The following is a 128,282-nucleotide window of genomic DNA, read 5'->3' as shown; positions in this document are numbered from 1 at the left end:
CTGCTCCATTGCCCTGACTACCAGTCTACTGGCTGATCCGATCAACCAAGATTAGGGGATAGCCTGGTGCTGTGGCCCACCACTGCAGGGATAGGACACCATCGGGACGGCACGCTACCACCCAAACCAGCCTGACGCAGGAGAGCTGGCACCACACGTCACAGTATACTCAGTGTGTTACCTCCCGAGTGAAAGATGGAAAAAATCACTCGGGTGGGACTCGAACCCACGACTTCCTGCTTTCTAGTGCAGATGTCTTACCACTCGACCACCGAGCTAACGGGATCGACTGGCTGGTTCGAATCTGATGTACATATAGCAGCGGGTACCGTATAAACTATAAGATGGAATTTGGCGCCGGGCTGATACAAATCAAATTAGGTTTTGCCCTTCACTGACGTTTAAAGTCTTTCCATTGTAATCTCGGTGGTAAGACATCTGCACTAGAAAGCAGGAGGTCGTGGGTTCGAGTCACACCCGAGTGATTTTTTCCATCTTTCACTCGGGCGGTAACACACTGAGTATAGTACACCAGATTCGAACTAGCCAACCGATCCCGTTAGCTCGGTGTTTGAGTGGTATAAGACATCTGCACTAGAAAGCAGGAGGTCGTGGGTTCGAGTCCCACCCGAGTGATCTTTCCAACTTTCACTCGGGAGGTAACACACTGAGTAAACAGTGTTTAAACGTCGGTGAAGGGCAAAACCTAATTTGATATCACCCCGACGCTAAATTCCAACTTATATGGTCAAATTTAGTTAAGGTACTTCTGCATGGCAAAGAAAAGCTGTACATTTAGTCTGAAAGCGGCTGTATTAAGGGCAGGATTTGAGTTAAACTTGATGATAAATTGCTGACTAGATGATTGTTTGATTTCCTACTGATTAGGACAATTATTAATAATACTGTTGATTATAATGAAATGATAATGCATACGAAGATGGATGAGTAAAGGCACATGACCAATATCCCAGGTCCATGGACTCCTTCCAACAATTACTACGATGTAGTCTACGTTGCGAATCATTTACAGGGATTGCCCAAGAGGTCTGTCCTTGTTGAACAAACACACACACCTCTTATTTATTTTTACCACTGGAAACCTGAAATAAATAATAATTAGGCATGCTTAATGTTAAAAAAAGGCAACTTCGATAAGTTTAACGAAAGATCCTATATTATGTCATGCAGATTATTACATAAAGTTTTATTACATATGGACTTCATAAAAATGGTCCATAAGCTGAGACTGGTAAGTCATCAAAGGTAAATGATTTGAAACAAATTGTTTTTTTTACAAGATTCAAAGGTACCTTTTGATGACAAAAAGGCGATTCATTAGAATTGAGTACAAATGTTACGACATTTTCTAAAACTAACAAAAGTCAAATTTACCTCCAATGTATTTAACTCAAATTTGTTTCTAGTTCTTCCTGGAAGTCGTTTTATGTTATTATCAACCTTGACAGACTTGGCGTTCTTGAAAAGCTCAATGTCATGAAAAGTAGCCAGACTAGGTATACCAGCGGCAATTCACTTTTTCATATACCAACGAGAAATCAAATGTATATTTTCCGTAGAGGCGAGCTTTGAAAAATTGTTTTTAAAAATCAAAGTCTATTAAAGTAACGTTTGACACGTCTCATTGCAATTTCAATGAAAGTTGAATATGGAGAGTTTATTTCCAATTCCCGATTAACGCCATGTTGTACCCTTTAAGAATCCCACTCTCTCCTGGTTGCTTAATGTCAGTTTCGACGGCTGTTATTATAGTTAAACACAATCAGAACATACATTAAATCTGAAACACGTAGTTTGGCAACAGTTGTTATATTGTTTGTATTCTTAAAAGTTTCATAACCGTGAAAATTGTTCACTATTTTTTCAAATGGATAAATATCGCGTATTGGAAATAAACTCTTCATAGGAAATCTAAGTACATCCTAAAAACATCAACTTTATAATGTAAACCATTAATATATAATATACATGCGTATACATTCAGTTTGTCTAAGTAACATATACATGTACAAAAAAATCTGAACTTATTCCATCAAAGCAGACCAATCCAATACACAATTTTACCTAAAGCAAAGCTGTCTTGATTGAAATGAGTTTAAAAAGGCTTTGAGATCTGTAGGCCTATAGTTGAAATACCAGCCTTCTAAGCAAAGCATTTGCTTGCATGACTCCAACTGCAGACTGCCCAACCTAGTTGGGGGTGTAGCTGGGTGGGTTCTCGAACTGCTGATACGGACCAACCCTGGTGGCTGGATTGCCGGTGGACACTGTGACTACAGACGTGGGTGGTGCAACTGCGGGTCGAGAACAGAGGAATAAGAGAATAGAAAATATTCCCGCTTCATCTGAAAAGACTGATTACATTTTCGCCATATTGGAGGTGTGCTTTGTTATGCTAATTTATTAACAATGAATGCCAAAGAGGTCTGTCCCTGATGAACAAAAGCATACACCTCACAGATGGCCGCAAGCAGTGCGAACCATCTATAATCGCCCTCAGGTGATGTACACTCTTTTGTAATCAAGCCAATCGTAAGTTCATTCATCACAAATCAAATCACGAGTCCACGGCACATAAACGTTAACAAAAGAATGTCCTTGTCACAGTTTGCATACTGTTATTATTATTATTATTATTACTATTATTATTTATTCGGCCAAATTACAAGGTACAACAAGCAATCCACAAAAGTAAACAAAACTTAACAAAAACAATCCAATCCAAGCTGGCCAGGATTGACAAAAGTATAATAAAACACTGTGACTCGAAAGCCTGTCAATCCTAACTTGAATGGTACATGTAACATACAAAATATATTTTAAAATAGGTACAAAATTCAATGAAAAATAAGACCGCCTTAAAAATAATACTTAAAAAGATAATTAGATTCAAAGGATTAACAGTTACAACCCTGACCACAGTTTTCTCAAAGGCAAGAATAGCTGGCGTAAAAACCTAACAACATGCAGATTATACAAGACTGGGGGAAAAAACAGACAAACAAACCAAAACAAAACCAACAAACAAAAAAAGCAAACAAACAAACACCCCAACAAACAAACAAAGCAAAACAAGACAGGATAAGACTTAACAAAATGAAACAAAACAAGAGAAGTCAAGTCAAGACAAGACAAGACAAGACAAGACAAGACAATACGAGACGAGACGAGACGAGACGAGACAAGACAAGACAAGACAAGACAAGACAAGACAAGACAAGACAAGACAAGACAAGACAAGACAAGACAAGACAAGACAAAACATAACAAAACAAAACATAACATAACAAGACAACACAACACAACAACACCAACACAACAACAACAACATAAAAACACGGAACGGAAGATTCGTACAGTAAACAAAATAGTTAAAATGAAATACAAATAATTAATAAGCAATATAAACCTGATAGAGACAAGTAAAAAATACTTATGGCAGTTGACAGGCGAGAAAAACTATTTCAAAAAAACTGTTCAGTTGATGAAGATGATATGAAGATAATTTGGCTGCGCCCATATACCGATTGGTTGCCGTAAACTGTGCACGAACTTGCTCAATGTGTCGCGACAAACACACCTACTTTTTCGTGCCCAGGTATGACCCTATAATAGTCTTCAACCATATTCTCTACATTTACAGTCACTCATTTTAAGGCTAACTCATACAAAATAATTAATTTAGTACCTTCTTTGTTCATTCTTTGTTATGATTTATGTGAGATAGGACTCAGAGAAGCCAATGCAAATCTCACCTCTCGTTGAGGTCACGATGACAGCAGCCCTTCTTTGAGTTCGAGCGACTCTAAACGCGACAGCAACACTTACGGAGATGAAGATCACCAAACACCAGCCCCCCAATAAGTGTAAAGGCTGATGAAGAAAACAAACGATCAAAGAAGATCTGTGTCAGTGAATATATAGGCCAACTTTCAACTTTACTTTCCTTGTTTCTGATGAACTTTGACAAATGGGCAATTCTCCATGGGAGAGCAAAAATTATCAAAAATAAATATTTACATATTAAACCTTTTTTGTACTTTTTCCAGACCTCAATTAAATGGGACATTCAGTTCAAAAAACGAAATGGAAAAAAAATACATATTTCTGGTAAAAACAGTGATTTTTGCAATTTATGATTAAAAACGTTCAGATTTGGTAAAAAAATAAAATTTTGTGTATGTATTACTTTCTGAATTATAGGGAAAACATTTGATTTATTTTATGATGTTACAAGTTACTAACATTACTCAGGGTCATTAAAAAAAATCTAAAAATATAAATATATATATATATATATATATAGTGTAGGCCTTCATTTAAAAATGTCAAAATTAGCACGTAATTCCGTTACCGAAAAAATGGCAAAAGTTACCTATTTCACAAATTTTCATGTTTTTTTCCTTCAAATCATGAATATTGAGAAAAGACCCTACTATAAACATAAATGAAAAATGAAAAACTTTACAATAGTAATTTCTTGGCATTTTTCCAAGTGGTAACGGAATTACGAAACGGTAACGGAATTACGGTAACGGAATTACGCATTCACAAAGTATGCACATTTTCTCCAAATTATGTAAATGACATATTAAATAGGAGATTTGCATGTAACCTTGGACAATAACTTTAAATACTAAATTACTTGTTAAATCATTTCCCTCTTTAATTTGTAAGTAATCAGGTGTTCCATTGATATTTTTTACTTTTAGTTTTTCTTTTTTACTATTTAAAAAATGCTAATACCGGTAGTTGTTTGGATGCTTAAAGGGAATTTACAACATTTTCAAACATCAAAAATAAAATTTCCAAGTTTTTACAAAATACCTTACTAGGATGTTGGTAAATGACAGTCTAAAGAATCCTGTAAAATTATGGCACCTGGTGTGAAGTAGTTTTCTAGAAAATGATATTTTTGTATACATTTCCAACGGTGGTCGACCGACCACCGTTGGAAAAACCTAACTATTTTTCAACTACTGCTCCAACTTTACAAGAACTCTTTCCAGTCTAAATTTTGTTTGCTATTTGTTACATGTTCATGAACGGGTGCAGGCCAGCTAGTCTGGTTCCCTTACCCTCCAATTTTCCGGCATCTATACATTGAACCATTTTACCTTTAGTGGAGTCAAGGAACCAGACTACTTGAACAGTTTTGTTTTTCTTGGTTTTTCCAGCATTTTCGAACGCAAAACTTCAAACATATCAGTGTAACAAATATTTGATCTATTATACTAACCCCTCAAATAGTTCATTTCTTGAAATTACAGCAAAAGCCAATGATGTACATTCCCTTTAAATACATGTGTTGCCAAAGCCGTTGTCTGGTACCCACAGAAAATATATTCCACAACAAGTATATGAAAGTTGAGTACCAGACTGTACTTGTACTTCTACTTGGCATAACTTAACATCTTCCCTTGCTCAGAAATGCCAACCAGTGCAGTTTTTCCACGATAAACTAGTGAAATACGATAATACAATTGTTCATAGTAAAATTCGATTTTCGGTAAAAAGAAATATACATATATACATTGCTTTCATTTGACCTTGACCTTTGACCTAAAAAATGTAGCCCAGACATGTTTAGGCCTACATTTACATTTTGATCTGCCAATTTTTCACTTAGCTTTCTCCTTATGGCATTTTATAAACTTCTAAAATTTGTATTGTGATGAGTTTGTGTTGAATTCAATGTAAAAGTATTGCATTTACCTGTTACATGTAAACCTATGGCGTAATTCCGTTACCGCCCAGGCGTAATTCCGTTACCGTGATTAAAATGCAAATTATGAAAAGAGTGATTATTTTTTCAACTTTGTTCTACATTGTAGTTAACAACACCCCTGAACTCTACAAATAACAGGTAGTGTCCAATTTTAAAATTTCAAAACTTCAGAGAGTTTTATTAATTTACGCAAGAACTCAAATATGCTTGTCTTCTGTCCTTGTGGGATTTTTTTTTTAGTGATCAATCAATTCTACTGGGTCTTGGCTCCCTTTCCATGTTTAGATTAGTTGCCTAGCATAGAACATATTTTCTTGGGAAAGAATAATCCTTGACAAAGTGACAAAATTCCGAAAATTCCGTTACCAAAGAATTGCCCAAATCACAATTAATATTTATCGAGATATATTTATTTGTTTTGTGGATACTAAAAATGACAGCGCTACGAGACGAATCACGTTTCATAAAAAATTCATGGAGATATGACGTCAGCATGGGTCACGTCACTGTGGACAATACTTTGCAAATCATAAAATACCAAAAGTTCCTTATTTTTCTAAATACCATGCATTCACTATAAATACAGATTTGTCTCCCTAAAGTCTAAGCCCTGTTTCTGAAAATGTTTCACAGAAATACCCGTCTTTAGCTCCCAAAATGCAATACGTGGACATTACGAACCAATACCTAAATCCCTCTTAGATAACAAAGCGGTGCAGTAAACATGCTTTGTCAATGGTTAAATTTGAAGAGTTTAATATATAACGTCAATAGAATGTGTAAGAATTGTACAGGAAGAGAGATACCTTGAGTTATAGGTGCCATCGTCGATATCCGGGCTTGAATTATAACCCTGCCAGTCACTTTTGGTGCAGCAAAACTGATAAGGGACAGTACCTCCTAAGGTGGGCTGACAGCAGTAGTTCAGAAAGGAGGCGTCCGATATACTTGGACAGGACAGGCCCGTGTGGTAGCCGTCGTCATCAAAGTAGCCGCTGCATGTGTGCTCGCTCCCTGCGAAAGAATAACGGGTACACCAGGCAATGAAGGACCAAAGAACATTCATGAATTTCATAAAGTGCTCATGCAAATGTGTGACTCAAATCCTCAAATAACCTCATTCATAAGTCAATCGCAAGTCAAATGGTCTTAAATCAAGGGCCAAACATTTCTAATGAGCTTTGAAAAGAGAAAGCTTTTCATCATTGTTCTTCCCCAGTTACCTGTGACCTGACTTGTGATTGGACTCGTGAATTGGACTTTTGATTTGATTTGTGATTTTACTTGATATAGGATGGACTTGACTGTAACTAAGAAGTCAAGGGTAAAAAAAAACCTCAATCTCTGAAAACTTTCCCGAAAGAAAGAATTAAGAGGCCTAATAATAAAACATTGTAGCAAAATGGATTTTTTTTTCTTAAGTGGAATGCAATCTTTGAACTCAACTTTAACCCTGAAACAACAGGCATTTACACCCACATGAGCATTCATCAACTGTTTCTTTACAGTTTTAACCATATCAAGCAAAGCGTTATGCCGTTTCAATCTGTTGATAATAACTTTCCCCGTCTTTTGACAACGAAAAAGGTTCAAACCACTCGGAGTGAAATATCCAAGATTTGTCGAAATCGGTATTAGGTCCGAATTTTAAAGTCACGAAATTAATATCAGAGCATGCGCAGGATACCTGCCGATGTTTTCATTCAAATTTGGTCTAAAACAAAACGAGATAGTGACACCGCAAACAATTTCAGACGTCTTTAACTCTCCTAGGGTATAATCAAAATTATGTGGATAAGAATAAGCAACGTTACTCATTCTTTAGGTAGCCCTATTTTGTATTTACTCTGATCCCTAGAACTATATGATGTAACATGTGATTAATAAACCTATATACTAGTCAAGATTCTTAAAAAAAAAAAATTCAAGTTGGCCCCCAAAAAAGGAATAAATATAGATGTAGTGATAACGATGAGCGTAAACACACCACGAATAATGCTCATAACGCCAGCTGAAAACAGTTTGTCGAGTGTGCATGTTTTATGGCCTCCAAAAAGAAAACGAAAAAAGGATATTGGCAAAATAAACACGAAGTGAACGGCGGTGAAATGATTTTTTTCCACCTAACATCTACTTTAAATATGGTCAGTTCATTATTCAGTGCATTGCAATAACCCAAACCAAACGAGAAGTGTTCCTGAGTTACCTTTGGAGAATGAGCACAGTGCTACAAAGACGACCAACTGCAATACGAAGTGCGCCATTTTGCCAGATCATTGAAACCAATGAAACCACACGTACAACAAAATTACTGCGTGTACGCTGAGGCGGATATAGCTTGATATTATCAGATATACAGTCTGACATGGTACAGGCTATGGTCGTCAAGCAGCGTCAGTTTTGCACAATGCAGCACACGTTTAAAAATGTTTAGGCAGTGATCATATCAACATTACAAAAATAATACGTCTTTATCGCCGAGTCTCAACTCTGAACTTTCATGGTACCAAAAATGCCCATTCCTGTACATGCAAGACCAAAATTTAAAATGAAGTAAACTAAAACAATAAAGGATCCTCTCACAAGCAATGTACGCATGTGACTTGTGAAAGTCTAATGACCATTCTTGGATTCATACAGGAAATACAGGACTTGCGTGTGCTGTTGACCTCGTTTCCTTTGTACTTTTTTGTGACGATTTTGATGTATAACTTTACTTTCGATTTACACAAAAAATTGACCGACCTAGAAATAGTAGTTTTTTTCTGAATGTCCTGTTTTAGTCATGCGTGTGTGTCAGATTTTGGTTTTTGCTCAACCAAAATACGGGTAATCGTGAACAATGGGTTTTTTTTCGAAAAATGTCCCTGTATTCACTCGGTCGTATTGGCATTTTTTTCAGGTGGGAAGCGAAAATAGTCGAATTTTAAAAGTCATGTGGATACGTTTGGTCTAACGGTGGAGCACAGGATTCATGATCGAGAGGTTGTGAGTTCAAGTCCCATCATGATCATGGCCATGCGTGTTGTACCCGTGAGTAAGGTGCTTTACCTCAATTACTCCTCTCAACCCAGGTGTTAAATGGGTACCGGCAGTATTCAATGCTGGGAAGGTAACAGACTCGCTGTGGAGGAGGTGTGGCGATTCCCCCCCTTCAGCAGCATATGAGTCTGGCCCAATCGCTAAACGAAAGAGATATGGCACTCCGTTCCTGTGAACACAGGTTCGTCCCTTTACCTTTTTTACCTTATCATTTTGTGCAGTATAAGAAGAGAAAGGAGTCAGATAATGTGTCTTCGTGCTAACTTCTTTACAAGTTGAGCAAAGCATTCATAGTTTCGTGATGTTGGACTGATGTGCTTCACTTTCTGTTCTACCTCCTAGGTGAAACCATTCGAGTCAGCTTTCTTGTAATTACAGCGCCTCTTGACAGGCACAGTGGTTGGCTTTATAGCTGTATTGACTTGAATGCCAAAGTGTCAGTAATGGCTCCGTGGAATAGGATCCACCACGATCTGTTGACACAGTCCTACGATATATTGCTGGTTACAGTGGCTAGATCTGGGTTGACCTCGTTTCCTTTGTACTTTTCTGTGACGGTATTGATAAATGTACCATTTTACTTTCGATTTACACAAAAGATTGACCGACCTTGACGTAGTAGTTTTTTTTATCTGAATGTTCTGTTTAGTCAATGGGTCGGTGTTGGCTTCGTGGAATAGGATCCACCACTAGTTTGACACAGTTGAGTCATACGATAGTGCTAGATCTGGGTTGTATAGTACGTCTTCAGCCATTGCTGTGAAACAAAGGAGGTAGCTTTGGGTCATGGATGAGACTTAGTTGGTTCGTGCCCATTCACTCATCCACTGCTTCTCAATCCTTTATTGGTTTCCATGTACCCACATTGGGTGTCATGGCTGTTAAAGTCACCAATGATGACCTGCAGTTTGCTGTGTACTTGAAGAACAGAGTAGGGACATTTAAAATGTACTGCTGGTGGTTTGTAGACAGATGTTACAGCCCGATACACGGTTACAGCCCGATAGTCCGAAGGTTCTTTAGTCCGAAGGGTCATTAGTCCGAAGGCTCGTTTTAATAGTCCGCAGGTTCAATAGTCCGAAGGTTCGATATTCCGTACTTACCATGGACATGCACTTGTGGGGTACCTGTTCTTTGTTCGAGGTACCCCGCAAGTGAAATCTTTAGCAATTGAGGTACCCTGCAAGTGAAATCTTTAGAAAAAGGGATAAAAGGATAACAATGCAGGTACCCCGGAACGAGTCCCATCCGCTGGAACGTCCGAAGGTTCGATAGTCCGAGGGCCCAAAAGTCCGAAAATAGAATAAGATCAATTAATCCGAAGGCTCCCTATCGTCCGAATAGACGACAGGGTGCGATAACACTGCGATAGGGTTATCTGTTACATTTGATATTGACCTTTTGCTTCCAAATACTGTGACGTCATCAAACCGGTTGGATGTTATTATGAACACTTAATTTCCATGCGTTGTTTTTACTTAATGATAAACAAGTGTCCTCCCTTCCCTTTTAAACTGATGACGTCATCAAACCGGAAACTGCTTGTACGAGTACCTAAATGTTTACTGAAATTTATCACACCCTAAAAGACACATTCTTTTTGTACAAAATAATTGGTACCGGAAATGTTAAAGTTCTTGATCCTTTTTATCTGACATAAACATATTCATAATTTAACTGGACAATGTCTAATGAAATAGTTGTCTACCCGACCACTCTGCGTTTGTAACAACAAACGCAAACCTCTAGTATTAATAGATGAATTTGTCAATATTAATATCTGTAACGGTGTGAAATAATCTAGAAACGTGTTTTATCCAACAGTAGTGACTGTTTTTGACATCGGAAAACAACATAGATCATTTTTGTTTTCAGACACTTATAATGGATAGGAAATATACCTTCTCCCAGCGTGTACCCAAAAACGTCTATCGATAGACTATTTTGTCTTTCTATCCTAAGTATCTGATCGATGGGTGTGGGAAAGTCTCCGTCGTTCGAGTTATATATCGTCGGTCTCTGTTGGTTGATGTTATATTTGGGTTGTTTTCAATTTTTTTTTTTTACTTTGTCGGTATATTTACTCGGAGCGGCTCTGAAACACCCATCACACAAACTCTTTATCTTTGTTTTTAATGTTGACGATTGCTGTTTTCTTTTTTGAGACAGGTGGGTAGGTCTGTGTAAGAGCTACCTCCGGCCGGGTTTGTAAAGATTTACGTTGATGTAAAACACGAGTATTTTAACGACTACCTACCCGATCCCCTATTCGTAAGATTGTCGTGTTTTTCTAAGATTTTATCGATTTCTTCCTTGACAGTTGCTATATTTTTCTCTCGGTCAAAACGACTCTCTGGCAAGGGCGGATCCGGGGGGGGGGGGAGGAAGGCCAAAGGGGGCCATGCCCCCCTCCCCCCAAAAAAACCGTCGCAATAGAGGCAGGCAGTGAGTACACATCCATCTTTTCCTCACAAGAAATTGATTAAAGTTGTCAGAAATTGTCTCAGATCGCACCACAGAGCATCTAGAATCCAACCCCACGCCATCATTTTTTTTGACCCACTTTTCGGGTGACCAAATTTATTTTGACCCCCTCCCCGAAAAAAAAATTGTGTTCTGGATCCGCCCTTGCTTTCTGGTCGTTAGTAAGTGTGAATTCCGCTGTCACAGGTTCTTCATCAAGTCTGTGTTAACATATCTCACTTTGAGCGCAATCTGAAGTTTGATGCTTCTCAATTTCGATGCAACTCTGCTTTCGATTATCGGGAGATTTAGATCTTTTTATCCCGTACATGTAACTTTTTCTAAGAGGTTGGCCTTGTCTACCCATCGGGACGAGTTGTAGGTTTTGATCGTCTACAATTTGTTTGAGTTCGGTGAGTTCCTTAATTCTTTTTATTTGCCCTCGTACTCTCTTATAGCTCCGATGTAGTCTCGGCGAATATATCTCTCTCGTTGAGATATCGGAATTATCATAAGGCTCAACATATCTCTGCAATACATGATTTTTTTCCCACCTCGAATAGTCTTTATATGTTGGTCGTGACTCCATTTTAATGAATGGAACTAGAAAATATTTATTTTCATTTTTTTAATAGAAGAGCAAAAAATATAAAGAGCAGGAAATTTTTAGAGAGGGGGGGTTGCATATTTAAGACTGCTCATTCGAACTGCTCTTCAATTCTCCATCTCCCCCTGCTTTCCAAAAAAACCAACCATTTTTCCAGCCGAGAGCCTTTCCAAATTGCACACTGCACCGCGAAACAAAGTGAAATTCATTGATCAAATCTGCTTTGATTCTTGGGAGTCTGTTCTTGCATCATGCATGAGTGGCGAATGCAACGCATGCAGTTCCCTTGTCTGTGGCTCTGGTAACATTAAAACAGTGCCCTCACATGCTTGAAAATACCGAGGAAGTTGTTAATTATTGGTCAAAAAAGGCTTAAGACCAAATAATTAAATTCTCAAGTCGTTTCCCTGGCTTGAGTTCAAATCCATGCCTTGCACGAACATTTAGATTTATTGTGGCATTGATTTTTCAAATGGCTATAAGTATACATGTATATCCTGCAGATACAGATTTGTTTCACTTTTGTTTTAGTTTAGACGAAAGAGAAACTTTAAGAAAAAATTTCAAACTTTAAACCGGCATGTCTTTAAGACGCCTTTAAGAACAGATTTTAACATTTACAAAGAGGCAACTAGCCTTTTCTAGAGACCTCAAAACTAAGAGAAAAAGAAGTGATCGAAAGAATCAAAAGTACATAGAAGTCTTAACAAATTTCATAAAAGTGAGGTTCAGTGCAAACATTATTATTAATGAAAATTGTAGGTTTGTAGAAAAAACATGAAATCAAATTATTAAATTTAATTGGGATCAAATTGGAAAACGCAGAGTCTGTATTTCTATGTTAGGTTTATTACAGATGAACTTCAAGAACATTGCTTCTGGGCCAAAAAAAAAGTCTCCGGTTTCTGGTATGCGCGCGCGTCGCCGTAGCCATGCGCGTGGGCAAAATGAAAAAGTTTTATTTTCAATGAAAGATGATGTCTCAAAACCGCCAAACTCACTGGTTTGACTAGAATCCTGCTGCTGCACAATTTTAACGTGTTTTTAGATTGGGTTATGGTCGAGATAAGCTTGATGTGGTCTCTCTGGTTTAGTCGGGCACCATTTGCAGTCATCAGCCGACATTTGAAGCAAAAAAATCAGGTAAAAAAAAAAAAAAAGCCGCGTCGCCGCACCACTTTTTCGCCAAGCTCCATACCAGAAACCGGAGACTTTTTTTTTTGGCCTTAGCTGAGACTGTTAATTCATCAAAGGGTGAATGAAGATAATTTAGCAAGGTCTTCTACAAATTGTTGGGTTTTTTTCTTTACAAGTTTTACAATTACCTTTTGAATACAAAAAAAGGCGATTAATAAGAACTGAGTACAAAAATGTTATGACATTTTCTAAATCGAAGAAAAAAAACCACCAAATAAACTATAAAATTAAAACTTCGCTCAAAGTTGTTTTTTTTTGTCACACTAAGCCTTGACAGATTTGGTGTTCTTGAAGAGCTCAATCTCGTGAAAAATTCTTGTTATACGAACGAACGCTCACATGTTCACATACCAACGAAAAATCAAGTTCATGCTCACCATAGACCAAAATCCTAACGCTTAGGTTTGTTTTTAATATAAGAGCCTATTACAATAACATTTGATGTCTTATCATGCAATTTCAATGACAGTTGAATATGGAGGCTCCATTTCCAAAAACGCGATAAGCGCCATTTTGTTCCCTTTAGGAACCCCGCCCTCTCCTGGTTTTTCAAAATCAATTTCAACGGCTGTCAAAATAAACACAATATGAGAAGACATTGAAGCTTAAAAAATAAAGTTTGGAATCAGTGGTGCTATTGTTTTTATTCTTCAAAGTTTCATTACATTGCAAATTTCCCACCTTTTTTCAAATGGATATTATGTCGCGTTTTGGAAATAAATTCTTCATAAGAAATGTCAGGTGAGGTTGAGTGCATACTAAAATCGTCAACTTTATAATGTAAACCATTAATATATAATACACACGCGTGTACATTGAGTTTGTCTGAGTAAAATTATTAAAAAAAACTGAACTTATTCCAGCAAAACACTCATACACTATTTTCCTAAAGCAGTGTTTCCACCTTACCTGTCTTGATTAAAATGAGTTCAGTAAAGCCAAGAGGCTTAAGATATGTAGGCCTAGCGTTAAAATACCAGCCTTTTAGGTAAAGCATTAAGCATTTGCTTGCATGACTCCAACTGCGGACTGCCCAACCTAGTTGGGGGTATAGCTGGGTGGGTTCTCGAACTGTTGATACGGACCAACCCTGGTGGCTGGATTGCCGGTGGACACTGTGACTACAGACGTGGGTGCTGTAACTGCGGGTCGAGAACAGAGGAATAACAGATTAGAAAGTATTTCCGCTTCATCTGAATAGACTGATTGCATTCAGCTGCCATATTGGAGGTGTGCTTTGTTTATATGCCGATTCATTAACAATGGATGCCCAAGAGGTCTGTCCCTGTTAAGTAGAAGCACACACCTCACAGATGGCCGCAAGCAGTGCAAACCATCTATAATCGCCCTCAGGTGATGTACACTCGTTTGTAATCAAGCCAATCGTATTAATTCATCACAAATCAAGTCACAAGTCCACGGTACATAAACGTTAACAAAACAAATGTCGTCGTCACAGTTCGCATACTGTTCAATTGATAAAGATGATATGAAGATGATTTGGCTGGGCCAATCGATTGGTTGCCGTAAACTGTGTACGAACTAGCTCAATGTGTGGCAACAAACACACCTATAGTTTTCCCAGCCCAGGTATAACCCTATAGTCTTAAACCAAATTCTCAGTTACAGTCGCTCATTTTAAGGCTAGGTCTTACAAGTTAATTAAGCACATAGTTCGTTCAGGTTTTGTCGCAATTTATGTGAGGTAGGCCTCATGGAGGCAGATTGAAATCTCACCTCTTCTTGAGGTTACGACGACAGCAGCCCGTCTTCGAGTTAGAGTGACTCTTATCGCGGCCAGAATGATCAAGGCGATGAAGATCACCATTCCACCACCGATCGCCCAATAATGCGTGTAATTGCTGATGAGGAAAACAAACCAGCAAAGAAGATCGATCTAAATGAATATACTTTGAACTTTACTTTCCTTTCTTCTGATCAACTTGTTCCTGCTTATTGACAAATCAAATGATAAAATAGATTATTTGTTTTGTGGATAAAAAATGACAGCTATACGAGACGAATCAGAATTATAAATATTCATGTGAGATATGACGTCAGCATTTGTCACGTCACTATGGACAATACTTTGCATATTTATAAAAACAACGATTCCTTATCTCCCTATTTTTTCTATATGCCTCAATTAATATGTATATACAGATTTGTCTCCCTAAAGTTTAAACACCTTCTGTCGCTGCCATAACAAAAACGTGTACATTATGAACCACAGTCAGCTAACTTCCTCTTATATTTATCATGATGACAAAGCCAAGTAGTAATATGCTTTGTTAAATGCATGGATGCTCTTTTTCGAGCAGTTCAATAGATAACATGAATAGAATGTGCAATGGGAACAGAGATACCTTGAGTAATTGGTCTCATCGGGGATGGCCGGGCTTTGATCCTGCCATTCAGTTTCGGTGCAGCAATACTGCAAATAGCTGGACTCACAGCAGTAGGTCCGGTCGGGTAAGCCCGATACAGAACAGGACAGGCCCGATTGGTAGTTGCCGTACTTGTCCTGGTAGTCGCTGCACGTGTGCCTGCTGGCTGCGAAAGGATTTTAGAGTTACATGTAAAAACTGAATGCACCTCATGCACCTGTGCTCTATAGCACATTTTTGTCCCAAAATCATGAACACTTGAGGCACTTCAAAGGTAACTGAGGCAGTTGAGGCTATATTTGCAACAACACAAAAGGGAAGCTCAAGTGCATGAGGTGTTAGGAAATTGCCAGTCATGTATCATATGGTGTACTTGAAGTACATGGGATGGTGTGTTTTACCCAACGTCGACACTTCACGTGCATAAAGGGAATATACATCATTTGCTTTTGCTGTAATTTTCAGAAATGGATGGAATTGGGGATTGGAAATATATAGCAAATATAGTTACACTGACTTTTTTGAGGTTTTGGGTTTTGATATTCATAGGTGTGATGAAAATTGACGAAGTAGCACATCGCACCGCGAAACAAAGTTGCGCAAAATAAACGCCCATAAATATTCATCCGGGCAATTTATTTTCCACACTACCACTGGTGGTTAGCGGTGATCCAGATATTTTGCTGACTAAATATATGGGGAAATTACCAGGAGAAAAACAAGGCTACGAGGGGTATATTAGGCTACGAGGGGAACAACAAGGCTACCAGATATCAAGGAAGTCTGTTTATAATTACAAAACATTGATATCACTTGCTCTGAGTAGGAAAGTAAGGCGGCAATATTATGTACAATATAACAATTGCAAAATGATATCAAAGCGGTCATGTTGATCAATTCGTAAAGTTGCATGATTTCAATATGACAACAGAACATGAACATGCGAGGCACTTGAAATATTAAAATCAGCATATTGTCCAAACATAAAACATATTATGTCCAAACAAAAATGTATTATGTATCAATAAACAGGAAATTTTAAATTGAAGAAGCCTTCTTCAAAAAACCTAATGTAGAGTTAATGTGAGGTAAAATACCCGGAAAATACGCAATGCCAATCTTATAATTTTCTGCAAATATGAACAATTAGCGATTATGTACCTGCCAGGGAGTGATTGACTGGTAGGTATCGTCTCAAGTAACAGCTACCACAGCAATTGCCACAGATATGGATTACAGAAATGAAATTATCATTGACACTAATCTATACAAGTACGTGTGAACATTTGTTATTTTTCATAAGAAAATTATCTACAGTTTGCACTATACAAAAAATAACGACACCTTAAATAACCAACTTTATTTGTAAAATGAGGTTATTTGGCATACAGCAATGAAGATATTAATTAGCCATAATAATGCAATATGGAGGCATCATAATTATATTGGCAATGTTAATTATGAAAATACTTAAATACAGTCACTAAAACATACATACTTACATTAGAAAAATTCGCTTTGAAATTGAGCTCACCGGAAGGTACTTATGCACAAACAGGAGCCGTCAGAAGCCAGATACGGCTTGGCGAGGCTTCATAATGAGGTACCAAAGTAATAGCAACAGTTGTAATGGAAGAAAAGGTGATGTGGCTGAAGTCAGGAAACGCAAAGAACGGAGAAAGAACAGCGCTCTACGTCGGTCCTTCTCTCAGGACGGCAAGTACAGGAGTGACTGTCTTGAATTTCGAGCTGCACCACGCCCTAACGCTCAACTAAGCACAGGCATTCACGTGTTCGCCTTATGCCAACTCTAATTCCTAATCCCAAATAAGGAGAGCTCCTAGAAGGGCGGTAGTTATATATACATTCATAAGAAGACTTTACAAGTTACTTCAAACTATTTAAACATTTGTAAGTAGCCTACACAAATGAATTCGCAGCTGGCGAATTCGGTTGGTTACAAGAGTTCACTTTTCACTTAATTTAGACGAAAAGAGAAACTTAAAGTAAACTTTTCAAACTTTAAACCAGCATATCTTTCAGATGACTGTAAGAAAGATTTTAGCATTTACAAAAAGACAACTAGCCTTTTTTTAGAGACGCCAAAGTTTCTTTTCACAACATGCAGATTAATTTCGTTACAAAGATGTGTGTTTATATCAAATAAAGAATCAAATATACATAAAAGTCTAAACACATTTCATAAAAGTACTCAGGTTCAGTGCAACAATTATAATTAATGAAATTTGTCAGTTTGTAGAACAAAATCTAATGCATCAAATTTAATAACGATCTTAGTGTCCATTTGGAAAAGGAAGAGTCTGTATTTCTATAGTTTTATTTACATATGAACTTCAAGAACAGTGATTTAGCTGAGACTGGTAATTCATCAAAGGTAAATGAAGACAATTAAGCAAGGTCTTCTACAAATTGTTGGGTTTTTTAAAGTTTTAAAATTACCTTTTGACCACAAACAAGGCGATTAATTAAAACTGAGTACAAAAATGTAATGACATTTTCTAAATAAAAAAAAATAAACCATTTAAACCTGAAAACGCTGTTTAAAATTGTGTTGGTTAAAAAAGTTGGTTAAAATTTTAACCAACGTTGTGTGAAATTGCCAAATTTTTCCAACGTTGGGCAAAATATGCCCAACGTTGGGCAAACGTTGGGCAAAATTGGACAATTTTACACAACGTTGGTTCAATTTTAACCAACAACATTTTAACCAGCGTTGTGAGAGTATAAACCTTTACAGATTTGGTGTTCTTGAAGAGCTCAATCTCGTGAACAGTTCTTGGTATACCAACGGGCGTTCAAATTTTAACATACCAACGCGAATCAAGTTCATGCTCAACACGGCCAAAATCCTGCCGATTGGTTGTTTTTTTTTTGGGGGGGGAACGAGCTTTGAAAAAATGTAGAAAAACATAAAAGCCTATTACAGTAACGTTTGATGTCTCATCGTGCAATTTCGATGAAAATTGAATATGGAGGCTCCATTTCCAAAAACGCGATAAGCGCCATTTTGTTCCCTTTAAGAATCCCGCCCTCTCCTGGTTGCTTAAAGTAAGTTTCAACTGCTGTTGTATACTTAAACGCAATCTGAGAACACGTTAAAAAAAAATATGAAGTTTAGAATCAGTGGTTCTATTCTTTTTATTTTTCAAAGTTTTATAACAGTGCAAATTTCCCACCTTTTTTCAAATGGATAAATATCGCGTTTTGAAATAAACTGTTCATATGAAATCTCAGGTGAGGTCGAGTGCATCCTAAAATCATCAACTTTACCGTGTAAACCATTACTATAATACACATGCGTGTACATTGCGTTTGTCTGAGTCTATTTTTTAAAACATACCTGAACTTATTCCATCAAAACAGACGAATGCACTATTTTTCCTAAAGCAATGTTTCTAGCTGTCTTGATGTAATATGATTTCAGTTCAGTATTAGCCAAGAGGCTTAAGATCTGTAGGCCTAGCGTTGAAATACCAGCCTTTTAAGCAAATCATTTGCTTGCATTATACTCCAACTGCGGACGGCCCAACCTAGTTGAGGGTGTAACGGGGTAGCTAGGTGGGTTGTCGATCAGTTGGTACGGACCATGAGTACAGGTGGGCCCTGTGACTTCTAAAACGGTACATGTTGTAGCTGCAGAGCGAAGAAGAAAGGATACGGTATCTGGAAACAATTCAAGCTTCATCAGAACTGAATAGGCTGATTGCATTCAACAGCAATATTGATCATTCATAATTAAAGCAAGAGGTCTACTAATGAGTATTCCTGTTGAACAATAGTATCACATCTCAAAGATGTCGGCAGTGCACCATTTATAATCGCCCTCATGAGATATCCACTCTTTTGTAATCAAGCTAACCCAATTGTAAATTAATTCATCTCAAATCAATCACAAGTCCACGTCACAAGTTGCAGGGATATTAAAATGCCCTTGTCGCAGTGTTCAATTTCCTGTGCATTTGGCTGGCCCTATACCGATTGCTTGCCGTAAAAAATAGGGTGAGTAAAAAAGAGCGGAACGCAAACTCCCAAAAATATATTTCATATTTAAAAAAATAGAGCACCAAAAATAATAATAACTGAAAAGCCAATTTCATAAGCTACTTTTAGATGGAAAAAACACTGAAATTGCTCAGTCCTTTTAAAGACTATCACCATTTAAACATAATCACACTAAAACCTCTTTCGTCAAAAAATGCGATTTTAAAGAATCGTCTTCATAATTGTCTTCAAACATCACCAGCGATAAAACCTCAGTTTAAAAGTTAAAAAAGTTCAACAAAGTCCTTTTGAAGGCCCGTCTTAAAAAAGAAGAAGTTGTTTTTTTATAATTCATAATGTTTGCCTAACCAGGGTTGTTAATAAAGATAGTGTGTACTACAGTTGTTGACAGTTGTTGAAACAAATACTCATTTTACTACAGTTGTTGACAGTTGTTGAAACAAATACTCATTTTCTCATTACTCAGTACTCATTAAGTGTCATTTACTTTGTTGTTCCCTACAGTCAGAATACACAATATCTGTTTGTGTAAGAAACAGGTTTTAGGGTCATTGCGTTTAAATGGTGATATTTTTGAACGGATTAAGCATTGTCAGTAATTTTTCATCTAAAAATTATGAAATTGACTTTCCAATCATTATTGTTTTTGTTGCTACATTTTTTTTTAATACGGACTACAATTTTTGGGGGATTGGGTTCCGCTTTTTTTTTTATTCACCTTGTATGTACGAAGTTGCTCAATGTGGCAATAAACACACTGAATTTTCGTCCTTACCCTGTAGTTTCAAACCAAATTCTCTACATTTACAGTCACTCATTTTCAGGCTAAATGAAAGAAATCAATTAGTTTAACGCACGTTATTTATCCATCTTTTTCTTTCCGTTTACGATTTGTGTGAGGTAGGCCTTCTGCCAAAGAGACACATGAAAAACTCACCTATTGTTGAGTTCGTGTTGGCAGCACAGGTTTTACAACGAACGACTTTAGACGCAATACCAACAATTAGACCGACAAGGATCAATGCAACTGGAACGCTCAAATACAAATAGGGGCTGAAGAAAAACAGACAAGCAAAGAACATCAGTGAGAATGAATATACTTTGATCTTATACTCTCCTTTCTTCTAATAAACTTGTTCCTGCTCTCCGACAAATCAAATGATAAAAGAGATATAGATTTGTTTTATGGATATAAAATGACAGCTATATTATGAGACGAATTAGGTTTTATTAAAGGGAAGATACAACATTTGCAAACATCAAAAAAACGAAATGACCAAATTATCACAAAATACCTTACTGAATTGTTAGGGATTGACATTCTAAAGCATCGTGTAAAATCGTGGCTCCTGGTGTGCTGACATTTTCAAGAAAAACTGTATTTTTCCAACGCTGGTCGGCCGACCAGCGTTGGAAAAACTGGCTTTTTTTCAAAAACTGCTCCTATTTTTCATATTTAATTATGCCGCATTTTCTTTGCAATAGATTACACACATGTAAAGGGGTACAAACCTGCTAGAGTGATTCTTTGACCTTACAATTCCCAAAAGTCTTTACGTTTCTCCGTTTCATCTAAAGTGGGGTCGGGGAACCAGACTACAAGAAAATGATTGGTTTTCTTGGTTTTTCCAGCATAAACAAGCCCAAAACGTGAAACAAGTCAGCTTAACAGTATTTGCTATAGCATACTAATCCTCCAAATCCATTAATTTCTGAAAATTGCAGCAAAAGCAAATGCTGTACATTCCCGTTAATGTGATATCTGACGTCACATGTGTCACGTCACTAGGGACAACACTTTGCATAATCAGCCTATATTTAACAAAGAAATATCCATTACGTCCCTATTTTTTTGAAACCTCCACTAATGTATGTACAAATTTGTCTCCCTCAAGTCTAAAACCAGCTCATGAAAATGTTCCATATAAATCCCATTCTTCAGCTCCAACAAATACGTGTACATTTTGAACCACTAACTTCCACTTGAACGACCCGGATGTGATTTCTCTACAAAAATGTAAAGATGACTCGCTTGGATGTGATTTTGGTAGAGATTACTAAATATCACATCCACACCACCAAAATCACATCCGAGATAAAGTCGTTGAAGTCCAAGATCACATCTTGTGTTAGCACCTTGCCAAAATCACATCCACTGTCTGGCCACTTAACCAAAATCACATCCATGTACTGGGCCTTACCCAAAATCTCATCGTGTTCTCACACCTCTCCAAAATGGCACATCAAGACATGAATCCCAATATCACCTCCAGTGCTAGACCACAAGGATGTGATATTGAATAACAGAGAGCCTGTTATTAACTAATCTCCTTTGACAAATGTGATTTTGGACTAGTGGGACAACCAGGATGTGACATTCGGGTTATGACTTAAAGGAAAAAAAAATGTACATCATTGGCTTTTGCTGTAATTTTCAGAAATGACCTATTTCAGGGGTAAGTATAATAGATCCGGTATTGTCACACTGACATGTTTGAGGTTTTGTATTCGAAATACTGGAACAACCAAGAAAAACAAAAATGTTCAAGTAGTCTGGTTCCCTGACTCCAATAAAGATGAAATGGACCAATTTATAGATGCTGGAACTGTGTAGGGTAAGGGAACCAGTCTAGCTGGCCTGCACCCATTCATAAACATGTAACAATGGCAAACAAAGTTTGGACTGAAAAAATGGTAAATTTGGAGCAGTAGTTAAAAACAGTTAGGTTTTTCCATTGACCACCGTTGGAAATTTATAACGACTGCACACCAGGTGCCATAATTTTACAGGATGCTTAAGACTGTCATTTACCAACATCCTAGTAAGGTATTACGTAAAAATTTGGTAGTTTTGTTTTCCGATGTTTGCAAATATTGTATATTCCCTTTAATCCTGGATGTGATTTTGGAGAGTTGTGAAAATACGATGTGATATTGGGTAGGGCCCAGTACACTGGATGTTATTTTGGTTAAGTGGTCAGGACGTGATTTTGGAAAGGCGCTGACACAGGATGTGATCTTGGACATAATCCTGGCTGTGATTTTCCGGCTCGGATGTGATTTTGGGTAATCCCTTCCAAAATCACATTCCAGCTCCAATATCACATCCACCCAAAACACGCTTCCATTTTTGTAGGGAAATCACATCCAGGCCGTTCTCAGTGATCATGCTTTGCCTTAAACGTGGAATGTTTATTAGAAACAACAGCAAATTTTAAGAGCAGTTTAAACTTAGAATAACATCGATATAATGTGTAAGAATAGTAGGCAGAGAGATACCTCAGGTAAACTGGTGTGATGCTATCGTCGATACTTTTATCCAGGCCTGAATTAGGCCTTTGATTCAGCCATTCAGTTTCAATACAGCACGACTGTAAGTGCCCCTTGGTGGACTCGCAGCAGTAGATGGCATTGGACGACGGCTCCAATGGACAGGACAGGCCCACGTGGTGGGCAATACCGTCATAATAGTCCTTGCACTTGGACTCGATGGCTGTGACAGGTGCACCAGTAGGGAAAACGAAGGACCAAAAAAACAGCTTTCACATATTTCAGAAGGTATATCACAAGTCAATCGTTGGTCAAATGGGGAAAAAAATGTTGAAACATGACGCCACTTCTGCGATTGTGCACAAAGTGTATGGAGAGTCGAGAAAATTTTCTAAATATATTTCCTAACAAAATTGGAAAGGTTTCTCGGTCCCAGATTCCTGTCTCATCATCATTTTGTGCAACGAATGACCTTCATGGAGAAGATATATCAATATATTCAAGTCCTCAATGGATAGGAAGGTATACTGAAGAAGCTAGGCATCGCTATATTCACTAGGAATTCAAATCAGCTCATGGGTCACAGTCACACAAATTGTTCAAGCCAGCACTGAAGAAGGGACTGAACTGCAGGAAAAAAGGTTTTTTCTCTCCGGGTAATCAACAAGTGGCGGAACAGTCTCCCAGCACATGTAGGCCCTAGTGGATGCCAAAACAATCAATCTATTCAAGAATACGCTAGATTCCTACTGAAGTGAAAAAAAGAATATGGGGTCTTAAAGGCTTAAGCCTATATTATATTCCCATCACACCTGAAGTGTTAGTGTAAGTGTATAAAATGAAGAAAAAAAGTGGCGTCAGGTTGCAATATTTTTCCCGTCAAATGATCTTAAGTCCAGGGACAAACCTTTCAAATGAATCTACAGGGTGAGTAAAAAAAAAACGTCGGGACCACAAGGGCGGATCCAGAACACAATTTTGGGGGGGGCCAAAAAAAAATTTGTTCCCCCCCAAAAAAGTGGGTCTCAAAAATTACGGCGTGGGGTTCGGGGCCCGTGAGGGCCCCGAAAATTTTTTGGATTCTAGATGCTCTGTGGTGCGATCTGAGGCAATTTCTGACCACTTTAACCAATTTTTTTTGAGGAAAAGATGGTGGTGTACTCATTGCCTGCCTTTATTGCGATGTCACATTAAAAAAAAAAAAAATTGGTTTCGTTTTGGGGGGGGGGGGGGGGCCATGGCCCCCTTTGGCCCCCCCCCCCTGGATCCGCCCTTGCGGGACCATTGTTTTAGTGAAGTTCTGCATGTAGCATTTTCAAATCTAGAATATGAAAGCCCAAGTCATAAGCTTTCTTTTAGTACAAGGATCATTCGAATCACTCATGTACTTTTCAAGTTTAAACACAACCGCCGAATTTTAAACACAACCGCCGTTTTAAGGTTCCGTCCACGGATCACAAAAAGTTCAGTGTTCTTTCAGCAAAACGAAAACAAATCACATAAGGATGTGTGTGAATTGTTTTCGTTTTGCTGAAAGAACGCACACCTTTTTTTGTGATCTGTGGACAAAACTTTAAAACGGTGCTTGTGTTTAAAACTCCGTAACTTAAAAAGTACATGAGTGATTTGAATGATTCTTGTACTAAAAGAAAGCTTATGAATTGGGCTTTCATATTCTAGATTTGAAAGTGCTACATGCAGAACTTTGCTAAAACAATGGTCCCAACATTTGAGTTTCGGTTTTTTTTACTCACCCTGTTTTCATCATTGTCCATTAACAGTTACCTGTGATCTGACTTGTGATTTGTTTTGCGAATTTGTCTTTGATTTATTTCTGGTTTTGCTGGACATGATTGGATGATGTTGAACGTAACTAAAAATGGGTCCAAAAATCGATCTTTTCCTGACAACTTTCCCGAAATAAAGAATTAAGAGGCTTAAGATTAAAGGATTGTAGTAAAATCGATTTTTATAAAGTGGAATACAATCGTTGAGCTCAACTTTAATCCTGAAACAACAGGGATTTAAACCCCTAGGAACTTTCATTTAACTTTCATCTAACAAATGCATATGCATATTGGCACGGTTTGAAATTGACTAATTCTGCGTGGTTCTAGATATACGGCCACAAACCACTAGACTCCCTACTTATATCCTTTAGAAAATGCTATTGAAGTCAGGAGGTGTAAGTAGAATCACCAAAATAAACTTAACAAAAATAAAATAATAAAAATACACCCATTTATGCAAATTAGGCTTAATCTACTAGCAATCAAGCTTGGTATCCATCATTTTCGGATTCAGCACCCCCAAATTAGGTAAAATAGCTAGGTATACTCAAAACTGCCTCTTCATGTAACATTTTTTTTTTAATATCGCCTAGAGTAATTGGAAAGAATTTAAAGAAACAAATTGAACAGGAAGTTTGTAGGGCGGTAAACATGATTTTTCCACCTAAAATCACATGGAGAACTAGGGAGCATTTGCTCACTCGCCACTAGTGGAGCTCTGTTTACGTGGGAAGACTGGCTCATGTCTAGGCGCCCTGCGCAAACTTTCGTTAATATGCGGAAAGTGTGTTGGTTAAACTTACTTCCTCGCATCGCATCACAAAATACAGATTTTCCTCTTTCACATGAATATAATTTCTTTATGATGAAAGGCGAATAATTATGTGCACTTTTTCATTGAAAAGCGGGGAACTCAGTGAAATTTTCGCGTTTCCTATTGAGGTCACGGCACATTTCCCCGATTTTTGAGGGTGCGGGTTTACTTCTTCGAACAGCACACGTGTGAACCCGGTCGCATACAATTACCTCGCACGGTTTCTGAAAGATAACACAATAAGCTTTCCATTCATGTAACAACCGTTTAGATTGGTTGAGAAGAACAAGGGGCACTTTTCTTGTCAAATCAGACATCGCTTTTGTTCCGAGGATCGACCTGCTGTTTATGTATAGTCCGGGCTACGCAGTGGGGCTATGCAGCTCGCCGGGTCAATGCACCGTTGTGTGTGACCGCAGAGCATGCAGGCTTTGATTTTCTGCACATATGGGTGGCAAAGTTCTCCATGTGCTGCTTGAAAGATGGCCAGTTATTCAGTACATTCCAATACTCAACTAAACCAAACCAGTATCATTTTAGAGTTACCTTTGGAGAAGGAGCACAGTGCTACGAAGACCACCAACTGCATTAGAAAGGGCACCATTTCACCAGACTATCGAAACAAATGAAAACCACACGTAGCATATTGCGTGTAAGCCGGTGGCGGAAGTAGATTTATATTATCAGGTACCGGTACGCAGTCTGGCACGGTGCTAGACTTGACCCAGGTCGGACTTACTCTGCTTTGTTCAATCCGTACGAGTACTTTGCTTTGTTCAGAATTCAATCCATACGCGTAATATTAATGGCCTTAGCTAATATATAGGGCGCCCTCATCTGGATACCGTTCCGCGATCCGGCGTCAACGTGTGTGATGTCATCAATGTCAGTGCAGTAAGTCCGACTTGACGGATAAGCCAGTAAGACCCCCCCCCCCCCCCGGTGATATGTAGTTATTCATATTTGCATATGCATTACGTGATTATGCATGATGTATGCCAACAGTGCGCCAATCAAAGTAGCCAAACATTTAGACTCGTTCATTTTAACCAAGGTAATAGACGTTTGAAAAAAAAGCGTCTGTTACAACATTATGCATCATGCGTATGAAAGAATGTTATTTTTGATATATCCTCTTTACTAATTACGTCACGCAATGTTTACCGCAGTGCATTGTGGGATTGAGTGGGGGTCGCCGCACCGCAATCGCTATAGAAAACATATAGTATTGTGTATTTGGGTCTGATTTATTTTAATTTGCGCCACTAAAGCCATCGAAAATGACCCTCAAATGTGATAAAAACCTCGTCTTTATTAATATAAACTATATTTCAGGTCGGTGATTCTTAAAAAATAACTGAGAATTTAGGTATGCACAACACTAGTCACGATGGCCATATATCGCACGGTTCTACGCGTATACATCGAGCGTGACTGTGTACGGTGGCGCTAGTACAGCGCCCGGGGCAATGAGCGACTTGCTGCGGCAGCCGCTGGCGGGAAAACACGCTGCTTCAAGTATAAAGGGAGGTACAATCGGTATAACCTCGAAATCAATGATTAAGCCAAATAAGTACATCAAAAGGGTACCCACGGAAAATTACATGCACAAAAAAGACGGATCACGTTTTGTGAACCAAATTCCAGAAACTTTCTCCACTTATTTTGTTTGGCACCTATGACCGAGATGACTTGGGACCGAGTCAGTTCGAGTCAATCATTACCAAGTCAACTCGGAACCACGTTAACTCGGTCTCAGGTCTACTCGGTCCCAAGTCAACTCGGTCCCACATCAACTTGCTGGGGGAAACTGCTCAAGGCACTGTTACATGGGAGCGAAAATCAAACTGCGTCATGTTAGAGGCGCCGTGCCATGTTAGGGTACATCAACAAAACCCGTTAAAGTGGTTACCCACAAAGCGGTAGCGGTGCCCACAAAATGACGGCATCGTTAAGTAACGTATGCAGTAATTTATTTTATTTTCCAACGAATAAAAAAATAATGAAAAAGTGACCACCGTGCTATAAGCCCAGGTTTGTGTGGAAACGCGTGACCTCAGCAAGGCGTGATATCCGCAGTTTATGACATCCACTTTAACGCGTATTGTTGATGTACCCTAACATGGCACGCACGGCCCCATAACATGGCACAATTTGATTTTTGCCCCTGTAGTGCTTTGCTAGAGCATTTTCTCCCCCGTCAAGTTAATTTGGGACCGAGTTGACATGGGACCGAGTTTACATGGGACCGAGTTGACTTGGTAATGAGTTGACTCGAACTGACTTGGGTTGGGACCGAGTTGACTCGAAACCAACTCAGTCGGGGTCAACTCGGTCCCAAGTCAACTCGGTCTCAGTTGCCAAACAAAATAGGTGGAGAAAAGTTCTGCAATTTGATTCACAGAACGTGATCCGTCTTTTTTTTGGTCTAATGATGTTGTATACGTACCTAGAGTACATTCATTTACACGCTCGAAGGTCAAAGTTCTCTCATTATTAAAGATATATATTTATTTCTAAACTTCTGCAATTTGATTGGCCGTTACCATTTTCGGTAGATGAGCTCGTTGGTTGTTTACAAACGTGTGGCAGATCCGGCAAGTCGGGGTTCTCGATCCACATAGGGCATAGCGGGGGCGGCGCATGAGGACGCACTACTGATGAGCGCGGACAGCGCACTATATACATACACGGAACACGGACCATGATCAACGGCATACAGAATCCCGACTTGGGTCAAGTCTAGCACGGTGCGGGCCATGGTCGTCAAGCATCGTCAGTTTTGCATAATACATGCACAAGTTTAATAATGTCAGGCATTGATCACATTCAAATATAATGCGTCTTTGTCGCCGAGTCTGAACTCTGAACTTCATGGTACCAACAAGTTCCAATTTCTGTACATCGTGGCAAGATAGAATGACGTAAACTAAAAATAAAGAATCCCCTCACGAGGCAAGTACTATGGTAGGCAATTGTTATAACTTCAGAATTACTATTTTTCCGAAATTATTCCAGATTAGCCGTACAAGTGTGATGAAAACATCGCACTGCGAAACAAAAATGCACAAAATAACGACCCATTATATCCTAGTACCTAAAAAAACTACTGCTGGCTAGCGGTGATCCAGATGGGACATTTTGCTAACTAAATCGATTAAAGGAAGTATGAAATGTTGATGGAATACCATTTTAATAATTATCAAATTCATTTCATGGTACTACTGTCCGGCGTTCTACGAGATCTTTCATTTGGTTGTTTCCCTGGTTGCAGTACAAGACAAAATCTCACAATTGTAAATCAAAGAGTAATTGCTCGTTTGAATTGTCAAGGCCATTTAAAATTTCGTCAAGTGGGATAAAAGGCTGTTTTACATATTGTTTCCGGGTAAAAATGATCCTTCTTTAAAAAAAAACTTTCTTTAAGCCGAGTGCCTTTCCAAACTGTAATCTTATCAACGAACATTTAGTAAAGCGAAAGATAGACTGAACCGCGAAACAAAGTGAAATTCTTTCATCAAAGCCGCTTTGATTCTTTGGGGTTTGTTCTTGCATCATGCATGAGTGGCGAATGCAACGCACGCAGTTTCCTTGTCTGCGGCTCGGGTAACATTAAAACAGTGCCCTCACATGCCTATAAATAACGAGCAAGTTCTTCAATATTGGTTAAAAAAGCTTCAGACCAAATATATAATTTCTTGAGTCGTTTGGCTGGGCTTGAATTCAAATCCATGCCTTGTACGCACGTTTAGATTTATCTTGGCAATGGCTTTTAAAGTAAAAACACAAGTCACTTTTACTACGAAAGGTCCACTTTTCATGTAAAAAAAAACACCAAAAAAAAAAACACCACACACAAAACAGTATCTTTCCGAGCTGGCTACGGGCCTGAAATATTATGTCACAAAAACTAAACGTCATCATGATTTTAACTCAATAATAAATGTTCCATTTTGTTTGAACTCACCGTAGCATGGATTTCTGTCATCAAACAAATTTGTGATAGATTTTATGGATGTTTTAAATCGACGCGGTACAACACGAGATGCACAAGTAGATGTAATGTTTCACACTGGATACTTTATCAAGTATACATGACTACTGCCGATACAGATTTCCACTTTTCACTTAGTTTAGACAAAAGAGAAACTTAAAGAAAAGATTTCAAACTTTAAGCCAGCATGTCTTTAAGATGCCTTTAGGAACTTTTACAAAAAGACCACTAGCTTTTTCTAGAGACATCATGCAGATTTATGTCGTTACAAAGACATGTTTTGTTTACTGTTGACATACTAAGAAAAAAAAAAACGTTATTAAATGTACATTGAAGTCTACAATTTTGTCATAAAAGTACTGAGGTCAAACATGCAAACATTCTTATTCATGAAAATTGTCAGTTTACAGAAAAAAAAAACTTTATGCATCAAATTTAGTCACCATCTTAGTGTCAAATTGGAAACGAAAGAGTCTTTATTTCGGTTGCATATTCTACACTGTTGTCACCGTTTGAACATTTATGGTACTCACACTGGCGTGCTCATAGTACCTGTATACAACACTGGTACACATTAATGATGCTTCTTTATCTGTATTTGAAAATGTGGTATAAAATGTAAGAGATGCTTTGAAAACGTGCTTGATACATGCAGGCACTAAACGGGCCATGTCACACACGGAAACTGCCGACTGGTCCCAAGCGTTCTCCAAAAAGAAGTCGAGATTGACAATTCAATTTATTTTCATAAACTGCGGGCAAAATGTGTTGTGTTATAAAGAATATACAGGCACTGAGCGGGGAAGATCGGGGATAAGTAATATTTATAAACATGTACAAACAACAGCAACGTTTGTTCAATCCCCCCCCCCCCCCCCACTTCAGCAACATTTTTAAAACAAAGTAAGACTTTAATTCTACATGCTGAAGAAGAATTAAGCTACTGAGGTATTGCAGGAACAGCTTAGACCCACCATTTATTGTGAGCCGTATATAAGGAGCTGGTTCTACAACCTTACACGTCCCTGATCAGGATGACCCGAATCCGGATTTTTTTTCAGCCTGGCACTTTTCAGGGTCAAAATGACACTCTTCTGACTAATTTTCTGGGTCATTTGACCCGGAAACCTTGGCAAATGTGTCATTCTGACCCCAAAATGTGTCAGGTCAACTACAACCCTTATTCAGGGTCAAATCTGGCCAGTGACTGTTTAGAATGTATAGCAGATCCAGTGGGTAGACACCCGACGTTTCGGTCAGTATGTTCTGATCATCTTCAAGACAAGTTTCTCTCTCTTGATCACACCAGAAGAAACCTTATCCCCAAGATGATCACAGAACACTGCTGGAAACGTCGAGTGCACGAAGTGGGGATGCCTAGTTGATGGGGTAGCTGGGCGGGTTCTCAAACTGCCGGTACTGGCCAACCCTAGGCACCTGGTCATAGCTGGGTGGCGGTGCTATTCCAATCACGGTAGATTGTGCAGCTGTGGTTGGGGGAGAGAAAATTAACCCGTATCTGAATACAATAACACGTCTACAGATACAAAATTGTTTCCAGTTTTTCATAAGTCCATCACAAATCAAATCACAAGTCAACGTTACAAGTAAGCAAAATAACAATGACGTTAGGACGTAGTTTTTTCAACAGTTTGTGAATGGCATGCGATTTATTAGGACTTGTGAGAACATGGCAACTCCGCTGTACTCTCTTACAAGTTCCTGGACCCGTAATCTGTTTTTTTTTGTCTTGACCCCTTTCCGGGTCCAAAATGCAAAGGGGCCAAAATTGAATACCATTCCAAAAGTCCAAATCACGATTTGCATTTATGTGTTACTTCCACTGTAAACTCTGCCCTTGCATGGCTAATCTTGAGGTTGTAATCGACCCCAAAATAAAGCTTTTTTTTAAACGCAGAGTATGAGGATAATGTTTCCAAATTCCTATTGGCTTCAGGAGTATGGAGTGTATGATATATCAACCCCAAAATACCAGATTACAGCTTAATGTAATGTGTGTCTTAAATCCTCGACACAAATTTTTTTCTTGATGTTTTTGGGTGCCCAATTTAGTCTGTACCCCTGTGGTCCTACATTAACGAAAGTTCAAGGTTAAAGGTCATATCTTACCACATCTTGAGGTCAGGATGACAGCCCTTCGTCTTCGGCGCCGAGTGATGACCACAGCGCAAGAAACAATCGTGGCTATCACTAGCGTCCCGCCAATACAAAGCCCAATAATTGATTCCGTACTGAAAAAAAAATGTGTATACCAGATATATATATATGTAATTAATGACCGGTTTTCTATCCTTCTTTTTAGGGATAAGATTATTTGTTTGAATCCGTTTTCAGAAAACCAGCCAGTGTGGAAAATACTTCAACAAGATGCGTCTGGAAACTTTCAGGATTTTTGTTATCATTCATTCAAATTATCGAGGCAAGTTATGCCCTTATATGGAAATAACATCATCAACAAGACTACACTGAAAAATTGCCTGGGTTAATTTTACCAAAGAAAGAGTGAAAACTGCAACTGCCCAAACTTGGGTTGTTCTATAACCAATTGTTTGGGTTAGAATTTCTGCTAAATTTACTAACCAAAACTTGTGGTCATTCAAGACCAAATTTAATCTGGTCTTGTATGACTACAACTTTTGGTTGAATTTAACATAACTTCTAACCCAAACAATTGGTTATAGCACAACCCAAGTTTAGGTACTTGCAGTTTTCACCCTTTCTTGGGTAAAATTAACCCCAGGCAATTTTTCAGTGTATAGGTTTGCCAAAGTCAATATATTTGTACTCAGTGGTTCAATCCGTAAGTCAGTTCGTCATTCAGAGACTCATTCCGTAAGAGGCGATGTTTAAAGGGTTTATGCGATGATTGTTTTTTTTTTTCTGAGGAACACATTTTGTGCAACTTTCTACCCCTCTTGAATTTATGAAAACTATTTGACATCCCTTTTTGGTTAATTCTATTGAAAGGTGCACTTCTTTAAGCTGTGCATGCTTTTCCGGACAACTGAGGGCGTTGTTGCTGTGATGTCATTTCAGGAAGACACTGTTCAGTTTAGGGTTTTCTGTTTTCCCTAAACTTTGCTTCTCGAAAACATTTTTGAGTAAGGTTTGCTCACTGTAGTGCTGTGCAAACCCGACCCAACCCAAAACCGACTTCGGGTCTGGCCGTGTCCATCATTTCATCGGGTCGGGTCGGTTTCGGTTTTGCGTTTGCGATTTTCGGGTCAGTTAAGCCATTTTGGAAAAACTCAAAATATACCGGGAAAAAAATACAGCTCAGAAATTCGCGAGGTGCAATATGTATTGCACAGTCACTGTGCCCGGTACGACCAAAATGACTCACGGGCATGCACGGTGTCAGGCACCAAAAAAGCGGACACCATCGCCCAAGCCAGATATTCGGTGTTTTCGGCTCGCCAAGTTCGGTTTCGGGACTTTTCGGGTCGGTTCGGGTCTTTTTTTTTTCTTAAGTTTTTTTTTCGGATCGGGTTGGGTCGGGTCAATTTTTAGGGAGTTCAGATCGGTTTCGGTTTGAATTCAGTTTATATCTACAATGTTTTGGGTCGGTTTGGCCAGGTCAAGTTACCTGACCCAATGCAAAACACTAGATGCGTTATTGCCATGTACTGACACAAGCTCCGACGAAATAGTCCTACCTGAAGGCTTCCGGGTTGGAGTCTGGGTTCTTCTTCCAATCACTCTTAGTGCAGCATTCCTCGGTGATGTCATTGCCAATGATGGTCTGACAGCAGTAGTTAAGGTTCCTCTGACTATCGTAGTCACCCTGTGGGCAGATTAACCCATCGTGGTAAACGTCATCCACGTAGTAGTGGCGACACTGATGCTCGCTGGCTGTCACGATAAAGAGGGCAGTCACCATGTTTATTCATTTATTCTTTATTTTATTCTAGATAATAATAAGAAAGATGTACGGGCTGTCAAGGAGATACCAAGGTACGAAAAATGTGCACACACCGGCAAATGACACGTACGTGACTCGGACTCAACTTCAAACAAAAAACTCGAAACTCGGACTCGACGCATGTGACTCGACTACGACACTATGTACAGTCAAACAACGATGCTGTATATTCACCATCGAGTGTCAGTTTTACAAAGCGTTCTTACTTTTACTGAATCTCTAGTTGAAAAAATAAACTTTGCATCACATTGACTTATCGTTGATCTCTTGATCAGCTAAAGTTTATTTTGTTTCAACAATAATATTGTCAACAAGGATGTATCGTCCAATGGTCAACCCATGACTGTGTTCCGTTAGAGTTTAGATAAATAGTGGTGATAGTTTGTAGATTTTGAGTTTTGACTTGCATCCTGCGGTGAAGTAAAGAGAAAAAGTGATCCGAGGTGGAAAGTTTTTATTAGAATCTCTGCCGAAAGCAAGAAGCAACCAATTCATGCAGGGCTTGCTGAAGCTCCCTGTTCCTCAGATAGTAAATGACCACATTCAGCCAACTGTTGGTAGCAAAGATCAAGGTTGTAACTGGGAGCAGACGCACTCCAGGGATTGAGAAGAAAGCATTGCAGACGATAGACGGGGTCCAGCATATGAAGACCGTCATGGTTATGATGAACACCGTGTTAGCCGACTTTGTGCTGACTCTCTGCGGAGCGTTCTGACCACCCAAATCAACACTGATCTGATTCTGGGCGGCGATGCGACGTGCCTGTTGTCGCGCAACGTTAAGAATGTACATGTACAGGAAGAAAATGGTCACAAGGGATGCTGCTATTATAGTTACCAAAATAGATTCACAAATTGGGCAGAATGAGCGGCCGCATGTGTGAGGTGCCTCCTGGGATATGTCAGTCGGTAAAACGATGCCAGATACAATTATGAAGAATGTCAAAGTTACACTCCATGTGATCGCGACGATTATCTTTGCTTTCTTCACAGTCATCAGTGTCGGATAGTGCAGTGAGTAGACGATAGCAACAAAGCGATCTACTGTCAGGAGAACAAGTGAAAAGATACTCAGTACACCAAAAGATGATAGTGAAACACCCCAGGCGGTGCACAGAAAAGAACCCAACACCCATTCCCCGTTGAATTGTTGTGTTAGCTGCGGAAGCACCCAGAACAGCCCGATGCAGATATCAGACACGGTGAGTGAAGCCATGAACACCTTGGTCGTTTCTTGGATGCCGCTGGCGCGATGAAGCACCACGAGACATATCGGGTTGAGAGTGAGAATCACAACGACTGTCAGAGCTGTTAACACGCCGAAGGAAACCTCGTAAGCGTCCAGTTGAGGTGTCGGCTCCCCACCCAACAATTCAGTCAAATTAACAGATTGTGGATTCATGTTGGATGGTCGTACAACAATATATTTGGTGCAAGTTTCCAGAGATTACACATTGTCTGTCCTATCACTTTAACTGCATCACACAGGCTTACTGGCCTACAGGTTGTGTGACTTGCTTTTCACTGCACATCGTTTTCACGGCTGCTATTTGTTAACGCTTGTTTACACCGCCTTGATCTTTCACATGCTGCCTCCTCAATCAAGTGGTTGGCCGTCCCTGCCAACTACACCGCCACTTTCCTCACCTTGTTGATTTTCCAGATATTCGCTTGATTTGCATTTCCATGCCCGCTTACTCATTTCAGGCATCATACACAATACATGTAACACAAGGTATCCTGTTTCCTTGGCAACGCAGCTTTCACTCTTCCCGCGTTTGTCTTAGTTAACTTGGTCAGTCAAAACCTAATTTGATTTATATCACCCCGACGCAAAAATTCAATCTTCTAATAGTTCACGCGGTACCCGCTGCTATGTACATCAAATTCGAACCCTGGATACGCCACTGCCATTTCACTTTCCTCTTCGTTAGATGTGACCCAATTATACACGATGGACCCGGTTTTTTGGACGCCTGTTCCGAGAGTGGTCAAACACTGCCCTGTACTGTTGCACAATGTCCGTTAAGTACTGTACTCGCCTGTTAATTACTAAAATAATTCTGTACATGGAAATGCAACGGGAGGAATCACAGACGTAAAACTTGGAAAAGAGACTTTTGATACGGCTTGATCTTTTCACTTTTCACACTTATTTATATCAACATTTATTTCTAAAAATGAATGTTGTATACTAGCCTAATTTCACATAATCACTCTAATAACAAGCTCGAACGGATCTCGGAAGCTGCGTGCCAACGAGCTCGTATCCGGTTCGTTTAGTGTGACGTCACCTCCAGCACTTTCTGCACGATTGGAACCGGAAGTTAACGCAGCTCGAGTGTTTGTAGCCAATGGGCGCTAGTAATCAGTGGTGCGCGTGCGTGTATGACGTTTTTACTAACGAACCGGATTCATGAATGAGTCACGTGATTGTGCCATGCAATTTTTGGTCATGGGACATGTTGGGGCTGGGCTACTCATACTTTTGACAATGTTTGGTTGAAATCGGTCAAAATTATGCAGTAACAATGTCAACGTTTGTTACTAACGAACGGGCTGACAGAGTGACATGATGTTGTGGGACTCGAGTCCAGGACTCGGACTCTATTCCGTCTCGAATCACAATTCAGTGACTCGGACTCGACTCGAGTCAGTCAGCAAAAGACTCGGTCTCCGCCATCAAGACTCAGACTTGACGCTAATGACTCGTGACTCGCGAGTCGCGTATTTTCTTACCAACAATTATCTTTCAAAAACTTCAGTTGGTTTTGCAAATAATAATGTTTCTATATATGCGCTCTCCCTTTTTCACACGACATCGCATGAATACATTTCGCTATGGACAGGTTATCCAATACGACTGAGGACTTGGAACAGTGGGGCCCGACGCTGACCGAGGACCTGGGCACTAGTCCTCGGGAAATTTTCGTGTTGTACAAACATAGTAAAACACAACTGGGTGATTATGTAAACACCGGCAATAATGAGTTTGTTTCTGCATTCAATAGAGGACGTTGAACATTAGAGGACAATAGGGTCCCCAATTCCCGAAGGTCCCCAATTTGGCGATGTGAACAAAACATATGGGAGGTCTTCCTAAAAAGTTAATTACAAACAAAAGAGGGACAATAGGGAGTCCCCGATTGCGGGCAAATACACACTTGCTAGGACGCGTTTGTTTGTGAAGTAAATCGAGGACATACACGTGCAACATCATCGGTGAATCAAGGACAGGAAACAAATCGAGGACGACCTCGATTAGAAAACGTGAACAAAACCAATGAGAAGTATAAACAAAGGAAAAGGGAAGAGGAACAAAAGAAAATCCTCGAATTACACCCTAAACAATAGTGCTAGTGTGTGTCTGTGTGCTCCTTACATACTCTTTGTGAACCCGTTAACAAAAGATGCCCACAGAATGCAGGACGCGCATCGTTTTGTAGATAAGCTCACGTCCACACGTAAGCAATATATGTAAAACTGATGGGCTTTCGCGGGTAACAGGGAGGGCCCATGCCATAAAAAACACGTTATTATTTGTAACACGTACTATCTGGAAGAGGTTGGAATTACGTTTTTAAAGGTAATTTTTGGTAATAAGGTGACTCGCGAGTCACGAGTCATTAGCGTCAAGTCTGAGTCATGATGGTGGAGTCCGAGTCTAAGAGCGAGTCTTTTGCTGATGTGACTCGAGTCGAGTCGAGTCGCTGACACTGTGATTTGAGACGAACTTGAGTCCGAGTCCTGGACTCGAGCCCCACAACATTAACACTGACTGTATCTTTATGACAATATTTGTGGAACAGGTAAATTTTTGTATTATTTAATTGTCAACAATATAACATTTAAACGAATGTAGATATTTAGTGTATAGTTTATAATAGAGATAACGCTTTTTTATCAGTTTTTAGCTGCGGGATAGCAGCTCAACAAATCATCACGTCTCTCCGTTTAATATAGTAACAAACGTTGACATTGTATATTTATTATTCCTTCATATTTTGACCGATTCAACCAAACTTTGTCAAATATCAGTAACCCTTTAACTGGGGTTAAAGGTCATCTTTGGGTTTCTGGTGTCAAAAACCTTTTTTTTATTTCTCAAAACACTGCTCCTTCCAGAAATTACATGGCACAATCACGTGATTCATGCATGAACACAAACTCGTTGGCCCGCAACTTCCGACATCCGATCGAGCTTGTTTTCAAAGTGTTTAGCCTTTGTCAAACTAGGCGAGTATACAGGGTGAGTAAACAAAAACCCTATGGTTTTAGAGAAGTTCTGCATGTAGCATTTTCAAAGTTCAAGGATATGAAAGCCCAAGTCATAAGCTTTCTTTTAGTACAAAGATCATTCGAATCACTCGTGTACTTTGCAAGTTACGGAATTTTAAACACAACCCCCGTTTTAAAGTTCTGTCCACGGATCACAAATAAAAGTTTAGTGTTCTTTCAGCACAACGAAAACAAATCACGAAGGGATGTGTACGGGGTGAATTGTGTTGTTTTGCTGAAAGAACGCACCCCTTTTTTTGATCCGTGGACAGAACCTTAAAACGGTGGTTGTGTTTAAAATTCCGTAACTTGAAAAGTACACGAGTGATTTGAATGATCCTTGCACTAACAGAAAGCTTATAAATTGGGCTTTTATATCTCAGATTTTGAAAGTGCTACATGCAGAACTTCAAAAAAACAATAGGCCCGACATTTGGGTTTCGGGTTTTTTTTACTCAGCCTGTACAACATTAATATTAGGAAATAAGTGTTGATATCAAGTTTGAAATGTGAACAGATCAAGTCATATCTTAAGTCTCTTTTCCAAGTATTAGGCCACACTGTGATTTACCCCTTGCATTTCCCTGTAAAGAACTATATAATTAACAGACAAATACATTACTTAATGGACATTGTGCATTAGTACAGGGCAGTGTTTGACCACTCTCGGAACAAGCGCTCCAAAAACCGGGGCCATCGTGTTTAATTTGGTCAATACTACAGTAGATTTCAAATGTTCAATTAAGCAACAGAACAGGTACTAGGTCACGTGAACGCTGAGTTGCAATGCAAACAGGATATTTTGCGTTACGCCTAGATGTATTGTGTATGATGCCTGAAATGAAGGAGCGGGCATGGAAATGCAATCAAGAGAATAGCTGGAAAATCAACAAGGTGATGAAAGTGGCGGTGTAGTTGGCAGAGATGGACAACCACGTCATTGAGGAGGCAGCAATTAAGTGAAAGACCGATGCAGTGTAAACAAGCGATAACAAATTGCAGCCGTGAAAACTGTATGCAGTGAAAAGCAAGTCACACCACCTATATCAGCCAGTAGACCTATGTGATGCGATCAAGTGATAGCACTGACATAGTGTAATCTCGTGAAACTTGCACCAAATATATTGTTGTACGACCAAACCATCCAACATGAATCCACAATCTGTTAATTTAACTGAATTGTTGGATGGGGAGCCGACACCTCAACTGGACCCGTACGAGGTTTCCTTCGGCGTGTTAACAGCTCTGACAGTCGTTGTGATTCTCACTCTGAACCCGATATGTCTTGTGGTGCTTCATCGCGCCAGCGGCATCCAAGAAACGACCAAGGTGTTCATGGCTTCACTCACCGTGTCTGATATCTGCATTGGGCTGTTCTGGGTGCTTCCGCAGCTAACACAACAATTCAACAGGGAATGGGTGTTGGGTTCTTTTCTGTGCACCACCTGGGGTGTTTCACTATCATCTTTTGGTGTACTGAGTATCTTTTCACTTGTTCTCCTGACAGTAGATCGCTTTGTTGCTATCGTCTACTCACTGCGCTATCCGACACTGATGACTGTGAAGAAAGCAAAGATAATCGTCGCGATCACATGGAGTGTGACTTTGACATTCTTCATAATTGTATCTGGCATCGTTTTACCGACTGACATATCCAAGGAGGCACCTCACACATGCGGCCGCTCATTCTGCCCAATTTGTGAATCTATTTTGGTAACTATAATAGCAGCATCCCTTGTGACCATTTTCATCCTGTACATGTACATTCTTAACGTTGCGCGACAGCAGGCACGTCGCATCGCCACTCAGAATCAGATCAGTGTTAATTTGGGTGGTCAGAACGCTCCGCAGAGAGTCAGCACAAAGTCGGCTAACACGGTGTTCATCATAACCATGACGGTCTTCATATGCTGGACCCCGTCTATCGTCTGCAATGCTTTCTTCTCAATCCCTGGAGTGCGTCTTCTCCCAGTTACAACCTTGATCTTTGCTACCAACAGTTGGCTGAATGTGGTCATTTACTATCTGAGGAACAGGGAGCTTCGGCAAGCCCTGCATGAATTGGTTGCTTCTTGCTTTCGGCAGAGATTCTAATAAAAACATTCCACCTCGGATCACTTTTTCTCTTTACTTCACCGCAGGATGCAAGTCAAAGCTCAAAATCTACAAACTATCACCACTATTTATCTCAACGTTAAGGCCCCCTTTACACAGGGCTGCGACCTTTGTGCCACCTATGAGCGACCAAAAAATGGCCAGGACGCTCAATGGTCGCCTAAATCCAGAAAATCCTGTTTCTATGTAACTGCTCCAGCTATCCTTGTGCCTTCCTTGAACCGCCAAAACTGCAATTTTCGGGTATTTTCATGTCGAGCTACGAGCGACCCGTGCGTCCACTGAGCCATCACTTGCCTGCCTCCCCTGTGCTTCCCGTGCGCAACCTACGGCAACCAACGCCGAATGGAGGCACAACGGTCGCCACAGACATCGTTCAACGCACGCTCTTGGTCGGCCAAAGGAGGCACAAGGGAGGCAAAAGGGAGGCACAAGCATATCGCCCAGATTGACGGTAAAATCTGCAACAGAACGGATCTTTTACGTGGCGACCATTGGCCGACCATTGTGCCGTTCTGCAACCACGGCAGTGCTTGTTCCTCCCTTTTGCCTCATTTGAGCCACCTTTGAGCAACCAACCTCCTCGGCGACCTTTGTGCGACTGTTGTGAACATGTTAAAAAATTTACGGCGACAATGGCGTCCATGGCGATGTCTGAACATCCTGTGTACCACCTTTGAACGACCTAAGCAACCATTCGGCCTCCTTTGAGCATCCAACGGCAACCTGGCCCGTTTTATGGTCGCACAAGGGAGGACTAAAGGTCGCAGCCCTGTGTAAAGGGGGTCTAATTGAACACATGGACAGACCATTGGACGATAAATTCTTGTTGATAAAATTATTGTAACCGACAGTCCTACAGGTGTAGTCGATTGATGACTTACTTAAATAGGTATTTCTTTTGCATACAGTGTACATGCGTTACTCTTTGTGTGTAACATTCCTAGGTTGACAATTTACTTGTAGCATTACTCCCAACTAGAACATGCCTTGTTACATTATCACACGGTTCGATGTACAGAAATTCTTAGTGGTTAGTGAGCCCCGTTAGGGCGTGCCCAATATATAAGGATTTACACGTGGTTGTGGGCTCATTCCTGCACCAACCACCCTCGCTTGACGGCACTTCGTTCCACTTGATTTTCGTTCACTTCAGTTATTGTGTTCTGAATTTCTTTTGGTAGTCGTCGTTGCTGAAAACACAACTCATCTGTGGGAATCGTTATTCATTAACTGCCAAATTTTGGTGAGTGTGGAAAACGTTTGATATACAAACTAAACTTACAGTTTGCAATTATTTTGCTTGTGAAATGTATAATTTTCTAGTAGTTTTATTGTCATGTAATCATATGTTCTTGATTTTGGATGTAAAACTGTATTTGATTCGAGCGATATTCATTTTGATAATGACGTTGCTAAATTTACAGTTACATCATTGCGACACAAGAAGACTTACTTTCACCTTGTGATGCTTATAGCAGGTGCAAGTAAAACACCTGCTAATTAAGGTACGAGTCGACTTTATATTGTTCTGAAATTGTAGTATTTGTATAAATTTATTGTGTCTGTTTACTGTTAAATCTGGTCTGAAAGTCTTTGACTAGAATCACACAAATGTTCATTCTTTGTTCATTGTGATATGCTTGACACTTTTTCTGCAGACATAATTTTGTATATATTTGACTGCTCACATTGAGATGTATTTCGTAATTAGTGATTCATTGATTTTCTTATAGCTGTTTTACCTGCTCCCACATTTGGTAGCCCTGCATTTTCGGCTGTCTTTTGCCCTTGCATATTCGGCTGTACTTTGCCCTTGCATTTTTGGCCGTATTTTGCCCTCGCATTTTTGGCCGTATTTTGCCTTTTGCGTTTAGTCTTCATTTTGCCTTTGCATTTAAGTGTATTTTGCCCTTGCATTTTCAGCTGTACTTTGCCCTTAATTTCGGCTGTATTTTACCCTTGCCTTTTCGTATTATTCCCTAGCCGTATTGTTCCCTGGCATTTTAGACTCTTTTGTTTGCCTTTGCATCATTAGGCTATTTTTTGCCTTTGCATTTTAGGATGTATTTTGCCGTTTTGTATCGCAACCTATTATTGTTCTTAATCGAACCACCGATATTTTATAAGCACACTGTTGTTGGACAAATTTCTGACTTCTCACTCCCGATTTATTATTAGATTAATCTTTGTATGTGAAATGATTTAATGAATTTGTGTGGTCTCATTAAAATCTCTTGCGATTCACTTAAACTTCACGAGCCTGTTTGCTCTTCATTTTTGACTTAGTTTTTCTTATTTTTTTACCAATTGGTTACACATGGCGTAGTCGGGAGGATGACCTAGTTTTTCTTATTTTTTGTTCACCACTTGGTTACATTATTTTTGAAACAGAATAAACTTTATCCAATGAGACCAACGATATGCCAATGTGATGCAAAGTATTTTTCAACTAGAGGTTCAGTAAAAATAAGAACGCTTTGTAAAACTGACACTCGATGGTGAATATTCACCATAGATGTTTGACTGTAAATAGTGCAGCAGTCGAGCCACTTGAGTCGAGTCCGAGTTTCGAGTCTTTTGTTTGAAGTTTAGTTGAGTACGGGTCACGTGACATTTGCCGGTGTGCGCACATTTTACTTGCGTTGGTCAATGCTTTGTACGACATTGCATACACACACAAACAGCAACTATAGTCATGAGGACCTGATCCTTTCCTTCTTTTGTTCACGTTTGTTTGTACTCTAACTTTTTCTCGACAGCTTCCAAATTTGTACACGAAATTAATTTATTTATTTATCATATTTCTTTCTGGTGATGAAACCGAGGATTCCTCAAAAGTGCCCTATAGGCACTGTAGCTCGAAAGCCTGAAGAAGCCTGCGGAGAGAAGACGATGAGAAGAATTTACAGTTTTAGAGGTGGGAGGAAAAGCCCAGAGGAATATTCTGAGGAAAACCCACGGAATCAGGTAGGGAAAACCCAATCCACATTGGCCGGGGCAGGATTCGAACCCGGGTCACAGCGGTGGAAGACGAGGAAAGTAACGCTACGCCAACCTGACTCCCCTAATTCTCCCGAGGACCTAGGCCGAGGTCCTCGGGCCCATTGAAATCGCACACACCCCCATTGTCCAAGTCCTCAGTCTGAAAGGATAACCAACCCACAAATATTTGTAAAAGAAAAAACCTGTCTGCAGTTCAGCACGGTTGTGTGAGTGCCCTTTTCACGAACTTTTTACCCTCCTCCTCCCCCCAATAAAATTGACCTTTCTACGCCTCTGTACAATCCTATTGTTTGTTTTTTTTGCATATATTTTGTATCCTGCCTGGGTCCATCCAATCAAGGGCAATAAATGGGTTTTTGGAAAGAAAACACATCATTTGAAAATATATTGAAAATATTGCGAACAGATGACTATTATACAGGGTTACCAAAAAAATGCAAGCCTGAAACGTATTCCTTTTTTCAAAAACGTGATCTTTGAAGTTGTATACTTTGGGTATCAAATTCAAGCTAAGAGCTTTTTCTTTCTAATATTCTGGCGAGAAAAATCATGACGACAGCACATTTGGTTGCTGACAAAATGCCAATTGTGTAAAAAAAAGTGCATGATTTTTCACCTTTTCCACCATGGTACTTCAAAAAGTGAAACATTTTATTGTAATCCTACTGTGCAATTGTCTTTCAGTTGTGCAATTTTTTTTTTATATTTTGACATTCTGTATGATGCTTAAAAGGTTTAAAATAGGCCTTCGCATTCATTTGTACATTTGTCATAATTATGTGCCGTGTTGATTGTAAGGATTAGGACACAATTCGCTACATGCATTTCATGCACATAGGTACAGTGTAAATCCCTTAACTGCGTTACATTATTGCCATTATTTTTCTCAGCAACCCAGTGTGCTATTTTTATGATTTCTTCCGTATTTCAAAGAAAAAGCTCCTAAACATAACAATTCACAGATCACGTTTTTGAAAAATGGCAAATGTTTCAGGTTTGCATTTTTTGGGGGGTCACCCTGTATAATTAAAATCGTTGACTTCAACTTCCGTTCAATCGATCACACAGATAACAATTGGGTAAATTCAAACACGGGAGCTGTGACTAGACTAGTCAGTGTTTGGTACCAAGAAGTTCACATAAAAGGTGCCACGTGGACTGGCGAGATCTGCACGCTCCATTCCAAAACCATTTTATACATCCTTTAACATCCATTTTAAACATCCATTTTAAACATCCTTTTGAACAATTGCAATAATATTTGAAGAAGAAGTATTGTTCTTCAACTTCTTCGATTTTTGTTTTTTCTTCTACCAAAGGCTCACATTTAAACTATTTTTTTTTCTAGTTTTGGATGTTGGAAACCCTCGTCCTTTGTTAGTGCTTATGTGATTTGGGTGGCTTTTGCGCATAAATAGATCCACCCTCCGAGTAGACTGGTTCCCGGTCCCTTCACTCTAAAAAGTCCCGGGTCACAATTGACCCGGAAAATGGTCATGTGGGGCCTGACCCTTTTCTGGGTCAAAAAAGACACTTTTCTTGGTCAAAATTACACTGTGTGACTCGTTTTCCGGGTTATTTTGACGCGGAAAAGGGTCAAATCTGACCCGGGACTTTTTAGAGTGTACATAATCGATGCCAAACCCAAAATGAGCTGAAATGCAAATTTTAATATTTGTCGATTCCCCATGCCATTTCGAAACTGTTCTTATTCCCAGATTTTGCAGCGCTTGTACACTTGAAAATTCTAGTACCTATAGATTCAATGATCTGTGCACGTACTTCATTGGTTTTTCGGGGTTTTTTTGAAGGCGTATATGCACACGCACTGAAACTCTGTGAATTTCGATCAAAAATTGCGTATGTGAGTCATAGGTTTTGGGTTTGTGTCATTCGGTATCGCTTAAAACAAAAGGTATACAGCAATAAAACGCAGCTTGCTGTACAATGAGTGCAATGTTCGTCACTACAGGGTGTTAAAAAAAAAAGGAAACCGAGCTTATTTTGTTGATTTCTCGGGTTTCACTAATAATATTTAGAAAAATGGTAACCACCATCTTTTACATAGCCATGTCTTTTTTTTCTTGACGCCAGGAACTCCATTTTACTGTCACGGATGACTGAGCACCAAGTGATGTAACTGACATGCCTGAAATGGCCTCGTACCACATGCACCATAAGACCAATTGACAGCATGTTTTCAGCATGTTGAAAATAACAAAATCCAGGACGTACATTATCAAAATCATTGCTACAACATATCAAGGTTGATCACTGTACGTCCCCGTGAACCCCACAGTCCTCCAACATGCCCCCATTCCTTTCAACGCAAATCTCTGCCCTGGTTCTCATTACTGTGAACGCATTCCTGATAACGTCTCTCTCTTTCTGATGGTGCATGTGGAACAAGGCCATTTCTGGCGTGTCAGTTACATCACTTGGTGAACATCCGTGACGGTAAAATTGATTTCGTGGCGTCAAGAAAAAGAACACATGGTTAAATATGTAACAGATGGTGGTTACCATTTTCCTAAATAATTAGTCATACCCAAGAAATCAACACAATAAGCTTGGTTTCCTTTTTTTTAACACCCTGTATAGGCCTACAGTTTAATAAAAATACGGTAGTTCACTGAAGCCTACAACTAGAAAGTGGGTGCACCTATGTTCCCCAATACCGCTTCCCCAACACAAACCCTAACCCTAGCCCTAACCCTAACCCTAATACTAAATTAGGATTTCGGGGAACATCAGCAGTATTGGGGGACATATAGGTATTGCGGAACATCAGGTAGACACCCCAGAAAGTATAGGCCTACACGTATTTGTTACCTTTGGAGAGCGAGAACAACGTTACGAAGATAACCAACAGCAGCTGCAGTACGAATTGCGCCATTTTGGACGATTGTTGCAACCACTCAGCTAGCTAGAAGGACAGACAATAACAACCACTGCGCTTGGTCGTTTGTATTAACCGTGTAGATCTGGTTATCCCCGGTTTCAGGGTCAATGTTGTTTACAGTCATGACGTCATTGTGCTGTCAGTCAAAGACAACTCCCTCCCTCACAATACGAACAAAAGCTCCATTCCGCGTGCTCTATTCAGCTCTATGATACAAAATGCCTGAGCTAAAAATACGATGTTAATCATTGATTGATTGTATTCAGATCTGTATAACTATTGACAAGTAACAATTTGCAGGTACAAGCAAGTAATTCGATCCACCCTGAACAAAGGAATGTTTGATACACAAACAGACTTGAACTCTTGCATAACGATGATGAAACTGTTCTTGCGAAATCAGACAGTATATATTTTTCATAGACCGCATAGACGAAACTTTATTTTGCGATTTAAAGGGATTTTTTGTTATTCCTGACATTAGCTAGGTGATAACTTGATCGACGTTTCTTATTAAAAAAAATGAATAAATACAGAAGAAAAATATGAATATGAAATAAATATGACAATAAAGAAAATACTTCTTTCCTCCGTTATGATACATGGAACAAAAAAGTTCGTATGGGCCTACATGTGTAGATCAGTCTTTTCTGAATAGGGTGTCGAGTTGGTTCTTGGTTATGTTAGAATATTGAGTGTACTTTAACGGAACTGAAAACGCCATTGTAGAAAAGCAAATGAAACTTTAGTGTAGTAGCTGCTCACAAAATGCTCATAGGATTTCGCCCAACCTGTATTGGGACGAGTATAGGATATAGCTTCAAGCAAAACTAATGGGATGTGCGTGGTTTGCTTTAGCTTGGCTGGGCATATCGGCATAGGTTTAAAATTGAGGTTGATGTAGGTTTTCCAGGCAATTTTTGAAAATTGGGGTCACTGGCAGCACATAAAACTCCCATGAAGCCTGCATTTCGGGGCATATCCGTATTTTCTTAACTTTCGATTGGTCTTTTAAAAGGGGATTTATTTAATAATGGTCCGTGACACTTGGGCAATGTACCTTCCCATTTCCTCGCCACTTTAAAAAAAAAATACTAAAACTAAGGTTGAATTAGAACTAATCCGATTGGTTGGGTTGGGTGTGATGTAGTCTATAGATATGAAGGATGGATCTCAACCAATTGGTTGAAGTTAAAACATGAACCGTCAAGTAAAGTTCGATTTTTCGTCCTGTTTAACCCATTGTTACCGTCTCGATTTTGCTTCCATCCGCGTCCTGGTTTTGCTTTTTAAAATATCCATTCCAGAAATCTGCAAGCCCCCTACGCCACTGGTAGAGTCATGAGTTTAGCGAAGTCTCAATGTTTCGAAAATAAGAGAATGCAAGCATTGATTCGTACTGTTTCGTTTAAGGATCTTCCTCCTTTTCATGTTGTTTTTATTAGGTGCTAATTTAAGAGTGTTTTGATAGAGTGGCATTGTTTTTGTTTTAACTTCACAATTGATGGAAACCTTTAATTCAATTAAACATATTATGCTTTGGGCCAACAAAAAATATCAATCATCAAATTCTGATGTTTATTTTTGAGAATAGTCAGAAAACAGGTTATCAATATTAATTTTTAAAATATTAACTTCAATAAGTTAGTAATTACGTTGTGATTCCTCGGATGATTAACTAGCAGCCAAGGATAACATAATAAGTCGTCGAAACGAAGCTCAAAACTACACGTTTCTGCAACAATAATGACGAATCGATTTCGAAACCAGAATATAGGTACATAAGTTGTAAAAAAAATAACTTTTACCCGTTAGGGAAAAATACATTTAGAGGGTACTTCCTTTTTAATTTACAGCTGTTATTATTTGTACAGTGAGCGGGAATGTTTTTCAAATTGATAATCATCAAAATAAGCAATTTATAATTCATTGCACACCAAAAGTTCAACATTTTCGTCTTTCTCTAAATCACGATTGTATACCAAAAAAATGTCATCGAATGACTTTACACATTTCCACACTGAAAATATCTAGGCCTAAATAAAACACAGAAGCACTTTTTTGAGAGGCAAAGAATCGCACCCACACACCCAAAAAAATGAAATAATAAATCAGCTGTCAATTGTGATCCATATAGTTACATATTTAATATCTTACACCCTTGTATATGCACTAACAAAAGACATTTCAGGCCTAAAATATACATTTCAGATGTCTGGTTTACAGTTTACATTTGCAAACATCAATTAACGAAATGATCCAGGGCCCCAGGGAGAACAGTTCAGTGACAACTGATGGGGCTACCCTGGTAAAATAAAACGAAATAAATAAAAAATCAATCAATTAATCAATCAATCAAAATAATTATCAGGAAACATCTTAATGGATTGTTACGGAATGACAGTCCAAAGCATCCTGTAAAATTGTGGCTCCTGGTGTGCTGACATTTTCAAGAAAACTTGTACTTTTCCAAATCTTGTTGGCCGACCAGCGTTGGAGAAAGCATATATTTTTTTATCCCTCATTTTTGTCTGAAACTGTTTACACACCTGTGAAATGGTAAAAGCCGGCTAGACTGATTCTCTTACCTTACCTTTCCCCCAGGTCTATAAATTGCTCCGTTTCATCTTAGGTGGGTCAGGGAACCAGACTACAAGAACATGTTTTGTTTTTTTTGATTTTCCAGTATCTCCGAACCCAAAACGTGAATCAAGTCAGTTTAACAATATTATAACATACAATCCTCCAAATCTAGTTATTGCTGAAAATTGCAGCAAAAGCAAATGTTTATTATTGATATAAAATAAGAAATGTAAACTATATGAGTACACGCTTTGACGTAATTAATAACTATATGAGCACAAATAGGAAAAGAAGTTTATATAGCAGCATAATGAATGATTATTTAAAACTTGACAGAAAACTCTGCATGGTACGAGTTCATATATTAGGTTTCTTTGGAGTTCTCGTACTGCGGTGGCGGATCGGATGGGCCCGTTCCGGCTATCACACCCGGAACATTTGGCTGTGGACACTGACCAGCAGGGGCAGAGGTCGACGGGTAGTACTGGCTAGCCGCTTGAGCCCCAGGGTACTGACCGGCCGGCGGCGGGTAGGCCTGAGGTTGACCGGGGTAGGCCATGGGCTGACCAGGGTAGCCTTGAGGTTGACCAGGGTAGGCTTGAGGTTGACCAGGGTAGGCCTGAGGCTGACCGGGGTAGGCCTGAGGCTGACCGGGATAGGCCTGTTGGCCGGGGTAAGGGGGCTGGCCAGTCGGGACCTGCTGACCACCGGGGTAGGCTGGCTGACCCTGAGAATATGACTGAGCAGTCATGGTTGTCATTTGAGTCCCTGCAGATTGAAAAAAAATTATAAGATAAAAAGTATTTTACTAAGGTGTTTTTATTTATTGTTTAACCTGGGGAGACCTTTCAGTGGAACACTGTTTTTCAAAGGTGCCCAGCAGTTACAACAAGCATACAATAGTATAAAATTTATAGAACAAGCAATAAAAACATTACAAAGATTATAATTAAGAAGAATAATAAACAGTAAAATGAGACAAGGTTAATCACGGTTGTTACATTGGCAGTAAAAAGACAAAAACAAGACATACATGTACATATAATATTAAACTATCTGGTTCGTGTAGAGGCGCTTAAAACAGGCAAGAGTGGGAGGCAACGGATGTTTAAGTGTCGCAGGGAGGTTATTGAAAGAATTAACTCCACGAGACGCAAATTTGCGTTTTCCTGAGTTAGATTTGGATAAGAAGGAACTAGATTACCTTGAGAAACAGACCTGGTATTGTATGAGTGGGTACTAGAAACTAAATGAAAATAGTTACAAAGTTGAGGAGACAATTGGATGCAAACTCAACAATCTTACTGTCTGTTAAGGAAAAAAACTTTAAGAGTTGGAAAATGTCATTCTGCCAGACAGTTCGTATGAAAATGATCCCATTTCTTGGCTAATAACCAACTTTTGAGAAGATTTTCCTATACAGAATGCAATTAATATTTTAACTAACGTTGGGCAAGAACTTAAGTAATAACTCAAACTAGGTTTTTCCCTTCACCTATGTATAAACACTGTATACATACTCAGTGTGTTACCTCCCGAGTGAACGTTGGAAAAAGTCACTCGCGTAGGACTCGAATCCACGACCTCCTGCTTTCTATTGCAGACGTCTTACCACTTGACCAGTGGCGTAGCCACCGGGGGGGGGGGGCGTGGGGGCGACTGTCGCCTCCCCCCAGTCGCCCCCCACCCCCCCCACTGAGATTTTGAGTTTCTAAAAAAAATATCATTGATCTAAATCTAATAGTCGCGAATGATCCACATGTTGACCACTGAGAAACGACCCTTCGACCGGAAACCGCGGACAAGTAAGCTGACAACCGGCGTGACATAGCGCATAATGATTATCTAAAATGCGTATTAACACCCACTGCACTGCTCGCTCACACCACGGAACACGTATTATAGACAGGTGGTCCGTGGGTCACACAGTTTCAGTCAGCGATATCACGCGAATTGGCCACGCACAAACTTTTTCCTCCATTCATATAAGCTAAATAATAATAATAGACCAATTAAAATTCCTTGAAATCAGTGGCGTAGCCACGGGAGGGGGGGGGGGCGTGGGGGCGACAGCCCCCCCCCCCCCCCCCCCTGAAACCTTGTCGCCCCCCCCCCCCCCTCAGTCCCCCCATGAGATTTTGAGTTTCTAAAAAAATTATCATTGATCTACCCGTGTCTCATTTACAGGGCCCTTTTATGTACTACAATGTATCTTTTGCTTCAAATATTGGTTAAAGTGGTCAGAAATTGCCTCAGATAGCACCACAGTGCATTTACAATCCAACATTTCTCGGGGCCCTTAAGCGGGCCCCGAACCCCACGCCTATAGCTCAGAATACCGATACCTGATTCAATGACTCCAACCTCGAAAACGATGTTCAAATAATTATCTTTGCTAAGAAAATATTAGTTAAAGCATGCAGGAAAGTGGTAAGAAATTGCTTCAGATCACACCACAGAACATATAAAATCCAATTTTTTCGGGGCCCTTAAGCGGGCCCTGAACCCCCACGCCGTAAGAGCTTCGCGCTTCGCGCTCGCATCAGTTCTGATCAAGGTAGGTCCCCCCCCCCACTTTTGAGAAGCGATTGACGCCCCTACATGACGCCCCCCATGAAATGTTCCAACCCCCCCCCCCCCCCAGCGCCCCCCCCCCCCCCCCCCCCCCCCTAAAAAATACCTTGCTACGCCACTGCACTCGACAACTGATCGAGCTAACGGGATCGGGTGACTGGTTCGAATCTGATATACATAGCAGCGAGTACCACTAGAAAGCAGAAGGTCGTGGGTTTGGGTCCCACCCGAGTGATTTTTTTCCAACTTTCACTCGGGAGGTAACACACTGAGTGCACGTCGGTGAAGGACAAAACCTAGTTCGGTTTACATCACCCCGAAGCAAAAGTCCTTCTTATGAATTAAGTAGGTGTATGGGTACCAACAATTAAACGTTAAAGTGAGACATGCAGAGTTTAAGAAACACTTGATTAGAGTCAACAGCCACGAGGGGTGGGGAAAGATTCGGTACTTACCGCCCTGAAAGTGGGTCACGGTAGTCGGTCCAGTGCGACGTCCTTGAGCGCCCGATTTGGTGGCACAGCAGCAGCAGCAGCACACCGCAACGATGACTGCAATGATGATACCAAGGAGGATCAATGAGCCGATCACTATGCCCACTATGGCACCCACACTGCATAGAAAATAAGGTTTGAATTACAGAAACTGGAACAGTTTAGCTTCTTTCTTTTTTGATGGATATAAAATGTTATTTAAATTGATGTGAAAAATTTAAGGAAAAGACTATGTGAATATGTGCAGCCAGATATCTGACACTTGTACAACAAAATATAAACACACGTATAAGGTGTCCATATAAATTCGTCTAAACTTGGTTACAAAGCATCGTATTGAATCCAATTACTGTCAGGGAAACCTCGTCTTGAATTGGAGTCGACAGTTACAACAACTCGACTCGTTTCCTCGGTCGTGTCAGATAAAAGCACTGCAGAACAGTCTGCACTGGACGGGATAATTATAAGACGCAACTCTGCCACAGCAAGTTAGTTTCAAAGATTATTATCCGTGTTTTCTTTGATTTGCTGATAAATCAAGATATAAATACACTCTAATACTCCTGGTCAGACTGACCCTGTTCTTTTTGGCCTGACACTATTCAGGGTCAAAATTCACACATTTTCGGGTCAACATGACTCACTTCCCGGGTCATTTTAACCAAGAAGCCTTGGCAAAGTCTCATTTGACACAGAACAGTGTCAAGTTTGACCCTGAATAACGGTGTTAGACTAAATAGAACCCGGACTGGTTCAAATCTGACCGGGGGAATGTTAGAGTGTAACACACGACCAAAAAACACCGAGTCCTCGTTTATTCAACTTCCACAGACGACATTTCGAAAGTTAGTCTTGCTCAACTAAATAGACAGACTGACGGACCGACAAGCAGTATACTTGTAGTCCAGACCTTCTCTGAGACCTTAATAATGCGTTAGAGAAGCTTAAGCAAATCATGAATCTGAAAGAAAAATATTTGAATGAACAATTGAATATTGATTTAAAAATCCTAAAAATGCGGTTTCTTTACACTCATCATTGGATCCAAAATAAAAATCTGGACGTGTCTCGGAAATTGTCGATCACAAAAATGTGACGAATTGACAGATAGATCCATCCATTTTACTAATTAATTTTACCTCAATTGGTAAACGCTTTCGTAGTCCGTGTCAAAGTAACAACAGTGGTTGTAGGGCGTGTTGTCCTGGCAACATTCGTCCTGGCCATCGTTGTCGGAATATGTAGGACACCAGAAGTTGGAATATGTACCTGGGCAGTATTCCCCGAACGCTGCATATTTAGGGCCGGGAAAGGTGTAGCAAAGTTACATAAACACGGAAGGATTAAGGGGGAAATAGTTAAGCTTTAAAATCAAGATAGTCTTTGCACTACCTAACCTATTGCATATGTTGTAAATCAATTGATCAGCATGACTGGGACGATTTTTGTGGCACATATAAAAATTGCTTTCCTCACATATCACCATTTAATCATCTTTTATATCAGGACTTTGATATAGTAATTCTTGAATTTAAAACTAACACTAAAATCGATGCCAACCGACTAGAAAATCTAAAATTAATTCATTCATTTGTAACAAGAAACTTGCTGGCAGTAATGATATCGATCCAGACATGAATCACTCAATTATACCACCTCAGAGTAGCTCTTGTCAGACCAGTTTGTTGAAAAAGACAAATCGACTAACTATCGAAATACGTTTTCATGTTTTCACCAGAATGTTCGAAGCCTCGCTAATAAATATTCTTAACTTCCAATTCCATGTGATTGGTTTTAGTGCTTTCAAGGTTTTGCCGCCTCTAGTGGCCTTTATATCTTGTTCAATACCTATAATATTTTTCATTTCTGTCATGAAGAGGAAATAAATGTGCCTGAACTAACTAATAAAATATTCTCTAGCAGACCAAACTGTGAGTGAACCATACACATACAGTCGCGAGTATTATGATGCGTCATCAGCACTTCCGCTGGTACCTGTGGTTGCAGCCAAGCAAAACCTTTTTGTGTTGAGAACATTTTAGTGAGCTCTACGGGCAGTTCAGTGCAATTGTCCCCTGCTCAATCACAATTTATTACATACTCCAAACGTGAAACAATATCCCACACATCTATCGACATTAAGATGGGAAACTAGCTGATACCTTCTTTTCTGCCATTATTCGTCTTACCTGGTGAAAAGCAAACGAAAACGAAAACAATGCGCACCACCAGCCACATCAACGCCATGTTTGCTGATCAATGTCTATCCAATTATTAGTGGATAAATGCGATGCCTAGGTAGTATCCATGGTAAACACGGGCTGTGTTGTTTACCATTCATTAATCATTACCAAGTACATTAGAGTGCAAGTCAGGGAACGACAAAACAGCCTTCTCCTCTGACGACCTATACGGCACACGGGGTCAAGTTAAATATTTTACGCGATGATTAACGAGGTGCTGGGTGGTGCTTGCTGCGGAAGTTACATGACTTTGTGAAAACGACCGATATAAGAATTCTAGTGTATGGAATATCCGCATGCACAGCAATTGTCTATGATATACGAGCAGATTAATCAAGCAAACCAAGACTACGCCTTGACCTCCAGATTCTGACCAATCAGCGGGCGCCTTCTATATCGAATCTTCGGTAACCCGCTGGCAGTTAATTGTTCTGCAACCACGTATAGTCAACGACCATAATGCGCATGAGTCAGTTAGTAACGGGATGGTTCTCGGATTTAACTTTCCTTTTTAAAAAGAATCACCAGAGCCATGAATGAGAAGAAAAGGCTGGATTTCTTTTTATCCATCATCATGACTTGATTAAACACAATTTTGGGAAGAATATTTTGTTTGGGGGGAAATAATGATAATTTAGAATTCCCTCCAATTCCTGCGGCATTCAGACCAGCGATTTATTACGACCAGCAGGCAGGCCATAGCGAAACCACGCTGAATATTAGCTATAAGAACATATTCCGAATCAGGTGACATATTTAGTTGTTCATGTGATGTACGTTTCACGCATGCGTATTGCGGTCAATGACCTTATCAGATGCAAACAAATATTTGCAACCAGTACAAAAACATGGCATTCAAAATGACAAATCAACCGCTTATGGTCCACATTTCTGATCGAAATGACGTCACAGTTTCTAAAGTCAACACCGATTGGCTGCCGAGCGAGGTCGCATACAATTAGCATGTTAGGATATATCAGACGTTCGACCGTGGCTCTGCACACAGGAAGGGAAGTCGTCACTAAATACAGGGACCATGCAGAGTTTTCTGGCAACGCGTACAGCATTATGTAGCACGATATGAGACGGAGGGAACCGTCCCCTCCTTTGTGTTGGTCATGGTGTTACCCTAATCTCAGGAATTCTTTTGCGATATCTAGGGAGATGTGTTATCAATAGTCTAGGGTTTGCATAGGGTATTGGGAGATGGGGTGGGGTACCCTCTTCGTCTCCAATCGTGCTGGGTATAGCGTACAACGCGGTGCCAGTGTTGGAAGTTGTGGTGACTAATTTACTGTATGTACATGCATAGATGATGAACGACAAAGACCTGTTAATCATTGTTAACACAAGGAGATAGGAAACCAGCAAACGTAATTATTAACCCAGTATAGAATGAGAAATTCAGGCTGTTCTATACGGACTCACTGCATGACCGTAGATGGCGCCAAGCAGGTACTCACGAGATCTAAAAAGGACATAGGCCTACACACGAGACTGGTTGACCTCATGTCACAAGTACTATTGAAGACAGGCAACGGCATCTTGCTTCTTCGGATATCATAATGATTGCTTTTACACCTTAACAAACTGTATAGTACGGCAGATAGGTGATGGCTTGGGCCTTTTATGGTACAAGCTCGGCATTTGGCTCGCAGTCAGAGTATGTCAAGACATTTGCTTATAGAGCCATCGCAGATTTGTCCTTTGAAAAAAATATAGGTAGAATAACCAGTACATGTACATGTAATGGCAGCCATTCGGAAAATTGCTTGTAATTCAACCTTTATTTGTTCAAAGGACAATTCTGCGATGGCCCTATAGCCAAATATCTTTCTTAAGACATACATTGACTGTGTGCCAAATCCCATGCTTGCCAGACATTTTTTTTTCATTGTAATCTGCTCGTCTTCCCCTTACAAAATCGATTTTCGTACGGATTTTTAAAATATTTTTTTTAATAGATTTCTTTAAAAAAGTCATCAAATATGTATTTCTGGCAGCCCTTTACAGCGAGGAAAATTACAAAGAGTAACTTTCGGAAGCGTTATTGACTTTTTTTAATGCCGTGATTAAGAGATATAGGCTATTATCTTTTACAATTTAGAAACTCTACCCGATAACGACAAACGAAACATCGGGCGTCGCAAACCCTCATTAATGTAGATTGGCAAAAATATTACAGCTCGTTTACAATGAAGATTTATTACGATTCTCTACAAAGGTATATTCAGCCATCTATAGTTACAGTCAAGTTTTATGGCTCCTCGTGAACATGAAATGACAAAAATGCAAAATGCTATTATACATGTACATGTATGCACTCTCTTGTAATTGTTGGAAATTCATGTACGCATGTAGATTTAGTAAGCCAAGCCTAAGGTAAACGTAAGAGGACGCCCTTGTATTTCAGCCATTATAGTGCACTTATTTTAAGGTTGTACCTGGTTAAATATTCATTAAAATGCCATAAAAAAACCTTTTATTTTGGAAAATTGACATTGAAAGAAAATAAAGTTTTAAGAGAATGGCACTAACACAAGTCATAAAGAAGAGTCTAAGAACGAAGAATCTTTAGTAAAGTGTGGATTCGGAATTACGAATCTACACTTTGAACACGTTGGACAATTGTTCTCTATAATGAGCATTAAATGACCGTATGCGTGAAAATTTCCTTCCGAAAGTACCAATGCATCTTCCCTGTCAGATTCTCCGCCGTCACTGTAGCCTTGACCAATGCTGTCAAGCCAAGCTTTTTCCCTGAACTGTCCGGCAGCCGTTTTACCCTACTTGTCACGGCAACGTACGCCGCTAGCAGCCCCCTGGCTAGCTCCGCTTGCCTGTACTGTACTTGTCACGGCACACGTACGCCGCGCGCTTTGCCGGTACGTATACAGTACCTACGTACGTACGTACTACGTGCACCCCATGCAGTAACCAATACGCAGTCGCAGTCGAGGCGAAAGACACTCCCACGGCAGTGTTACTGTATACTGTACATGTACATGTACATGTACAGGTTCTGTACATGTACCTGTACGTACGTCCGTGTGCGGATTTGTGTTAAGAGCACATCGCGCGCGCAGTACAGGCAATTCGCAAGCGGAGCTAGCTCGCCAGGGGCCGGGGGCTGCGAGCGGCGTACGTTGCCGTGACAAGTAGGGTAAAACGGCTGCCGGACAGTTCAGGGAACTGAAAGCTTGGCTTGACAGCAACGGCTGCCGGACAGTTCAGGGAAAAAGCTTGGCTTGACAGCATTGGTCAAGGCTACCGTCACTGCAAAACCTACTTCGAGTCAGAAAGAAAACATCGTCTGAACTATCAATTTGTCGACGGAAGGAGCCGGGACAAATGTTGCAACCTGACGCCACTTTTTTCTCCATATATCATCTCAATGAAGGGCATTCATTGCAAAAATGATGATGACATGAATCTGGGACTGAGAAATATTTCCAATTTTGTTTAAAAATACTTAAAAACAATTCTTGATTCTCCATATACTTTGTACACAATCGCGGAAGTGGCGCCAGGTTGCAACATTTATCCCAAGTCTTTTCATCTCCACTCACTGTTAATGCCAATACTTCTTTTGACGCAATGGTTTAAGTCGAAGAATACACTTTCAAGTGTGGATTCTTAACTTACAAATTCACTCGGCGCTTCGCGCCTCGTGCCTCGTGAATTCTAAAATTACGAATCCACACTTTCTCGTGTATTCTCCTTAACCGAATCCACACTTTGTGACCAGCGTAACAGATTCGTAGTTCCGAATCCACACTTTTAACAATAGTGTGACGTCATAGCAATGGTTTAATAACTGAAGACGGGCTGCGAGGTGCGACATCCGAGCAAGGATCACACAGGGCAGTTCGTTGTGTGTTCTGCACGGGCTGCCGCCTGCTGTATCACGGTGCCTCCATCATATTTTGCGGTAGAATATATTGAACGCGGCCTCCAAACTTTAAAATGTTTTTGGGAAGGACATTCTGGGTCTTGTCCTTTTCTTTGACGCTGTTTACCAAAAAATGTATATATTTTTCTATACAAGCTTCCAAGCGCGTCTAGTCTGCTCCCATTAGTTATTCTTAATGTTGGTCTGTTCACTTGCTGCTAAGGACCAACAAATGCACATCGTGAGTCATCAGCAGACACAGAGGTGCGTAAGTACTTCTGCGTCAGCAGTGATTGGAAGGAATATTCAACGGGAGACAACGTGATCATGCCGGTGTCGTATGAAATCAGAACTCTTCTTACATCGGGTCTCTTCTACTGTTTTGAACTCCCAGCCTTGCACTGGCCCATAAGTACTCATTATTAACGGTTCACAGAGAGAGATGTTCGGTACGGTAAATTAGTTCGTAGTTCATACTACACCAAGTAGGCTCTTCGGGTGCTCTGGAGCTCTTATCAGATATTGTTGGGAGGCGGAGGGGCCAGTTCGGGTGCGTAGGTATTGGCTGCTTCGGGTTTGTGCGTGTAGTAGTCAGGCTGGGGCGAACTGTACTCCTCCAGGCCTCGCTGAGAATAGTCCGTGTAGCTCAGAGTGGGTTGCTGCTGGCCTTGCTGATGGTAGCCCTGACTCGACGGATAGGTTGGCTCGGGCTCACGCGGGTAGGTTGGCTCGGGCTCACGCGGGTAGGTTGGCTCGGGCTCACGCCGGTAGCTCCTCGGGAGTGTGGTATACGCTGGTGGAGGGTAACTCAGTGATTCGTAGGCCTGTTCCTTGGTCAAGCTGGCCGGCTTTGGTTGTGTATTGCTTCGACTCTGTTGTGGATTACTTCGACTGTGATGTGGATAGTTTTGCCTCTGCGCTGTGGTGGTTCTTGTCATCTGATGTGCGCCTGATTGTAAAAGAAAAGTATGATCATCAAATAATTAATGAAGAAAATAATGCATGTAAAAAAAGAATATCAACTTGTATAAATGCTATTGCTTTGTCTTCTCTTTTACGATGTTGAGAGCGTTATTTCAGCTGGGCGTGCATGCTTACTGCATCTTCATACACTCGAAGGCAGTGACAAGCGTTTTTGGTGATCCCTCTGAATCAGACCTGTACAATTAACATCAATCCCGTCTGTACCTTAACCCTGCATGCCCTTACAGAAATGTCCCATGAGCATCCCATGGGATTCCCATGGACCCCATGGGAAACCATGGGGTCATCAAGAACACCATGTAAGTTAAAATGATTGGTAATCCTTACTTTTAGGACACCTCTATTTTGTACGAGTTCTGTTCAAAACTGACTTTTGCAGATGACTGTCCAGTACCAAAGTGACTTTTGCAGGCTAAAGAAGTCTTTTTCTTCAGACAAACTCATGTTAGTTATAATTTTGAAAGAACTTTCAAAGAAAATGTGACTTTCCTACCTTTTTTTGCAGTTCGCCATCTTGCTTTTTAAATTTATTTTCTGTTTGTCATCGTCGTCTTTAACCCCTCATAAATCAAAACCCTGCCCTATTTCTACAAAATCAAACCTGCTGATATTCAAGAGGTGTCATTGCCAAATGTTCAAATGTGTCAATAAATATCAGAATGTCACTTTTGAGTGTCATTTAGTCAGCTGTTTTGGTGAGTCTTTTAACCTTATATAGGAAAGGGGTCCTAAAAGTAAGGATTACCAAATGATCACCATGGGAGATTTTATGATCATCATGGGAAACCCATGGGAATACCATGGAGATTGCATGGACAACATGGGAACACCATGGGGATTTTACGAGCTCCATTGGAACACCATGGGAACACCATGGGGATTTTATGAGCTTCATGGGAACACCATGGGGATTTTATGGACATCATGGGAACACCATGTGGAATTAATGAACACCATGGGAACCCCATGGGAATTTATGGACACCATGGGAACACCATGGGAACCCTATGGCGATTTTATGGACACCATGGGAACACCATGGGGATTTTATGGACACCATGGGAACACCATTGGGATTGTATGTCACCATGGGAACACCATGGGGATTTACTGGACACCATGGGAACATCATGGGGATTTTAGACACATGGGTACACCATGAGGATTCGGACGCCATGGGAACACCATAATGTGGGTGATATAAATTATGGACACAATGGGAACACCATGGAGAATTAAAAGGCAGCACTGGGACACTGCCGGGTTATACTGGAGAACATGCATGTGCCATGGAAAACCATCATAGACCCAATTGCACTCCCAAGTTATAGGAAAACCTTTCTTTGATTTAATTACTTATTCGCCTAGCTGTAAATTTGAATTCAATTAAAAATATTTCCCTTGTGGTCATAGAGGTTATCAAGAATTCTATTTGTTAAGCTGACCATGGGAAACTCCTGTGGATGTTCACCAATTGAACACAATGGGATAAACACCATGGGACACCATGGGAACACCATGGGACCACCATGGGACATTTTTGTGAGAATCGCTTACAATAACGAGTTTTGTAATTGCACATTTTTGAATTTTTTTGTTGATAAGTGAAGTTAAATGATGCATACAGTATTTTTTTATGTGGAAAATGTGTCATTCAAACTTTGGATAATATTGATTCACATGTTATTATGGTTGGAAACATTTATGAGAAAAAATAAATTGGTAACACTGTGATAATATGGTACGACTTGACAAGTGGTATGGGAGCAATAATGTGGAATTTGATCCTAGAGTGCATAAGCCACTCCTACTGCGTGGAACAATCCCTATCGGAGATCCGTGATGTGCTTTACCTATTCGGTGAATAGCACTTAACACACAGGGTTAAAATATATTAAGGAAGTTGTTATTGAAAAATACCATGGAGCAATAAATCTTTTGAGAAATGAAAGGAAACCATACATGGGAAAAAACCCATACAAAATTTCCCATGGGGAAAATCCCATAGGAAAACTCCCATGGGAAAAAAACAATGCTACATGGTGTCCAATTCACCATGCAATTCCCATGGGGTCCCATGGGAAAATTTCCCATTGGAATTACATGGGAGATTTCTGTAAGGGTGAATGAATCTTGCGTTTGTCATGCCGCTGTGAGATTGGCTAAACAATTCCCTGACGGTAAAGTTCATCTTAACTTCGTTTTAAATGTATGTGGACTATCAGCAATATCGTCCATTTTCTGTCAGAGTTTCAGGTAATGATCCCTTGCTTACTGCAAGGTTTTCCTTATGGTGACATCCTTTAATTGGGTTGCACCAAACATATCATTTGACCTGCGGCCCCCGCGCCTAACTCTTTGGCGTCTTCTGTCCAGCACGTCTTTCAAACACAGCTTCATCAGCGATTTAACCGAAGTGGCATAATCAATTAAATGCATGTATAACTGCAGCTAATTATTACCGTAAAGTGTAAAGCAAACTTTTCACCGTTGCGATCCTTACAATAAAAAGTCCTTGAGTGGTCAGATTGACCGGAATCCAGGTTCTATTTAGCGTGACACTTTTCAGGGTCAACATTGACAATATTCAGGGTCAACAGTGACATTATTCAGGGTCAAAATTGACACTATTTAGGGTCAACGTTGACACTATTCAGGGTCAAAATTGACACTATTCAGTGTCAAAATGGACACTATCCAGGGACAAAATTGACACTTCTTTGACTCATTTTCATGGTCATTTTGACCTGGAAACATTGGCAAGGCGTCATTTTGACCCAGTAAAATGTCAATTTTGACCCTGAAAAGTGTCAGGCCTGAAATATAAACGGATTCCGAGTCAATTCTGACCAGGGACTTTGTAATAGTGTAGGTCCTACACATGTATTGAGACACTCACTTGAATTTGTCGCCGTTTGCTGTGGTTGTCGCTGTCGCTTCAACTTCCTGACGTGACATCCGACAATGATCACAATGACGACGACAAGAAGGACCAAGCCAATGATGCCTCCGATCACCACGCCGATGATTTTTCCCACACTGTGTATCAGAAACCAAACAATATCGCACTAATTATAACTCTGTCACATTTTAATCACGATCAAACATTAGAAGATATACAAATGCTTTGTTAGCTGCATTAATGTTAAAGCAACGCAACTGAACAAGAAAAACTTATATTAAGGACCCGGAGAAGTGCCATGCTTGCTAAATAATGATAAACTACCGATCAAATTCGATTAATGAAAATTTTAAAAATAATAATAATAATAACGAATTCTGTAAACCAGCTGATCATGGTCTCTGCTTTATTGTATGAGTGTTTCAATTAATTCTGACCTCCAGTAGAAACTCCCGTGGTAGTTATTGTAGGCCTCAAAGTCGCAACAGTATTGGCTATCCGACGGGCCGCAGCATTTGTAATTCCGATAATCATCGCTGAATCCGGGACAGTAGAAACCTGAGATGGACTCGCCGGTGTAATCGGTATAACCCTGACAGTAATCGGCGATAGCTAAGGGGAGAAAGAGTGTGGGTAGTCGGTCAAGAAACTAGTGGGATACAGTATGTATGGAGTTTTTAAGAGGAAATACACAAAGAATCTGTTGCTTTTTCTTTGTCCTCAATAATTGTACGATAATATAATCTGAATATTTTGTTGTAAATAAGCACAATGGGCAGGGCCTCCGTGCATATTAAAGTACCCCCTCAACGATAAGAAAGGGAGAGTTGGGGAGACCACCTTGGAGTTCGGTCGGCGTACCCCCGCCCTGTAAACAGGACGCTGGGATACTCTGAAGAGCTTCACAGAATCTTGTGAAGGAAGTGGCCTATGACCTATGTATGAAGCATCTGGCTGCAGCTGTTCAAGACCGCAGTTAGACAATGTGCGCAAATGCTATCCGAAAACTTCCCATAGAAATGCGCACATTCCATACCGGATGTGATTTCTGTTTCATTGCGGACCATGTGGACAAAATTTTGAGCGTCGCTTAATGCAATCCGACCGTTCGTGATTCGAAACGGAGCCTGAGCAAGTGACGGGAATTGTAAATTTACAACACAGATATGTTTTACAGAATTTCCTACATTATTACGCTTTTAACGAGAAAAAAAACATCTCTAAACTGGAATAAAAGAGTAATGAATCAGTCTTAACGGCCGTTTCAAACCTTGCAGAGTCATGACCTTGATGACGCGCAGGTCACTGGTCACGTAAAATCTAACCAATCAGAGCGTGAATTCATCAGGGTATCCCAGCGTCCTGTTTGCAGGGCGGGGGGGGGGTACGAGCGAAACCTTGGAGAGGCATTCAAACGCGTTGCCAAACACGCCTGATGCTCACGCCAAGACGCTATAATCGTGCGTAAATTTGAGCTATACGCGCGACCTCTAGTACGCGCACGTGATGTGTCCCGTTCCGCCAGCTGGGCCCAATTTCACGGCGCTGCCTGCTTAGCGCAAAAAAGCCTGGCTTATAAAAGCAGTTTACCAGCCAAAACTCCACGTGTTTTTCATGCTATAGCGAACAACAGCTGAATAATAATCACGAGCAATATACATCACATGGAGTTTTGGCTGGTAACCTGCTTTTTAAAAGCAAGACTTTTTTGTGCTAAGCATTTTTTTTTGGCTTAGCAGCGCAGTGAAATTAGGCCCTGATCCAAGGGGCTCTCGAAAGCGGTGAAAACGCACCCTCTCTTGTTCGCGCACGGAGACCATACTCAGAAGGTAAAGTACATGTAGTTCAGGTTTTGAAATCGAGGAATTACCACAATTTAGTTTTGACCTTTCAGAGACTGGTGAGATTGGCAACCCTTATAAACCAGGGCCCAATCTGCAAGGAGTTGCTCGGCATGAACATTTTCTGTATACATGCACACCACAAAATTGCTCACGAAGAACATGTTAGGCCTACCAGCAAAAAAATGTCCTACAATTTTTGTTGCTTTTGACCGGGTTTTGGGCTGGATTTTTTGGTCAGCACAACACAATTTTTTTTTAGCAGCAATATGGGATTGGCCCAGATTGAAGTTCAACTTCGCACTTACGTGAGCTGAAAAAAAATAATTTATTATGTCAGTAAAAATGAGAAACATGGTGTAATCTCACAGTTCTGCAATTATGATTGTACCAACTAAATACAGACAGTCCGTTCGTCTTTATGTTGTTTTTTTTACAATATTTACTCCTTTTTAAAAGATTGTTTCGGAACGGAATTTGAAGAAAATCGTATGTCTGGGTAGCAGTTCAGTCAAAGATTACTTATCACATGATGTTCAGTGATCTTAGATCTACATAGCGTTCAAGTAGATCTTTCAAAGTTATTTGGGACGACCGATATGGCGATGTCTACCTTGGATTTGTTTTAAGTGGTGATGAAATCTTTAAATTTCCCAAACTTTTGAAAGGGTCGGTTGGATGTCATTTGACACAAGGTGGCGGTGTTCATTGAGGACACCGCAAGTCTTAATTGTTTGTAATTGTTTACTTCAATGTTCATTCCTGACAGATTTCACTGTTGGCTTCAAATTATAGGATCGATAGTGATCGCCTAGCTTTCTCTTATTATTCCGCCTTTTCCAACTGTTTCTATCATTTTTTTGGCGCAGCTATGTTGACAATATCAGACGCCATCCAATCGGCATTTTTCTGTGTTTCTTTAGTACCAAAAATGTGGATAGTAGTACGGCCATGGTATGGCCATCCTCTACAAAAACTGTGGGGCTTATTATCCTCTTCATCCTGCCGATGAAAGCTGCAAGGAAACGTTACATTAAAAAAACATTGGTCGCGCGCAGTGTGCCAGTAACTTCCGGCAGGAGGCTCCGGAAGCACGTGAACAGCGAATGTGAGAATACGGCAATTTGATTAGAGCATAATCTATAACCGTCTTATGCTCAGGTTACTGCCCTTAAGTCACATAGCGAGACTGCTACCACGCTGCCTATAAGATTTATAGTAGGTTAACCTAGGCTAACCTAACAACCTTGTCCTCAAAACTCCACCGTTTCATGGCCCATGCACACCTCACTTGGCTTGACCCCGGTAATAAATACGGTCGGACACGCATGGGATATGTAGCCTACGTCAACCGAGGATAAACACATTAATTGTCATGTACTTCCAATATGTACACCGTGATATCTTGTGTAATTTCGTTATTAAAAAAACCCTTCTAATTGAAGCTATAAGTATTGTCTTACCGAAGTCAATGATGGAGATCAATGTCGTGATAAGCATAAGATGTAGGGCGGAGTTGGCATTCGCTATGCAGGGTGCCATTTTGATGACTGCATCAGCAACACAAAGTACGTCAAAACAACGCTGGCACCAACGGTTTTCGATGTACACTATGAAGGCGGTTCACCGGGTACCAGTTTGTTTTCAGCAGCCAGCTGCATCATAACACGATGGGTTTTTTTTTGCGTGTACGGTATGTACGGTTGGAGCAAATGCCGTTTACAATGTGACCATTCAACCGTAGCAATGAGTCATAGTAATTTCTAAAGGTTTGGATCCAATGAAACCACTTCCTCATCGTGACGACCCTCCCTCTGTACTGAGACGTACGTTAAAATAGAATTCATGAAAATATGATAATTTAAAAGAAACTTTTTGAAAAATCAATTAAAAATTTCACAATCTTATTTTACCCTTCGATATACCAAAAAAGGTATACCAACAAAAGGGGAAAAGATTAAGTGTTAAAGTGAGCTTTTTTAACCATTCTATCTACAATAGGTATAACAACAGCACCCAAAAAAAATCATAAGAAAGCAAAACATCAGCAACATGACAGCACAGACTGGTTATTGTGCACTACATTCTATTTTTGCCAAGTTTGGGCACAAGATGGCGTCCTTTCTGCACACCGCGTACGGAAACAATTTGTTTGATTTCGCGGGTCATTCACCTGACATAAATGCCAGACCGCTGAGGGCGCCTTATTCAGACTGGTAGTAATGTGCCAGACCCCGACTCGTCAAACAGGTTTAGCGCAATCAATATGCAGAACATCAGTAGCGCAGGAAAGGAAAAATCAAATAAAATGAAAATGACAAAGAAAGTCAAGGTAAAGTGTGCTCATGCACGGCATGCACATCATGACCTATAATGCACCGACTGTATTTTGGGGGAATAAATCATACAGGGTGGCCCCACCAAAACAAAAAAAAACTGGAACGGCGTACTTCCGCTCCCTTGAGACTCAAAACAACTTAACCAATGAATGGGGAATTCTGTTATAAAAGAAAAATGATACCAAGATCGCCCGATTCTGTCCAGTAGTTTTTGTTGTAAAGGCTATTTTGTGAAACAAAGTCGGGAGTCATTTTGTCCGGATGAAATACTAAACCGTTCCAGCGAATTTGACTTAACATGGGTAGAGGGATTAAAATAATGTTATGTAATACTACCCTAGTGGAAGATATGTGCTACACAAAATAGGCTCTGCAGCAAAAACTACTAGACTAAACAGAATCAGATGTTGGCATCATATTACTTCTAAAAAGATTCTCCATCCATTGGTACAGGTGGTTTGAGGCTCAAGGTAGTGGAAGTATATGCCGTTCCGGGGGGTGGGGGTGGGGTGGGGGCACCACCGCAACAAATTCAAATACTCTCTGCGCAGTAAAGAGACGTAAAGCGCCTGACAGAGATGGATCAGCAATTATTTAACAATTTTCAACGTTCTTCTTCTTTTTTTTTTTAGGGGGGGGGGATATTTTGTTGGTCTTTGGGTCAAGCTAAATGTGTATGAGGTATGGGACGGAGTAGTTGCCAAATTCCCATTTAAACCTGGACCTGCCAATGAGGTCCAATGGACCATCATTCCTGGTATTAATAACCCCTGAACGTTAATTGTGCCTAAATTGTTTAACATGCGCACTGAGAATAAAATACAATATTGCCGTCTATGAAAAGAAAATAATGAAAACCAACTCATTTGTGAACCAGCGAATCACCAACCTAAAGGGATTGTACACAGTTCAAACAGATTTACTACAAACGTGTTTGCATTTTTTTATTTTGAACATTGCTGTTATATTATTGATACATTTTTCTAAGCAGCACTTTTTTGACTCGATGAAAACCACGTTTCCATTTCGTGATTTCCACGGTAGGAATGATGTAACGATATCTTAAGAAAAATATAAGTAACCGATTGAGGTAGGTGCTAATTCACTACCACAAGCACCATTAATCGATCAAGATTAACGGAACATCCAAATATTGGAAGCTTAACACTGAACTTGATAACTTAATAATAATCGTATCGTATACATTAATTGTTCTCACGAAACACTTCAGCCCATTCTCACATTATCAGCAAATTCACAATTCTTCCAAAAAGGTCATAAACAAAATGATTAACAATCTAACTTATAAAAACTTCATTACGGATTGTGTTAACAAAAATATTAACACAATAACATTGATTAGGCCTAATGCCATGTTTTTCTGACATAATAATGGAACAAAACAAAATATATATCAACGATACCTAGACTCAAGTTATTTTAAAAGATGACCTCAATTCTTCGTTAATGATGGGATGAGATAAGAAGTCAATGGCTTAAATAAAAAGCAAACGTTGGAATTTAGTTTGTCCCACTCTCCATCATATCATTTCTTTCTCTGATGCTTAAGCAGAATTCTAAAGAATTCTAATTGAACCCGAAATGGAGACACGGGCATTGGAAATCATGGAGAACATTACATAGCCTACATTAACACACACATATTAAAGCGCATATCAGGTGGACGTTTCTGTGTGGGTTTTATCATACTTTTTTATCTTAAGCTGAAGACTATAACGGTATCCCGTTATAGGTTCACGATGTGCACTTACTATGCGGTCTGTGTACATTTCTGATTTGATTATAATCGCATATCAGCCGATTACTCAAACCCATAGCACCTTATCTATCTTTTAAAAAATGTTTAACAATTTAATAACTAACATGAAGTTAAGAAGACCAGTGAGGCAAAAGCAAAAGTAAGAAAACTGTGTAATTTTTAAACAATAATTAGGAATTCCAACGTTTTTTAATGTATGTACGGTTTTATACTAATCGTTTCAAGTTCCTAATTTTCAAACTATACTGGCAATCAATATTGCTTGCTGACTACGTGTTTTGATGGAACTATCATTCAATTTGTACATACATGTATATAATACATGCCATTTTATAAATTTGTTCGCTCAATTCTAAATCAACATAGACCTACTCTTCAACTACATACTTATTAAGTTAGAATCTAAACATAATATAGCGTTTGACTGTTATCGTCAACTAAAATGACCACAGAATATACAAGGATTAAATTTGTGCGTAAGATGGTAATATAATAGTTACATATTTTATATATCACAATTAAAATAAAGGGATACCGTATTTAGCTACTAAATAAATCAACGTGAAACCGATATATGATAAAAACAATCAAGGTTAATTACCTACAATCAAGAAATCTATAATTGTATTTTATTAAAGGATGTTAGATTTACCAACTTTGTTATTTAAAACTATTCTACATGGACATATTGAATAACTTTCTCTTTCTTTCTCTCTATACCTCTACATGTATTTAATAAAATATATTTACACTCGCATATAAATAATACTGTACATAAAAATACACACACACGCGTATGGCTGATTTCATCATGTGTAATTAAAGACAATTGCACTTAAATCGGCAAAAAATGTCCCAAAACTAAAGGCAGATTGGTTTTGGCCTTTACGCTCCAAAAGGTCCCGGGTCAAAATTGACCTGACCTGACACTTTATCCGGGTCAAGATGACACGTTTTCCAGTTCAAAATGACACTTATCCGGGTCAAAATCACACTTTATCCGGGTCAAAATCACACTTTTCTAGGTTACAATGACCCGAAAAATGATGTTGACCATGAAAAGTGTCATTTTGACCCGGAGAATTAAAAGTGTCAGATCAAAATAGGACCCAGATTACTGACCCAGAGTGTGCTTCGATTTGGTTTATGTTAAATTCAATACGGATCATTTAAACAGCATCGAAAAAAATATGTGGTACCAATGTTCATGCATGTTGACCATTTTCTTTTTTTAAAGGCCTAATAGGAATCCCATACAAAATCGCTCTACCCCACTGCTAATGATGTTGATTGTGGCTGATTTCTGTGAGTTGTCGCTGGATAAATATGCAAATGATGTTGATTGTGGCTGATTTCATTGAGTTGTCGCTGGATAAAAATGCAAATGATGTTGATTGTGGCTGATTTCTTTTAGTTGTCGCTGGATAAATATGCAAATGATGTTGATTGTGGCTGGTTTCTTTGAGTTGTCGCTGGATAAATATGCAAATGAAGGGGTGAGCTCGTATCAAGACTAGTAAACCACTAAATTGTGTTTTCCCTTCATTCGAAAACCTGAATTCAGGTGAATTAAAAACTACTCAACGCCAAAAGCCATATAAATATTACATGTATTAGGTACCGCTGTCAGGGTTTTACCCACAAAGGCACGCTTATTGGTCCAACAATAGATTGGTTCCAAACACATCGCTTCATTAAAGATAACCGATACAGCACTGTGAAATCTGATTTTAAGTCCTCTGATGTTTCCATGCAAAATTTAATTACATGAAGCTCGCCTTCCATTTTGTACCAGCGTCTGCAAGAAAACACCTCAACCAATTTCATCTGTTCAGAATTCGAAGGCCGCAGTATTTTCGCTGCTATCAGATATCTTTTCTTATCATGACAGCTGCTTGCTTTGTTACGTAAATCACGCATTTAACAGATAGTTTTAATCTGTGGCTATAACGGACAAACGGACAAGGGCATCTACCTTATTTTCATGTGCACCAACAGGCAACAGGAAAAATTAAACCGGCATTCAATAGCTGTAGACGTAAATTATATATCACGGAGGAAGGAATAGAGAAAGTTGCCTGAAAATAACGTATCATACCTTAAAGGGTTCATAATAATGAGGATTCTAAAGCCAATATAATGTGATATAAAACTGACTGTAGTTTAGACTAAAATTCGATTTTAAATGATGAATGAATAATTTAACTTGAAATGCAGCAGGACAAGAAAACTGGCCCTCATAAGTTCCTGTTGATCTGACCATGACAACCCACACGAACTTCCTTTGTCGTGATTTTATCTACCTCTGAATACAATGCATGCACGGCTGTGGTCACCATCATAGGACCTGGATACAGGAAACGGGTGCCCGTTGCACAATTCCACTGGTCCTTTGGACATCTGATATTTTAGCATACAAAGGGTTCGAAAATACACATTGTAATATTACAAACCAGCAAAGAATGCTGCCTTCTGTGCAGGTGTCCTTGCTGAGCAGATGTAGCCTTTTGTTTTGAACACCTGCATAATTATACTCCACTAGGAGATGACTTTCACATGCATGCTTGAAAACAAATGGTTGGTATAGCTAGTCAACGATTATCAGATTATACTGGCCGTCAATTCCCGTATCGTTTCAAAGGCTCTATGTTTGGCTTTATGTAACAAGTACAAGGCAACTTTGTCATGTATCACATTGATGATTACACCTATGTATTATTGTAACCATTAAGTATGAATTATGAGGTATTTGACAAACAGTGAGGTATTTAATTATAACTAGACTTATCAAGCTCTCTCTCTGTAGCCAATATACTATGACCGCGTGATTCCATGAATTATATCGTGGTCTATTAGGAACTATATCATCCGAACTTGTGCTTTAAAGCAATCAATATTTGATATATGTTGATACTATTATAGTATCAATAGTGAGGTATTTATTAATGGCTTGCGAAATCCAATTCTTCTAGAAGCCAAAATACTCAAGCAGCATCAGGCAACACATTAACAATAATTTGCTTTTTACGGAAGCTTTTCGAACTTGCGATTTCCAAGCAGCATTTCCTGCCAGCCAGAGCTGTCAATTGGCAGGCACTTGTGGTGTATAGTAGCCTAACATAGGCTAATATAGTGAAACAAAACCTATTACGACAATACTCTAACCGAATGACGAATGAAAAAACTATAGAAACTTATCTTAGAAATGCCATGCAAGTGTGAAAGGCCTGAACTCCTTATTGAGAACTCGCTTCTCAACCGAGTACACATGCACATTCACAGTGTTTATTTTGTGCGACAATCGTAAGGAAGCATGATTCTGGTGCATTTCTTGGCAAGTGACGAGCTTGCCTGATTTATATCTTCACTATATAATTATTAACACCTCATGTGGTATAACGCCACGCCACCTAGACTGTAGTGAAAATGATATATACACTCCAACCAGGACGACTTACACACTACATTCCTATTTGACATGACGCTTTTCCTTTTCCAGAGGGTGTATTTCTCAATGCAATTGATAAAGGAATATCGCTCGCAAAATATCCTACGCCGAGAACTTCATCAGTTACGAAAGTTAAACTACGAGAAACTCAGTTGGATAACCGACGAAACAGACTCAGACTACCCACACGTACTCCTCCACAATTTCGTCGCCATCTTCTACGTCGCCTTCTTCTCTAGTGCTGGTGGTAGCCATGGAGGAACTGCTGTCGTTCTTCGTGATGACCTGCGGTATCCACCCCTTGCGCTTCTGGACGAGAGGGATGGCAATGGTGAGAAGAGTCGCGATGATGAACATGCCTCCTCCCACGTAGAACGCAATGTCGAACTTCTGTGTGTAGTCATAAGCCGCTCCTGTAGAGGGGAAAAAAACTTGAATCTTGAAAAAAACAACCATGCCGACTCTTAAACAATTCGATAGAACAAAAATCGGTAATGATAAGCTTGATGGGCAATATAAAAACAGATATTTATTGAACGATTGTTACAAGCGACAAGGCGTCTACAATCTTAACTTGACATTAATTTTGTTTGAGTGAAAGCTTAGGGTGGAACTTGAAACTGTTTGAGGCTTAAGACACAGGGACGTGTGTTGAAAATCATTTGAACATGAATGGAGTCAAATTCAAACTCAACGTCGGTTTAAATGGCAACGCATTTATAAATTTACAAGAGGATCACGCAAACAACAAAATAATTGAGTTAAACTGACAATATTACAACTCTAATACAAAGTTATTGTTTTAAAATGATGATAAATACAATTTTAAAAAGGCTTATCGTTTGCATTTAAAAGTTTGCCTAACTGGAAATCAGACGTCTAAAATGTAAGAAGTGAGTGCAACATAAAAAGTTTCAGAAATCGTTCCTTGTTTTATATTGTACCTGGAAGGAACATCCGAATTTTCGAAATCCCAAACTATTTGCTTGGCCGAAAGTTCAGGCAGATTCTAAACCGCGGTCTATTAAACTAAATTTAAATATCCCTCCTTATCAGTCAAGAGCCGACGTCAGCTTATAAAGTCGTGGACTTTGGTACCCCTACCCACTCAGATAATTTAGTTATCTTTGTTGGTCAAATAGTGACGTGACACGAAGAGACCTGTTTATATGGAAGTTTCAAGTGCCCTGAAAAAAACAAGTGACGCAGCGAATAAACTCGCAGCAGAAGGACGACTTTTCTTTTTGACAACAGCAGCAAAAAATAACTGTGGAGTAACTGTTAAGGTATTTTCTACAACTTGTGTCCGTTTGTTCATTTTTTTCTTAGCGGGAATGTGGGTTATCAGTGTTTTGAAGAAAACATAATTAGAGATGACTATGGAAGAATCTCAGGGTGGACGAACTGTTCGTTCATAGCTCCCTGCCATGTTGTGGCATGACTTGATCGACTTTTGTCCTCTGTCGCGGGGTTTTTAATCAGTTTCGTAATCAGTTTTATTTGCTCAGTATTGCGGTTGTTAGTAAATAACAACTCAATGTAAATAGGACGGGGGTTTTACACTCTGCTTTGCAAACAGGTGGTTTTGGGCGCTATTGTTAATTGCACGCTCTTTGAACCATTGGTCGGACTTTGAAACGGGACACTGGTATCTCTCTCTCGCAAGATGATATTTCCCCCCTTTGTTCCAGAAATGCAAATATCAGATTTATTTATGGCTCAGGAACGTAAAATCCGTAAGCATGCAATCTTTAAAATTCCCGACGTCTATATAAATGTGTTGCCAATACGTGCCTTTTTCTCAAAGTAGCTTTTCATGATGTCAGTTAAGATATTGCTGATGTTGATTTGATGATTGACAATGAAACTCAAACAATTATAGCATTGTTACCACAGCACATTATCGTCTTTCTGAGCATTTGTACTGAGTCATAGTTTTTTTTTAACAAAGTGTCAGCAAATATGAAATAGAATTCATATACACAAAGTAACTACCCGTTCGATTGTAACAGTTTCCGTTGTTATAAAATGTGTACTGAAATGATAGAATTTTATAAGAAGTATAGACTTCTAAAAGGAGTGAGTAAAAAAGAAGGAAACCCAAATGGCAGGACCAATTTTTGAATGAAGTTTTGCCTGTAGCACTTTCAAAATCAAGGATATGAAAGCCCAATCAATGAGCTTTTTTTGTAATTTTTGTCGTTATTATATCATGTTTTTATGTAATCCAGGGCCCCCAGGGAGAACAGTTCACTGACAACTGATGGGGCTACCCTGGTAAAATAACACGAAATAAATAGATAAATAAATAAAAAGTTTTCTTTTAGTACACGAATCATTCAAATCAGTCATTCATGTACTTTTTAAGTTCAAAAGGTAAGTGTTCTTTCAGTAAAACGAAAACCAATTCACATGCATCCCTATATGAAAATTGTTTTTGTTTTGCTGAGAAAAAAAACTTTAGTTTTTTTGTGATCCGTGGACAGAAATTTAAACGGAGGTTTTGTTTAAAATTCCTGAAGAGTACATGAGTGATTTGAATGATTTTTGTACTAAAAGAAAGCTCATTGATTGGGCTTTCATATCCTAGATTTTGAAAGTGCTACAAACTTCATTCAAAAATTGGTCCTGCCATTTGGGTTTCGTTTTCTTTTTTCTCACCCTGTACAATCCTACTTACGCTATAGTAAAAATAGTTCTTTAATGCAAGTGTACGAATGGCATTTACGTTTAATTCAGCCCTTCTTCCTCTGAAAATCAGCAAAGCCGCACCCCCCCCCCATCAAAAAAGTGCAGAAAACACGTACCTGCCACGGTGGGTCCGACTGATATTCCTACGCCGGCTCCGAGTAACGTGAAAGTCCACGACTCCGCTACAATGTTGCTGCCGAACAAATCCATACACGCCTTGAACAGCATGCTGTTAACCACCCCAGTGCAAAGACCAACAACTACAGGAGAAAAAAAGAATAACAGGAAAAATGAGTTTTTTTAGAGGCGACTCGAGGCACAACAAAGTCTTCTTTTTGCAATGGCAGACTTGAGTTCCGCAGTCATGTATATGCGACGGCAAACATCGAATCATCAAAATAAAATGATGTTTATTTAAAAGTTGGTGTATACGTGCTTTTTGGGTGTGGCACCTTGTAATCAATTAATTAATTTCAACTTTTGAATGAAGAGCAGGAATAGTGTGCGCAATTTCTGAAATGAAGTGCGCCATTTAAAACAGCCTTTTTAAACTGTATAAAGGCCTACCTGCAAAAACAAACCAGCAAATTTAATTGTTACAGGACATAATAGGCCTATTCCCTTAAATTTCGTTTGGGAAAAGAAAATCTAAATTAAAAAAACACGAATATACAAACTTTAACAAATCTAGGCTGAAACGTTTGCATAAAATCAAACTTCGGTTTTGCCATTCCCGGGTACAAATAATATTCGTTATAAGGATCAGGACAGTGAAAAGTGTCGACGCGTGGGTAAATCAGGTCTTTAAAAAAGTGTTATAAACCGACCGACTAGTCACACATTCGCTTGGTGTTACTGAAATTCTGCCAACTCTACATCTGTTGTGTTCAAGCATGAATCATGAATGGGAACCACTGACAAATAGGAACAATTATATGTTCAGTTGGTCAAATCGTTAGTGAAAGCTTTTCCTGAAAACATTCCAAATCAGTTGACAAACTATAAAACGTTAATAATGTGTGAGTCAAGATTTCGTCTGTACAGGAAACGAGCGAATTTCCGTCAACAAGTTAAGGCGGCGGATTCTTCCTGTCATCGTACAAGTTATTTCTCTAGATGAAATCCGATTTCTGTCAGCATGAACGGTTTTTGCCTTCACTGCGCCGTTTGACACCCCCACCCAATGTATATTTTTTTCTCGGTCAATTTCAACTTTTCAAGGAGATCTCCGCACGGGGTCGCGGTAATTACACAAAGATATTCACCCGACCTTGGTTACCACAAACACACCGAAATCCTCACTGATAATAAAAACATATTGTCCCTTAACGTTCGATACTCCAAAATGAATACAGCAATCAAATGGATGCAGCCATACTGAGTGTCCCAGCCCAAATACCCAAGGCTTTGCCATATTTGTGCATGCAAGGAACCGGTAAACCGAAATCCAAAACTAGAAATTGTGGTGTTTTTTTTCCTTATTGAAAAGTTCTAACTATTTTTCACGTCAAACTTTGGCCTGTGCCGATTTTTTTCTTTAAAAATATATGATCTGTGATTTTTTTTTTAACAAGGCGGCAATGCACACGTTCCCTACTTTGCGGCTGTAACAACAATATTTCACGGTGAGCGCGCTACGGGACAGAGCCGGCAGACAGCCTGCTCGTCTCCGCGCTCACGTGTTTTTAGTTTGCCTCTCTTAGCTGGAGACGTAAAGTTAAATCTGAGGAAACGGGAATTGGGGACTCCTTTCTCAAATTGACAGAAGGGGAAAGGGTCAGAGATGAGTGTACCACTGCACTTTTCTTAGGGTCATGCGGCGAAGTGGCGCGATCGTTTGGGGGGTAACACAGTTCATCAGATTTCAATCTCAGATTTGCGCCAAAGTAACATTCTGTGTCGATAATGATGACATCGACAACTGACGAAAGGACATAGTCATTTTGTTTTTTCTTACAAGTGAATGAGGTTTCGCAATGCATTAAAAATATGAGGAAGCAATGATAAGCTCCACTGTGTGCGTCAAAAGGAAAGATCAACAGTTACCGTTGTAGCATCCTGTATTTCTGAGATCTATTTATCCTGAATAGAGGGACTGCATTTTTTGGCTCAGTCGCAAGCTTCGATACGAAATATCTTTTTTTTTTTATAATGAGAATTTTATTTACAGGGAAACTCCAACGCATAATATGACCGTGACCGACCTGGATGAGGTGTATTGCATTTCGTACAAAGCCAGAATCCTCAAATTCACCACATACTGCGTATAGGTTTCAAACATTACATTCAAGCCCACATACAGTAAAAGTAACTGATCTCAGTCGTCGATTCCGAAATTCTCGACAACCACCTGTTAATGAGTAATCTGAAAATGATTATATTCTACCAACCAAAAAACAGAGAAGGCAAAAGCGAATGCAACAACCGCCAGCTTACCAATCGAGAAGGCGTACATTCCGTTGATGGAATTGATCAGGAGAAGACAGAACGTAGCCACAGCCATGACAGCGGTACAGACTGGGTAGACGTAGATACTCTTGATCGGCAGGTAATCGCCGAAGAAAGCCGAGCCGGACCTCCCGATAAGATCAGCCACGCCCATCATGGTCAGGATGAAGCTGCCCTTCGCTTCTTCGATGCCTATCGTCGTCATGAATTTGATCTGAAAGGAAGATAAATGCCAATTTACAGGGGAATAACTTACTTAGTATGGCAGACATGGGTGATTCCATTAGTTTCGTTTAATACTTTTTCAATACACTATGTGAGCGAAGTAAAATTAAGTTGTACCAACAATATGACCATGCATGGTTGTGGCACAAAACAAGTGCTGTAAGAGGCCGAAAGTAGTCGGCGGCTAAGACCGAATAAAGTGTGGGTGTTTTGGGATTTAATGCCCGGGCAGTTTATTCGGAAATAATTTGCCCAAATCTATACTAAGCAAGGGCGGATCCAGGGGGGGCCAACCGGGGCCATGTCCCCCCCCCCCAAAAAAAAAAAACCCCAATTTGTTGTTTAAGTGACGTCGCCATAAAAGCAGGCACGTACTGCGTACACCACCATCTTTGCCTCCACAAGAAAATGGTTAAAGTGGTCAGAAATTGCCTCAGATTGCACCACAGAGCATCTAGAATCCAACAAAAACTTCAGGACCATTATAAGCGGGCCCTGAACCCCACGCCGTATTTTTTGGACCCACTTTTTTGTGGCCCCTTCCCCCCAAAAAGTTGTGTTCTGGATTCGCCCTTGATACTAGGGGGTGGAACAATCCATGTCTTTTGAGAAAAACATCCAAGAATTGAAATGAAAGTGTTCAAAGTAATTACCATGTTAACAAAGGGAAAGATAAGCGACAGGTTCATAGCAATATTGGCCAAGAACCAAAGGACGATCCCCGGCGCCTTAAAAGCTTTGATGAAGTTCCCGAGGTTCTGTTTCAGCGTGTGCTTCTTGTGATCTATATGCTGGTACTCGGACCCCTGGCCCCCACCGCTCGGCCCTGACTCACTGCCCCCTGACGACTCGCCAGCGATGCCGCTCGTCGATTCTTTCCTCATCAGCTTCTGCAGATGGCGCTCGCGTTCCATCCTGGCGATCATGTCCGCGTACTTTTGGGGAGGCGGCCTGAAGGTGATTGCACTGAGCATCCCGATGACGAACAGCCCGCCAGCGCAGACCTGGAAGGCGCCCCGCCAGCCGATGACGTTCGATAAGTACTCCAGACCGGGATTCAGAGTTAGGGAACCTGCAAAGGAACAGACCAAAACAATCAGACAAAATGATCACTTGTTTTGTGAAGACGAAAATGGCTAGAAAATGTATGAGCCTCACAAGCCGTGCTGATGGGAACCCTTTGCATGACTTGCTCCGTGTAGGCCCATGATTATGATGGACATTGTATGCAAAGACGAGCCCTCTTTCAGATATAGCACGTCCATTTTGACCCATTTTGGTATAAAAGATTAAATGCATACAGTCAATGAATGGGAGGTTTGCGGTAACACCATGTGAACGATAGTTGTGTGGTTCTGAGAAGAACCAGTTGGTTTAACTCGACGTTTCGAACAGTAGCTCCGCTCGGCATCAGTCGTCAGGTTAGCGAACAGGACAGTCTTCCCAAATCACTTTATAGTGAGATACACAAAGTGGGTTAGTGTAGAAAGTTTGTCTCTTAACACATAATTTCCCCAGTTCAACAATTCAATGGAAATGAAATTAACTTTCAGCAACTTTATTTATTTAGCATTTTATGTAGGCCAACATTCTTTCAGTAACAAAAGACACATTTCATCCTGATTGAAGGTTTTTTTTATACACATTTGCTTTTCCAAAAGTTAATTCCCTATGGTCTGTGCGAAAGGACATAAAATGGACAAGAAAAGTTGAAAAACAACCATCGAATTAAATCGATGTCACTCATAATTTGCCTCAGGGTGAACTCCCTGAAAGGACAAATTGGCAATCAAGGCTTCGCGCATATTATTTTTCCCCAGATCCATCGCAACAGGTTTATCACTTCTACACTTCCAAAATTAGGTTTTCCTAGAATCGCCAGGCGCCGCGCGCACGGTATGGCTGGGACGAGGCAGCAGACTCACACACACACAAGACATCTACTAGTCTACCGTGAGTCACGGTGCGTGGCCAATGGCCGATGAGTGCACTTTCTCGACGGCATTTTATTCCACAAATCTAAGTAAACGTGGCATCGGACATCGGTTGTGCTTGTTAGAGAATGGGCAGTATTTGATACATTCGAAATTACCAACCCCGCCCTAAGATCGTTTGACTACTTTAATGCTCAAGATCCAGCGGCGGGTCCGGGTTCGGCTGAAGAGGGCATGTTAGATGCTTAGAGGGGTGGGGGCGGGGAGGAGGGGGCTGGGGGTAGCAGGCATGTGCTATTTTTTCTGCTATTTTCCTTTTTTTCCAGCCAAAGGGTGGGGGGGGGGTAATGTTGAGAATTCGTACCTTGAATAATTTTGGGCAATCCTCAAATAATTGACAGCAGATGTGGGTGACAGTAACAAATTATGAACATAAAATAAAATACGAAAGAAAATGTCTTCTCTTGAACTATGCGTCTAGGCAACTGTAGCACATTATGGTGAACTTATGTTGACGTTTCTTTTTTTTATTTCATGCTTTTCCGAACTTTGTTAACCTTTCAGACAGGAAGGTAAACTAGACACAAGGCCTCCTTACCGACGCTCCAGCCCAGGGTCGCGAAGCACGTGGACCGGGCGCTGTTCTTCCGCGGGAAGTAGGCCCCGACCAAGTTGAGGGAAGTGTTGTCGATGAAGTTACTCCCAACACCGAAGAGCAAGCTATAGGTTAGAAAGAGGAGATGTGGATGAGGAACGAAGCTGGAGACGAGCAGGCCGCCGCTGCACAGGAGAACACCGATGATGGTGATAAGACGGTGGCCGAAGCGCTTGAAGAGACAGGTGGAGAACGGGGAGGCGGCGAACATGATACCGAACGCTAGGGAACCGATCCATCCTGTTACAGAACAAAAAGTTAAGGAAGAGCATTAGGTTTTGTGACGAGGTTTTGTAGTACATGCATATCAGAAGAAATATGCAGTCTGAACACACACTAGTATGTCTAGTCGATCTGAACCCGACAATCTCGGATTAGGACATTATTTGAGTGGCTCATAAGTCAGTAAGTCTCAGTGTGAGATGACAAGATGCTAGCTCTTTGGATAAAAAAACGACAATAATGCCACGTTCCTTCCCTATCCATCTTAAGCTTAGACGGACCAAAAAAAAATGACGATGACTAGAGAAGGCTAGTCGAAACGTTGAGACCAAAGACAAGTTCTTTTAGAACCAAGCAGAACTGTTCTTATCGGAACTAAAACTACTTAGCGAAAGTAGATAATAAGCAGGACAGGTTCTTATCGGAACTTAACATCTGAGCGACAGTAGTTATTACCACATGATGTTACCGCAAACCGAAACGATACTTAACAATTAACGTAGTCTTTATTGATCATAATTATCTGGAGTTATTTATTGATTAAATAATTGATGACATTGGTTTAATAATCGAGCTGTGTGTGATCCCACAGATTATCCTTCTCATTTGGGGAAACAAGTGCGGGGAATACATTCCGAAGTCTTGCTGTAGTTTGGGTTTGCATTCAATGACACCCGTCTCGCGTATAATACAGGTTTACAAGAAAGCTAAGTTTCCAGGCTTGTATTTATCTGTAACATTTTAATGGTGTTTTTCTTTCCTCTTTTTCTTCGGTTATTGTCATGCCTGGCAGCTTATAGCTGTGTGTGTTATACCCGTGAGAATTGAAAAATGATTTTATAAGTTTGTGACTGCAACGGAAATGCCACCTGTTATACACGCAAGTGACGCAACTACCATCTGTACGAGTATAATCACTGTTGACGCATGGTCGAGCCATGGAGCTATGGTCGAACTTGCCTAGATTTGCTTAGCGCCGTTACAAGGGGTACGGTTAATGTTTACTTTAGCCACGCCAAATAATCGTTGTGTCCGATGGAAGTTGGTTGGCAACGCACAAGTGTCAAACCGACGTGCATGCATGCATGCAACGCGTTGATGCTCAGTCAAATGATACAAATCAACGAAATATGAGCGAACATATCATGATTCGTGATTGTATGCAAATAATAGTCTTTCGATGTCGCGGTTTGTGAAACATTATGCGGTTAAGAGAAATCCGATACAAAAGATATGACACAATACAATTTGCATTGCAAAAGGAATTCCCTGCTATATATAGCAATTTCTTTTATAGTATAGTCAATTACCACTGATGCGCAGCGTCAGTCTGCTTTCGGACCTAACTTCCCTTTAAAAAAAATCCTCTAGAGCCATAGAAAAGACTGAATTTCATTTTATTAATCATCAGGACTTGATTAAACACAATTTAGGGAAGAAAATTCACTTCTGGGGGAAAATGAAAATGTAAAATTCCCTCCAGGATTCGAACCTGGAACCTCCAGCATTCGGACCGGCGATTTAACCCAGCAGGTAATATAGCGAAATCACGTGGAATATAAACTATAAGAACTTATTTCGAAAAAGTTGACATATTTAGTTGTTTACGTTATATGTTTCACGCCTGCTTATTACGGTAAATTACTTTACCGAGAGGCAAAACAAACACTGCATCCGGTAACATTGCGAAATACTTCAAGACGCCAAAAGTACTTTGTCACAAATGAAAAAAAGTTGGGCAACATTTTCTCCTGTTTGTCGAAATTACTTATCGAAATTTAGTGATCTTACCCATCCATCAAACAAAACACCTGACTATTATTAATGAGAGATTAATGTAAGCCACTTTTTATATCACACTTCTATCATCAATGATTGACATGTCAACAGAACCGCGTTCTTAAACTTAGCAAAGCTGAACATATTATAGCGGACTACATGACGCATTGTGTTAATTTGATACCATTTTGAAGTAAACTGATCGAAGGCATCGATTTCGCAAATTTAGGACGCCAGGGCCATTCTACACTTGGTTTCTAATGATCGAATTTTTTTTCCAAATATTTATCACGTAACAGAACAAGACCGTTTGACATCGGTTTGTTTGTCAGTTTGCTTGCTTTTTTGTTTGTTTTTAATGCATAGTGTATTTGAATGTATATCAGTTAGACGGTACGCCGGTGGAGCATGGGTGGAGCAAAGTTGTACGCTTTCGCAACCGACCAGCTGATGATGCAATCACACTTTCCCTTCGCCTACCCTGCCTGGAGCGCTGATAGGGTTCATGCATTATTCCTCCCCATTCGATCACAAACAGCCTCCCTCGCTTCACAGCACACCAACAACGTTCACACGGGCGAATTAACACAACAAAACGTGCCAATTGTCGGCGCCTTTTCTTGTCGTAACACAGTTGAACTTTATTTGCTCTATATGGACCATAGAACAAGCCAAACCGTGTTTACGATATTATATACCGGTCACTTGTAAAGCCATTATGATTTCCTGTACGAAACATGTAAAGGCAGAATTGAGCAGAAACTGGGAGTAGTTGTTTGGATTTTAAAATTGTGAATTAAAAACTTGGGGTTTGAAATGTCGTCAAAAGTAATTGGTGTGCACACCATGGAGATATAATATCTGTGGGCGTGGATCTGTGTCAAATTTCACTTTCTAAATATTATTTGTCAGTACGACAATGATGGAATGACAAACAAAAACATGGAACAAGAAGAAGGGGCCGTTCCACTCCGGTTTAAACAATACTGTTTAATTACTTATTAAATTGAAAAGCCATTTCATTGATAACCAGCCAGGTTGTTTTATTTGGTTAGTCTCATCCTGTTGAATGGGTGTATAATTATACAATCACTCGTCAGCTGTTGTTCATCTGTTACGCAGGCATGGCTTATAGAAAATGCACATACCCGTATTTGCATTATTGGTTTTCAAGCAGCACGTATTGCATCCGGATTATCACTTGTTTCGCAATCGCAAAAGGACGGCCCGAAATCATTGGACAAAAAAATGCATTTTCTAGTGCCATTTCGGTTTTGAAATACGATGTACATCAAATACATCTTTAAAAAACGAGGGAGTTCAAATGTAGGAAAAAAATCACCTGAAGAAATATACTACCACTGTAACACTTTGATATTACAAGTGATTATACCGTAGGCTGTACAGGTGCAAACATACTACGCTTTTGTTTTATAGTGAACTGTATGCGGATTTCAAGACGGAAGGAACAGGGGAAGGCCATAGTTAGGACAGATTCAGCCTTTTTTTCTCCCAAACACAAGTCTAGTACTGTCATCTGCAGGGCGTGTCTACAGGTACCATACTCAATTGCTCCAAAATACCCGTATTATTTCTACCCGCAAACACATGGGTGGTAGCGAATGTGTGGCTTTGTGGTGCCCTGGAAATACCACCACGAAACGCGTGCAGTTTGTCTGAACATTGTGGCTCGGGATTTCGGATTCAAACCGTCTTGTAATGGAACACTCTTTCTCTCTGCGAAAACAGGTGCAAATAAGCTCCTTTCTTGACCCGCCATAGGGTATCAAACTTTTTCATCATTAAATGTATAGTATTTTTACGGGTACCCAACCGATTCCATTTAGCACATGAAGGCATCTTGTACCGGCACATTGAGCATAAGGTCAGGCAAGGTTTGTTGCAATACTGAATATCCTCGCTAGTAATAAAAGTATTGCATCATTTCTCGCCACGCGCGTACAGCATGCAGGCTTTGACGCCCCTCAATGCGCGCCGTGTGATCGAGGGGTGTACTTTTTGCGGGATCGGCGTGATTGTGCGTGGGAAAACGGAGCTCATAATCAATACTATGCTATGTTAGTATGCAACATATTTATTTCTTTTATACCCAAAATAATCACACCGCCATTGTTAATAATACACATGTATTGGTATTGTTTCCCACTTTTGAATCGTTTCATTTTGTGTACTGCAGGTTGCTTCCACGGCAGAAATGGCTTCTCAATTTCTGAAGTTTACAACAATTGAGCTAAAACTTCAGCCATAATTTTTTGGTGAAATACCATTGTAGGCGTTCTGATAACTCCACATTTGTTGTGATACCATGTCGAGCTGAATATCCCAGGGTCTATTTACCGAAGATTTCCATACAATAGAGTTTAAGAAAAACAGGCTGACCTGACTGTGCAGCCATTCATTCATTAATGATAAACCCGCATCCGATCGCAGACATAAACAAAATGCACGCATGTTTATGACTTTTGTACTGACTGGAAATGAACTATGAGGGTCAATTTACCATAGAGATTTCAGCTTCCTTTTTTCGCCATTGTTTGAATATTATACGGGGAATTTGAGTACAAATTGCTCTTATACCAGGCAAAGCTGATGATATTTATATGATGCCCAATTAGCATTGATGCATATGCACTAAAACGACATGCCTTCAGTTCTCTGACCCTGACATGGGTATACTTCGGTCAGGCAGATTGTTTATCTCTGTTGACCAGCAATTACTATCGGATGGCCTTTCGATCTTTAATACCCTATTAGCACTTGGCCTGTTTCGGTCACGTTCGAAGTTTAAAATGGGTTGATCGTGATCAACATGGTCACACCGTGGTCAGTCTACTAGGCCAACGAACTTGGTAACCTATTCGGTACTTGATTTTAACTGAAAAAAGGGAACAATAATAAAATTAATATGAAATAGTCGTATGTTTTTGACGAGCTGATGGGCAAATTACGTAAATATTTGTTGACAGATTTTACAAAACACGGGAAAATGCTATTTGGAGAAAATGAATTTGATATTTCACTTTTGCCGACGTGGAAAATATCATTAACGATATCATAAATTGAATATTAATTTCGTTTAAAACACATAGAAAGAGGTGGTACTGGGATGCTGTTTTGTTTCAATATTATGGTAAAAACTGACGTCTGTGTATAAACCTCAATATGCAAATTAGAAATTTGTTGCAATCGATACTCATGGCCTTACTTGACGTTTTAATATTCAAAACCAAATTATGAAAATGAATAGGATACGGCAAACGAATTACTGACTGGATTGACCTGAAACATACAAATCTAAAAAAATAGTGCGGCCTAACGTACGCGTTGCGAACTTAACCAGTCCTTCTTCGAGGCAAAATGACGGATCGAGGTACAAGAAAAAACAGATGGAGGAATCATCATGATCATGCAGAGCTCAAAGTGGTATGAGTGGGAAGTTGGAAAGGATTTAAATTCACTTCCATTTCCGAGATTGCGAGAATTTATTCAGGACTGTCAGGGTATGATACATTCAAAATCGATGAAGACGAAAAAATATCGATGATGAACAAAAAAAACTATACGCACCGACTTCCAGGTCGCTGATTTCAAACTCCTTCTGCAGTTTGATGAAGATGACACCGAAAGCGCTCAGGATGCCCGTGACTGGAGTGATGATCAGGAATGTGCAGAAAGTCACCAGCCAGCCCCACCTGTTCTTCACCTGCAGTTGTTCCGAGTTGAGGGCCTCCACGATACTGTGGCGCACCCTCCTCGGGTACTTGGTGGCCATTGCCTCCACGATACTATGCCTGATGCGGGAGGGGTATTCCGACTGGAAGGCATCCGCAAAACTCGCCCTCACCCTTCGAGGAAACCTGATCGCGGACATGGTGATGAGAGTACGTGTTCGATCGCACAAAAAGACAAAATTCACGGCCAACAAATCAACGAATTTGCTCTCAAGTTCAACATAAAGTCACAGCACAGTGTTCAACAATCTGCAACATTTGTGGCAACTTTGCGGTACAACAAAACAGCTCTTTGCGATAAGCTCCTCTCACAAAGACTACCCCGCTTGGCCATACATCCCGTGCATTTAAAACCGCGATCAGCTGTTTCACTTGGCAGTTGCAACATACTCCACCGATGATTGCAACACTCCCAGGCATAGGCTTTCCCTGTCATTCCGGATGACCTCACAATTATTCATGGTTCCCTGTCACAACACGCGTCAACCCATGACTTTGCAACGCAGCACACCAGCGGAAAAGGTAAACAATCTCGCAGCAATTATGATAATTTATCATGCATTATGCTGACGTCACGGGGTGCCCGTCTCTGGATAGCCAATCAGTGACCTCGTCTTCCCTGTTGTTGGGAGCTGACAGGCCCTAGATCTGTTTACGTATTCATCATTGTTTGTTCAGGAGCCGTTGTGCGATTGGGAAATCCTCCGTCATGTGACTGACTGATGAAGTTCTTTGTTAACACACACTAAACCGTGACAGAAAAAATCAAGTGCCCCTACCGAGCCTGACGCCAATTAATAGGACGGGCGAATAAACAACTACATCGGTGAATGAATCGTGAATTTCAATCAGATAACCAAAAGTCTATCAATTAAATTTGCATCTGGTAAACAGTAAACATCAAGCTCAGCACGACAGGGTTGCGTAAACGGCTAAAAAAAACAAACACCGTTACATTTGTAGACCAGTATGTATAGTTAGTGCGGATAAAGGATGATGTAGCTCCATGGTGCATAGACTTCCTTGCTCTATGTGTGGCAGGGCCCAGTTTCAGTTGTCTAGTTTCATGTATTTAATGTATAGTGTATTAAATAGGAGTAGCTACCCTTAGAAAAAAAGAAATCATTTTTTTACTCAAGATTCCCCCCTATTTTTGTTGGTAGAGTGCCCCCTGTTTGTTTACTTTAGCCCACATGTTCCCCCTATATAAGCTGCCACATGTTCTAGCCTCAATCAGTTTACCCAGCAGACTAGCAGAGACAGACAAGTTCTATAAACATTTATGTTCCTCCTACCTGGAGAGTGTTTTTTTCTGCTTGAAGTTAATCTGCTGTTGGAGTCATTTGATATTCTGTCAGAGTGTATTCTTATCGATCCACTTATTACACTGTGTTGGTTTATTTTCTTTGGTTTAAGTCTTTAATTTAAATCTTTGGTTTTAGTCTTTGGTTTTTAGGTTTTATTCTTTGCTTTTAGTTTCTGGTTTTTGGTTTCAAGGTTGTTTGAAATCAATTCTTTTTGGTCGTTTTTGGATTGAAATCTTGTGTCCCTTGTCTCTATTAATTCAATTTCCTGGCGACTTTTCCCTTCAAAGATCCTGAGTTTAGTTTAGTTTGAGTAGTTAATCCCCATTGTGTCAGTTTTCACGGTTACATACGCATGCTCTATGCATGGTGTAAGAAACATAGCATTTTCGAACCCAAAACCTCAAAAAGTCAGCGTAACTATATTTGCTATATATTTCCAACCCCCCAATTCCATCCATTTCTGAAAATTACAGTAAAAGCAAATGATGTATATTCCCTTTAATGTTTCGATCAAGAAACTATTCATGATTTAGTGAAGAGGTATAGAAGTCAACTAAGTATAATGATTTTATCTCTTCACTTGGAGCGTCATATAGACCTTCAAAAAAGTTCACAACTAGTTAGTCAAAAACGGCAAAAACGATGCATTTGCTTATACACGTAAAATAGAGACATAGTACATAAACATCACTTTTCGATTTATTAGCATTAAGGAAGGAAAACTATGAGGGAGATTGATTCAATCACACAGACGACATCAATTCCTGCTGGAGAGAAAAAAATAGCCCGACTTTCTGATGGTTTCGACTAGAAAATGGGAAAGAAAATGATGGGATGATATTGATAAGGCCGTCCACCAACTGAACTTAGGCCGCGGACGGTTCAAATCAGTGCTGTCGACCAATGTACATGCGGACGTCACTTTTTGTACTTTAAAAGTTTGCATTTAAGTATTAAACCCTCAAACAAAATATTTGAATTAACTAAAGATCGCACCAGCCCTGGTACTAAAACATCCCGTGATATTACCGTCCGATTTGCATATATCAGTCATTATACGTTTGAAATATTAAGAGCACTATTGACGAAATCGTGTTTCAGGAAATGGGTGTGGTCATGGGGTGATCGAAGGCGTGCCGAAATCACGCACTGCATAGCCGTAGCCAGGGGGGGGGGGGGGGGGGGGGGGGGGTAGGGGAGTGTCCCCCCCCCCCAATAGTTTGTAAAGACTGCCCTTTTCCCTTCAAATGCCCTATTTTCACCAGCGTTTACCTCTCCCCCCCCCCCCCCCCGGCCCCAGTATTTGTAAAGAGTGCCCTTCTTTAAGTGCCCTTTTTTCGGAACAAGTGCCCTTTTTGAGAAAAGTCGTAGTCGTGCCCTTTCTTTGTGGCGCCGCGCCAGGCGGCCGTTACGGGCAAACTACTTTGCCTTTTTTTACGGAGGCAAAGTGTCGGGGGAAAAAAAAAGTGTAGCACGGATATGCAATTAAAGTGCCCTTTTCAAGAAAATTTACCCCCAATAAAAAGGACCGTGCTACGCCCCTGCTAGTGGGTCCGGCCGAGGCTTCCCCCGCCCCCGGGGGAAATATCGAAATCTATGATGCATTCTCCTGTATCCCTATAATTTTAGGAACTTTAGAATTCCGTGTGTTATTTTTGGGACCGTAGTTGAACGAAAAGAAAAAAAATGATGCATTTATAAAAATGCAATCCAATCGGTAAAAACAATCATTGTTTTAATGATTAGGAGAAAATCTATTAGGAAAAAATGAACCCTCCTTCGAGCCGGATTCGAACCAGCGACCTATGGATATCATGTTTATATCATCTACAGTCCACCGCTCTACCAACTGAGCTATCGAAGGTTGGATGCATGCATGGGTGATTCTATAACATATAAACTGTGAAACTATAATAAATTTGTTTCCTGTCCTATTTTTGCCTGTTCTTAAAAGGATACTTTAAATGGATATATCTGTTTCAATAATGATTTTAGTAATGGTTAAAAATCAAAGCATATCAGGAAAAAGCGGAAGTTAAGCTGCACCAAACGTGCAGTAATATTAATTACCCATGATGCATTGTAATTCCCGCTCTCTTGAAATGAAACATGGCGGAAGACGTGAAACACTGCGTTCGGAAAATTAACATGCCGTGTAATACAATTTCATTGAAAATATGATAGGTTTGTGTTATTCTCGCAACAAACAATGGACACAGCGGATGTGAACAAAACCCCTGACGGTAGTGCGATGGATATTGTATCCATGGCATTTTCGAATGTGTCGGAAAACAGTGATTTAATGGAGGTTGTGATCGCCGGCCAGTCGACCGCTGAAGCCAGCGACAGCCACAATGCTGCCGCAGATACTGTACACAACTTGCACGGTGTTCATTACGAGAACACGGAGGAGGGAAATCAGAATGTGGATGCACCGCATCAAATTGACCAGGTCCAAGATCATTCCGATCATATAGCAATCCCGCTGCCACCTAATGCCATTATCACCGTCAATGAGCAGGGGGAACAAATAATCCAGTTGACTCAAGTCGTTGATGTTGGTAATGATACGGATCCAGACAATATGCCAGAACATGCAGAACAAACCTGCTCAATCGAACACGTTGAACAAATTGAACAGGTCGAAACTGTCATACCAACTCCTGATGATAACCAACCTGGCCCTGCTGGGGATGTAGTCCCAATATCCGTTGGGGGTGATGGGCTTGAAGCCATGGCATACCAAGGCTCGGACGTTGGAATGGTTGGAGATGAGGCATGTGTTGTCCCAGTGACCATCTCTCTGACGGATGTTCAGAATCTCCAGCAGGTTGTTGGTGGAGTGCACGTTGGTCCTGGCGGGGAATCTGTCCAGGTTTCATCTGCAGATATTGCAGTGACATCAAGCACACCAGCAGGGCTGTCTGCAAGCGCCTCATCGCTTTTTGGCTCACTGGCCAGTATCATAGACACCAGTTCAGTTTTAACAAATGCCAACATGTCTAGTAATGCTGCTCTGTCTGCTACTGGGGTGACATTTGTCGGCAGTGCCGGGATACCGATCCAGGCTGTGCCAAATGTTGGTAATTCCGCTGAGGCACAGCCTCCAGGACTTGGCATTAGCCAGGGTGTTACTAGTGCGGATAACTTGGGCAATCATAGCTCAAGTAGCACTAACACAAACAGCATCACTAGCCCAGCCCAGTTTATCCACAATGGAACAAATCTGCAACGGCTCAACTTTAAAAATGGCAATTTGATGCCGCAGAAAAAACAATTCATAAGTACAACAGACACTACTACAACAAGTATTGGTGCACGGTCAGTAATAAGCACAGGCCAATTGGGTAGCCTACCACCACTTCAAAAGCAAAGTGCAGCCAACTTCATTGGGAACCGCAGCGTCTTCTCCCCAATGACTTTGACTATTCGGACTCCTCCTGGGGCACCTGCTGTTAATCAAGCACTGATCAATAGCATAGTGAACAATGCCGAAGTCCAGGCCCTCCTCAAGCGTAATCCAGGGCAGCCAATCACAATTGTACGTGTGCCTGAGGACCCTTCGGACAGAAGGCAACACATTCCTGGCGTGGTTACGGCCAAGGTTGTGACCAGCAGCAAGGTTGTGACCAGCAGAAGTCCTGGTGGTAGCATACCACGTAGGCACCCCGGCCGACCGAGGAAAGAACCAATCACCACTGATGATGGTCAGAGTAACTTCCCAGTAAGGAGACGTGGAAGGCGGCCGGGGACCCAGATACAGAGGAAAGAGGAGGAGGATTATATACCCCCAGTGTCATGGCAACCGGTGAAATCCCGCACTCGGTCTGGACGGATATCCAAGCCGCCGGGTTATCGCACGGAGAACTTCAAGACTTCGTTTTCCATGGAACGGGCGCACACTCCATCATCAGATGCAGAGGGAGGTTCGGATGTGGAAGCTGAATTTAGCGGCAGGGCTGCAGTCACATACACTGGCCGCGTCAAGAACTTCAAGTGCAGGAGCTGCAGCAAGGCATACATTGGCAGGGGTGGACTAGCGCGACACTTTCAGTTTGAACCATCACATGGCAATATTGAAGATTATGACATCTCAGAGGGGTCATTGCAAAAACCTGAACACTCAACATCAGAAGATGTGCGAAAGACTCCAGATGAAATGGCAGACAGGTCATTTTCAGTTTTGTGTTTTTAAGTTTGCTGATCAAAATACTGGCTACATACATGATAGAGTCCTGTTTTTATATACTGTATCTGTCAAGGGCTATATGAATGTAACAAATATTAAGGGGGTCGGACTTTGTGCAGGAACTAGTCATGCAAAACAAAAAAAATAGAATGGCACATGAAACAACCAGTCCGACACCCCTTTAGTACTGCATCAAATCAATCACCTGTGTCAATTGAAACACCTGGTACCTACATGTAGCTCTATTTCTACACGTTCTCAATGGTCATGCCACCGGACTACTGCAGGGTCGAGCTTTGCTAAAAGTTGGACATCACCATTCTGGTCTTGAGCTTCAAAATGAAATCACTTGACTTCACTGTCTGGTGCAAAATGTTACAGAAAAGTCTCCTTCAAAAATTGAATTAAGACCTCAAACTTGGCTGGTGAAATGCTTGTCTTTGCCTCATAAAAATGTGACAAACATTCATATTAAATGAATTTGCAAACCTTTTTTTTATTTAATTGTATATTTTCACTTTGAAAATGAAATCAAAATTTACATTTTTGGAAAACCATAGTTTGAAGGTTGCATATAAAGTTCACTGATCTGATGCAATTGGTATAATTATGTTGATGGCTTTCCTCAATTCTTTTTTGCAAACCTCTTTATGTGCAAAACTTCAACCTCAATTAAAAGAATGAACACAAATCACTTTGACATTCTGTAGGATTTGAGATTTTGTATGTTTGAACTGTGAAAAGCTACAGCCTTGAAACTGAGCAAAAAGTAGGGGGTGTTTACATTCAGCACTTCAAGAACACTTAATGTGAAATCTGTAAAACTTGAATATTTATTTTAGTTTTTTGAGGGTGGGGGCACTTTGAATGGTTTCCGTGCATTCTACAAAATGATGGTGCCTGGTTTAGTATATTTCGAAGGTAACTCAGGCATGTTATTTTTTGTTTTCAAAATTGTACAAGGGATAATAAACGCATCAAAATTTCATAATCAAGTTTATAAAAGTGCACCACGTTAGGAGTTGCCTCATGCTAGGAGCAGTCAAATGTTGGTGTATAAAAATAAATGACCTTTTTGAAACGTTGAAAAACTGAATACTTCACGCGACCGACAACTGACATCTTTTGAATTTACTATCTTCACAGTGAAGTGAACGACAAGGCTGCAGAGGAAGAAATCACGTCCCAAAAAAGCCCCACCAAAGTGGTTGATGAACAGCCCGACTCATCAAAGGTCATTGACCTGGACTGTGATGAGCAAGTCACAGACAAGGCCGTCGGGGAACCAGCTGAGCAACCGCCATTGGAACCAGCGCCGAGAGCAAGGAGAGGGCGCCAGCCAAATGCCAGGAAAAAAGATCCTGACTTCCAGCCTGGGGTGTCGGCAAACAAGACCAATGTGAAGTCCATGGACAAACGCAAGGTGACCATGCAACAGGTTCGTAGAAACTATCGATTTTAGCTCGTGCATAGTCCGAGTAACTAGGACTCTACAAATCGCCATTTTTAACATTTGGACATGGTCTGGTGATAGTATAGTCCTAGGGTCATCCCTTTATCGTGTGTGCCATTAATCAGTTAAACTCATACCCCAATCAAAATCTTCATTCTCTGTAGGAGTTTGTGGGAATTTAAGATTCTAAAGGTGGTGGTTGGATTCACTTACGTTTGGGAAGAAAAGAGAAGTTTTCCATTCAATTCGGAAATCCTCCTAGTCGTCATGCTGGAGACGGCCATCTTAGCCGTATTTTAAACCCTGGCTTCAGCTTTGTCTCTGTTTCCATTCATGCAAGTTAGCAAGGGGCTGGACCTGGATACAGACTGAAGCCAGGGTTTGAAAAATGGCCAAGATGGCAGTCTTCAACAGGAGGGTTTCTGAATTCCCAAACATAAGTGAACCTGACCACCACCGTTAGAATTTTAAAATCCCACAAAAGCCTACAGGGGCCGCATGAGACAGTTTTAAGGACTTTTTTGTGGTGTAATCTGAAGATTTTGATTGGGGGTATGAGTGTAACTGATTTATGGTCCACACGATAAAGGGATGATCCTAGGCCTCTACTATTGCCAGACCATGTCTAAATGTCAAAAAAGGTGATTTGTAGAGTCCTTGTTACTCGGACTAGCTCGTGCATTGCCTTTGTGCGTGTGGTACCCACTGCTATATCACATTTTAACCAACCCAGACAGCCCCGATAGTTGAGTGGTATGTACTAGTAAGCAGGAGATCGTGGGTAACGGTGGGTTTTAGTCCCACCTTAGTAAACGTGAAATTTTTTTGCAAGCACTCGGACCTCACTGAATATGCAGTGTTCATAGCAATTACCTTGGTTAAGGACTAAACTCAATGATTTTAAATTACATGTGCTGATGAAGTTTGACCATTTGTTTGCTTTTGGCAACTTGCCGAAACAGCCTTTGTTTTCGTTAAAGTGGGTTTTTGGTGTGTTTTTTTTTAAGCCTTTCACCATTGCATTTGTACACTTGTTCATCATGCATAGCACTTTATGAACTAAAATCAGTCTGTTTGCCTTTATACCAGGCATGCAACTATTCCTCGGATCAGCTGATTTCCTCTTTTTTTACTTCCCATGTGTGCCATTGAAAATAGAAAAACACTGTACAAAGTCTTGGAAAGATTTGAATTTCCTCTTTTTTTGGTGACTTCCCAGTTGCATGCCTGTTAGACTTGGCTCACACCTAGACCAGAACCTGCAAATGTGTGCCAAACATTAATGTCATCATGACGTCGTCACGAGTCACGTGACTTGACATTAAAGGTGCATATTTTGAAGGCCTGTAGCTACAGAACTACAGGACTGATTGGGTTGAAAGGTGGTATGTACTTAGACTGGATGTGTTACAGAAGAAAATTAAAGTGATGTCATGCATATTGAATTGGCATATTTTGAAGGCCTCTATCTACAGAAGTACAGGTCCGATTCGGTTGAAATTTGGTTTGTTCATAAACCCGGAAGGTGTTATAGATGAAAATTGAAGTGACGTCATGATGACGTCATCACATGTCATGTGACATCACATTAACTCTAACCCTCCTCAATCCTCCAAATCCTCCTTATCCTCCTTGTGGTTTTGGAGGATTGAGGCTGAATGTTTTTTTTTAGATAAGGATTTTGGAGGGTTGAGGCTGAATGGTATTTTTTAGAAAAGGATTTTGGAGGATTGAGACTGAATGGTATTTTTTTCAGAAAAGGATTTTGGAGGATTGAGGCTGAATGGTATTTGGAGGCAGGACTGTCTGACGATTTTGAAGGATTGAGGGGCTGGGTACCCTTCATTTGAACTAAGTGCAACATTTTTTGAATGAGGAAGATTTTGGAGGATTGAGGATGAATGCATTTTGAGGCAGGACTGTCTGAAAATTTTGAAGAATTTAGGCGCTGTTGTAAAACTTTGGAAGATTTTGGAGGATTGAAGATGGTTCCGAGCAAAAAGACCTAGGGGGTTAGGGTTAAAGACACAGCTTTCTAAGGCATATAGCTACATAACTATTGGTCCGATTTGGTTGTAACTTGCTGTGTACTTACATTGGGGTGTGCAATAATTATTAGTCTATAACATGACTTGAACATGCATTAACAAAATGCCGAAACAGCCGTGTGTTTGTCCACATCCATAAGTCTAGTTTATGGTTGCTTTTTTCAGGCCCTGAAATTCTTGAACCGTGACGACTACATGGACGTCTGCCTGCCACGCCTTGCTCGCCACCTGTCTCTCTGGGACTTCCTGGTCACCAAGGCAGAGCTTCTCAAAGAGGACACCCCGCAAGTCCTGAAGGTTCTGCAACTGTTTGAGGAGCTCGTGTCCGATGTCCGAGAAATGGCTGTCAACTGCCTGGAAAAGGTCAGTATCGCGGAACGTTGCGACTGCCAGACTTACTCGAATCTATCAGCATTCAACACCTGGACCCAATATTGTGGAGCTGCTAGTATTGCTGAGGACATTTATGCGCAAAGCAACAATCCACAGCAAAGAATAGAAAGTTTGTTGAAAGTCGGCATCACATAACCACATTATCTCATTTGTAAACAGTGCGACTTGGTCTGTAAATCTCAAGTGAATCCGTGGTTAGTTTGCCCAGATCATGAACATGTATGCAGTTGAATTCACATTGGATACTTTGATCTTGAAATCCATTTTTTTGGCCTGAGTGTAACCATCATTTTCTTGACATGTTCTCAGGTGGAGGATGAAGATGAAGATGCCGGTTCGTTATTTCTAGATGAAGACGATGATCTAGCGAGGGTCTTGGAGTTTGACAAGGGATGGTACAAGGTCAGCGAGCCTCCCTCTGGAGCTTCTGATGTGCCCTTCAGGTAAGCCTCTCACTCTAACTCAGACATAGAGTCTGAAAACAGCTAGTGTGTCATTGTCATAGCGACCTCTGACATGGGGTCAGAAAGGCATTGCATTCCATGTCTTCATATTCTTGAGGAACTCTCAGAAGCTTTGAGGACAGCTCCTGTCTTCATGTACATGTACATGTGTGATTTGAGATCATGTCTCCAGTTCTGTTGAGACTCAAATTAAGACTGCCCTGTGGGCTGGTCACTCTGGTTGACTAGCTGGTCTCCCTGCTCCCCCATCCCTCAAACAGCCCACTCCCCCTCCAACAACCCGTCCCTCTCCAACACCCCCTCCCACTCCAACACCCCCCTCCCCCTCCAACACCCCTGTCCCACTCCAAAACCCCTGTTCCCCTCCAACACCCCCGTCTCCCTCCAACACCCCCTCCCACTCAAACACCCCCTCCCACTCCAACACCCCCCTCCCACTCCAACACCCCCTCCCCCTCCAACACCCCCGTCCCACTCCAAAACCCCTGTTCCCCTCCAACACCCCCCGTCTCCCTCCAACACCCCCTCCCACTCAAACACCCCCTCCCACTCCAACACCCCCTCCCACTACAACACCCCCTCCCCCTCCAACACCCCTGTCCCCCGCCAACACCCCCTCCCCTCCAACACCCCCTCCCCTCCAACACCCCCCTACCCCTCCAACACCCCCTATCCTCCAACACCCCCTCCCCCTCCAACATCCCCATCTCCCGCCAACACCCCCATCCCCCTCCAACACCCCATCTCCCGCCAACACCCCCGTCCCCCTCCAACACCCCCTCCCCCTCCAACACCCCCATCTCCTGCCAACACCCCTGTCCCCCTCCAACACCCCCATCTCCCGCCAACACCCCCGTCCCCCTCCAACACCCCCATCTCCCTCCAACGCCCCCGTCCCCCTCCAACACCCCCTCCCCCTCCAACACCCCCATCTCCCGCCAACACCCCCGTCCCCCTCCAACACCCCCATCTCCCGCCAACACCCCCGTCCCCCTCCAACACCCCCATCTCCCTCCAACGCCCCGTCCCCTCCAACACCCCCGTCCCCCTCCAACACCCCCTCCCCCTCCAACACCTCTGTCCCCCGCCAACACCCCCTCCCCTCCAACACCCCCTCCCCTCCAACACCCCCCTACCCCTCCAACACCCCCTATCCCGCCAACACCCCCTCCCCCTCCAACATCCCCATCTCCCGCCAACACCCTGTCCCCCTCCAACACCCCCATCTCCCGCCAACACCCCCGTCCCCCTCCAACACCCCCATCTCCCTCCAACGCCCCCGTCCCCCTCCAACACCCCCGTCCCCCTCCAACACCCCCTCCCCCTCCAACACCCCTCCCCCTCCAACATCCCCATCTCCCGCCAACACCCCTGTCCCCCTCCAACACCCCCATCTCCCGCCAACACCCCCGTCCCCCTCCAACACCCCCATCTCCCTCCAACGCCCCCGTCCCCCTCCAACGACCCCGTCCCCCTCCAACACCCCCTCCCCCTCCAACACCCCTGTCCCCCGCCAACACCCCCTCCCCTCCAACACCCCCCTCCCCTCCAACACCCCCCTACCCCTCCAACACCCCCTATCCCTCCAACACCCCCTCCCCTTCCAACATCCCCATCTCCCGCCAACACCCCCGTCCCCCTCCAACACCCCCATCTCCCGCCAACACCCCCGTCCCCCTCCAACACCCCCTCCCCCTCCAACACCCCCATCTCCCGCCAACACCCCCCTCCCCCTCCAACACCCCCATCTCCCGCCAACACCCCCGTCCCCCTCCAACACCCCCATCTCCCTCCAACGCCCCCGTCCCCCTCCAACACCCCCGTCCCCCTCCAACACCCCCTCCCCCTCCAACACCCCCTCCCACTCCAATACCCCCTTCCCACTCCAATACCCCCTTCCCCCTCCAACACCCCCATCTCCCTCCAACACCCCCCAACACCCTCCAACACCCCCCAACACCCTCCTCCCACTCCAAATTTATCAAATTAATGTTGACGTTTACCCATATTATTTTTTTCCTGAGTGAAGGTGTCAAAATCACAAATAAAATACTGATTTAACTCCCAACTGTATTAATGGCATGTCATGTAATACATTAGTCTGCTGGGGTTAAGACTCTGACGGTTGAATCTTACCAAACTCAATTTTTCCTTGACTCTCCATGGTTTAGTGTTTCAAGCCTACTTAAGAGAACGTCTGATGTGATCACGAAAGATGAAATCACTGATGAGTATGCCACACCCATCAAGATACGAAAAGTGCAATCTCAAGACCAGGTAACTATAAAACTGAATTATAAACATGCTTTGAGAAGCCATAATTTTGCGTTCTGAATCTCTTGGACCTGTTAAACCATTCTTAATATCATTTGGTCGAGAGCCCGTCACCTTGGTGGTTTGAATTCACCGTTTAAGCACTGCTGAGAAGTGTTTGAAGCGTTCGGAACAGTATGTACCACGTCGTGTGCTCCAAAGTAAAGGCCCGAACAGAGAAAGCAATACAACATGTAATTATAAAAAAAAAATTGACAACTGCATCAACTCTTTGAATTTTTTATTGTCAGATATTGACCAAAAAGTATCTATGAACGTGATAGTATGATGTAGCAGTTGTGAACCACTTTGCGCCGGAATTATTTTTGCCCAAAATTTCGATTTTTGCAAAAGGCAAAATTTTCCAGCCAACTTCTGATTCACAGCCAAATGCCACAAATACTGATTCGCAGGAGTCATTTCAACAGTATTTGTACGATATTTCTTGCCGAAAGCTCATATGTTTCAATACTCTGGGGTGTGCACTGGAGCGTGAATTGTACAACAATAAGCTTTGCACAACGGCCAATTCAAGATCAACACACGGTCGGCCTCCACAGACCTTATGACATTATTATCCCCCTAATTAAAAATTTGCAGGTATGAAAGTTATCTGGTGTAAAGTAATTTAGGTCTGGAATCTTTAGATTTAATAATTGCAAGAGAGATTCAAAGAAAATGCTTCAAATTCTCCATCCTTAATATTCAAGTAAATAAGCTCAACTGTTTGTCATTTCTTCCTCCAACTAACTGAATCTCCCCCCAAGCCTCGACCTTCTTTTTTCCCAATCAAAAAGATTAAAATGTCTGCACTGAATATTGCTCTGAAATCAGTCAAAACCAGCCAATTTATTGGTATTTTGGTAAATGGTTGCACATACAAGTGCATGGCAGGGTTAATCCTAAAACTCACTTGCCTAAACATCTATCCTAGGATATGACAAACAAGCCTGCTCAAGACCAACCCAGCTCCCAGCTGAAGCCTATACCCAAGCCGGGCCTACTTCCTGACCCGCAGTCCATCACAGTTCATGTCCACGACGGGAAGGTCACAACGGAACAAGGGTCGCCCTCCATTACCACGATTAGGGCTCCCCAGGCCCTCAGAGAGAATGTACCCTCTGTAAGCTCGCCAGACCCAGAAATGGTAGGTTTGGTTTCTCCGATGCACTGTGGCATAGAGCCAGGGAAATCAAGACCCATGTAGAAGTGGTTATGGTGTTTGACTCATGTAAGATGGTGCGTGGGTTCGAACCCTGCCAGGAACATATTGTTTGTGCCCTTGGGTAAGACACTTAACTACAATTGCCTCTCTCCACCCAGGAGTAGGAATGGGTACCTGTGAGGGTAGAGGACCGAATGTGTGCTGATATCGGCTGCCAGTTGGTCTCGTGGCCTAATGAACGGGGTAATAATTGTCAAGCGCTTTGAGATTGTTGATACGATGGAAAGCGCTATATAAGCACAATTATTGTATGTGAAGTAAAAGTGGCCTGTGTGTCCACCTCCCTCAATCCTGCAAATCTTTGAAAACCTACCCGTCGATTTTAAATCCACAAATACCTTGGACAAAATGGCTATTTAGGAAGTGAAGTTGATACTGGAGTTATTCATTTGGTGTCGCATTTCAATTTTTGTTGTGATGCCCTACACTCAAATTTTGTAAATGAGTATTGCATTAAAGTTCCTTAAGGCCAAAAAAAAAAAGTCTCCGGTTTCTGGTATGGAGCTTGCCCAAAAAGTGGTGCGGCGACGCGGCTTTTTTTTTTTTTTTACCTGATTTTTTTGCTTCAAATGTCGGCTGATGACTGCAAATGGTGCCCGGCAAATATATGGGAGTCCAGAGAGGCCACATAAAGCTTATTCTCGACCATAACCCAATCTAAAAACACGTTAAAATTGTGCAGCAGCAGGATTCCAGTCAAACCAGTGAGTTTGGCGGTTTTGAGACATCATCTTTCTTTGAAAAAAAAACTTTTTCATTTTGCCGACGCTCATGGCTACGGCGACGCGCGCGCATACCGGAAACCGGGGCCTTTTTTTTTTGGCCTAACCATTACCTTCCCAAATCCATCAAAAATCCATTCCCCCACTTTGGGGATTTTGGTAGGCAAGCCACGAGTACCATGTCCATCAAAATCCACCTATAGTAGTGGTCTTGTGGTGGATATCAGCGGATTTGGTCCTAAAGCAGCATGTGAAGCAGCGTCAGTGATGGATTTTGGCAGATTTGGTCCAGTTCTTAGTAAAAAACAGTAGGGAGTTGGGGTGAAGGCCCTGTTAGTGTGAAAGAGCCTTTTGTGTTCCAACACAAAGGGAACTTGAACTCTATTGAGGTGCATAGAAGTGTTTCTTGAGAAATTATCAATGCACGTTTTTATTCTTTTGTAGGGCTCCACAACAGACACAAGTAACGAGCAGCGAACAGGCCAGATTCAGGACTCTGATGAGACGCCATTAGACACTCCACTGGCATCTAACCAGCCCTCAAACTCTGTGACACAAGCAGACCCACAACAGCAACCCTAGCCCCACTGGTACAAGAACAGCAATCTCTCAACCCTCTGGACTCTGAAGAGCCACATGCGGCAGCAGCTGAGGAATCCCCAATTGTCAAGGAACAATGCGCAGATGAGAGCAGACCACAAGAAATTGGGCAATCGTCGGAAACCCAGTCTTCTGTGGATGCAGTAGCACCTCACACAGAAGTCACGTCGACACAAGACACCCCTGGGGTTGGGCCCACAGAGCAACTGGTCCAGGCTTGGGATGGTGAGGGACAACCTGAACCATCTAGTGCTGGGACACAGTTTGTGCATGCAGCAGAGGAGCTGGCATCCATTGCAGGTTCTGCTGATATAAGGGTGAGTCATTTCAAATTCTTGTAAAAGTGTTTGTAAGAAATCCGAGTAATTTACGTTGTAAATAACAAAGTGGCTATGTGTACATACTCCCAACAATAAACCATTCTTTGTCCTACAAAATCCTCACTCAGTTTCTGGAGGATTTTACAGGCCTGAGTAAGGTACAGCCGTGCCTCATGCGGTGTGAGTCTGCTTGGAAGATCCAAGCACAAAACTGGCTTTTTTTCAAAAACTGCTCCTAATTTTTCATATTTTGTTATTTTGATTTTCTTTGCAATTGATTTCACCTGTGAATGAGAACAAGCCTGCTAGACTGATTCTTCGATCTTACAATGCCCCAAAGTCTATAAATTTCTCTGTTTCATTTTAAGTGGGATCAGGGAACCAGACTACAAGAACATGATTGGTTTTCTTGGATTTCCCAGCATCTACAAGCCCAAAACGTGAAACAAGCCAGTTTAACAATATTTGGTATGACATACTAATCCTCCAAATCCATTTATTTCTGAAAATTGCAGCAAAAGCAAATGTTGTACATTCCCTTTAAGAGCTTGAACTTAATTCTAGCATTTCCAGTTGTCTATACTTCCATGGTGGTGAACATTTGGGTGAGCGTTGCTTATTACCAGCTACACCTAATTTACTATTGAGTGCAGGATGTTTGTGACTTGCACCCGATTTCATGAAACTCATGGTAAGTTATGCATCGCAGCGCTGGGGTGGCATGGGCGGCTAGTGCGTTAAGTGCTCCCCTCTCACCTCTGTGGTCCTGGTTCGGACCCGGCTTGGACCATACATGTGTATGTGAGTAGAGTTGTGCGTTGGTTCTGTCCTGTGCTAAGAGGGTTCCTCCGGGCCCTTCAGTTTCCTCCCTCTGAAAAAAAATCGAACACTTCCGATCTCTGGCTGTGCTCCGTGGTGAGACGGCCTAGCGGTTAAGAACACTGGACTCATGCTCTGGTGTTTCAGAGGCAACAGTGGCGTGGGTTCAAGCCTGGGCCCGGACACTTGTGCCCTTAAGCAAGGCACTTAACCATTATTGCTTCGTGCTTCGGATGGGACGTAAAGCTGTGGGTCCCGTGTGTTGTATAAATGCACGTAAAAGAACCCAGCAAACACTTATCGCTAAGAGAAGGGGTTCGCCCCGGTGTTTCTGGCAGTTATCCTCATACATACACCATGAGGCTGTATGCGATAGCCACACCAGGCGTTTGTATAGAAACTAACACATACAGATGCAGATACCGTAATTTCCTGCGGATAAGACGCGTCTTATCTGACTTTCTAGACCACAAAAACATCGCTGCGCCTTATCTACAGGTGCGCCTTATCTGGTGTCGCTTGAGTTCAAAGTGACGGTCTTTGTGTGAAGAATTCTTTCAATGCCGCAATCAATAATGCGGTCAACCAAGGCTCAACTCTCCAGACATTGTGACCGTATTTTCATTCCAACAATGCCGCGATGTGTTGATCCCCCATGATCGTGCTTTCATTCCAACAATGCCGCAATGCGTTGATCCCCCTTAGTGATCGTGCTTTCGTTCCAACAATGCCGTCATACAAACGTATTTTCGTATGGTATTATACATATAGGCGACGCTAGTTTTCGTATTAGTCACCGGTAGAGGGCGCAACATCTGGCTCGGAGGGACTGGGCAAGTCTACGAATCTGATCCAGCGTGCGTGTTGCAATATCTTCAGACAGCGCGTGGACCATCGTTTCTGGCCGCTGATTGGGCCGCACTGCATTAACAAAAGGCCAAGGAAGGCCAGGATCGGAAACCGCAAGCAAGCATGCACAGCGCGCGTTGGCTGAATAGTGTGATCGTTCTAAGGCAACACAATGGCCCCTTTGTGGCGATGTACCGACACCGGGTGACGCCTGGTGTTCTTCTGTGTGCGGTCAAACATGCGTCTTATGCGGTGGTGCGCCTTATCTGTTGGCGTTTGAATTTTTTGGGGGTGATTTTAGGGACCTGCGCCTTATCCGCCGCGCGCCTTTTCCGCAGGAAATTACGGTATATAGGTCGTATGGCTGACTGCCAAAGGCACTTTACATGCCAGCGGCTCGAGAATGTTGTAGCCGCATCCTTCGCAATTCAGCCTCTCAGCTGCAAGCAAGGATGATTAGCCTCCCAAATGATCATGATTATAAAGTCTATGAAATCGGGGGAAAAGCAGCAGTCCAAATGGAACATCCCTTAGCTGTTCCGGCATAAAGCAGATTTACAATTTAGTCGTTTTGAATCGGCAGGTGGAACCACCAGACCCCGCCCCTCAGCAGGAGACATCGGTAGTGGTCCCCGAGGGCAGCACCATCATGCAGATGCAGGACGGAACGTTCCTGGTCCAGCGACCCGACGGCACGGCTATGCAGATCCACACACCGGAGGGAATGAGCATTGAGACGGTACAGGAGCTGTTATCGATGGAAGCAGGGCAGGGTGAGAGGTCAACCTGTACAAGGATCTGACTTGAAGAAGTAGAGGCAGCTTGCCGCCTGAAACCCCCTCCCTCTAGTTTTCAGGCCAGTGATGGGAGCAGGCGAAGATTTCAAAATCCGGTTATCCTATTTATTATTTTTTCAAACTGAATAAGAGTGATCTCATTTCACTGGAAGTTCTCAGTCTGGTCAGTCATCATCATCGTCATCGGTTTGGAGGCCGTTGTCCAGTCTGTTCTGGGTTGGCCTTCTTTCTCCCTATGGCTCCTCTCCACATGGCCATGACCGTCGCGTCCCTCGCGTCATGCTAACAAAGAGTGACAAATGAGGTGCCGCATGCGATGCCCTTCACAACGATTGGTATAACTTACAGGGTTCAATGACCACTGGGCCTTCACAAAAACACTCCAATGCTGCAATGGTGATGGAATGGGGGGGGGGGGGACTCTCTGATTATTTAAATGGGCAGGCGTTTCATAAACCAAAAAGATCACTAGCAAGCGAGTACAGTTACAATCAGAGACCATGGAGCAAATGGAGGGATGTTCCAGTTTTCTTTAGCTTGTAAAGAAACTCTGTTTCTAAGGAATACTTTGTTTTGAGGCTTACTTGCTGTGGACTCACTAGTGACTTGACCTCGGGGTAGCTTAACTTTTTTAAGTAGCATATTCAAAATGTTATTGTACACTAGTTTGCAATTTCAACAAATGAAAATTCAATACTGGTTTCAGTAAGCCAGTTCATGTGCATGTAGTGTATGTAGGGAGACAGGCAATGGAGATCTTGTTATCCTTTACGACTGAGGACTTTGGACAATAGAGTGTGTGCGATGACAACCTGAGGACCTGAGCCAAGTCCACAGGAGGTTTTCATCGATAAACCTTATCCCTAACCCAGGGTATGTTTGCTAGAACCCTGCGAAACGTATCAACATGCGACACTTGACTAAGTGACAAGCCTGCCAAATGTAGCAAGATCCATCAGGGGAAAAGTCTCAAGGCCACACTGCCTCAGAGTCTGCTCACCAAATGCAGCAGGATACAACTGTGGCATTGTTCAATGGGACTAGCTCTCATTGTTTCAGAGCTGGCCATTCATGCACTGGTGTTGGTAGCTTAATGAATCAAAGTGCACCATTTCTTTTTTACATGATGCAATGTGTTGCGTCTGGCAGGGTTTATAGGGTTAAGGGACGTGTTGAGAAAAAGTACATACAATAGGAATAAAAGAAGGGAATACTAGGAGATGCTCATTAGTATGGGATAACACGACTGCGTTGAGTGTGTCATGTATGATGCGGCCGTGAGGTGTGCGCCACTAAGTACGGTTCTGCAAGTACCTGACCACAAAGGCAACGGGTACAAGGTTCCAAAAATACCCATAAATGAACACCCATAGATATAATTCGGTGAACCTTAAACTGTCACATTCATTGCAAAATACCATTGTCTGCATAAAGCTTAAGCAACTTAGACTCTCTATAGGTAAGCACTGTCGATATATTGATATTGCTCGACTATTCGATATTATTTTGATACCGATATTGTCGATGGCATTTTTTTATCATATCTAAATATCGAAATATTCTAGATATTGGATTTCCGATATATTGATTATTGAAAATCCTGATATCGACGGTGCTTACCTGCAGGGTGAGTAGCTCAAAGATTAGCAGTACCAGAAATATTACAAGACTTATGGGCAGGCATGCAACTTTTCCTCGGATCAGCTGATTTCCTCTTTTTTACTTCCCAAGTGTGCCATTGAAAATAGAAAAACACTGTACAAAGTCTTGGAAAGATGTGAATTTCCTCTTTTTTGTGACTTCCCATGTTGCATGCCTGTATAGGAAAGGGTTTGCCATGCTATCGTCGTTCCCAAAGGCAGTGACAAAGCACTCTTCTAAACACCTTGCCGCTGTTGTGCTGAACTCAATTGAAGTTGGGTTAACGGTTTAGGAATGCGCATACTCACAATAACCTCTTTCGCGTCCTCCACAGGGAGTGAATGTGGCGCGAAGACTTGATGGTGCGAAAAGTCCATTAAAATTGCTTGAAAATAATTTTAACAATGGCAGGCCCCTCTGGATGTATAGACTAATTACGCTCGGCATTTAGAGCAAATGCCTTGCCATACCTGAGCGTTTGCAGAGCTCAATTCAATTTAGTTCAGCAGTGGCATTGCGTTTAGAACAGGCCCAAGGCACATGAGATCGTGAACTAAATATAACCAAGATATGGGACTGATAAGGTTAACAAAACTAATGTGCATGTCCATACATCCGAAACACTCATGTTTTGGATTCTTATTTTAACTGGAATATGTACAAATTTGTGGTAGTGGTTATTTTGTATGCATGGCTTCAAAGCTCAAATGTGTGCTCCATGATGTATGTACCATTATTATGTATAAATGATGTCATGTATATTTCTTGTGACGATTGATCACTGCTATTCAAGAGTAGTTTGCTTTCATCTGACCTCTAAACCTAGATGTTTTGTTAAGGTTGCATTGTGAGTTATTAGCATCTGCAGCTTTTTGGGTACCACTAGGGGTGTGTATCTGAATCGGGTACCGGAGTACCCGACCACTGATGTCCGGAACCGGTTCCAGATTATGGGATCGGGTACCCGTGACCAACTTTACAGATTACATAGTAGCTTCTCAGACAATGAAAAAGAAAGGTTTTGAATACTATTCGTGGGAAATATTCAAAATGAAAACCAGGCTAATAATGGAAAACCAAAACTGATTTCATGTTAATGTGCGTTAGATGACACTCGCAAAAGTTGGTTTACACATTAAAGTTAAAGACCTGAAGCCCTTCAGACAGCTTCCGGGATTTTAATTTTGGGGTTGGTTTTCTTTTGCAGGTATCTGGGTACCCATGTTTTACTTCAGTAGGGTACCCCGCTCCCATACTAACTCTAAATGCATACCACTAGGTAGCACCAGTCATTTATGAAACCTCAACTTTTTCTCCGACTACAAGACTACACTTTTGTGAGAATTGTATTAACCCTCCTGCTATCTGAACAGTCACAGACAGTCAAAAAATCAATCCTCTTCCCCTGCCATGCCTATTACACAGGCTAGTTACCAGCAGTCAGATCATATTTCAAGCAAGCACTGTGACTAGTCAAATTCAGTCAACAGACAAAAGCAGACAAGTGGTAGGGACAGCTGGCTTTATCAATCACCTACAGTCAAAGCATAGCTGTATCAAGTTACATAAACAGTCACAGCCAGTCAAATTCAATCCTACTTTATAAATGTATGTAGGATTGGAGCTCTTAACTATTGAAAACAGACACTTGATTGATTTTGGCTGAAAGGACAAATTGGCGTAGAAAGTATTTTTTCCACAGGAGGGTTAAAGTTGATAATCATTGTGATACTGGGCGTTGAATGTGATATTTGAAACCTGTGTGATTCCACTCTACAATAGACGTCAATCATGGTGACGTCACGCTTTGTTTACATGTGGGCTCTCAATATGGGAGCTTGGTTGAAGATTGTCCCCATGTGGCTCCCGTATGCAAACATACCTGTCAACAGGGTGCGTCACCAGAATGGCATATTTATCCAATCTTAGCACAGGCCAAGTACTTGGTTCTTTTATGCTGTCGTAATTACACAGTTTGATTCGTAATGATTGTAAATGAAATGCTAATATTCTTTTCGAGTCCTAAAATTTAAAATGCAATGATTACATTTCATAAGAATATGATCAATGAAAAAACATGAGTAATGTGACTAAATTGTTGAAATATTATAACTTAAATTGAAGCTTTGTAAAATTATTGCCATTTATTCAGGAATGTGAACTCATTTCTAAGTATGACACCAATCTGCTTCAAGTCACTGTGTGTATTATAAGGGAGTTTATTTGCTGTTGAACAAACGTTTTGTTCTCAAAACTGATCATGTGGTCAAGCAGTCTTGTAGATAAATGTGTTTGTAAATCTGCATTTGACAAAATCAATTGCAGCGGTTTAGATCAGGTTGTCTTGCAATAGCATCTTGTGTTGAATATGTCATTAAACAAGTTCAACAGAACATTGTCTGCTACTCACTTAATGTGTTTTTTAATCTGAAGAATGTTACTTCATGGATTTTGTGTGTGTGAGGGGGGTGGGGGGTTATGAGGATCTGATACACCGTACCCTCTGGAGACATGCACACAATAGGGAACAAAAGATTGTATACGTCTCCACAGGGCAATTTCTATAGATGAATACGTCTCCACAAGGTTTTCACGAAATAAATATATGGATTTTACTCAAAAATTAGGAATTTCCAAGGTGGGTTGATCCGTCGCAAATGGAAGAGTTTTAGAAAAGGGATATGAAGTCCGAATTTCAGCCAAGGAAATTAATTCTGGTTAAAATAAGAGCATTTTGAAACTACACTTTCAAACTCGAAAACTTTACTACACGAGAACAAAGAAATGTCTCCACAAGGATACAAATTTTAATATGCGTGCCCTCTCTTGCGTGCCCTCTCTTGTTTATGCACCAAGCCCATTAGCCCTATAAACAGGCACTACAATGCTTCTTTCCATTCAACAGATCTGCTCTGATTTTTTTTTTTTTTTCACTAAGCAAATTTTGCTAAGAGGTTAACAATCCTTGCAGCAGGAAGCTACTGTTCAAACAATGCAAGTGTAATCTTCCCAGCAATCCGGTAGGCTTAACTCTGATGGCCAAGGGACTGCAGGACCAACTCCAACATATGACGGTCAATAGCCTTGGTCAAGGCGTTCGTCAGCCGGGCGCTGACTGATCGCTTCACAGTGCATGTAAAAATACAGCGCGAACAGCGACCTCATGCGGCCACCATGGTGCATACTTTGCATAATATTCATGCAAACCAGTGCACCGATAAAGTGTGTCCCGTACACTGCTCTTGTGAGTGGTCTCCCAGTACAATCTACATGTTATAAACTCTGTCCACAGTAGACCCTGTCACCTGTGGCCTGTTTCCCCTAGCATGCTCTCCAGAAGGATTGTCGCATCGTTGTCTATGTACGGCTGATGCAGCCAGGCAGAGGTGTAAGTCATGAGCACGTCGCGGCTGCTAGCATGAGCTACATCCCCTAGGATGGCCTTCTTGAGAGACAGTTCCTTGCTGTACATATCCCCTAGACGGGAAGATGTTTCCCCTGAACAAAGAAAAGAATGTATGGAAAATCAAAATATGTTTTCAGCAGGCCTCGACCTTAATGCTAGCCCGGTGTACGATGTCTAGTAAAAACTGCTGCAGGCTAGTAAGAGGTGCTCTTTAACTTGCCTGGTTGGCTAGTAAAGAAATGCAGTCACGACAAGGTATTCGAACATTAGGGTTACCATGCACCAGCTATAGTACTTTGGGAAATGAGTAGTATCACGCAGGTACGCTATAAATTTTGCTTTCTAAAAAAATCTCCTTCCTTTGCATTTGGTTTGTTTATTAACGCTGCTGAGGCTAAGCGCCGTGACTTCAAACGTTGTGCACATGCCGTATTGTCCACTTCAGATCCTGAGCTTGATGATTCTAACGACACATAAGATGATTATGACTTCACACACGATGAGGCAGAGCCATCAGCAAATGATCCAGGTTCTACAATCAGTGACACTGATTTTTAAATGGAAACTTATTTGTGTGTACCTTTCCTAAATCATTTAGTTAATGAGACTTGTCACAATGTGGCCATTAAATGAGCGTTACATGTTACAGTCTACAATATCCAGTGTGCTAGTGAAAATTCCTGCAGGCTAGTAAAACACTTTGTTAACTTGCCCGGTGGGCTAGTTGAAAAAAGCTTAAGTCGAGGCCTGGTTTCCAGTCACTGTTGATACAATTCATTCATTCAACTCATTTGTGAGCATGGTGAGTGAAACTTGCTAAGCAGAACAAAGATATTTGCTGATTCAATATGTCATGAAATTGTTTTCAAATGTCACATGGTTTGAGGGTGGATAGTTGATATAAGCTCCTGGAGGTATTGGAAGTTGACAAATCACTTCTTAAGGTGAGTGAGACGGAACTAGCTTGTCGACTTCCAATACCGAGGGGAACTAATATAGACTTTCCCCCAAAATAAACCATGTTATATTTGTTTTCCTATACCCGATACATATATGTATTCACCAACTTTCTTCCAGTTATGCATCAGTTAGCTTGGCAAAACCGTGCCATATGCTTGGATTTTTTTATGTAGCTAGAACGATGTACACGCGTGTGCACTATCCCCGTGCGATAGTTCAACGATTGTTAGGTAAATCTTGGTTGGTAATCAATACTTGATTCTACAAGGTGAGTAAAAAAAAACGAAACCCAAATGTCGAGAATATTGTTTTATTGAATTTCTTCGTGTAGCACTTTCAAAATCTAGGATATAAAAGCCCAATTCATAAGCTTTCTTTTAGTACAAGAATCATTCAAAACACTCATATACTTTTCAAGTTGGGGAATTTTAAACACAACCACCATTTTAAGGTTCTGTCCACGGATCACACAAATGGTGTACATTCTTTCAGCAAAACGAAAACAATTCACACACATCCCTATGTAATTAATAATAATAATAATTTGGGAGGCTAATCATCCTTACTCGCAGCTGGTATGCTGAATTGCGAAGGACGCGGCTAAAACGTGGTCGGGCCACTGGCACGTAAAGGCGCCTATGGCTGCCGGCCACATCGACTCATATATGACCACGGAGCACAGCCTGAGGTTGAAAGTGTTTGATTTTTCCGGAGGGAGGAAAACCGGAGGGCCCGGAGAAAAACCCTCGTGGCACAGGAGAGAACCAACGCAAAACTCTACTCACATGTGATCCGCGGCCAGGATTCGAACCGTGGTCACCTTGGTGAGAGGCGAGCCCTTTACGCACAAGCCACCCATGCCACCATGCCAATTTCCCTTTGTATTGCTGAAAGAACACTGAAGTTATGAATTGGGCTTTCATATCCTAGATTTTTTAAATGCTATGCAGAACTTCCCTAAAACAATGGTCCCAACATTTGGGTTTCTTTTTTTTTTACTCACCCTGTATGTGCTGAGCAATATTTCCTGATTAGCAGTTTTGGTTTTTGAAAACAAGAAGCTTTGTGTTGGTACTTGAAACTTCTTCAAACTCATCCAAAATACACTTTCGTGTGGAGAAACTGTGGCTGTTTAACTAATTGACGATCTCGGCATTGCTTGTGCTTGGCATACTTCTGCCCACAACTGGCTCATCAAAAAGATTTTCTGGCGACTTTAGTCTGTTATTAGCGGTCTTTCAATTCTTGCACATTAAGATTATCTCGGAAATGCTTTGACAAGATAGAATACTGGGTAACTTACAGAAGAGGTGGACTGGCCATGTTTGGAAGATTGGCTGTTCATCTTCGTCACTCCTGGAAAGACTTTTCTCCATTTCACTGACACCTTGTAGATGTTTAGTGATGGCGGCCATCTTATTCACAAGTTTCTCCTACGGAAACAAAAGTGGAGACAATCATCAAAGTAAGCTTCTTTTTTCTTTTGTACAAGAAATGAGCTAAGGAGCATGTCAAGCAAACAAGTTTGGTTTAACTAAACCTCTTTGTGGTTCTTATGCAGACCCAGTACATAATAAGTCTCTTGTAACAACAAGAGGGACATGCATTCAAGTGGGAATTTAGAAACAAAAACGAGGCAACTCCAAACCACACGAGACATTTGTACAGTATTTTTCAATTTGTAACGGCATTCATGAGAAGTAAAAACCGACTAAATCAGCGGATACAAGGAAAAAATGCTTACCTAGGGGAGCATCTTAATATTTTCCAAAACACCCTGCTTTGAATAACATGTATGGCAGAGTTGGCATATGACAAACATCTAGACATTTGCTTGACAATGTTCAACAAGGCTCTGCTCAACATGACAAAATTGCAATCAAAACTGCACCATTTCCTAACTTCAAACATTTCAAAACACCCCTAATAAGGTTCATCAAAACATCATGGACCACAGCATGCATGTGTGCACATATCACACTGCACAACTAAATCAGTTCATAGCAACTCAGATTGTTGTCTGTCCAAAATCTGGTCAAACTTTTTTCATATGACAGAAAAAAGAACAACCAGGATTATTTTAATTGGAAACCGAATTGCATGTAGATAGAGGCCAATATGATGTCACATAGCCCTCGAAAGCTTAACAGCACCGTTTGCATTTATCCCCTCTCCTGAGGCACTCTCCTGAAGACGGTCAGAGCATACTGATCGGAACGTCGAGTTTATACCTCTGGTTCTTTTCAGAACCATTCTCTTAGTTGAGAAATTATTTGCACATGGTGTTTCCGCAAACCTTTCATTATTTAGTATCTCCACCATGCAAAGCCTCAAATCTTACGAATTATTATCAAAAAGCTAGCTTGGATTAAATATTGTACTGGTACTAAAACACCCTGTGACATTATTCCGTCTGGCTTGCTGTCATTTAGGACAGAAATGAAGACGATTTGATCAGTCAATTGACTGATTTTTGGAAATAAAGAGTTCTATTGACTAAATGGTGCTTGGTGATCGAAAGCTTGTGCATGGTCTTTCACTGTTTTCTCGAAATGTGTAACATCCATTGAGCTGACACTTCAACAGGTTAGGTTCTGAACATTCTTCTTTGGAGTCTGAGTGGTGGTGTTGTTGGAAACGAAGAAATGCATGAATAGCCAATGATTAAGTGCAATTAAGGATGATGTAGCCAGACCCTACCATTTTATAGTAGATGCCAGTCAGTTCAGCGCAGAGTTCCTCCATTCCATCTGGCATGTGTGTCGTTGTAGTGCCTTGGGAATCAGTCTCCATATTTGTGACCTTATCTGTCATAAAAGCAACTTCTGAGGACTCCCTGCAAATAAGAATGAGATAAAATACCCAATATACAAACAGAAAAACCCTTATTATCTGCAAGTTGTTATCTTTGAAACCCTTCTTATAGTAGTCTAGGGGCTAGACGTTGTTATGGTTTGATACGCGATAACCCGTAGCCGCGATAACCCGCAGCCGCAAGAGGGCATTCACGACCAACCAATACCATCCACGAACCGTCAGCAAGAGGGCGTTCTCACGACCAACCAATATCATCCACGAACCGTCAGTAACTACGTCTAGGCCAATTCCTAAAATCTCCCCCGAAAAATGGTGGAAATTAGTGCGCATACGCGACTTCTGCAGGCAATTACGGTCCATTTTCAGTCCAACACATACTACACACAAGACCAGTGAAATTGCACCAAAGTCTTGATGCATCATTTATATTATTGAAGAAATTTGAGAGTTTGCTTTGGAACTACTATGACATTTTTGAATGCGCGCTGCATATATTAGGCCAAACAGGTGCGCGTGCATTACACAAACAATACGAATTGGCCTAAACGTTGTTACTGACAGTTCGTGTATGATATTGGTTGGTCGTGATAACGCCCTCACACGGCGGCAGGTTATCGCGGCCGCGGGTTTTCGCACATCAAACCATAACAACGTCTAGCCCTTAAGCTATTCATATGGTAACATTTGTGATGCGATCAGGCTACATGAGTCGTTTGTTGGGAATTTTCATTTGGAGATTCAGGCCAAAATAGGGCCACTTCATCACATCACTTCATCACATCTCTTGGTGTTCCAACTTCCATAATTTTTAAACTAAAGATGGTACACGCATGAGGTTTTCACAGCAGTAATGCTGAGATTGTGCTCTTTTCAAATCTGTAAAAAAAAAAAAAAATGACCAGGGTTGACAAACGACTCATTTAGCTTAATCGCATCACATTTGTCCTTGATTTCATGCGAGAATGAAAGGAGGCCATTACGAATGGGGGGGGGGGGGAGAAAATGTATCAAACTGAAACTGACATGTGATGGCTGCCAAGCACCCAGAAAAGGTGGTCTACCCCCCCCCCCCCCCCCCCCCCCCCCAACAAATGGCACTCTGGATCTGTTAGTGAACTTTTGAATAACAATTGAAGGATGTCTACAACCAAACGAGTTAGCCAAGTGCCTTCCTTAGCACTCACTGGGCCTGTAGTTTGGCGGTCACTATCCTGTTCACCACCGCCAAGCCCTTGTCGTTCAACCCGTCCCACTTATCAATGTAGTTGTGCCAGTCGGCGCTGTGGTCTTTGATAATCCTGGCGCTTCCCTGTAGAGGTGTCGACGGTGACTTTGAAGGGACGTGGACTGCCATGACTGCAGCGATACATTTGAGTGAAAAGAGACGACCAAATGTTAAAACGGCGTTGTATTAAAAAGTCCTAGTCTTGAACCAAAAGTGTCATGTAATATCATCCTCATGATAACCAATGCTTTTTTTCCATGCTTGCTTTATAATAGATATTGATATATTGTATACCATGGTGTCATGATATGTCATCATCAATGATCAATTATCAATGTAACTACATGTACTATGTAGGCTAACTTGAAATTTCCAGCTTTCTGGGCTCATGACATGGGGAGATTCGCCAGGAAATCTCCCCATGTCGTGAGCCTAGAAAGCTGGAAATCTCAAGGTATATGTAGGCCTACTATTAAAAAGTAAGAGTAATTCTCGGATCCGAACATCCGGGTACTTTGACCGGAAGTGGCGCATTGCTAATCCAATGCCAGGTGCAAACAATGGCACACCCTAGCAACCAGACGAACTTCTTGTTTTCACCCACCGCATAGGTCGTTGTTAAGGTCAGCAACCGGAAGTGACATCACCCTGGATCCGAGAATAGAAACATTGGCCCAATTATGCGGCCAAGAATAAGATGCTGCTTACTGGATACAGAGATAGTCCAGTATCTCGGCCACAGAATGGGGCTTGAGTGACGCTCGGCCTAGCCCCATAAAGTGGAATTCCTCCAAGGTGATAGCAGCATTATGTGAAAAATATGTTTTGAGGAGATCGAAATTTGGACTTGTTTCACTTGATATGGAAGAAACTTACCTGGTTTATAGGCCAAAAAAAAAAAACTCGGTCTCTGGTCAGCGTGCGCATCGATTTTAATCATGGGCGTCAACCTTTTTTTTTTTTTTCAAATTAACACGGAAGCTACAACAGCGCCCTCTATTGCCGTGCCTCCTCAAATGTTTGTACCAAGGAGCACCAAGGAATGTGGAAATTGCACCAAGGCAAATGATGGAGGACACCAATGTATAATGAGGACACAAAAAAGCAAAATAGTACCCACCTTGTCTGTACAATACAAGCTTGAAAAAAAAAAAGCCACCCAAAAAAACCCCAAAAAACACGTCACCGCATCAATTCCGGAACTTCGGTCTGACCAGAAACCGACTATTTTTTTTTTTTGGCCTTAATAATAACCAGGGAAAATCAATAGGTCAATTGTACATGACCCATTAGAACTACTCAACAGCTCAACTAGACCATGCCTTTCTAGTTTTCTAGAACAAGTAGTAGCAATGACCCATGACCTCGAGAAAACAATACTGCAGTCATTTTTGGACAGACACTCTGCTGAAAATTACAGGATAACTAGACAACTTCAGGAACGGAATTCAATTTGTCCAGGTTATTAACCAAGTAGATATTTCCATACTGAATATCAAGTGAAAAAAAAATTAAAATTCTGATTTTGATTTCCTCTTTAAAGGGACACTGCGTGCTGGAAAGTGCCCAATTGTGCTACAAAATGTGTTTTGAACGAAATGATGGTAATCGGAAAGAACATTCATAAGTAAGATATAAACATCCACACAACCATCCTTTAAAAACTGGGCATTTTTGTGTTGTTTCGTGCGAAAATGACTTTCGGGGTCCACTTTTGTTAGCTTCACTTTTGCGACAACAAAAAGTGGGGCTGTAGACTACTGTGCTACTGCTAGTTGTGATTTCAGCCGTAAAGTGTTCGCCTTTTGCGGACATGTAAGAAACCACATTTGTGTATTGGTACTGTGTGTAATATTTACAACGTGTATCATACATTGAATGAAAACGACAGGAAAAACGTATGTGTACTCCGATCCGTTGAGTTTAAACAACCAGGGTTTTTTTCATCTTTTCTCGGGAACGGTAAGAGTAAGACATTAGGTTGGTTTCCCTTCAAGTTCAATCAGATGTTTGATAAAAGGAAAAGTAAACAATCCAAAGCATGACATTTTCGGGAATTTCAGGACGCAGAGCCCCTTTATCTCCACGACATTGCCTGGGCATGCTGGGCTAGGCTGGGGCTAGCTTGAGTAACTCCAGCTGATGTTCCATATTCATTCACATGGAACATGTCAGCTGGAGTTACTCAAGCTAGGCTGGGGCCTGTATAGCCCCATAAAAAAATGTGGACTATTTACTGGACTGCCTCCGTAAACATAGGCCACACATCCACATGTACAAAAACGTGTCGACATTGCCAAATTTTGATTTTCACATTTAGGCTTACTTTGTAGGTTTTTTTTGCTTTAGAAGCATTCTCACCCTCTATATAGGCTATTCAGAAAGTGCTGCCTTTTTCAGATGTCTAATTTTTGTGAAATTTCATGTTGAAATTTTGATACGCAAACGTGTGCAAATGTATCTGGAAATTTCACGAAAAATGGACATCTGAAATAGTCAGCACTTTCTGATTAGCCTATATAGAGGGTGAGAATGCTTCTAAAGCAAAAAATGCTTCTAAAACAAAGTAAGCCTAAATGTGAATATCAAAATTTGGCAATGTCGACACGTTTTTGTACATGTGGATGTGTGGCCTATGTTTACGGAGGCAGTCCAGTAAATAGGTCACATTTATGGGGCTGGGCCTGTAGGCCTACATTTGTTTTTTGTAAATCGAACACTGCATTCTCACGTTCACATCCCGTGTCAGCTTGCTCTCCCGATCCTTCAGAAACCTGAATCTTTTTCTTCTTCTTAGATATTTTCCCCCGCCCCCTTGTATCACCATCAGCACCAAAATTAGCCATTTCGCAGCGTGCGATTCACAATTCTACCTCCATGGATAAAGTTGCATGATTTTGCCATCGCGGAGCGCGCACATGTCGGGTCCTACTAAAGCGCGTCAACAAGCGTCAACAAGCGTCAACAAGCGTCAACAAGTTTTAGTAGTCGTTAAGTGCGCGTCAACAAATTTTGTATAGGCCTTTGAACAATAAAAACAGCTTTATATGGTAGAAAAAGCAATAATGAACATCTTCTGCATATCAATTAAAGTTAAAATTATTTTAAAACTTGGTTTTTTTAACGCGAAATGTACGAAGAATTTGTCGATAAAAGTAGGCCGCCATCTTGTTTGGATGGCGCTGTAGACTTCGCGCATGCGTAGTATGGCTCTTTACACTTCACGCATGCGTAGTACGGCTAGCTACACATAAACAAGATGGCGGCCAACTTTTATCGACAAATTCTTCGTACATTTCGCGTTAAAAAAACCAAGTTTTAAAATAATTTTAACTTTTAATTGATATGCAGAAGATGTTCATTATTGCTTTTTCTACCATATAAAGCTGTTTTTATTGTTCAAAGGCCTATACAAAATTTGTTGACGCGCACTTAACGATTACTAAGACTTGTTGAAATTGTTGACGCTTGTTGACGCGCTTTAGTAGGACCGCACATGTCATGCATGTCACACAAAATTGCGAAGCGCCCTCTATTGTCCCCTTTTCGCCCACAACAAGGAGTCGATATATGGCGCGTACGCGGGCGGCGCGCGTAATTTTTATTCCTAGGAGGGTTAGGGGCAATGTCATGAATAATTCATGTTTATCCATGAGAATGGACAATGACATCAACAGCATTGTTGTTAGTTACTCAACTAGTTACAATACATTAAAGCATTTTAAAGAACACTTGTCGTCGAGCTACCACACAGTAGCCTAGTGGATAGCAAGATGAGCTATGGATACAAAGATCCCTGGTTCGAATCCACGTCGTCGCTGCTCATTTTCATCAGTTATTTTTCTTCTCCAAATTTATCACCGAGATAATTTTAAATTAAGGGGAAAATAGAACGAGAACCTAAGTCTTGCAATGATTCAAAGGAAAAACTGAATTAAAAAAAAAAAATTACGCGGGCGGCGCGGCGGAGGCCGCTAAAAGTAAGACGGCTACGGGTTCGAGTACGCGCGTGGCGAATTCTCGTTGTCCAGTAATGATCCCGTCTGTTAAGTCCGTAAAGATTAATGCCCACTCAGCCGTGACGAGATCGTCCAATTAAGGCTGTCGTCCTAATAACAAAATGTTGTTATTATTGTTATTATTAGGCCAAAAAAAAAAAAAGTCGGTCTCTGGTCAGCGCGCACGTCGATTTTAATCATGCGCGTCGATCTTTTTTTTTCCAAAATGTTCCGCGGTAGCTCCAACAGCGCCCTCTATTTCCGCACCTCCTCAATTTTTTGTATACCAAAGAGCACCAAGGAATGGGAAATTGCACCAAGGCAAATGATCGAGAGCACCAAGGCAAATTATGGAGGACACCAATGTACATGAGGGCACCAAAAAAGCAAAATAGTACCCCACCTTGTCTGTACAATCCAAGCTTGAAGAAAAAGAAAAAAAGAAAAAAAAAAAAGAAAAAAAGCCGCGTGGCCGCGTCAATTCCGGTGTGGAAGGTAATTCTGTCCCCCGGTAAAAGTGTCCGGGGGGACAGAATTACCTAGGTAAAAGTGTCCGCCCTGGCCCGTTAATTCTGTCCCCCTCCAGGTAATTCTGTCCCCTCCAGGTAATTCTGTCCCCCAGGTTTTTTTGTCCCCCTCTTTTGAAACCCGGAAGGTTATTGTTTTGATGAATTCACTCTACAAGGTATACATTTTGGACTTTTAGTCTGCCCTTCATGAATATAAAAAATAATTAATTTAGTCTATTACATGATACGTGAACACAATGTTTCGAAGTCTATCGCGATTCTACCGCGATAGGTCAACACAGCGGCGATCACTTTCTGAGCACATTTTGCAGCCATGCCCCGTGGCCTAATGGCGATGGCCCTCGTCTCATTGATAGTATGATACAACGTCTCCTTGGATTGGTCTGTGTTCCCATCATAGCGCGTAACGAAATATCCTATTGGACGAATTTCCATTGTAGAGGGAGACGCATTATGTACACGTTATAATCACTGCCTCAAATCTTGCAGCATGTATGCATGGCGCGTGCGACACGCTGCTGCTCTCAGTACATACTGCATGGGCACACATTTACCAGGGGGACACTTTCACCGTTGGGCAGGGGGACATTTTTACCTGGAGGGGGACAAATTTACCTAGGTAAAAGTGTCCCCCGGACACATTTACCAGGTCACGAGCCGGTAAATGTGTCCGGGGGGACACATTTACCAGGGGGGACAGAATTACCTGTCACACTGGAACTTTGGTCTGACCAGAGACCGAATATTTTTTTTTTGGCCTTATCATTATTATTTAGCCGTGCATTAAAATCATTATCTGCATGCATGGGTTACACAAAGAAATATGTATATTATGTGCTGTTAACCTTTCGTTTTTTATCTTTTCATTTAGTATATAAAAGTATGCGTATGTATTTTGAATGAACAACTTTTAACTGAGTGGCGGGATACAGACCTAGAAAGTAATGTATGCTTAACGGCAGTTATCAAGATGGAGTGTGCGTGCGTGCGGTATCTCTTGAGAATTGACACATCTGCACAGTGTACTTCCCGAGTAGTATAGGTGCTCACGGTTTTGATCCTCTCTGCTTGGGGATCTTCGTCTCGGAAATCGGAACGTACGGTAGGTAGTGTTTCGTTCATTTTGTAAAGAGGGCCTGTTTAATTTATGCGTCACATAAGATGGAAATAGGCCTACGTAATGTAGTTAAATTAGAGATAATGTTTACCAGGTTCGGGAATCACCACCTCTTTTCTTTCATGTTGCGCACATGACATCATTACGTTTTACTTATTGCAGTGTCAGTGTATTATAGGCTAGTTCGTCACTGGGGGAAACAGGTGAAATTGGATCTACAACGATGAAATTTGGCTTTCCCGGCGCGTATAAATGATACACGTGTATTACGCTTTAAGGATGCAGCTTATTCCAACATGTGAAAACAAATAAAAAATGGAAAGTGGAATATTCAGCATAAAACGTTTGAAATCCACCCTAGCCTTGACCCATTTCTCACATACTATTTCCTGTGCATGAATAAGACCAAACAAGCAAATAATTTGATGAAAAGTGCACTTGATTTGTCTTCCACCAGATCGCAAGATGATCATTCTTCTCCTCTCTATTGCCTATGTGGCGGCAGCCGATCTTGCCCCACTTCACACTCATACCACAGATGCGGTGGCAGGTCGCTTCATAGTCGCTCTCAAGGCAAGTATTACTCCTTTATTGTAACCTGTCCCCTCTGGCAATCGAACGGCAAAACAATTTTTTTAAATAATCAGCAAGACGCAACGCATGCAATGTCCAATTGAAGTGCAGCATGTAAATAAAACCCTGAAATGAACTTATCAAAATTTGAATTTGAACTTAGGTGGCCTATCAGTTAATGTTTCGTGACTTTTGTTACTGCCGGTTTTTATAATTACATGTACGTATCTTCCTGGTGTGGTATAACTCTCAATAAAATTCGTTTTCTTTCTGGAAGGCTGAAAGCCCAGATGTTGATACTTTCCTAGGCAGCTTGATAACAATGGATGGCATCACCATGACGAGGACATACCGCGATGCAGCTCTTAAGGGCTTTGCTGCTGGCTTGACCGACGACGCTCTTCAGATGGTAATTCGAATTACATCATGATTATTTTCAAATGCATCATTTTCAAGTCAGATAATAATGAATGGACACCTAATATGGAGCTCCGTAAATGGGATCACCAGCTTTAACACCGGACCTGAGGCCTATAAAGAGTAAAGTTATGGGCTTGTATATAAAAATGACTTGAAATTACTCCGTCTGACACTGTTTGAAGTTACTAAGACAGCATATGTTTTTTTAATCTGATAAAAGTGATTTTCATGTGTTTTAAAAATCTTCACTTAAAAAAAACATCATAGTTGGAGCCTTGATTTTCTTTTTACAATATTGAGAGTTTCGTTCAAAACCAGTATTCTGACGAGGAAAAAAATCTTTATTACAGTTACGGGAGCAGCCGGAAGTAGGTTACGTGGAGCAGGATTCCATCGTCCGTGCTGACTGGGTAGCATCCTGGGGTCTGGACCGGGTAGATCAGAGACATCTCCCACTGGATAATAAGGCATTCTTCCAAGGTCAGAATAAGATTTACTCATTTTCTGCCTGCACCTGAGGAGTGGAGCGTGGTCCGGTACGGTGTGTTTCATTGTGCGAGACGAAGGTGGACTCAGTGGAGTCATGCGAAAACCTGAACAGCACTCCTATAGTTACAGAATGTGTACCGTACCACCCCACCCCACCAACCTCACCCTATCCCCATCCCCCATTTTTTTTCCAAATCTCTAACGGTTGGCAACTCTCAGGTTAAAAAAAAACTACACTGCATATCTGCCCGTTGTGGTCTGTCGGCCATTCATAAACTGGACAGGCGACGCCCGTTCCCTCGGCACTACTAACCCTCACACATCAACGGTCGCATCGGCCTTTGGCCAGCCATATGTGACAAGTTTGTAAATAACCTTATGGTAGCGGCATCTTAGAGGGAATATTTTGTTACTTTAATTTCAACAAAATCAATGAGTGTACAATAGGTTAACTCATGCCTATCCCAGTAAAACAAAGGCATTGTCCTCTTAAGATTGCTGCTACGCATGGGACAGTTGCTCGGAGACGCGAGATCCTTGATTCAAAATGAAACTTCAAGCAATATTGCTATACCTGTCAGAGTTGCAGCATGTGGCTAAAATTCGAAGCTACGTCATACTTTTGTCTACTGCATATTTGTTTTGTTGACAATGCTTATGACTGGCACTGCTGATGCATGGCCGGCTGGTTATGCAAATTCATGTAACCAGCCAGCCATTTTAACCATGACCGAAATGTTGTTAAAGGCAGTGGGATCATTTGCATTTATCCCAAAAAGTAACCTACCAAATAATTATCAAAAAGGTTACTTGGATTAAAGATGAACTGGTACTAAACACCCTGTGAAATTGTCCGTCAAGCAAGCCTGCTGTCATTTAAAAAAATAAAGAAATTTAGGTGATTTCCAATGATCAGCCAATTTGACTGATCGTTGGAAATAAAAAGTAATATTAACGAAATCGAGTTTCGTGATCAAAAGGTTGTGCATTGCATGGTTTTTACTTTTTCTCGAAAAGTGTAATATCCACTGAGCTGAAACTTCAACAGGGTAGGTTTGAAACATTCTTCTTTGGATTTTGAGTGGTGTTATTATTGGAAAGTGAAATACATGAAATGCAAATAATGATCCATTATGCCTTTAATAATATATTCCATATACGTTAGAGTTGTCAGTGCTTTGTTTTTATTGATTTATCTAAAGGTAATGGCGCGGGTGTGAATGCTTACATCATCGACACGGGTATCTTCCCCGACAACAGATTCTTCTCCGACCGTGCGTACGTCGCCTACGATAATGTGGGTGACGGGAAAGAGGTAACATAAATTAGGCAGGGTTCCGATAAGGCAAGACAATCATGGATCTGGCCACAGGGGTTGGCGGGGTTTTTTTTCTCTCAAATTTCTGCTCGCGATGTCTACTTGCAGCCCAATTCGCTGGCAATTAGAATCCACTGTTCTTTTTCCAACGACTTGTTTCCGAGTGTGTAAGTGTTTGAAGGATGGCCATAAATTTTGAGGTTACACTCGATCTCGGTTTCCGTATGTGTTTAGCGCTAAGAACAACTGAATTATGTCAGTGGACATGTTGCTTTTTGTTTTGCAGTTTCTACCTACAAACAAAACTGGGATCACCGGAGATTTATTACAACACAATATGCCTATTTACTGAGCAATTTTGGTACTTTCGCCTAATAATAAAATAAGGTATAAATGCATGGCTCTCATCACAACTCGTTTTACCACACGGCATGAAAATATTGGATTTGTTTTTACTTTTCATAATGAAGCAATGATAATTCTGTGATTATACCATGCGAAATCAACTTATCTTAACAGATGGTTCAAGCACTGGAAAACGTCAAGGAACGCTACGCGCCATATTTCGTGGACTTTGTTTCTCTATCTTCATATCAGTGTTTTCAGCGCAAATTTGGACCTTGCGCAAAATTTATGCAAGTTTAATGTCCTAATTCATAAGATAAGCATCTCAGGAATAAGGACAGTAAGTTTGGGCGAGGACTAAATTTGCGCTGAACATTGCCACTCAGCACGTGTATATATCATTGGAAATAAACGGGAATTAGATGGCCAATAATACAAACGTGTGATTGCGGAGATAATACAAATATATATATTTTTTTGAAAAATATTCAACCAAACCTAGTTCAGAGCTGGGGCACATCCTGCAGAATTTTGGTAGTTTGGATGGCCGTTTGAGGCTGATGTTTAATTCACCATGTTTAAAAGGTCACAGATTCCAAGTGGTCTCAAAATGTTTTTTTCGTAGAACATTTTTTTTTTACACTACCGCTGCAGCTCATACAACGATGTTCTCAAAACTTGCACGATGCCATAATAATCTGAACATGTTTTTCAGTTCCCCGTGCACAGTCGAGCTACACAATTTGCCAGGTAACACAAAGTATCGATTATTTTAGCATTTTGATAAATCTGTTGCAGGGAATCGATTGTAACGGACACGGTACCCACTGTGCTGGGACAATAGGAGGTGAAGTATTCGGTATCGCCAGGGAGGCTTCTCTGCACGGCGTTCGGGTACTCGATTGTGCTGGTAGCGGCTCCACGTCAAGCATTCTTGACGGTACTGCACCTCCTAAGAAATTATTTTGCCCTTTCACAGAGAATCGGTCCTATAATAGAAGAAAAAGAATTGGATTCTTAAACTAATCTCTCCATGTCCCACTTGCCTTCACTGTCAGTCTTTTTTACTGACATCCTTTCTGTTGTTTTAGAGAATTACTGCATCTGCATTCCGGAGCGAATTTCCATATTCACCAGCAACATTGGCGTTATGATATTATGCTGTAAATCTCGGTGTAGCTGTTTCGGAACAAAAGTTGCAAGAATATATTTTCTTTTTGCTGGGGTCAAATTATTCTTTCCAGTTCTGTTGGTAATTGAATAGATGTCGTTCAGTCAAACAGCAACCTTTAATATACTGACTGGTACACTTGAGATATTATTTAAAAGAAAATGGTATATACGAGCGTTTTTAAAATTCCGGTTTTCTTTTCCGAACGAATTTAAAAAGGAATATAATGTCCTGTAACAAAAACATTTGCTTGTTTGTTCAATTTTAAATATTGGTTTTTCGTGGCGCGCTCTAGTTCAAAAATTGCGCACATTATTCAGAACGAATTAGGAGCGTCCCGCTGATAATTCCGAAAAGTCGAAATTGATTACTTGCCATTGGGCCGATTTTTATCGTGCGATGTCTCATTGGAAAGCTCATAACTAATGAAATGCTAGACAATTATCATTTCAATTTTAAAATCTTGTATTTTTTCAAGGTGCCACACCCAAAAAAGCACGTAGTCACCAACTTTAAGTATAAGAGCCTGAAGTAACACAACAGCTTTTGGTGTCAGAAAAATAACATGGGCACTTTACATATAGTGGTTAAATTAGGATGTTCCTCGCTTTCTTTCTTATTTTCTGGTAACACTCTCTGCGTCACGTGCTATCTTTTGGTATTCGGCGCACATACCCAAAGCTTGGGAATTGGTTACCATTCGCTCCCGTTTAATCATAACGTGCTTGTACACTGTCTTCTTTGTTTCTCCATAAATAGTTCTTATTCGGATAATAATGTACCACTAACCCCAAAACATTTGTCTTAACATTACACTGTCGGCTGGCCCAATAAGCAGGAGTTAACGGACATTTAGCTTCTATAAACATCCGGTCATTAGTAATTGCTATATACTGAGGTCCGGGGATGGATTTTGTCATTTTTCAGGGATGGATTTTGTTGCTAAAAATGCCAAGCACCCTGCTGTGGCATCAATATCTCTGCGATCTCCGCAATCCGAAGCCATGGAGGAGGCCGTCAGGAGAATGAACGACGCGGATGTGACTGTCTCAGTGTCGGCTGGTAACAGTGCCGGGGACGCGTGCAACCAGTCGCCTGCCAGTGCTAAGGAGGTATGGGTGTTTTTCGCTCGTCCCCAATCCCCATATATTTACTCTTCGAAAACATATAACTTAACCTCCGCATCATAACGAGTGCAGTGAGGATTACAAAAACAAGTCTCTTGCTGATTCTCGATTTCTTGAATGTTCAAATGGTGTAGGCCTACCAAAGGCCCTTCCTTTGCAGGACCCAACGGATGGAAAGACGCGTGGTATTAGTAAGTAAAAGTCAAGTCTGTCAGGAGCCAATGAGGCCCATCAGGCCGGTGTTTATCTCCGGTTTCCTTGGCATGAAACGACTGAGAATATTTCTACTCCCCCTGAATGGGATGCTCGTCCATCGCAGGTTACTCCCCAGCTAATGCTGGTACCCATTTTTACTTCTGGGTGGAGAGAGGCAACTACTGGGGGTAAAGTGGCTTGCCCAAGGACACAATGCATGACCAGCAGCTGGATTCGAACCCCTGACCATCTGATCATGAGTCACGAACCCTAACCACACTCCCCATGATGTGCGTGGTGCAGTAAACTGTATTTTCTGTATAGTTTTTCTTCTTAGCCAGTTACCGTTACTGTTGTAATAGGCCTATATGCACTGCTATAACCTTTTTGTTGCCGCCTAGTGAACTAGTGGCAGTGGCGTAGCCAGGAATTTTTCAGGGGGGGGGGGGGGCGCCGGGGAGCTGGAACATTTCATGGGGGGGGGGGGGCGTCATGTAGATCAATGCATTTTTTTTTCGAAACTCAAAATCTGACTAGTGGCATGGAGATAGAGCGTTTGGCTTATGATGGCTACATCAATGTTCAGTTCTTGACTCTGTGGACGTTTTCTCCGCGTCTTTGAAAAGAAATAAGTTGTGTAAAATGTACTCCAGGTGCATGCGAATGCTTATGGTCACCAAACGTGCGCAGCGAGATTCGCTGCCAAAGTTAATTTTTGGTGATTTCGCGCGCAAATATACTTGCCAAGACGTCCAGCATTCCCACTCGTTTCAGTTTTTAAATTGTCAGTGAAGAAGAAATACGAATTTTCTTCTGACTCATGGCTTCACTCAATCTGATTATTAGGCGATCACGGTGGGCGCCACCGACATTGAGGACCAGAGGGCGTCCTTCTCCAATTACGGGAAGTGCGTTGACCTGTTTGCTCCCGGCGTGGACATCCCCAGTTTGTGGATGGGTGAAGACTTCGCAGTCAACATCATCAGTGGAACCTCCATGTCCTGTCCACACGTCAGTGGTAGGCCATCAAAGTACTTATACCCCTTATTTGGGTGGGTTTTCAACCCCTGAGAAAATAAACCATTATAGCGATCGGATTTCTGAAACCCAAACTGCATAAACAAAACATAATAGGCAAACTAAACTCATTACGGCCCCTTGACGTCGCACGTCACATCCGAGAACAAGAATCACAGTGCAGTTTTACAATTTTCCTTTTGACCGATCCTGTCCCATGAAACCTCAAAAGAAGTGAGAGGTCACCAGTGCCGAAAGATAGCGCGGTTGGTGGTTTGTGAAAATTAATTTTCGATTGTCAACCGTTTCCCATACAGGAGCTGCAGTGATAGCCCGCGGCAATGATCCAAGCCTGAAAGCGGCTGAAGTGAAGGCGAAGATTCTGAAGGACGCCACACCCGATGTAGTCAAGAATCCTGGCCCAGATTCTCCCAATCTCATGCTGTACATCCCGTAGTCAGCACGGTAAAAACCGATGTAAAATAAAAACAATAATACCGCTTGGCGATTGATCTAGGGTGGGCCAGCTGGCCTACACTTTGCTGATCACTGCAGGAAAATCCGAGCTGATTGAAGACGTATCCCCCGATTCACTCAGCTAAATTAAAGCAAGTTCGATCGAGCACACTAGCTTGGTCGACCAGTGGTTGATTTGTGACGAAATTCATGCCTGCATGCACATTAACAGGAACGCGCGAAACCCTTGAGCAAACTGATAGTTCAAATTCAATATAACAACGTGTTGCTCCGGCAAGTATGGAAACACTGCGCCGACACAGAGCAGGGAAACTCGAAATTAGGTTGACATGTAAAAACCAATTCAGATAAGAATTGGGTTTATGCCTCACAATTTTTAGTTTCAACCATACGAAGCAAGCGCAGTGAGTTGCCATTTAAGCACACCTAGTGGCCGAGATATATAGATCATTTCACTTCAATGCACCCAATGACCCAATTCACGTACATGTCATAATCGGTATAGGAATCGGTCAACAAATTGAATTTGAGCCAAATGTGCAACGTTCCTCCGTGATTCAAAGAACCAAATTTCAAATGGACTGGCCTTGTTGCTTTAACTTGGAAGTTTACAAACAGGGAATGCGAATGACACAAAGTAAAGCCATGTATACCTATTCATGCAGTAACCTGTACTTTTGTTTTCTTGTGTTTTCTTTTTGCCAGATCGCAAGACGGCAGCTTCTACTGCGGTAATTGGAGTCAATTTTAGAACAGACCACCAAATAAAAGACAGATTACCACATTGTATTGACTATTTACATCCCATCTTGTATAAAAACAAAATAGCGTTTAATGGTCACATAACGCCGACAAACGATGGACAATTGTTTAACCCTTTCTCCAACACTGTATGACTACTACTTTGATTCTACGCAGGTAAAATGTTACACTGTATATTTTAAGTGTGTATCCTCTACTACATTTACCAGTGACTTCTCTGGATACAAACACAACTCAGCTAAAAAGACTGCAACATTTGAGAAAAAAAAATAAGTTTTGAAGAACAGAACTGAGGTATACCTATTAGGGGCATGAATTTAAAGCTGGCTGGTTTCGAGTTTTCAGTAATGTACAGATAACACAAGTCAGCATTTCAGCAAGGGTCCAAACACATCGAAATGCAAAAAAGAAAAAAAAATTGTCTCCCTTATTAACTATGAACGCCTCAATGGCAATTAAAATCCATTTTGAAAGTCTTTCCACTGCTGTCAGACGAGATTTGCTTGATAGAGATTTTCCTTCAATAAAACAAACTCAATCCATGTGTATTAAAGGAACATGAAATGGGACTTTGAATTTTGGATAAGAGGAACAACAATGAGCTTTATACCATATTGCATTAACACGTAGTGCTGGATTACCCTTTTATGTAATAAACATGAGATCAATGCAGTAATGTTACCAAATTACAACTACCTCAGACTGGGACCGTGAGTGCATAAAAACGTGCACAATTACTACTGACGTTTTTTTACTCACCATTAGGCTAATTAATGCCCACACAACACATACATCAAAATGATAAAGTTGCAAGCATGTCATCTGCGAAATTTGAGACCTGAAATCCAATTTTAAGGCAAGTTTTTGGCAGTTCAAAAACCATCCACGTCAATCTCCATGCTCTGGAAATGGGTGTGTGATTCCCAATGTATTCTGGGTAGGTGTAGGAAGTGCCCTGCAGCTTACTTGTTTTTTAATTGATAGCCAAATGAACACAGCGCCCTCTGTTAAAAAATGAAACATTCTACATTCACTCAGATCAACAAGAGGACGCTGCTTTATCTACAAGATGAAAATGTTCTAGCTAGGGAGTTTTTTGCACAATGCATTGCAGTACACATCAACGTGATGTCTCACGTTTGGATTTCGATAACTCTCTGCAAAATTAGAATTAAAAGCTGAATTTTTGGTGATGCAATGCTCACAACAACAACTTTGCAAGGCAGAAGTTTCGGGGATTATTGAAGAAACTGTAGTGAGTAAGAAGCTTGCAAATTTGATTCACACTGGTTTTATTATGCAGCACAAACTTTTGCATGATATGGAACCCTTAAGTTTTCGGACTCTCATACACAGTATTGAGTCCCAAATTTTCGGACTACAACTACCTATGCCTTTATATCCCAACGTGCAACAAGAGCTTGCACACCAAAACAACACAACCACTAGGTGTTTGTTCACAAGCCACGGTTTTCAGGAGAAAACAAGAGAAAGATCTCGTTTTTGGGATGATTTTAAAACAACCTTATTTATCACCAAGGATGTATGTAAGTGGTTTCTGAGATTTTGGCTGGAATTTTACAAGTGAGGTTGGCGTAGCAGTACTTTCCTCGCCTTCCATCGCTGCGACCCGGGTTTGAATCCCACCTACCTGGGCCAATATGTGGATTGGGTTTTCAGTCCCTGCCAGATTCTGTGGGTTTTCGTCATAATATTCTACTGGGTTTTCCTCCCACGTCTAATACTGTAATTTCTTCACACTGTCTTCTCTTAATCACTGGGCCCCATGGGCCATGGAGACCAGTGGATTCCACTGAATGGGCTACCCAGTTAAAAAAGAATGAAATAACTGGAGGTCCACATTAAAAGCAGTGATACATGTATGGCACAACACTGTTTTAAATTAACAGAAATCCTGTAAATGCAGAGCTCACATCCTGACTATATCCATTATGCATTACGAATAGTATAGGCCAAAGTAGTCCGAAAATTTGGGACTCTCAATACTGTGTATGAGAGTCCCAAAACTTAAGGTATCCAAATCGTGCAAAAGTTTGTGCTGCATAATAAAACCAGTGTGAATCAAATTTGCCAAGTTTCTTACTCACTACAGTTTCCTCAATAATCCCCGAAACTTCTGCCACGCAAAGTTGCTGTTGTGAGCATTGCATCACCAAAAATTCAGCTTTTTATTCTAATTTTGCAGAGTTATCGAAATCCAAACCTGAGACATCACATTGATGTGTACTGCAATGCATTGTGTAAAAAAAATCTCTAGCTAGAACATTTTCATCTTGTAGATAAAACAGCGCCCTCTTGTTGATCTGAGTGAATGTAGAATGTTTCATTTTTTAACAGAGGGCGCTATGTTCATTTGGCTATCAATTAAAAAACAAGTAGGCTGCAAGGCACTTCCTACACCTACCCAGAATACATTGGGAATCACACACCCATTTCCAGAGCATGGAGATTGACGTGGATGGTTTTTGAACTGCCAAAAACTTGCCTTAAAATTGGATTTAAGGTCTCAAATTTCGCAGGTGACATGCTTGCAACTTTATCATTTTGATGTATGTGTTGTGTGGGCATTGATTAGCCTAATGGTGGGTAAAAAACCGTCAGTAGTAATTTTGCACGTTTTTATGCACTCACGGTCCCAGTCTGAGGCCAAAGGTGGTGGCTACAACATTATTTGCAATAGATCTGGATCTATTGGCAACGTCTGCTTTGGAGTATCATGCCAATGGGGGTTAGAGTCAGTTCTTAGATGTGCTGGCTCATGTGCCTTTTAAGTCTTTGACCTCAAGACAGCACGTTGACCTCAAGAAC

General features: G+C 41.1%; 7 protein-coding genes, 1 long non-coding RNA gene, 1 other non-coding gene and 1 pseudogene across 11 annotated transcripts; 2 read left to right on the top strand and 8 right to left on the bottom strand.

The window, feature by feature from the left end:
• Positions 1 to 13,414: 13,414 nt before the first annotated feature.
• LOC119741852 lies at positions 13,415 to 26,226 on the bottom strand. 2 transcript variants are annotated; one of them, XM_038217765.1, is made up of 4 exons: positions 25,889 to 26,226; positions 15,425 to 15,611; positions 14,796 to 14,920; positions 13,415 to 14,200 (listed from the first exon to the last, which is right to left on the bottom strand). In XM_038217765.1, the coding sequence occupies exons 1-4, from the start codon at positions 25,944 to 25,946 to the stop codon at positions 14,097 to 14,099; spliced, it is 474 nt and encodes a 157-aa protein (XP_038073693.1). In that variant the 5' UTR covers positions 25,947 to 26,226; the 3' UTR covers positions 13,415 to 14,096. The 2 variants fall into 2 exon arrangements, with proteins under 2 accessions (XP_038073693.1, XP_038073692.1); XM_038217764.1 differs by lacking the exons at positions 13,415 to 14,200; positions 14,796 to 14,920; positions 15,425 to 15,611 and adding exons at positions 16,061 to 19,099; positions 20,406 to 20,521; positions 22,748 to 22,961.
• Positions 26,227 to 29,402: 3,176 nt separating this feature from the next.
• On the bottom strand, positions 29,403 to 45,732 carry LOC119742085. 2 transcript variants are annotated; one of them, XM_038218108.1, is made up of 4 exons: positions 45,511 to 45,732; positions 33,014 to 33,209; positions 31,467 to 31,588; positions 29,403 to 30,823 (listed from the first exon to the last, which is right to left on the bottom strand). In XM_038218108.1, the coding sequence occupies exons 1-4, from the start codon at positions 45,572 to 45,574 to the stop codon at positions 30,714 to 30,716; spliced, it is 492 nt and encodes a 163-aa protein (XP_038074036.1). In that variant the 5' UTR covers positions 45,575 to 45,732; the 3' UTR covers positions 29,403 to 30,713. The 2 variants fall into 2 exon arrangements, with proteins under 2 accessions (XP_038074036.1, XP_038074035.1); XM_038218107.1 differs by lacking the exon at positions 45,511 to 45,732 and adding an exon at positions 40,252 to 40,415.
• A 2,521-nt stretch (positions 45,733 to 48,253) lies between these two features.
• LOC119740339 (cuticle collagen 13-like) lies at positions 48,254 to 53,840 on the bottom strand. Its single transcript, XM_038215601.1, has 4 exons — positions 53,421 to 53,840; positions 52,371 to 52,521; positions 51,193 to 51,350; positions 48,254 to 48,931 (listed from the first exon to the last, which is right to left on the bottom strand). Exons 1-4 carry the CDS (start codon positions 53,476 to 53,478, stop codon positions 48,528 to 48,530), a joined length of 771 nt encoding a protein of 256 aa, XP_038071529.1. The 5' UTR covers positions 53,479 to 53,840; the 3' UTR covers positions 48,254 to 48,527.
• A 3,713-nt stretch (positions 53,841 to 57,553) lies between these two features.
• On the bottom strand, positions 57,554 to 64,728 carry LOC119741622 (proteoglycan 4-like). Its single transcript, XM_038217449.1, has 4 exons — positions 64,557 to 64,728; positions 61,690 to 61,864; positions 61,250 to 61,389; positions 57,554 to 58,315 (listed from the first exon to the last, which is right to left on the bottom strand). The coding sequence occupies exons 1-4, from the start codon at positions 64,633 to 64,635 to the stop codon at positions 57,882 to 57,884; spliced, it is 828 nt and encodes a 275-aa protein (XP_038073377.1). The 5' UTR covers positions 64,636 to 64,728; the 3' UTR covers positions 57,554 to 57,881.
• Positions 64,729 to 66,350: 1,622 nt separating this feature from the next.
• On the bottom strand, positions 66,351 to 84,775 carry LOC119740769 (monocarboxylate transporter 5-like). The gene is made up of 6 exons (XM_038216182.1): positions 84,203 to 84,775; positions 78,557 to 78,853; positions 76,678 to 77,096; positions 75,788 to 76,013; positions 73,468 to 73,611; positions 66,351 to 71,073 (listed from the first exon to the last, which is right to left on the bottom strand). Exons 1-6 carry the CDS (start codon positions 84,504 to 84,506, stop codon positions 70,835 to 70,837), a joined length of 1,629 nt encoding a protein of 542 aa, XP_038072110.1. The 5' UTR covers positions 84,507 to 84,775; the 3' UTR covers positions 66,351 to 70,834.
• A 2,673-nt stretch (positions 84,776 to 87,448) lies between these two features.
• Trnay-gua lies at positions 87,449 to 87,537 on the bottom strand. Its single transcript is given in 2 exon segments — positions 87,449 to 87,484; positions 87,501 to 87,537. It is a non-coding gene; the product is annotated as a tRNA-Tyr (tRNA).
• A 216-nt stretch (positions 87,538 to 87,753) lies between these two features.
• On the top strand, positions 87,754 to 102,852 carry LOC119740915 (annotated as a pseudogene).
• Positions 102,853 to 106,252: 3,400 nt separating this feature from the next.
• On the bottom strand, positions 106,253 to 114,819 carry LOC119742073 (cyclin-dependent kinase 2-interacting protein-like). The gene is made up of 5 exons (XM_038218097.1): positions 114,646 to 114,819; positions 111,874 to 112,045; positions 110,573 to 110,708; positions 109,176 to 109,305; positions 106,253 to 107,004 (listed from the first exon to the last, which is right to left on the bottom strand). Exons 1-5 carry the CDS (start codon positions 114,758 to 114,760, stop codon positions 106,808 to 106,810), a joined length of 750 nt encoding a protein of 249 aa, XP_038074025.1. The 5' UTR covers positions 114,761 to 114,819; the 3' UTR covers positions 106,253 to 106,807.
• A 2,593-nt stretch (positions 114,820 to 117,412) lies between these two features.
• LOC119741397 (aqualysin-1-like) lies at positions 117,413 to 124,673 on the top strand. Its single transcript, XM_038217144.1, has 9 exons — positions 117,413 to 117,419; positions 118,017 to 118,132; positions 118,410 to 118,541; positions 118,903 to 119,032; positions 120,244 to 120,356; positions 121,503 to 121,644; positions 122,803 to 122,987; positions 124,044 to 124,215; positions 124,532 to 124,673. The coding sequence occupies exons 1-9, from the start codon at positions 117,413 to 117,415 to the stop codon at positions 124,669 to 124,671; spliced, it is 1,137 nt and encodes a 378-aa protein (XP_038073072.1). The 3' UTR covers positions 124,672 to 124,673.
• An 807-nt stretch (positions 124,674 to 125,480) lies between these two features.
• LOC119742182 lies at positions 125,481 to 127,426 on the bottom strand. Its single transcript, XR_005272830.1, has 2 exons — positions 126,842 to 127,426; positions 125,481 to 126,149 (listed from the first exon to the last, which is right to left on the bottom strand). It is a non-coding gene; the product is annotated as an uncharacterized LOC119742182 (long non-coding RNA).
• Positions 127,427 to 128,282: the final 856 nt, after the last annotated feature.

The sequence above is a fragment of the Patiria miniata genome, unplaced genomic scaffold, assembly GCF_015706575.1.
Source record: "Patiria miniata isolate m_02_andy unplaced genomic scaffold, ASM1570657v1 HiC_scaffold_5, whole genome shotgun sequence".
Classification (NCBI taxonomy): Eukaryota; Metazoa; Echinodermata; class Asteroidea; order Valvatida; family Asterinidae; genus Patiria; species Patiria miniata.
Note: the sequence above shows the minus strand (reverse complement) of the source record. Positions and strands in the feature narration are given on the sequence as shown.

Bases quoted from the DNA above. Each gene is read 5' to 3' on its own strand.
- LOC119741852 (XM_038217764.1), bottom strand. From the start codon at position 25,946: ATGGTGCCCTTTCTAATGCAGTTGGTGGTCTTCGTAGCACTGTGCTCC. The intron at 22,962-25,888 runs GTAACTCTAAAA...CACCTGTCACAG, and splicing joins ACTGTGCTCCTTCTCCAAAG to CCATCGAGTCCAAGTGCAAG. The intron at 19,100-20,405 runs GTGAGTTTTTCA...TTCGCTCTGCAG, and splicing joins CAACACGAACTCAACAATAG to CTACAACATGTACCGTTTTA.
- LOC119742085 (XM_038218107.1), bottom strand. From the start codon at position 40,318: ATGGACGCCATTGTCGCCGTAAATTTTTTAACATGTTCACAACAGTCG. The intron at 33,210-40,251 runs GTTGGTTGCTCA...TTATCGTGACAG, and splicing joins GCACAAAGGTCGCCGAGGAG to CCAGCGAGCATCAGTGTCGC. The intron at 31,589-33,013 runs GTAGGACTATTT...TTTTTTTTTCAG, and splicing joins TCCAACCCGGAAGCCTTCAG to TACGGAATCAATTATTGGGC.
- LOC119740339 (XM_038215601.1), bottom strand. From the start codon at position 53,478: ATGGCGTTGATGTGGCTGGTGGTGCGCATTGTTTTCGTTTTCGTTTGC. The intron at 52,522-53,420 runs GTAAGACGAATA...CTAAATATGCAG, and splicing joins TTTCGTTTGCTTTTCACCAG to CGTTCGGGGAATACTGCCCA. The intron at 51,351-52,370 runs GTAAAATTAATT...TTTTCTATGCAG, and splicing joins GAAAGCGTTTACCAATTGAG to TGTGGGTGCCATAGTGGGCA.
- LOC119741622 (XM_038217449.1), bottom strand. From the start codon at position 64,635: ATGGCACCCTGCATAGCGAATGCCAACTCCGCCCTACATCTTATGCTT. The intron at 61,865-64,556 runs GTAAGACAATAC...TTCTCCCCTTAG, and splicing joins GATCTCCATCATTGACTTCG to CTATCGCCGATTACTGTCAG. The intron at 61,390-61,689 runs GTCAGAATTAAT...TCTGATACACAG, and splicing joins CACGGGAGTTTCTACTGGAG to TGTGGGAAAAATCATCGGCG.
- LOC119740769 (XM_038216182.1), bottom strand. From the start codon at position 84,506: ATGTCCGCGATCAGGTTTCCTCGAAGGGTGAGGGCGAGTTTTGCGGAT. The intron at 77,097-78,556 runs GTAAGGAGGCCT...GTTCCTTTGCAG, and splicing joins GACCCTGGGCTGGAGCGTCG to GTTCCCTAACTCTGAATCCC. The intron at 76,014-76,677 runs GTAATTACTTTG...TCTTCCTTTCAG, and splicing joins TCTTTCCCTTTGTTAACATG to ATCAAATTCATGACGACGAT.
- LOC119742073 (XM_038218097.1), bottom strand. From the start codon at position 114,760: ATGGCTAATTTTGGTGCTGATGGTGATACAAGGGGGCGGGGGAAAATA. The intron at 110,709-111,873 runs GTGAGTGCTAAG...TCTTATTTGCAG, and splicing joins ACCGCCAAACTACAGGCCCA to GGAGTCCTCAGAAGTTGCTT. The intron at 107,005-109,175 runs GTAAGTTACCCA...TTCTTTGTTCAG, and splicing joins ATGGCCAGTCCACCTCTTCT to GGGAAACATCTTCCCGTCTA.
- LOC119741397 (XM_038217144.1), top strand. The intron at 119,033-120,243 runs GTCAGAATAAGA...ATTTATCTAAAG, and splicing joins TAATAAGGCATTCTTCCAAG to GTAATGGCGCGGGTGTGAAT. The intron at 120,357-121,502 runs GTAACATAAATT...AATCTGTTGCAG, and splicing joins ATGTGGGTGACGGGAAAGAG to GGAATCGATTGTAACGGACA.